This window comes from Mangifera indica, chromosome 4 (assembly GCF_011075055.1).
Source record: "Mangifera indica cultivar Alphonso chromosome 4, CATAS_Mindica_2.1, whole genome shotgun sequence".
Taxonomy (NCBI): Eukaryota; Viridiplantae; Streptophyta; class Magnoliopsida; order Sapindales; family Anacardiaceae; genus Mangifera; species Mangifera indica.
The window spans coordinates 12328631-12470991 of record NC_058140.1 but is presented as its reverse complement, the minus strand read 5'-3'; the positions used below and the strand labels follow the sequence as shown (position 1 = coordinate 12470991).

General features: G+C 32.8%; 23 protein-coding genes and 1 long non-coding RNA gene across 28 annotated transcripts in view; 10 read left to right on the top strand and 14 right to left on the bottom strand.

Moving 5' to 3' along the window:
- Positions 1–3130: 3130 nt before the first annotated feature.
- On the bottom strand, positions 3131–15391 carry LOC123213980 (presequence protease 1, chloroplastic/mitochondrial-like). 4 transcript variants are annotated; one of them, XR_006501785.1, is made up of 21 exons: positions 15262–15391; positions 13088–13271; positions 12537–12711; positions 12310–12442; positions 12093–12163; positions 11644–11727; positions 10721–10811; positions 9630–10150; positions 9380–9544; positions 9081–9299; positions 8860–8987; positions 8190–8379; positions 7391–7474; positions 7209–7306; positions 6576–6840; positions 6327–6489; positions 6070–6250; positions 5326–5397; positions 4852–5051; positions 4458–4543; positions 3131–3326 (listed from the first exon to the last, which is right to left on the bottom strand). XR_006501785.1 is itself a non-coding variant. In XM_044633643.1 (19 exons), exons 1-19 carry the CDS (start codon positions 15272–15274, stop codon positions 4910–4912), a joined length of 2979 nt encoding a protein of 992 aa, XP_044489578.1. In that variant the 5' UTR covers positions 15275–15391; the 3' UTR covers positions 4586–4909. The 4 variants fall into 4 exon arrangements, 2 of the variants coding, with proteins under 2 accessions (XP_044489578.1, XP_044489579.1); XR_006501784.1 differs by lacking the exon at positions 3131–3326 and having other exon boundaries at positions 4224–4543; XM_044633643.1 differs by lacking the exons at positions 3131–3326; positions 4458–4543 and having other exon boundaries at positions 4586–5051.
- On the top strand, positions 14056–15124 carry LOC123213981. Its single transcript, XR_006501786.1, has 2 exons — positions 14056–14196; positions 14287–15124. It is a non-coding gene; the product is annotated as an uncharacterized LOC123213981 (long non-coding RNA).
- An 893-nt stretch (positions 15392–16284) lies between the features above and the next one.
- LOC123213553 (probable carboxylesterase 2) lies at positions 16285–17568 on the top strand. Its single transcript, XM_044633013.1, has one exon. It carries the CDS (start codon positions 16460–16462, stop codon positions 17390–17392), a length of 933 nt encoding a protein of 310 aa, XP_044488948.1. The 5' UTR covers positions 16285–16459; the 3' UTR covers positions 17393–17568.
- A 254-nt stretch (positions 17569–17822) lies between these two features.
- LOC123214737 (probable carboxylesterase 12) lies at positions 17823–18978 on the top strand. The gene has a single exon (XM_044634702.1). It carries the CDS (start codon positions 17933–17935, stop codon positions 18881–18883), a length of 951 nt encoding a protein of 316 aa, XP_044490637.1. The 5' UTR covers positions 17823–17932; the 3' UTR covers positions 18884–18978.
- Positions 18979–31939: 12961 nt separating this feature from the next.
- Positions 31940–43209, bottom strand: LOC123213885 (presequence protease 1, chloroplastic/mitochondrial-like). Of its 2 annotated transcripts, none has more exons than XM_044633512.1 (19): positions 43182–43209; positions 40411–40594; positions 39853–40027; positions 39637–39769; positions 39444–39514; positions 38995–39078; positions 38065–38155; positions 36944–37464; positions 36694–36858; positions 36394–36612; positions 36173–36300; positions 35502–35691; positions 34714–34797; positions 34533–34630; positions 33904–34168; positions 33655–33817; positions 33398–33578; positions 32622–32693; positions 31940–32348 (listed from the first exon to the last, which is right to left on the bottom strand). In XM_044633512.1, the coding sequence occupies exons 1-19, from the start codon at positions 43192–43194 to the stop codon at positions 32207–32209; spliced, it is 2979 nt and encodes a 992-aa protein (XP_044489447.1). In that variant the 5' UTR covers positions 43195–43209; the 3' UTR covers positions 31940–32206. The 2 variants fall into 2 exon arrangements, with proteins under 2 accessions (XP_044489447.1, XP_044489446.1); XM_044633511.1 differs by lacking the exon at positions 43182–43209 and adding an exon at positions 40860–41282.
- Positions 43210–46227: 3018 nt separating this feature from the next.
- On the top strand, positions 46228–47394 carry LOC123213478 (probable carboxylesterase 7). Its single transcript, XM_044632912.1, has one exon. It carries the CDS (start codon positions 46381–46383, stop codon positions 47314–47316), a length of 936 nt encoding a protein of 311 aa, XP_044488847.1. The 5' UTR covers positions 46228–46380; the 3' UTR covers positions 47317–47394.
- A 412-nt stretch (positions 47395–47806) lies between these two features.
- Positions 47807–48893, top strand: LOC123214785 (probable carboxylesterase 12). The gene has a single exon (XM_044634771.1). It carries the CDS (start codon positions 47864–47866, stop codon positions 48812–48814), a length of 951 nt encoding a protein of 316 aa, XP_044490706.1. The 5' UTR covers positions 47807–47863; the 3' UTR covers positions 48815–48893.
- An 11780-nt stretch (positions 48894–60673) lies between these two features.
- LOC123214812 (probable carboxylesterase 12) lies at positions 60674–61848 on the top strand. Its single transcript, XM_044634807.1, has one exon. The coding sequence runs from the start codon at positions 60775–60777 to the stop codon at positions 61723–61725; it is 951 nt and encodes a 316-aa protein (XP_044490742.1). The 5' UTR covers positions 60674–60774; the 3' UTR covers positions 61726–61848.
- Positions 61849–62960: 1112 nt separating this feature from the next.
- LOC123214516 (probable carboxylesterase 7) lies at positions 62961–64249 on the top strand. The gene has a single exon (XM_044634326.1). The coding sequence runs from the start codon at positions 63134–63136 to the stop codon at positions 64082–64084; it is 951 nt and encodes a 316-aa protein (XP_044490261.1). The 5' UTR covers positions 62961–63133; the 3' UTR covers positions 64085–64249.
- Positions 64250–67389: 3140 nt separating this feature from the next.
- Positions 67390–68588, top strand: LOC123214513 (probable carboxylesterase 7). The gene has a single exon (XM_044634323.1). It carries the CDS (start codon positions 67473–67475, stop codon positions 68421–68423), a length of 951 nt encoding a protein of 316 aa, XP_044490258.1. The 5' UTR covers positions 67390–67472; the 3' UTR covers positions 68424–68588.
- Positions 68589–68629: 41 nt separating this feature from the next.
- Positions 68630–69389, bottom strand: LOC123214514 (probable carboxylesterase 2). Its single transcript, XM_044634324.1, has one exon. The coding sequence runs from the start codon at positions 69183–69185 to the stop codon at positions 68733–68735; it is 453 nt and encodes a 150-aa protein (XP_044490259.1). The 5' UTR covers positions 69186–69389; the 3' UTR covers positions 68630–68732.
- Positions 69390–86856: 17467 nt separating this feature from the next.
- On the bottom strand, positions 86857–88543 carry LOC123213382 (2-hydroxyisoflavanone dehydratase-like). The gene has a single exon (XM_044632810.1). It carries the CDS (start codon positions 88097–88099, stop codon positions 86993–86995), a length of 1107 nt encoding a protein of 368 aa, XP_044488745.1. The 5' UTR covers positions 88100–88543; the 3' UTR covers positions 86857–86992.
- Positions 88544–90394: 1851 nt separating this feature from the next.
- Positions 90395–91469, bottom strand: LOC123214028 (probable carboxylesterase 1). Its single transcript, XM_044633712.1, has one exon. It carries the CDS (start codon positions 91371–91373, stop codon positions 90468–90470), a length of 906 nt encoding a protein of 301 aa, XP_044489647.1. The 5' UTR covers positions 91374–91469; the 3' UTR covers positions 90395–90467.
- Positions 91470–91992: 523 nt separating this feature from the next.
- LOC123214027 (probable carboxylesterase 12) lies at positions 91993–93168 on the bottom strand. Its single transcript, XM_044633711.1, has one exon. It carries the CDS (start codon positions 93053–93055, stop codon positions 92144–92146), a length of 912 nt encoding a protein of 303 aa, XP_044489646.1. The 5' UTR covers positions 93056–93168; the 3' UTR covers positions 91993–92143.
- A 926-nt stretch (positions 93169–94094) lies between these two features.
- On the bottom strand, positions 94095–95314 carry LOC123213251 (2-hydroxyisoflavanone dehydratase-like). Its single transcript, XM_044632644.1, has one exon. It carries the CDS (start codon positions 95145–95147, stop codon positions 94236–94238), a length of 912 nt encoding a protein of 303 aa, XP_044488579.1. The 5' UTR covers positions 95148–95314; the 3' UTR covers positions 94095–94235.
- A 6100-nt stretch (positions 95315–101414) lies between these two features.
- LOC123213791 (2-hydroxyisoflavanone dehydratase-like) lies at positions 101415–102470 on the bottom strand. Its single transcript, XM_044633368.1, has one exon. The coding sequence runs from the start codon at positions 102366–102368 to the stop codon at positions 101463–101465; it is 906 nt and encodes a 301-aa protein (XP_044489303.1). The 5' UTR covers positions 102369–102470; the 3' UTR covers positions 101415–101462.
- An 841-nt stretch (positions 102471–103311) lies between these two features.
- LOC123213790 (paramyosin-like) lies at positions 103312–107007 on the bottom strand. The gene is made up of 6 exons (XM_044633367.1): positions 106864–107007; positions 105319–106699; positions 105130–105206; positions 104902–105013; positions 104610–104726; positions 103312–103881 (listed from the first exon to the last, which is right to left on the bottom strand). Exons 2-6 carry the CDS (start codon positions 106669–106671, stop codon positions 103531–103533), a joined length of 2010 nt encoding a protein of 669 aa, XP_044489302.1. The 5' UTR covers positions 106672–106699; positions 106864–107007; the 3' UTR covers positions 103312–103530.
- A 3300-nt stretch (positions 107008–110307) lies between these two features.
- On the bottom strand, positions 110308–111392 carry LOC123214136 (2-hydroxyisoflavanone dehydratase-like). The gene has a single exon (XM_044633874.1). It carries the CDS (start codon positions 111263–111265, stop codon positions 110360–110362), a length of 906 nt encoding a protein of 301 aa, XP_044489809.1. The 5' UTR covers positions 111266–111392; the 3' UTR covers positions 110308–110359.
- A 391-nt stretch (positions 111393–111783) lies between these two features.
- LOC123214137 (probable carboxylesterase 2) lies at positions 111784–112875 on the bottom strand. Its single transcript, XM_044633875.1, has one exon. It carries the CDS (start codon positions 112779–112781, stop codon positions 111882–111884), a length of 900 nt encoding a protein of 299 aa, XP_044489810.1. The 5' UTR covers positions 112782–112875; the 3' UTR covers positions 111784–111881.
- A 3708-nt stretch (positions 112876–116583) lies between these two features.
- LOC123212976 (probable carboxylesterase 4, mitochondrial) lies at positions 116584–117710 on the bottom strand. Its single transcript, XM_044632256.1, has one exon. It carries the CDS (start codon positions 117636–117638, stop codon positions 116727–116729), a length of 912 nt encoding a protein of 303 aa, XP_044488191.1. The 5' UTR covers positions 117639–117710; the 3' UTR covers positions 116584–116726.
- A 697-nt stretch (positions 117711–118407) lies between these two features.
- On the bottom strand, positions 118408–119652 carry LOC123213089 (probable carboxylesterase 4, mitochondrial). Its single transcript, XM_044632448.1, has one exon. The coding sequence runs from the start codon at positions 119425–119427 to the stop codon at positions 118501–118503; it is 927 nt and encodes a 308-aa protein (XP_044488383.1). The 5' UTR covers positions 119428–119652; the 3' UTR covers positions 118408–118500.
- An 8101-nt stretch (positions 119653–127753) lies between these two features.
- Positions 127754–128892, bottom strand: LOC123212975 (probable carboxylesterase 4, mitochondrial). Its single transcript, XM_044632254.1, has one exon. The coding sequence runs from the start codon at positions 128771–128773 to the stop codon at positions 127847–127849; it is 927 nt and encodes a 308-aa protein (XP_044488189.1). The 5' UTR covers positions 128774–128892; the 3' UTR covers positions 127754–127846.
- A 2180-nt stretch (positions 128893–131072) lies between these two features.
- LOC123213531 lies at positions 131073–134759 on the top strand. Its single transcript, XM_044632987.1, has 6 exons — positions 131073–131407; positions 131713–131948; positions 132026–132284; positions 133826–134005; positions 134079–134234; positions 134341–134759. Exons 1-6 carry the CDS (start codon positions 131378–131380, stop codon positions 134512–134514), a joined length of 1035 nt encoding a protein of 344 aa, XP_044488922.1. The 5' UTR covers positions 131073–131377; the 3' UTR covers positions 134515–134759.
- A 4818-nt stretch (positions 134760–139577) lies between these two features.
- Positions 139578–142361, top strand: part of LOC123213530 (polyadenylate-binding protein RBP47-like) — a 4799-nt gene continuing 2015 nt past the window's right edge. Inside the window, exons 1-2 of the mRNA XM_044632986.1 lie at positions 139578–140311; positions 141525–142002. Of these exons, the coding sequence (XP_044488921.1) occupies positions 139805–140311; positions 141525–142002 (985 nt within the window). The 5' untranslated portion in view covers positions 139578–139804. The remainder of the gene's footprint in view (positions 140312–141524; positions 142003–142361) is intronic.

The window sequence follows — 142361 nt, the reverse complement described above, 5'->3', positions numbered from 1 at the left end:
ATCACTTTTCTACCGCGTCACCACTCACTGAATGTATTGATTTTATTCAACTTAAAATAATTCAACCATTAATTCACTTAGAACCCCTCATTTATACAAGCTAATTTAAACCCCCATTAATCTTAAAAATTCCTATTATTTTAAAAAAGGGGACTTTTGACCCCCCTAAAAATCAATATACTGGTTAGAAATAAATTGAGAAGGTGGGTTAGGTTTGGAAAGTTGAACTAGAAAATAAAGGAGTAGAGTAAGTGTAAGGGAGAAGGTAGCTACTTAGTTACATTAGGAAATGTGTAGAGAAATAGGGTTCATGCATATTAATGCCAAACTGCCATTTACATTATTCACCTGCAATATATTCTGAAATTTGAACAAAACGTGCACTCTTCTTTCTTCTTCCTTGTTTGATTCACTTATAGCCTAAAACATAGATGATGAATGCCACAAGATATTATCATATAAAGTAGAGAATTAGGGTTTCATGCATATTAATCCCCTCTTTTGGTTTTTACATTTGTAATAGTAAAAAATCTAACAAGAGAAAGAAATCTTATGAACCCCAATACCATTAAGTGTATATACTATTGAGTAAATAGATAAATATATATAATCTTTTATCATGTGATTAAATTATGATTAAATAATTTTAAAAGAATGATATAATAATATTTAATCACATGATGACATATAATGTATGTATTAATTTATGTTCATAAAAGTATGCATATATAATATTTTTCTTATAAACCCAGATAAACCTATATAGCGATATTATAAAAAAGTTTCATGTTATGCAATTATGAGAATGAACCCAGATGCTCACTTATTACTCTGAAATTTAATTGATCACTTATAGGGTTTAATTATCAATTTATGAGTTTGTTGCACATTGAAGTTGAATTCAAGTAAATTGTACTGGTTGTATTATTACTCTTTTGAAAACCTTTAAGAAGTCATTTATGAAGAAATGTAGTTTTTGTGTAAACATAAATGAACAAGAGGTTGAGAGTTAGATGGTTATACTATAAAAATGAATAAGTTTCTCTCTCTGATATTAAATAAAAATTGATTTGGGATACCTAATTTCATCCTTCATCTTAATTGCAGCAATGATGAAACAATTATAGAGGGAAATTACAGTTGCAGAATTTAGGTAAATTCATATGTTGAAAAATGATATGTCATTAATTTAGGTTTATTGCCTGTTTGGCTTGTTACTATAAAGGGGAATACAAGCACTTATCTTGGAAAAGCTGCATGTAAATTGATTATTAGTAAGTCTCACTTATTTCAAATCTGCCTATCTCTTTAGGTAAAATACTAAAATACTATAAATAAAATTATATATATTTATACACATATAACAATATGTCATAATATAATTGATTATTGTTTTATTTTTAAGTTTTAATTACCTAATTATACACGTTGTTATTTATGTAAAAAGATATAAACATAACATTATTCAAATAATAAAATACAGTAAGGCTGGACTTGGTCCCAATGAAACACTTTTCTTTGTGATATGCATGCATAAACCCTAATTTTGTTTTTGGTTTTTTTTTTTGTTAATTATTATTATTATTGTGAAATTGGATATAGAAAAAGATGACAAATCATTCAAAATGAAAATGAGGGTTTTTTTTTTTTTCTCTTATTTTTTGAAATATTGAAGTAAACTTGTAAATGAAAATATAAATGGAATAGAGATGGTTGACCTAATTGAATTGGGCAATAAATAAAAGTGGCCCTAATGAAGGGACAATTCAAGAACAAAAGAGGCTAGCAAACATATAACAAGAAGAGCACTAGTAGAATGTGTGTCTTATTAAGAGAAAAATGGAGGCATCAAAACATGCATGGGATGTGGGGGGTCACATAATTGGAAAGTGCATTCCATAATTCACATCAACGATGGTCCATTTTTTGAATACCATGTGCTTCCAATTTGAAATTGCTTGTGTACAGGCCTTTTTTTAGTAAGTGAAAGGACTTCCTGTAAAAGTAGCCATCCTATCGTCTATCAAATTGAACAATTCTGCATTATCAAACTTCATGCCTATGCTTGTATACATTTGGTAATCGGTATCTGAAACTAAATTAGGTTGAATCCATCCTTGCAGCACCGGTTGACACTCCAAAGCTTTTTTATTTTTATTTTTTATGTGAGAAGGAAATTGTGGGAAGTAGGGATATGCATAAAATGTTTCGAACTTTATAATTAGACTAAATCGTTTGAAATTTGCAGTTTATTTGGTTTATATTAAAAAAACAGTTTGGTTTAGATTAATTTGTTTTTAAAATGACTTGATTTGGTTTCAGTAGTATTCAAACTGACTAAACTGTAAAATGTTTATATATACATATATATATATGTTCATTTTTTATACGAAACATATTTTGCACCACGTATGATATAACCTATATTGTATTAAAGATACAACCACCCTAAAACAATTTTTTTTTTAAATTTATTTATATTGAAGAAGGCTTTTATGGAAAAGTAATAACTATATTGAAAACATAATAATACAAAATATTTTTAAGAAATATATAAAAGATTGTATGATGTAATACAATATTCATAATCATAATCCAACAATCATATCTTATGTCAAATGAATAGTAAATATATTTAAAGAAAAAGAAAAGAATAAAAGATTTTGAAAAACATTATACCATCTCTATATTTCAATCTTTGAAATTACTTTTAATAAAAGAAAATCACATATTCAAATATAAAAGAATTGATCAAAAGTTAAAAAAATTACTACTAATAGACTCACCAAGATTTTCCATTCCTTGCTGCCTCTAATTTTAATTAATACATAAATAGTTGTTGTCAAAGAAAAAGAAGAAGACATGTTATTTATTCATTAACAAGAACATATTAATCAAAACTGTATCAAAAGATGCTAATTAAGATTTAAGATAATTAAAATTAAAAATACTTGATAGATATACAAAGGAATAAAATGTTGAATATGTTATTGATAATATTGTATTTTATTTTTATATATCCAAATAGTAAACCGAATTCAACAAAACTGTAATTTTTTAATTTAGTTTGGTTATGAGATTTTTTTTAAAATCATTTTTTTCAATTTGGTTTGAAAATTTTTCTAAATTAGACAAAACGAAGCCATGTAATCCTTTAATGGGGAGATGGTTCTATCTCCAGAAACAACAGGGACACTGCAGAATTTAGTGAAATATCCAGGGTTTTGAATTGCCCAAAATAATTGAAATAAAAAACATAACGAATGAGTACAACCGTACCAGCATATTCTGCGTGTGGCCTGCAGCCTCCACCTCTGCATGTTTATCTGACATACATACGTTTAAGATGAAATTTAGCTACAATTATTTCATTTCATTTTATTTTAATCTCCCTAAAAAAATTTATCATTTTATTTAATTTCATTTTAGATATACACATTTATGATATACACAGGAAATTAATGATTTCACATTTAACAATTTCTTAGGCTTCAAATCAATTTTCTGTTTTTTAAAAAATTAATGGATTCAAATCATCTTAAGCACAGGACAGATTTGAAGCCAAACCAGTTCTCTTATTATTATTATTTTTTAATTTGTAATTGATATATTCAATTTAATCATGTAAGAATATTCACCATTATGTTACAATTATAAAATTGTTGGAAGAACAATTAATTACAATAATATAAATTTAATAAACAGATATAAATCTTATAAAAATATAATATAATATTTATATTTATGTAATTAAATAATTAAATTAATTGGAGAAGATTAGGTAGACTTTAATTTTTCATATGTACTTAATTAAATTTAATAATTTAACATAGAATTTGTCTTTCCATCTCCATTTCATTTATTATCACATTAGAAAGTTGGAAGGAGATACTTTGTAGAAGGGTTGACATAATTTATTACTAGTATAAGAACTTACAGATTAATATACTCATTTCTTGAATTAGATTAATAAAACACCATCATAAGAGAAAAAGGGAAGTATTAATTGTTGAGTGAACAGAACATGTGTCCCAATTTTTTTTTTTTTTTTTAAAAAAGCAAAAGCAAAAACAAAAACAAAGCCATTCTAATCTGCTACCCAGAAATTGGAAAATTCAGAAACTTAATTCCACCAAAGCATGGTTTATGCTACTAATATGAAATAAGAAAAACAAAAAACAAAAAACAGAATCATTCTAACTTGCTATATAGGAATGGGAGAATTCAGAAACTGAATAACACCCAAGCTTGGTTTATACTTTATAATACTGATATGATGGATCCTTCTTAAACATAATGTTGTCTACCTTTTCTACAATATATTCTATGGAATCATCATAGGTTGAAAAAGCAGGATTTGTAGCATTTCAAATCAATAAAATTTGGTATGCTCTTCTGTGTGTAACTGAAAAAATATAAAGAACACAAATTTTGATAATCAGCTCGCAATTACTTACCGAGCTGAGTGAGGGAGGCGTCGAACAGAATAACAGGATGTTTACACAATTCACAGCACCTGGAGAATCTGTCATTGAACAAAAGGCTGCACAGAAGTACGATTTTCTACTGACTGTACATTCTGGGATTCAAATAAACAGAGCAACTATAGAATAGCTTGTCAAATCTGACATCAATATTTCCGATGGTGAATGGACAAGTGTATAAGACAAGTTTCGAAGGTTAATAAATCAAAGGATACTAGTGATGTTAAAAATGCACAGTATTTTTACAGCAGGACCTGATACAGTTGCTATCACATCATTCGCTGTGAATACTTCTACTTTGCTATCTTATTTCTCCAATTACTATGAAAAAAATTGAAAAACAGTGAATGATTTGCGCGTCTCATACCATACGGAAAAAGATAAGGTTGAGAACTGCTTGCTGTCAAAGCAATCTTTTAAGGTTCTTAGAGGGCCTTCTTCACTTCAAAGAAGTTAGAGCGCTCCTTGTTTGCAGCATCAACATCGTCAGCAGATGCCACTGCAACCACAACTCCTTTGTCTTTAATGGCCTCAACTGCATCAGCAAATTCCTTGAAGTCCTTTACACTGTGGGTTGAAAAAGGCAAAAAAAGGTCACATACACCCGGGAGAAGCAAACAATCGGATCTACTGGATGGAAGCAAGACTTTCCAGCCATGAGTCTCAGACAAACAAATGGTCAATGGAGCCTTATGTAATGTCAAGTTCAGCTTACAGATCCTGATCAGTGATTTTCATAATGCTTTTTTATCAAATAAAGCCTTGTAAACTGCACAGGGAGTGTTTCTACCTTTGACAACTTCAATATTTGGTCTACACTTATAATATGTAAAATCTTTACCTTGTAGACAATATCTCTTCGCGTCTTTTTTGCCTTTCTTCTTCTGTAATTCCTAATAAATGGTGTAACAAACTGAAAAGGGAAAAAAAAAGAAAAAAATGATATTTAATATTAACATGGGGCACCAATAGAACAAACATAAATAATAATGAGCACATTCAACAAAATCACAAGGCTGGATTCGAACTCGAGCGAGTCCGAAATGAGCTAGCCCTAAATGAGCTCAAGTTGTTTGTCAAATTCGCAAATTAAAAATTTTAATATCAAATAATGTCGTTTTGACCAATATGTATTAAAATGACATCATTTTAATAACGAGTTAATTAAAACTCGAACTGAACTAGAGCTCAAAACAAGCCAAGCTTGAGCTCGAGAGCTCGAGCTCAAGCTTTATTTCAACAAACTAAGCCGAGCTCGAGCTCGGCTCGGCTCGAATCCAGCACTAAAACCCATAATCACTGACAATGCAAATCTCACACAGATTTTCTGCCATGCAATAAACCCCTCCGATGTCTCTCTCCCCAAAAAAAGGAAATTTTAAGCAAGCGAAAAAAGTAATCATAATACTTGGAACACCAAGGACAAAAAATGAAAATCTGAAAGAACCTTTTCCGCGACCAATTCTCCCCCAAAGTTTATAATGCCACACATACCCATATTATGAAGCTTATAGAACCAATGAATAAAACATTTTAAGGCGCACAAAGGTCAGGGGCATCAACTAATTGTCCACATATGACATACCTACTATAACCTTTGGCATCTGGAAGCTGATATGAATCTACATCCCCAATGGTCCCAATAATTGCTTTAGTAAGCGTATCATCATCCATTTCCAACTCACGCAAGAAATTTGCTGTTCCATCATAGACATCTAGAGACTTCATCAAGTTTGGGTCCCGATAAGATAAGAAGGAGAATACTCCTACACAGATTCAGAGGTCAGATTGTCAAACAGCAACTAGACAGTACTAGTGAACACATATAGAATGATAATGCACCTGAATGAGTGTCAAAATCACAGAAACCACCATAAGCCCCACCACTAACACGGATGCGATCCCACAACCATGTATTGCTTATGTATTTCGATATAACGTAGGCACTCCCTTTAAGTTGGTAACCAGTGTCATAGATGTTACCTGCTTTCCCAACATAATTTACCTGAGAAAGAAATGATATGGATCTTCAGAAAAGTGGGCGTGCTTGTTTTTTTTATTTTTTAACAATAAAGGAAACAAAACCTGTACCTGTGTAGGTATCACAATAGCTTCATGTGTTGGAGGAAGTCGAGCTTTCCATCTAACTGTTTCAACAGGAGAGTTGCTTGGAAGCATGTCAAGAAATTTTCCAACAAACTTTTCTACGTTCTTGAGATTTTTCCCATCAGCAGTCAGATTAATCAAGCACCGATCCCTAGAAAGTAAGGATCTTCGAATCTCCTCAAGAGACAAAGAAATGCTAGACCAGTCTTGGTCAACTTTCTCTTCAAGGGCTTGCAGAAATTCAAAGTAGCTAAAAGTACAAGAAGAAATACAATTTAAATCAGTTGAGTCAATTAGGTATAAAATGTTATGTCAAAAATCAAAACGGCTTGGTTGTAAATTTTAAGGCAGACTTTAATAATACTACTAACAAATGAATTAGCAGATTGTATTATAACATCATGTTTGCCCAATTTGCCCTTAAAGCTTAAACTGAGAGGTAAGGGAACAAAAGTAATATTTTAACCCAAACAAAGGTAATACATTTATCAAATCCTAGACAATATTTCCCTTCTTGATTACAATGCTTGCAGAGTGAGAATTTGATAAATAACATTATTAGCAGAACAGATCAGCTCAAAGGAGAGAAATCACATCAAATCATCAAAATATCCTAACCTGACACCACCCATTTGTTCAGAAATCCACCCTGCAATATTCAACTTTGCATCCATTCTAGCAGCTGCAATTCTGTGACCACTTCCTCTTAATCGGTTCTGAAAATAAGGACGAAATCTGAGATTATGAAACTTGCAACTTTATACGTTTTATTCATGCTACTAGAATATCACAACATATACCTCCATTCTAGCTTTGCTTTGGGAAACAAACTGCTTGAAACGCTGCTGGTCTGTAAACTGGACTTCTTGAAGAACACAGTTCATCTACAATTATAAAGCAAACATGAACCCTCAGTCAATTGTTAATTCACAGGCAAAAACAGTCAGGATGTCAGATTCACAGGCCTGAAAGTACAACTTTAAACAACAGGCTAAAAACAGTATCAGAATATTGTTAGACAGACAGCAAGAGGAGTTTACAAATTTAAATTGACAGTGAGGGAGTAAATTGAAGCAACATAAATAAGATTTACACCATAATAATTAAATCAACAAAGCAAAAGATAAATTTCATGGTTATTTTAAAAATTCCCCATGTTTAGTTATTTATTCCTGCATGTCTAACAAGCTCAATCCAATTCACTTTGGCAGAAACATCTACATGCTAACACATATAATGAAAAACGATAAAGCTATATACACATAGTTTTAAGTACCCACATGATGTGTCATCCTATGATCGGGTAATTTTGAATTAAAGATAAAGTAACATATAATCCCATGATTAAACTTCACGTGGATACCCAATTGGGTATTCAAAATTGGATGCATATATCATTGCTTTAATGAAAAAAGTAAATATCTAAGTTTAGTTGAAAAAATACAACTTAAATGCATCGCAAAGAAGTAACCTACAAACTTTCTACATGACAAAAGTAATTAAGAAAGCCAATTCTTGAGTGTTGTTGATCTCTCTGATGCACCAAGGATACCAAAAACTCAAAAATGAATTCATTTGTAAAGTTGCTATAAACATTACCAGGTTAAATAAATCATCAGCTCGTCCTGCCATTGCTTTGCCTCGAACAATCAAATGTGAACAAGGATCTTCTTTGCCTCTTATGGATGATGTGAATGGATAAACTGATATTCCTCCAGTTTTCCTTCCAATTAACTGATTAAGTTGCACAAAACTCAAGTCTTTTGTACCCATCTCCAGCAACGACTGACTGTCAAGCCCATTGTAAAGTTATAAAGAGTAATTTCCATCAACTTGGCAGAAGCATGCAAATGCAGATAGTTATTATAACATCATAAACATTACAACTACTTTGATACAGAGAGTAGCATGTAAGGATCTATTTGATTTAAGATTACTTCTCATTAATGAGACTGATAAAACAAAAGTGTCACACAATAAGAAAGAGTATCATCATAACAGCTTGAATCCATGCCAAAGGAATAGGCCAAGAAATCATTTTCTGATTCAAGCAAACTAATAAAAAGGTCTGTCAAAAAACAAGCAAACCTCCAGATGAATAAAGATCATAGCTTTCTTTAAGTATTCTAATTAGCAAACCTAGTCTTTTCTGTAAGATGAATTCTATTTGGAGTACGTCTTTCTACATCTAGATCAGGAAAAGTAAATAGAAAAAGAAAGAGTTTGCATAGAAAAAAATGGTCATCAGCTACTTCAGGGATCATCTTACCAAAAAAGTGGTAACAGAGGAAGAAGCTCTTGTTTTACTGGACTCAAGTCTAGGACAACTTCTGCGTAGAGGATGTCATTTGTGAAAAGGTCATGTTGCAAAACCTTTACACCATTGATATCTCCAACCTACAGTAATATGTGCAAAAGCTCAGATTTTAGCACTTCAACTCAAAGGATATATGTTGACACTAATCCGGAACCAGTATGAATTGTGATAACCTCTGTGGGAACACGTGTAGGTTCTTTGGGAATGTCATTTATAGATAGACTTGGAACGCTTCTTAAAGCTTCTGGAGGGTCAGGAGTTTCTTGCTTCAATCGTAGCTCCTGTGTAGCACGTGCTAGTTCAGCCAGATCTTCTTCTGTCATGCTTGCTTTGACTTTTGCCAAAGCTTCTTTCTCAGCAGCTTTGTCACGAGAAGCTTTCTCTGGATCAGGCTACACCAGATTTGAAACGATTACCATCTGATATGATAATAACTAGAAGCATAAAAAAATATAGAAAGTGAATCAAGTACCTGCATTTCTACAGTAACACAGTGAGGATTGTTCAATAGATATTTCTCAATTAAAGGAGAGAAAACAGCTTTAGAGCCTTCCTCAGCTATCCTTGCTTTCAGATCCATCAAGGGTTTCTCATACTTTAAAGGTTCAAAAGGATCCATGTCATATATCCATTTACCCTATAATATAAAAACCATATCAAGCACTGGATTACAGAAATTAAGATAGAAACACCACGTATCTAAAACACAAAATGAATCTTACAATGGATCGAAGCATAAGTGATAAGCCACGAGGAAATGACCCAGTGTTATTTTCTCTGAGAGAAAACTCAATTGTATTCATGGATGCCTCCACAGCATCTGCCTCAAAACCTTCTTCTGCTAACTTTGTCATGGTATTCATGATTAATTCTTCTACCTTTTGAATGTTCTCTTCAGAAACATTCTTCAATCCAATACTAAACTGAGGCTGAAGGAGTTCATCTTCAATTCCACCACCGACAATGGCATCTCCAAGACCACTTTCCAGTAGAATTTTCTTCAGGGGAGAAGCAGGAGTTCCCAACATAAGATGATCCAAAAATCCAAGAGCGAGTTCAGTTTCCAAGTCCAAGGGCTTATCTGCGAGCAACCAATTAAGGCATACCATGTTTTTCCTCTTAAGATCGCCACATTCACTGGCAGGATATTTCTCAACTACCCTGACTGGCTTTGAAAAAAGTTTTTGAGGTGTAATTACAGATTCACTGGGAGCTGAACTTGCCTCAAAATTATCCAGATACTCTGTGAAAAAGAAAGAGTCTTAAATGTACTAAATATAACTGCTTGAACTCTAAACTTGTATATTCAGTTAAACTATTAGAATGACAATATTTGTTGTTTCAAGAATCATTTAATCTGCCTTTAACATTATGCTCCACAAATTAAAGTTTCCAAGAAAGATGATAAGAGAACCAGGAAACGTAACTCTTTTGGTTGAGGTGGGGTTAATATATATGATTCTATCACCTGATCAATGAAGGAAAGGTTATGCACCTGGTACCAATCCAAGGTTAAAATATACTATCACAATATCTTCTTTTTTAATCCAAATGACCTCAGAAGAGCAACATGAAACAACACACAATTAGGGAAGGATATTTTATTTTCCATTATTTAATTGACCAGCCTTGTAAGATTTCAAAGTCTGCTCATATATCTTGTTACACATCTTAATTTTTGCAACTCATCACTTTACTCTGGGCCAAAGCATTCATGTATCTCAGGGAAAGAACAAAGTGGTAACAAATTGAAAAAAAAAAAAAAAGAAGACAAAACTAACAAATTCATAACATCTGAGGTTTCATTTATTACCACTCAAGATCCGCAGACGTTCTTTTGGATCATCATCTCCATAGAACCATATCCTTGCATTGCTAGGGTGGTAATATTTTTGGTGAAATTCCTGTATTTTTCGTTCAGGAAAAAAAAAAAGAATAATAAGACAATTATTTACACATCTACGCAGAACAGTACTGTGCTTCAGTTCACATTGAGATTATTTGGCGGCCAAAACTTTTTCACAACTGGTATGTCTGAAGCATTATAAAACCATGATCAGCATCTAAAACCCAAAAAGTCCAGTAAATCAGCCAACCGAAGATTAAATCAAGTAATAACAAAACTAAAAACATGTCAGTAGTTTCTTATTTATCAGCAATACCTCCAGATTCTTAGAATTAGATGGATATCAGCATTTGTGCATAACTTATCAAAGAAACCATAATCGCACAGATCAACAGTTCCATTATCCACTAAATTTGTTGCACAAAAATCTCCATTATCATGTCTGTTTCACACCTCATAAGGCCTTGGAGGAGTCCTCTGTGTTCTAAAAATAATGGAGGTGTACTAATATCCATTTTTTTTAATTTCCCTCAAGAAAACATACAGTATAAGATACAACATGCTAAACATAGAATAACGTTCTAACAACCTTTAAACATATCAATACTGATACCAACTGCCTAGAGTTGAAATTTATACAAAAATAAATAAATAAATAAATAATACAGGATAATCTGGCACATTGTTTCAATCCCAACTTAATAAATATAAATAATAATAATCATCCACACCAGAAAAAGGAAGAGAACAGTAAATCATTTAGATCCAGCAATAACAAAGCAAAACCTTCACAAGATATAACAACTATTAGGTCATAATCATTTAAAAACTTAATAACATCATGCTAGCCTTAACTCAAAAATTATGTTAAAAGACAATTCAAGACAGACCTTAAACTCCTCAAATGTTAGCTTGGGGATGACTTTGGGGTCACCTCCACTGTCAACGCCATATGTGTTGTCAGGAAATAAAGCCTGTGGAAAATTTGTTAAACACGGTAATAAATTACAAAGAAGATGATTGTATCAGAATTTGGATAGGGCAACCAATGCGTTGTGTTTGAAACCACCAGAGACACATAGGGCTTCTGAACACATATCACACAATAGCTAGACAATCTTAATGTACAATTAGGCAGTAAGGCCACAACATATTAACAATTAGATTGAAATAAATTAAATTCAATATCAACCGATGGTTTACCACTATCTGCAATAATAAAATTCAGGATTCCCTTTCAGAGATACCACTCAGCAATAAATTGTGAAAACGTTCTGCAAAGTTGCTAACATCAAAGGAATGTGAAAGAAAAGCAAGCAGAACATCTTGTAGAACTTGCCTGTTGAATGGTCTGCCCTAATACATTGTCGGGCTGGGAATAAACACCTTTCATCTCATTGAAAACAACACCTGAAGTTCAGAATAAAGCAAGGAGGCTAAAAAAAATTGTATCCAGAAGTTTGACGAATCATTCACCAGGAAAAGTCAACCCTCATCTTTTGGAATATGGCATTGAAATATCAAAACAAAAAAGAAGTGATATATCATAAGGAAACCTTTATAAGTTATTTCCTCTGAAGGATTGTTGAGCTCAAAATGCCAGCCCTCCTGCTGAAATGTCTGGAAGTTCTCCACACACTTTGGAAAGAATACAGCATCCAGGTAGACATCAACCAAATTATAAAAGTCCTGTTTGTAGAACAAATATTGTGGGTTAAACAACATGAAAGCAAGATTTTCCAATTTTATGTTTCTACCCCTCATAATTCAATCTCATCTTTACCTTAGTGTTTGTGGAAGCAACTGGATAACAGGTCCTATCAGGATAGGTGAATGCATTCAGAAAAGTGTTTAAGCTCCCTTTCAACAATTCAACAAATGGTTCCTTCAAAGGATACTTTCTTGATCCACATAGTACACTGTGCTCTAATATGTGTGGAATCCCAGTTGAATCCTTCCTGCATTGTCAATTACATACAAAGAGACGATACAAGTTAAAAAGGCCATAATTAAAGAATCAACCCAAACATAGTTTTCACATAAAATTTGATAAGAACTGATACATGTAGCAAAACATAACCAATGCCCAATACAATCAAAACATCTAAGTACCAAGTAATATAAACAACACAAGATTACCAAAATTTATATCTCATATTTAAAGATACATATGAATTGCCCATACAAGCAAGCGCCAATGCCCTCCACAAAATTCAAGATTTCATCTCATTCAGTCCAAACGGTTAAAATCCCTCAACTAATATTTTGCTTTACATGAACACTTATATACAACATAATAAATTGGCAAAACAGTGTATATGATATTATACTTACGGAGGAGTACGGATGACAATACCAAACACCTTGTTCTCATCATCATTTGATACAGACATAACCTCAGCACCGGTTTTCTTGTGCTTGAAAAGCACAGCCTTTGACTTACACTCTTTAATGAACTCTTCTGAAACCTTCTCGAATCCATACTTTTCCGCAACCTCATCACTGACTTCAACAACATCTGCACCCAAAACGATATGCAAATAAAATGTTTACAACCTATTAAAACAGAGTTAATCAGTGAATGTATTAACACATTAACAAGAATATCCTAACATTCATATATTTTACACCTATTAAAATGATTTCAAATGGAACTTTCTTAATTGTATTGTCTCGAAAGATCTCATTTTTAATATATAATAGAGCGTAACATATTTAGCTCAATTGAAGATATTTAAGAAATTATGCTTATCGTAGTTTCAAATAGCAAGCATTTGGTACCAGGAGAGGGCTGTGCAGGAGGAGAGGCGACGGCGCGTACAGAGAGAGTTGAGAAACGTTTATTGAAGTGAAGAGAAGAGGATAACGGAGGGCGTAATCTAATGTGACAACGGTGCAGCGAGCGTCCAGTGAGGTTGGGAATCAGACGGAGCTGATTTCTCCTACCGGCAGATAATGATGAAGAAGGACGAGAAAAGAGAGATTGCGAAAGCTTGTGAGAAGATCAGAAGTAATATCTGTTGCAAGCGAGAGAAGAACACGAGAGAGAGCGAAGCAAAGCCGTTCTCTCCACTGTCACTGACAGTCAGGATAACCCGAAGCTACGGTAGTGCGCTTGTATTTGAGTTGGCGTTTTTAAAATGATTTTTCTTTTCGGTTTTGGAGAGGTTTGATGAAAGGATTTGTTGCCAGGGAAAATATCTATTAATGCAATTGTGGCTTGTAATCGACCAAGTTTTCATTCAAACCCTTGTCCTTAAATTTCCCGAACTTTCTAAATTTCTGCTGGACAAGAAAATTAATTAGTATTTTATTTATTTATTTTTTTCAGAAATCATGTTAATATTCGAGGGCTTTTTTAACTTCTTTCATGGAAATCTAAGGCTCAAGTCAAGGTCCGGTTGCTTGGCGGAAAAGTTTTTCTTTGGTTATCGCCCCCCTTGGTAATTTTCTTTCATCGTGCTTCTTTTATAATTAGATCGTGAAGTTTCTCTTAAATTGTTGTCAATCGTAAACCATTTTCATCATCGTAGACAAATTGCAAATGACACTTCATCTTCGTCATAGCATGAGAAAGAGCTATCAAGAGAAAAACGCTCAAGAGAGACAGACATCCCAGGACGGAGAGTGAAGTAGACTTTGGATGGGAAACAGTTTTTGGGTGTAAGAAAAATATATTTTTTTAAAACGAATCTCTCAATCGATTCTTAAAAAACAAAAATTTAGCACAGTTCTGGATTTGTGTGTGTTCTCTGTTTTTCAAGTTTTAAATCTACAGGCAATCTAATTTCCAAATGGCTCTAAACTGAAAGTAGAAAAGAAGCCTGCAGCCAAGAAGGCTCTTGCAGAGAAAAAGAAAAAGCTTCCTAAAGCTGCATCCTTCGCCGACATGAAGAAGAGAGCAAAGAAGAGTGTAGAGGGAGAAATAAAAGGTTTAAAATCGACAAGAAGGTTGCTTGGTGAGAAGAGGTGGTTAGAGGTTGAGTTGTTTGGCCATCCTCTTTCTTCCTCTATCGAAAGACCTCCTAGGTAACACGGATGGCCAAACCACCAAACTCTTGTTCACATTGTTTTCTTCACCTTCGCTTTCTTTTGTTTTGGTTTCCAATTTTGACATGTCTTCGGGAATCGAGGTTGTCGAACAGGTTGACAAATATCTTTTATTTCCAAGAAAAAAAATTCTTGAACTCGGCCAAAAGTAACAGAACTGTACAGGAAGGTCATCAAGGTCTCGGTTTACATTTGGGTGATATAGTTTCCTGGAGACATGCCGGGAAGTCAGATTGGCCCGTGACACGGTTTATGAAAGATTAACAAGAAACAAGACTTCCATCGAAATCCAGAGTAAGAAACTATAAGATTTTTGAATAATTCCTCCAGATTTTTCATTAATTCTTGATTAGGTTTTACAGGCTTTCTATACAACTGAAAAACAGCTGCCAGTTGGCTACACCTATTACAACAAATCTCGATCATAGATTTAATAAGCAAAATAACAAAAAACTTACCGGTTATCACCATCTGATGAAATGAAGGACTCAGATCTAGCCCCTGACTACAGAGAAAGAGGGAATAAAAAAGAAAAAAAAGCGAAAGAACAAAAGGAGAGAGAGAGGAAGATACTTTTATCAACCAGCACTTGGAGTTTATTCGAGAAACTAAAATACTAATACAATAAAATTATGTGTATCCACTTTAGATACACAAATATATATATATTTATATGTGTTATTATGTAATTAGATGATTTTAAATTAAAAATAAAATAATAATAAATCATATATTGAAACATATAAGTGTGTATATATTTATATACCCAAAATAGGTACAGATAGTATTGCTCATAATAATATACTTCCTTCAATGAAACGCTGCGTTTACTTACGAAACGCAACGTTTTAATTAAGTTGACTTCACAGTTTAAGGTCCTTTTCATTTGGCAAGTTGTAGAGGGTATAATATGCAAAATTGTGAGCCTTGTCTGGGGCCTTAGAATAATGTCTGCAAGTCAATCCAATACGATTCGATAAAAAATATTTTAAAATTAAAAAATAATGATTTAATAGACTAATAAAAAAAACATGTGGATTGTCCTCTTAATCCTTTCATAATAGTGGACTGACTTAACCAGTTATGGCTTAATCAAGAATAACTCATTATCATCTCTAAGGGAAGGTGTATACATCTATATCATGTATATATTATTATTTATATATAAAATTATATAAAAAAATTATATAAATAGTTTCACCGGCGACACTAATGAGAAATGCGGATGCTACGCTCAAATCGTTCATCAGTCATCACAACAACCTTATTAGTGGGATTTATTTGGCCCATGTGATGGCAGGGTGAGTACTGTACATATCGGAATTTTGTATCCAGTGAGGCGACAGGTGATGGGTCTCACTTCCCAATTCATCCAATTATCCTTTTCTCTTTTAAAAAGAAAAGGTAAAGTTAGAGGGCAGTTGGGTCTTTGGTCAAAAGTTCCACTTCCAAACAATGTGCAATATCTGATGGGAAGAAGAAGGTCTCGTGAAACTCACCAGGGACCCCAGTGCCCATTACCAAACATTAGAAAGACTCAACAAAGTCTTCGGTTAAACATGTGGAATGGGTGACGATTACTTTCAGATTTAAATTATCGGATCCTCTTCAGTTCAGTCATAACTAATCCATTTGTAATTTCAGTTGACTGTAACAATGGATTCGAGTGAAAACCAAGTAGCGCATGAGTATATTCCATATTTTCGTGCATATAAAGATGGACGCGTGGAGAGATTCTTTGGCTCCGATAGAGTTCCACCAGCGATTGATGATTCTGATCAGAATGGTGTCTTCTCTAAAGATGTTATCATTGTTTCAGAAACCGGACTCTCAGCTCGTATTTTTATTCCAGCAGCCGCCATTAAACCGGGCCAACGGCTGCCTCTTGTTGTTTACTATCACGGCGGAGGCTTCTTCATGGGCTCACCATTTTGCTCCGTTTATAACAACTTTGTATCCTCTCTAGCGGCCAAGGCTAATGCTATCGCCGTTTCCGTAGACTACAGGCTAGCCCCAGAACACTACATCCCCGTAGCCTATGAAGATTCATGGGCCGCACTAAAATGGGTGGCGTCTCATTGCAATGGTCAAGGCCCTGAAGCTTGGCTGAACAACTACGTTGATTTTCACCGAGTTTTTCTTGCTGGGGATAGCGCCGGAGGCAACCTGGTGCACAACGTGGCCGTCCAGGCAACTGTTGAAGACTTAAATGGGGTGAAATTGTCAGGAATCTGCTTGATTCATCCATTTTTCGGCAGGCAAGACGGCGGTGTTGATAAGTGCTGGACTTTCGTGTGTCCAACCACAAGCGGGTCCGATGATTATAGAATCAACCCAAGTGTTGATTCGAGGTTGTCGAGCCTGCGGTGCGCCAGGGTGCTAGTTTGTATTGCTGAGAAGGATAAATTGAAAGCCCGGGGGTTGTTTTATTATGAGACATTGAGAGACAGTGAATGGGCTGGAAAAGTGGAGATTGCGGAGACAGGAGGAGAAGACCATGTGTTTCACTTGTTCAATCCGAATTCTGAAAGTGCCGTGGCCTTGATTGAAAAAATAGCTTCATTCATAAATCAACATAATGCTAGCTGATTTACGTCAAGCACTTTGTACTGCTCAGCTCTTCTTTCATAATTTCAAAGCGAAAAATCAAAATTAAGTTCTTTTTTATGTTCTGTAGAATTATTTATCAAAACTGAATTTATGGATACAAATTGAGAAAATTGGATGCCCAAAAGACTGAGTGGTGGTTCAACTCCTTTCCCTCATATTATTTGTCCTTTGCATAAGTCACGAAAATCTGTGTCATATTCTTGCCTATTTCTTTCAACAAAGGGCCAACTGAATGGCCAGCTCTGAAAATGGAATATAAATCTGTAGTGCTCTCAATTATTCCATCTTGGAACTATAAAACAAACAACAAAAAAACTATATATATTTATTTTGATTATATAAATATATACATATTTATATATAATATTAAATAATTTTAAATTAAAGATAAAATAATGTTCAGTAATGATATATATAAATATGTATATAATTGTATACCAAATATAGATACATATAGTATTGCCCAACCAACTAAAGGCCGTCTGTTTTATCTCAGCTCTATTTTTCTTAATTGCCCAAATGGATTCCAGCAAACCAGTGGTAGCCTATGACTTCTCTCCGATGATAATCATATACAAAGATGGCCGCGTACGGAGGCTTCAAGGCACTGAAGTTGTTCCCCCATCTCTTGATCCCAAGACCAATGTTGAATGCAAAGACGTTTTATATTCACCTGAAAATGGGCTCTCGGTCAGGCTTCACATGCTGAAAAACACCAATCGAAACAAAAAACTTCCCCTTCTGGTTTATTTCCACGGAGGAGGCTTCTACGCCCAATCCCCTTTCTCTCCTCAAACCCACAATTTCCTCAACTCTTTAGTTGCAGAAGCTAACATCATTGCAGTCTCGGTTGAATACAGAAAAGCCCCTGAGCACCCCGTCCCTTGCGCTTTGGACGATTCGTGGACTGCCCTTCAATGGGTCGGGTCTCATGCGCACGGAGCAGGCCTCGAAGATTGGCTCAATGACTACGCTGATTTCCAGAGAGTGTTTTTCTGCGGGGACAGCGCTGGAGCCACTATAGCTCACCATATGGGCTTAAGACACGGCCGAGAAAAGCTTAAGGGTGTTAATGTGAAGGGCGTCGCTTTATGTCATCCGTATTTTTGGGGCAAAGAACCTGTTGGTGATGAGTCGACCGACGCAGAATTCAGACAACGGCGGGAGAAATATTGGAAGATGGCTTGTCCGAGCTCAAGCGGGTGCGACGACCGGCTGATAAATCCGGCGGCTGATCCGAACCTAGCGAGGCTGGGGATCGGCAGGGTGCTGGTTTTTGTGGCTGAGAAGGATTTTCTTAGAGCAAGAGGATGGTATTATTACGAGAAGTTGAAGGGAAGTGGGTGGGTGGGTGATGTGGAAATTGCAGAGACGGAAGGCGAGTACCATGTTTTCCATCTGAAAAATCCCGCTTGCAAAAAGGCTGTGGCTATGCTCAAGAGACTTGCTTCCTTCTTCAATCAACAATAAGAAATCGAAGTTACAGAGATCTGCATCCATTTTCAGGGATTGAAACAATTGCAGGTCACCGATAAAAAAATTAAAAATAATTCCAGTTTTATTGTTTGATTCATCTCATCTGATTGAATTATTATTATTATTACAATATTTTTGATAAATCCAATTTTATTTAACATGATATTGGCCAAATTAGGGAAATTATAAGAAATACACAAAAGTAAGGGGGTTTAAAAAAATTATCCAAAAAATTTAGATTAAAGCAAAAATGCCTAACTTTTGTGAAATGTCGAAACTACCCATATATATAAACAAGGCAAATTTTTATATTTCCCATTGTGAAACTTGCACTGTCACTGTGCAAATCCAAAGAAAAATAGCCTTTTTTCCCACTGTCCACTGTTGTCCCACTGTCAAGCCGATTTGCGATGATTTTCTTGTTTTCCGACTACCAAAAATGGTCAAGAAGGTTAGTATATCTTCCATAATCTTATTTGAATCAAGTTATTGTTCATATTATTGAGATTTGAGTGAGATTTTGCGATTTAAAACTTTAGGGTTTCGATTTTGAACAATACTTAATATGTTTTGATTCTTGACTGTTTTCATTGAATTTGTTGAGGGGTTTTGTGTTATAGCTTATGTAGATTCGATTTGTGTTGAAATTGGAGGCCGAAATGACCGATTTTTGGTTGAAAAATGTGTCCGAAGGACTCGACAGTCTGACAGTGGGAACAATGACGAACATCCCACTGTGACAGTGGGTTAAGGGGGTTAAACGGCTTTTTTAAAACATTAGGGATCTAATCGACATAGATTAGTCCACTGTGGGTGTTTCTGAAATTTGTCATGTGACAATGGGCTATTGGGAATAGCGTGGGTTGGGGTGAAAATTTACTTTTTTGAAACTGTAGGGGCGGTAAAGATTTGAAAAATTACTGAGGGCAAGGGATAAATATTGAACCTGTTTGCAATAAAATTTTCTCAGGGGGTAAATTGATATTTTTTATATCTAGAGTTTCTCGACGTGTAGTTCAAATTTTATATCCGTTTTTTCTGTTTTAAGATTTTTCAATATATAGTTTTCGAATTTGAGATTAAGTTTTTCAATTTTTGTGCCTTTTGGACATATTTTACGATGTAATGACCTAATTTCATTCAATATTTCAGTTTTTTCATTTATAAGATATATCGACTCGTCCTTTTAAATTTCAGTTTCGTTTTTCCGAATTTTGCCGTTTTATGATATATTGATTCATATTTTTCAGATTTCTGAATGATTTTTTCAATTAGTAATATTCTTATGTATTTTAACTGATAGAGTTCGAATTTCAAATACGTTTTTTCAATTATTCACATTCTAGGGTATATCAACGTATAGAATTCGAATTTTATTTTCGTTTTTTCAAATTTCATTGTTTTAGAATATATCGACTCGTATTTTCCAGATTTTGGAACGATTTTTCAATTGTTGCTATTCTATGGTATTTCAATGTTTAGAATTCGAATTTCAGTTTCGTTTTTTCCAATTTCACCGTTTTAGAATAGGCCAAACGACTATTTCCCACCCAAGGTTTAGCGTTTTCTCAAAAGTCCCCCCTTTAACTATGGAAACACCAAACACCCACCCATGACCGGTTAGATTTAACCAAACCCTAACGGTGATAGGGGTAAAATCGTCATTTTCACTATAATATTAAAAATAAACTAAAATAGAATCTAATTTTGCCCCCCTAAACTTTAAAAACTAAAATTTTTCCCCACCCTAAGTTTTAAAAAATCACAGTTTCACCCTAGGGTTTGGTTTTGAAATCTCCGGCAACCTCTCCGGCTCCGTTGCCGACGACCGCTCCCTCCCGAGGTAACCTCTCCTTCCGGTGATCTCTTTCCTCCCATTTGGAGGTTCGATCGACGTCCGGAGACGCCGTGGGAGACGAAGAACTTCGTCGGGAAGACGAAGTTCTTCGTCTTCCCAGAGGTCTTCTTCTGGGAAGACTATCGTCTTTTCAGACGAAGAACTTCGTCTTCCCGACGAAGTTCTTCGTCTCCCATGGCGTCTCCGGGTGTCGATCGGACCTCCAAATGGGAGGAAAGAGATCGCCGGAAGGAGAGGTTGCCTCGGGAGGGAGCGGCCGTCGACAACGGAGCCGGAGAGGTCGCCGGAGATTTCAAAACCAAACCCTAGGGTGAAACTGCAATTTTTTAAAACTTAGGCGGGGGGAAAATTTCAGTTTTTAAAGTTTAGGGGGGCAAAATGAGATAAAATTTTCAGGCGTTAGGGTTTGGTTAAATCTAACCAGCCATGGGTGGGTATTTGGTGTTTCCATAGTTAAAGGGGGGACTTTTGAGAATACATTAAACCTTGGGTGGGAAATAGTCGTTTGGCCTTTAGAATATATTGACCCATATTTTCTAGATTTTGGAACAATTTTTCGATTGTTGTCATTTTAGGGTATATCAACGTATAGAATTTGAATTTCATTTTTGTTTTCAAATTTCATCGTTTTAGAATATATCGACTCGTATTTTCTAGATTTTGGAACGATTTTTCGATTATTATCATTCTAGGGTATTTCAATATTTAGAATTCGAATTTCGGTTTCGTTTTTTCTAATTTCACCGTTTTAGGACATATCAACTCGTATTTTCCAGATTTTGGAACGATTTTTCGATTATTGCCATTCTAGGATATTTTAACGTTTAGAATTCGAATTTTAGTTTCGTTTTTTCAAATTTCATCGTTTTAGAATATATCGACTCGTATTTTTCAAATTTTGAAATGATTTTTTGATTGTTTTCATTCTAGGATATTTCAAATTTCAGATTCGTTTTTTCTAATTTCACTGTTTTAGGATATATCGACTCGTATTTTCCAGATTTTGGAATGATTTTTCGATTGTTACCCTTCTAGGGTATTTCAACGTTTAGAATTTGAATTTCAGTTTCATTTTTTCGAATTTGATCGTTTTAGGATATATCGACTCGTATTTTTTAGAATTTTGACTAATTTTTCGATTGTTAACATTTTATGGTATTTTAACATATAAAATTCGAATTTTATTTTTATTTTTTGAAATTTCACCGTTTTAGGATATATTGACTCGTATTATTCAGATTTTTGAATGATTTTTTGTTTGTTAAAATTCTAGGGTATTTCAACATTTAGAATTTGAATTTCAGTTTCGCTTTTTTCAATTTCACTGTTTTAGGATATATCGACTCGTATTATTTAGATTTTCGAATTATTTTTTGTTTGTTGAAATTCTAGGGTATTTCAACGTATAAAATTTGAATTTGAATTTCGTTTTTTCCTTTTACCCGTTCTACGATCCTGAAATCTTATTTTTAAAAATTTGTGATCACTTTTTTTATTGTTTTGTATTTTTTATCTTTTTATGATTTTTTCATGAAGACATTTGTTGACATATTTGCTATTTATGAATGACTAACTAATTTTGTAAATTTTCGTAGGATATTTCTCGCAAAAGAAAACGTGTTGAAAGCGAGCTGTGAATCCCCAATGAGTCCAGACACTTTCGGACAGATTTGATACGTCGTGCACAACGTATAACATTATCTAGGATGACGTCTAAACTGACCCCGGATCAGTTACGACTATTTGAGCAGACATGTTTTGGGTATCTTCTTCATTTACCTGAGACCAAATTCTCTGGGATATTGATTCATTCATTTCTACTACGACAGCTACATCGATTCTTTGTTAGGTTTAGGATTAGCGGGGTTGATGTTCGTTTTAGCCCGTTTGAGTTTGCTTTGGTGACAGGTCTTTCATTTAGCTGACGCATTGATATCTCTTCATATATTTCTCACTTTTCCAGACATAGGATCAAAGATACGTACTTTCGAAGTTGTCTGAAGGTGCAGTATCGTGACCTAGAGCGTGTTTTCTTGTCGAGGTCATGGAGAGATAACGATATTGACGTTGTCAAGATGGCTTTATTGTATGTTCTTCACATGGTTTTGTTGGGGAATGATCAACGAAAGAAGGTGTCTTTAGAATATTTACAGTTGGTTGATCATCTGGACGAGTTTAATTCCTACCTCTGGGGTGGCCTCGTGTGGCAGATGACATACGAGTCTATGTTACAAGCGAGTGACAGAGTGTGCTCCAGACGGATGCCTGAGATGCGTAGATACGACTTCTACGGATTTCCTTTCGTATTTCAAGTTAGTTTTAATTTATTGATTATATATGTATTAATTGGAAAACTTATGAATTGATTTATTTAAATCGTAAATGATTATATTGCAGTATTGAATATATGAGACTCTGGACACGTTATACGATTGGATTGACCTTGTTGATCTCTATGCGTCCCCACAGATGTTTAGGTGGCATAGGCGAGACGTCCCTAGTTGGACTCATATAGGTCGTATTTTCACTGGTGATCCGGTATGTACTCGTTAATTAATAAGTCGATTAATTCATATGATGTTGCAATTATTTTAAGGATATCACATTCCCCCTTCGTCCATCATCAATCGAGGAGGGTGCACGATGGTATTTTGAGATTCGCGAGTACACTGGTTTACCCGATGCTGATTCCTCCTCATCTTCTTCAGTTCCTCCACCGATCAGAGATGGGGCATCTCTAGCCTCAAGACCTTTAGATGTACCTATTAAGACTTCTGAGACACATGAGGAGCCTATTCAGTCTCATATCACGAAGCAGCCTCTATGTTCCCCTAGAGTTCAGAGCCTACGGACGGCAGACTATCCTAGAGTGGAGGATCGTACTACCCATCATGCTACCGAGCAGTGTCCCCCATCTGTATCACCCAGTATTTCTACATTAGATGCTACATTAGCGCACTGGGGTGCTACGATTTTACGTGAGATATCGAGTTTTCGTGACGATATCTCTTCCCAGATGACTCGATTACACGACGATATGACTCGATTATAGGATTGTATGGCTCATTTGGAGGACATCGTCACGCGTACATATCCAGCCCTCGTCGCTCAAGTTGTAAAACTATTTCTAATTTATTACTTATAAAAAATGTCTATAATGTTATTATTCTGACAACTATTATTACATACGTACAGGAGATGGACGACGATATCCAGCCAACATCCCCCATTGACACTGCAATACCATCCCATCAGCCACACGAGATCCGTATGACATTTCAAATTTATATTTAATGTTAAATGTCGTTATTATATTATAATATTGTTATATATGAAATGTTACTGATTATGTTATTATTACTATTACCTTAGGGTAGTCGCCATGAGGAGGCACCGGTTAGCCCTTCTGTTGCATCACCTGTCCGAGCTGAGGTATGTCACTTATCAATGGATCTTTATTTTTATGATTGTTCAGTTATCGATTAATATAGGGTATATATATTCGTATAGGGTCTTCCTCATGAAGGCCATCCGATCGGATCTCCAGTTGCTTTAGATCCTTCACTTGAGGTATGCTAATTATTATAGATATTATATTTTATATGAAATATCATTTACCATTTTGCCTTTTTCATGCATATAGGGAACCGACATTGATATATTATCGATCGAGGGTTCTCCCCGAACACATTCCCCGAAAGTTAAGGTTAACTTTTTTTAAAAAATGTCATTGATCGATTTGTCTTTTCAATTATATTGTTTATTTAATGATGTTTTGACTTTTTTTCAGGACGAGCAATTATGGTTACTTGCTGATATCCCGAACTCAACCAAAAAGATAGTGGATATTGGTTCACAGGAGGAGGACTTCCAGGAGGACGTTTCTGAGGCCATCCATACTGAGGTATATCAATTATACTTATTATATAAATATTCGTATATATTGGTCATTGAGATGTTCAAAATTACAATTTCCCAATCTGTCGAGGAAGCACGCGTGGTGGACTTGACTGTGATTCAGGATTCTCCAGCTAAACCTCTTCCCGTATACATGCAGAAAGTAAAATAAATTGATTAATGTTAATTGTTACATAAGATGGAATGATGAATTAATTGTTTTTTTGGATCATGTAGCTGATTCGTACAACACGTGGGAGGATCATCCGGAAGGGTCCGCTGGTTCGCACCCCGTATACAAATCCACTCAAAGGAAGGGCGAAACAGCAACTTAGGGCCATTTCATCCTCTGCCTCAGAGCGTGAGGAATCTTTCCTCACGTGGTACACTAGAGCTGTGGCTTCCGACGCATATGATGTCTACTTCATCGGGTCGAAGTCAAAGAACAGTTTTTGGCCGCTTGTGGTAGAGTTGTGCGAGTGGCTGACCGACGATGTAAGTTGTCTATACTATATAATTCCAGAAAAAGTTTGATATATTTATCAATAACTAACACATGTGAACTTGTTTATACCATTTTAACATGTGGATTCTTTTTTGGCTTTATTACATCGGCACTAGGACAACCACCATGCAACAGTTTCACAGCGTTGGACGATTGTCCACACATTTTTCAGAGGTCATATTAAGATGGCTTGGAAGAGTTAGCAGACCACACCGTTTGAGGAGTTTGAGTTTTCGGGGCTCTTCATAAGAATGGTTGAGGCAGCGTACACCCCAGGATTATTGTACAAACCATGGGGGATGGTCGATCAGGTATAGTATATATGTATTCTCATTACATTGAATTAGTTGAATTAGTCTATAATTAACTAAAATTTGTCACTGTTTATAGGTTTACATCTCTATAAACTTTGATTACGCATATTAGACGGTCAGAGTTATAGATTTTCGTGAGTAATCGATTACAGTATATGATTCAGATGTATCATATTCGAGGAATATGGGGTCTCTTGAGCAGTGCATGCGAACGTATATGACATTCATACCTGCATTATTAGAGGTGACAAGTTTTTGGACCGCTTCTGGATAGACTCCACGACGTGATTCCCTCGCTTTATATCGAGCAGATGTCCCTCAGCAGGGACTGGGCTTCGGTGACTGTGGCGTGTTTATGTTACGTTTTTTTTTAGTGTTTGGCATTGTCAAGAAGCGTCGATTTTCCCGAGAGTCATCTATCTCTATGCATCATCGTTTAGCGTCACAGTTGTATTTTTACTATATCGAGTAGCTCACGGATGTATATTTAGTTAGCTCATTGTTTATTTATCGTTCTTTATATGTTCGTATGTATATATTTATTGTATGTGCGTATGTATACGATGTACTTTATTTGTCATTATATATAAATATGTATTTTATTTTATTTTATATGTGATTTGAATGATGTTACTATCCAACAATAATCGAAACAATAGAAACATAGGATTACTCAAACAATTACACATTTGAAAAAATTAGATGAAATAAAGATATACTCCAACAACTCATTATTTATACTTAAGTTATTACATCACATGACAATGCAATTACACATTTGAAACAATAATAAAAACACATCGGTTACATCAAATTAAAGTACAACAATGAAGAATCATATAAGCATGTCAAGATCTCGTTCCTTTGCCTTTCTTAGATGAACGTTACGGGGTGGAGCTCGAGACCGGTGTTGGGGATTTACATTGGGTTCGTGCGTGCCCCAGTTCATGGCAACGACTGCAAATTATCGGTGTAACAGTTTCTCCCTGCGACGGACGTCGATTTCTATTGGATAGATGACCTGGACGACGACTATCGAGGACAGGGGGCAATATAACTATTTTTTCTGGTGAGTGCAACCAATTAGATTGATTTCCAAGAGAATTGACAGGTTTTTGATATATTGCATGGTATATGTCGGTGTGAAAGAATGGATGAACCCATGCATTAACATTCGTGAGCCTCATATGTTGTGCAACAACAATGGCATGCTTGCACAGAATACATGAAAGCTGAAACTTTCTACACGTGCAAGACATTTCACAAAGTCCACAATACCCATGAATCCACCAAATCCGACCACCTGATATCGAGTAAGTGTAATCGGTCGAACCTTCAGACTTGCAGACTTTGATAGATGACTGTTGATCTTCTCCTCCGCCCAAGGGGTGATAAAGTTAAGATATTCATTTGTAATTTGACAAAATATTAACTACACATTTGGTAATAACCAAAACAAAGGAGAAAAAAGTACATGAGAAAAAACTTTTAATTAATAACGATTTAATACTTACTTGCATGGGTTCTCCTTTTGTAAAACCATCGCTGCGTGGTACCACGAATAAACTCCAAGAGCATTGTTATAGGTAAGCCTCATGCATGTCTGACAAGGACACTAAATAACTCAACAATATTAGTAGTCATGATATTGTATCGATGTCCCGAAAAGTACGCTCTACTCCAATGCTGAAATCCGACATCCAGTAGATAAGCTCCAGTTTGAGGGTTCATCGAATCAAGAGATTGCATCATCGCCCCAAATTCTAATTCTGTGTATGATTTTGCGGTTTTCCAATATGCACTCGCAACCTGTAAGGTGGTAAAAAATATGAAAACTGATTGATAATCAAAATGTATAAAAAGGATAAACTGTTACAATTTTAATTACTTGTTTAAAACACTATACCTTTGAGTCTCGTTTATACTTTGCCCGCATGTTACACAGAAGATGATGGCAACAACATCCATGGTGGACATCTTGAAAGACTTTAGCCATTGTCGAGTATATAACATGATGTCGATCTGAGATTATTACCAACTCAGATAGGTCATGGATACATTCTTTAATCCTCTAGAGAAACCGACACCACGTGTCATGATCTTCTTTTTTATCCACACAGAAACCGATGGGATATATCTGGTTATTACCATCAAAAGCCACCGCAATGAATAAATAGCCCAGATATCGACCTTTAAGGAATGCAGCGTCAATGCAAATAACTAGGCAGAGATATTCTCTGAATGCACGAATGGAACATCTTAATGCCATGAAAAAAATTTTTAAATCGATGGTCATCATCTGTTTTAATAGCAGTAACGGTGTCTAGATTAGTACATTGCAAATTGTAGTAATAATCTGATAAAAGCATAAATGATTCCTCCGGTGAACCTCTCAATGAATTTATAGCCCAATTTCTTGCCCGTCAAGCCTGTGAGTATGAAATATCAATTTTATATCGGTCGACAATGTCAACAATTATTTCCTTAGGCTGATAAATTTGATCAATCATTACAAACTTTGATCTCATTAATTGACCTAAAGCTCGGGCCCCAGCTTGTCTGTGATGTGGCATGATTTGATCAACTGAACATGTGTGGGTAGGATTCATAGAGTTGAACCCCCAGACTTCACCGACTGTAGACTTGGTTGCATGTATATACTACTTATAATTTTTAGTCTTGCACTTAATTTTCCACCGTTTCTTGTCAGACTTTTTTACACCAAATTGAAATCCTTTAAGTAAGGCGAATTGCTTCACAACGTCTTTCAATTGGACTTTATTATGAAAAATATCACCAACCTTTATACTATTCTCCTCGCGGATCGATTTGGAACCACCTGATGATGCTGATGGCTGTGGAGGAAAATCAGGAAGCCACCTAAATGGATCAGTGGGGACATTGTCAAAAAATGACCCAGAATAATCTTCACCACCTGAAATAAGATTTTCAAGCTGTAAACTATTCATACCCTCGGTAACTGATGTCATATACTCAGACTCTACATCTTCTGAAGGAATATTGGACATATCATTTCTATCAAAGTCACCCCAATCGGGAACTCTATTTTTTTCTCCATGAGACCATGAGTTTGCAATGTACAACAGGTCATTACTGAAATCAATCAACTTTTCCAAGTCGTATTCTTTTTTGACCCCACTACTTTCTTCTTCTTTATCTTCATCTTCATCTTCATCTTCTTCGTTCTGCCCTTTAATTGGGGTACATGTAACAAAAACATGAATGCATTCCTGTAAGTACTAGAACATATCAATAAGACCTTGGACATCTTCATCATTTTGGATCTATACAGGACAGTCGAGCTCAATTTTTCTTGGTTTCATTGATAATTGAAGGTAGTTTTTCATTGGGTCAATACTGCAAGACTCCTTCAAAAGCTCAATAAATTCCTCGAATGTTTTTCCATAAGGGATTTTAATCAATTGTTCGGCTCCTCCAACATATTTCATTATATTGTTGCCACTTTGAATCCATTCTCCCTGGTAATGAATCGATGCATAACCATCCATTTTAATTATCAATCCTGCAATGACAAGTTTTTGAAAATAATTATTCATTTATAATAAAAAAAATCTGTAATAACTATGTAAAATAGTCATACAATTATTAATAATAAAAAAATCCTCATATTTTTCTAATATTTTATTTAACCCCATATAATTATTTAACAATTTATATAACACCTTCGTATGTTATCTTATATCAAAATGCATCTATCTGTTCTTAACGTTCCATTTAAAACGTTTTTACAATATCTATACTTTGAAATAGATATTCAAATTCTATACTTTGAAATACTTTAAATGTCAATAATTGAAAATTTCTTCAGAAATCTAAAAAATACGAGTCGATATATCCTAAAATGGTGAAATTTGAAAAAATAAAACTAAAATTCGAATTCTAAAAGTTCAAATACCCTAGAATGGCAAGAATCGAAAAATTCTTCGAAAATCTAGAAAATACGAGTCGATATATCCTAAAATGGTGAAATTCAAAAAAATAGAACTGAAATTTGAATTCTAAAAGTTGAAATATCTTAGAATGGCAAAAATCAAAAAATACGAGTCGATATATCCTAAAATGGTGAAATTAAAAAAAAACGAAATCGAAATTTGAATTCTAAAAGTTGAAATACCCTAGAATGGCAAGAATCAAAAAATTCTTTAGAATCTGAAAAATACGAATCGATATATCCTAAAACAGTGAAATTCAAAAAAACGAAACCGAAATTTAAATTCTAAAAGCTGAAATACCCTAGAATGGTAAGAATCAAAAAATTCTTCAGAGATCTAAAAAATACGAGTCGATATATCCTAAAATGGTGAAATTTGAAAAAACGAAACTGAAATTCGAATTCTAAAAGTTCAAATACCCTAGAATGGCAAGAATCAAAAAATTCTTTGAAAATCTGAAAAATACAAGTCGATATATCCTAAAGCGGTGAAATTCAAATTCTAAAAGTTGAAATACCCTAGAATGGCAAGAATTAAAAAATTCTTCGGAATCTGAAAAATACGAGTCGATATATCCTAAAATGGTGAAATTCAAAAAAACAAAACTGAAATTCGAATTCTAAAAGTTGAAATACCTTAGAATGACAAGAATAAAAAAATTCTTCGAAAATCTAAAAAATACGAGTCGATATATCCTAAAAAGGTGAAATTCGAACAAACGGAACTGAAATTCGAATTCTAAAAGTTGAAATACCCTAGAATGTCAACAATCAAAAAATTCTTCGAAAATCTGGAAAATACGAGTCAATATATCCTAAAACGGTGAAATTCAAAAAAACGGAATTGAAAGTCGAATTCTAAAAGTTAAAATACCTTAGAATGTCAACAATCAAAAAATTCTTCAGAAATCTGAAAAATACGAGTCGATATATCCTAAAACGGTGAAATTCGAAAAAACCTAAAATTTCATTTCTAATGCTCCTATAATGTTTAATATCAAAATGCCCCCAAATTTTAATAACATTTCATTTGAACCCTCAATTATCTCTTTTTTTATTTAACACTCTTGTATGTTGTCTTATATCAAAGCAATATCTATTTATTCTTAACATGTTATATAAATCCTTTATATATTATATAATATTAAAAAAACCCCATATTTATCTAAAATTGCATTTAACCCCCCACATTTGTCTAACATTGCATTTCACCTTTATATTATGACATATAAACTAGACTTAACAAATAAAATTAAGTTTTAGGTTAAGATTGGTATGAATACCTTTTTTTGATAAATAGTCTTTTTTCGAATCGAATTCAGAAATACGAACTTCTTCCATTCGAACGAATCCCTACTAATTGATCTTGAATAAAAATGAGAGTGAGAGTGAGTGTTTGAGTGATATGAGAAGTGTGTGTAATAAAAATGAGTGAAAAAAGTTTATATAGATGAGGGGAAGGGTAATTTTGGTATTTTACAAAAAGTTATGAAATAAAGAAATATTAAAATGCCGTTACAATGTTTAATATCAAAATACCCCCCTAATTTTAATAAAATTTCATTTAACTTCTTATAGTGAGTGAGGAGGGTTTATATAAATGAGGGGAAGAGTAATTTTGATATTTTAGAAAAAATCATGAGATTTTTGTTTAAGAATAGTGAATTTGAATATTTTTGCTTGAAAATAGTGACTTTGAGTATTTTTACTTAGTGAGAGGGTATTTTGGCCATTTTTTATAATTTTCAACAAAATTAATATAATTAAGTTCTCACTAGAAAATTAATATTAAAAACGTTAGGATATTACGACACATATTTTATCTTTACCACGTTAAAACACAATAAATTTATATAATTGGAGTAAAGTAATATTTTATTAATAAATTTGAGATATTAATTAAAATAGTTTATTTTTTAATGTATATATATTATTTTTTTATTATATATATATAATCTAAAATATAAAAAATTTAAAATATTCATAGACTTTATACTCAGTTACAATATAGAACTGACTCAAACATCCAATCGAGACTGAAATATGAGATCAAAATATAAAATTTTTTAATGATTTTAATTGTGAAAAGATTGATTGGATGGTTGGCCGATCGGCCAAACACCTAATCAACTAATTTATTTTTAAAAATTGATTGCTTAGGTATTTGATCTACAATATATCCTATGGAATCATCAGAGGTTGAAAAAGCAGGATTTGTAGCATTTCAAATCAATAAAATTTGGTATGCTCTTCAGTGTGTAACTGAAAAAATATAAAGAACACAAATTTTGATAATCAGCTCGCAATTACTTACCGAGCTGAGTGAGGGAGGCGTCGAACAGAATAACAGGGTGTTTACACAATTCACAGCACCTGGAGAATCTGTCATTGAACATAAGGCTGCACAGAAGCAGGATTTTCTACTGACTGTACATTCCGGGATTCAAATAAACAGAGCAAATATAGAATAGCTTGTCAAATCTGACATCGATATTTCCGATGGTGAAGGAAAAATGGACAAGTGTATAAGACAAGTTTCGCAGGTTAATAAATCAAAGGATGCTAATGTTAAAAATGCACAGTATTTTTACAGCAGGACCTGATACAGTTGCTATCACATCAAATGCTGTGAATACTTCTACTTTGCTATCTTATTTCTCCGATTACTATGAAAAATATTGAAAAACAGTGAATGATTTGCGCGTCTCATACCATATGGAAAAAGATAAGGTTGAGAACTGCTTGCTGTCAAAGCAATCTTTTAAGTTTCTTAGAGAGCTTTCTTCACTTCAAAGAAGTTAGAGCGCTCCTTGTTTGCAGCATCAACATCGTCAGGAGATGCCACTGCAACCACAACTCCTTTGTCTTTAATGGCCTCAACTGCATCAGCAAATTCCTTGAAGTCCTTTACACTGTGGGTTGAAAAGGGTAAAAAAAGTCACATACACCCAGAAGAAGCAAACAATCAGATCTACTGGATGGAAGCAAGACTTTCCAGCCATGAGTCACAGACAAACAAATGGTCAATGGAGCCTTATGTAATGTCAAGTTCAGCTTACAGATCCTGACCAGTGATTGTCATAATGCTTTTTTATCAAATAAAGCCTTGTAAACTGCACAGGGAGTGTTTCTACCTTTGACAACTTCAATATTTGATCTACAATTATAATATGCAAAATCTTTACCTTGTAGACAATATCTCTTCGCGTCTTTTTTGCCTTTCTTCTTCTGTAATTCCTAATAAATGGCGTAACAAACTGAAAAGGGCAAAAAAAAAATATATATTATATTTAATATTAACATGGGGCACCAATAGAACAAACAAAAATAATAATGAGCACATTCAACAAAACCGCAAGGCTGGATTCAAATTAAGCTTGTTCGAGTTCAAACAATTCCAAAACGAGTCAACCCTAAATGAGCTCAAGTTGTTCGTCAAATTCGCAAATTAAAAATTTTAATACAAAACAACAACGTTTCAACCAATATGTCTTAAAACGACGTCATTTTAATAATGAATTAATTAAAGCTCAAGCCAAGCTAGAGCTCGAAACGAGCCAAGCTCGAGCTCATTTACAGTAAGCACGACAAGCCCGAGCTCAAGCTCTATTTTTGCAAACCAGGCCAAGCTCGAACTCGACTCAGCTTGAATCCAGCACTAAAACCCATAATCACTGACAATGCCAATCTCACACAGATTTTCTGCCATGCAATAAACCCCTCCGATGTCCCTCTCCCCCGAAAAAGGAAATTTTAAGCAAGCAAAAAAAGTAAACATAATACTTGGAACACCAAGGACAAAAATATGAAAATCTGAAAGAACCTTTTCCGCTGCCAATTCTCCCCCAAAGTTTATAATGCCACACATACCCATATTATGAAGCTTATAGAACCAATGAATAAAACATTTTAAGGCACAAAAAGGTCAGGGGCATCAACTAATTGTCCACATATGACATACCTACTATAACCTTTGGCATCTGGAAGCTGATATGAATCTACATCCCCAATGGTCCCAATAATTGCTTTAGTAAGCGTATCATCATCCATTTCCAACTCACGCAAGAAATTTGCTGTTCCATCATAGACATCTAGAGACTTCATCAAGTTTGGGTCCCGATAAGATAAGAAGGAGAATACTCCTACACAGATTCAGAGGTCAGATTGTCAAACAGCAACTAGACAGTACTAGTGAACACATATAGAATGATAATGCACCTGAATGAGTGTCAAAATCACAGAAACCACCATAAGCCCCACCACTAACACGGATGCGATCCCACAACCATGTGTTGCTTATGTATTTCGATATAACGTACGCACTTCCTTTAAGTTGGTAACCAGTGTCATAGATGTTACCTGCTTTCCCAACATAATTTACCTGAGAAAGAAATGATATGGATCTTCAGAAAAGTGGGCGTGCTTGTTTTTATAATTTTTTAACAATAAAGGAAACAAAATCTGTACCTGTGTAGGTATCACAATAGCTTCATGTGTTGGAGGAAGTTGAGCTTTCCATCTAACTGTTTCAACAGGAGAGTTGCTAGGAAGCATGTCAAGAAATTTTCCAACAAACTTTTCTACATTCTTGAGATTTTTCCCATCAGCAGTCAGATTAATCAAGCACCGATCCCTAGAAAGTAAGGATCTTCGAATCTCCTCAAGAGACAAAGAAATGCTAGACCAGTCTTGGTCAACTTTCTCTTCAAGGGCTTGCAGAAATTCTAAGTAGCTAAAAGTACAAGAAGAAATACAATTTAAATCAGTTAAGTCAACTAGGTATGAAATGTTATGCCAAAACTCAAAGCGGCTTGGCGTAAATTTTAAGGCAGACTTTAATAATACTACTAACAAATGAATTAGCAGATTGTATTATAACATCATGCTTGCCCAATTTGCCTTAAAGCTTAAACTGAGAGGTAAGGGAACAAAAGTAATATTTTAACCCAAACAAAGGTAATACATTTATCAAATCCTAGAAAATATTTCTCCTTGATTACAATGCTTGCTGAGTGAGAATTTGATAAATAACATTATTAGCAGAACAGATCAGCTCAAAGGAGAGAAATCACATCAAATCATCAAAATATCCTAACCTGACACCACCCATTTGTTCAGAAATCCACCCCGCAATATTCAACTTTGCATCCATTCTAGCAGCTGCAATTCCGTGACCACTTCCTCTTAATCGGTTCTGAAAATAAGGACGAAATCTGAGATTATGAAACTTGCAACTTTATAATTTTATTCATGCTACTAGAATATCACAACATATACCTCCATTCTAGCTTTGCTTTGGGAAACAAACTGCTTGAAACGCTGCTGGTCTGTAAACTGGACTTCTTGAAGAACACAGTTCATCTACAATTATAAAGCAAACATGAACCCTCAGTCAATTGTTAATTCACAGGCAAAAACAGTCAGGATGTCAGATGACAGTACAACTTTAAACAACAGCCTAAAAACAGTATCAGAATATTATTAGACAGACAGCAAGAGGAGTTTACAAATTTAAATTGACAATGAGGGAGTAAATTGAAGCAACAGAAATAAGATTTACACCATAATAATTAAATCAACAAAGCAAAAGATAAATTTGACGGTTATTTTAAAAATTCCCCGTGTTCAGTTATTTATTCCTGCATATCTAGCAAGCTCAATCCAATTCACTTTGGCAGAAACATCTACATGCTAACAAATATAATGAAAAATGATAAAACCATATACACATAGTTTTAAGTACCTACATGATGTGTCATCCTATGATTGGGTAATTTTAAATTAAAAATAAAGTAATATATAATCTCATGATTAAACTTCACCTGGATACCCAATTGGGTATTCAAAACTAGATGCATATAGTATTGCTTTAATGAAAAAAGTAAATATCTAAGTTTAGTTGAAAAAATACAACTTAAATGCATGCTAAGAAGTAACCTACAAACTTTCTACATGACAAAAGTAATTAAGAAAGCCAATTCTTCAGTGTTGTTGATCTCTCTGATGCACCAAGGATACCAAAAACTCAAAAATGAATTCACTTGTAAAGTTGCTATAAACATTACCAGGTTAAATAAATCATCAGCTCGTCCTGCCATTGCTTTGCCTCGAACAATCAAATGTGAACAAGGATCTTCTTTGCCTCGTATGGATGATGTGAATGGATAAACTGATATTCCTCCAGTTTTCCTTCCAATTAACTGATTAAGTTGCACAAAACTCAAGACTTTTGTACCCATCTCCAGCAATGACTGACTGTCAAGTCCATTGTAAATTTATAAAGGGTAATTTCCATCAACTTGGCAGAAACATGCAAATGCAGATAGTTATTACAACATCATAAACATCACAACTACTTTGATACAAAGAGTAGCATGTAACGATCTATTTGATTTAAGATTGCTTCTCATTAATGAGACTGATAAAACAAAAGTGTCACACAATAAGAAAGAGTATCATCATAACAGGTTGAATCCATGCCAAAGGAATAGGCCAAGAAATCATTTTCTGATTCAAGCAAACTAATAATAAGGTCTGTCAAAAAACAAGCAAACCGCCAGAAGAATAAAGATCATAGCTTTCTTTAAGTATTCTAATTAGTAAACCTAGTCTTTTCTGTAAGATGAATTCTATTTGGAGCACGTCCTTCTACATCTAGATCAGGAAAAGTAAATAGAAAAAGTAAGAGTTTGCATAGAAAAAAAATGGTCATCAGCTACTTAAGGGATCATCTTACCAAAAAAGTGGTAACAGAGGAAGAAGCTCTTGTTTTACTGGACTCAAGTCTAGGACAACTTCTGCGTAGAGGACGTCATTTGTGAAAAGGTCATGTTGCAAAACCTTTACACCATTGATATCTCCAACCTACAGTAATATGTGCAAAAGCTCAGATTTTAGCACTTCAACTCAAAGGATATATGTTGACACTAATCAGGAACCAGTATGAATTGTGAAAACCTCTGTGGGAACACGTGTAGGTTCTTTGGGAATGTCATTTATAGATAGACTTGGAACGCTTCTTAAAGCTTCTGGATGGTCAGGAGTTTCTTGCTTCAATCGTAGCTCCTGTGTAGCACGTGCTAGCTCAGCCAGATCTTCTTCTGTCATGCTTGCTTTGACTTTTGCCAAAGCTTCTTTCTCAGCAGCTTCGTCACGAGAAGCTTTCTCTGGATCAGGCTATACCAGATTTAAAACGATTACCATCTGATATGAGAATAACTACAAGCATAAAAAAAATATGGAAAGTGAATCAAGTACCTGCATTTCTACAGTAACACGGTGAGGATTGTTCAATAGATATTTCTCAATTAAAGGAGAGAAAACAGCTTTAGAGCCTTCCTCAGCTATCCTTGCTTTCAGATCCATCAAGGGTTTCTCATACTTTAAAGGTTCAAAAGGATCCATGTCATATATCCATTTACCCTATAATATAAAAACCATATCAAGCACTGGATTACAGAAATTAAGATAGAAACACCACGTATCTAAAACACAAAATGAATCTTACAATGGATCGAAGCATAAGTGATAAGCCACGAGGAAATGACCCAGTGTTATTTTCTCTGAGAGAAAACTCAATTGTATTCATGGATGCCTCCACAGCATCTGCCTCAAAACCTTCTTCTGCTAACTTTGTCATGGTATTCATGATTAAATCTTCTACCTTTTGAATGTTCTCTTCAGAAACATTCTTCAATCCAATACTAAACTGAGGCTGAAGGAGTTCATCTTCAATTCCACCACCGACAATGGCATCTCCAAGACCACTTTCCAGTAGAATTTTCTTCAGGGGAGAAGCAGGAGTTCCCAACATAAGATGATCCAAAAATCCAAGAGCGAGTTCAGTTTCCAAGTCCAAGGGCTTATCTGCGAGCAACCAATTAAGGCATACCATGTTTTTCCTCTTAAGATCGCCACATTCACTGGCAGGATATTTCTCAACTACCCTGACTGGCTTTGAAAAAAGTTTTTGAGGTGTAATTACAGATTCACTGGGAGCTGAACTCGCCTCAAAATTATCCAGATACTCTGTGAAACAGAAAGAGTCTTAAATGTACTAAATATAACTACTGGAACTCTGAACTTGTATATTCAGTTAAACTATTAGAATGACAACATTCAACATGAATGAAGACCATAGATGACAATATTTGTTGTTTCAAGAATCATTTAATCTGCCTTTAACATCATGCTCCACAAATTAAAGTTTCCAAGAAGGATGATAAGAGAACCAGGAAACGTAACTTTTTTGGTTGAGGTGGGGCTAATATATATGATTCTATCACCTGATCAATGAAGGACAGGTTATGCACCTGGCACCAATCCAAGGTTAAAATATACTATCACAATATCTTCTTTTTTAATCCAAATGACCTCAGAAGAGCAACATGAAACAACACACAATTATGGAAGGATATTTCATTTTCCATTATTTAATTGGCTAGCCTTGAAAGATTTCAAAGTCTGCTCATATATCTTGTTACACATCTTAATTATTGCAACTCATCACTTTACTTTGGGCGAAAGCATTCATGTATCTCAGGGAAAGAACAAAGTGGTAACAAATTGAAAAAAAAAAAAAAAAGACAAAACTAACAAATTCATAAAATCTGAGGTTTCATTTATTACCACTCAAGATCCGCAGACGTTCTTTTGGATCATCATCTCCATAGAACCATATCCTTGCATTGCTAGGGTGGTAATATTTTCGGTGAAATTCCTGTATTTTTTGTTCAGGAAAAAAAAAAGAATAATAAGACAATTATTTACACATCTAAGCAGATAGTACTGTGTTTCAGTTCACATTGAGATTATTTGGCGGCCAAAACTTTTTCACAACTGGTATGTCTGAAGCATTACAAAACCATGACCAGGATTTAAAACCCAAAAAGTCCAGTAAATCAGCCAACTGAATATTAAATCAAGTAATAACAAAACTAAAAACATGTCAATAGTTCCTTATTTATCAGCAATACCTCCAGATTCTTAGAATTAGATGGATATCAGCATTTGTGCATAACTTATCAAAGAAACCATAATTGCACAGATCAACAGTTCCATTATCCACTAAATTTGTTGCACAAAAATCTCCATTATCATGTCTGTTCCACACCTCATATGGCCTCGGAGGAGTCTGTGTTCTAAAAATCATGGAGGTGTACCAACATCCTTTTTTTTTTAATTTCCCTCAAGAAAACATACAGTATAAGATACAACATGCTAAACATAGAATAAAGTTCTAACAACCTTTAAACATATCAATACTGATACCAAACTGCCTAGAGTTGAAAGATATCAATTTATACAAAAATAAATAAATAAATAAATAATACAGGATAATACTGGCACATTGTTTCAATCCCAACTTAATAAATATAAATAATAATAATCATCCACACCAGAAAAAGGAAGAGAACAGTAAATCATTTAGGTCCAGCAATAACAAAGCAAAACCTTCACAAGATATAACAACTATTAGGTCATAATCATTTAAAAGCTTAATAACATCATGCTAACCTTAACTCAAAAAATTATGTTAAAAGACAATTCAAGACAGACCTTAAACTCCTCAAATGTTAGCTTGGGGATGACTTTGGGGTCACCTCCACTGTCAACGCCATATGTGTTGTCAGGAAATAAAGCCTGTGGAAAATTTGTTAAACACAGTAATAAATAACAAAGAAGATGATTGTATCAGAATTTGGATAGGGCAACCAATGCATTGTGTTTGAAACCACCAGAGACACATAGGGCCTCTGAACACATATCACACAATAGCTAGACAATCTTAATGTACAATTAGGCAGTAAGGCCACAACATATTAACAATTAGATTGAAATAAATTAAATTCAATATCAAACGATGGTTTACCACTATCTGCAATAATAAAATTCAGGATTCCCTTTCAGGGACACTACTCAGCAATAAGTTGTGAAAACGTTCTGCAAAGTTGCTAACATCAAAGGAATGTGAAAGAAAAGCAACCAGAAAATCTTGTAGAACTTGCCTGTTGAATGGTCCGCCCTAATACACTGTCAGGCTGGGAATAAACACCTTTCATCTCATTGAAAACAACACCTGAAGTTCAGAATAAAGCAAGAAGGCTAAAAAAAATTATATCCAGAAGTTTGATGAATCATTCACCAGGAAAAATCAACCCTCATCTTTTGGAATATGGCATTGAAATATCAAAAGGAAACCTTTATAAGTTATTTCCTCTGAAGGATTGTTGAGCTCAAAATGCCAACCCTCCTGCTGAAATGTCTGGAAGTCCTCCACACACTTTGGAAAGAATACAGCATCCAGGTAGACATCAACCAAATTATAAAAGTCCTGTTTATAGAACAAATATTGTGGGTTAAACAAGATTTTCCAATTTTATGTCTCTACCCCTCATAATTCAATCTCATTTTTACCTTAGTGTTTGTGGAAGCAACTGGATAACAGGTCCTATCAGGATAGGTGAATGCATTCAGAAAAGTGTTTAAGCTCCCTTTCAACAATTCAACAAATGGTTCCTTCAAAGGATACTTTCTTGATCCACATAGTACACTGTGCTCTAATATGTGTGGAATCCCAGTTGAATCCTTCCTGCATTGTCAATTACATACAAAGAGACGATACAAGTTCATACGGCCATAATTAAAGAATCAACCCAAACATAGTTTTCACATAAAATTTGATAAGAACTGATACATATAGCAAAACATAACCAATGCCCAATAAAATCAAAACATCTAAGTACCAGGTAATATAAACAACACAAGATTACCAAAATTTATATCTCATATTTAAAGATATACATGAATTGCGCATACAAGCAAGCACCAATGACCAATGCCCTCCACAAAATTCAAGATTTCATCTCATTCAGTCCAAACGGTTAAAATCCCTCAACTAATATTTTGCTGTACATGAACACTTATATACAACATAACAAATTGGCAAAACAGTGTATATGATATTATACTTACGGAGGAGTACGAATGACAATACCAAACACCTTGTTCTCATCATCATTAGATACAGACATAACCTGAGCACCGGTTTTCTTGTGCTTGAAAAGCACAGCCTTTGATTTACACTCTTTAATGAACTCTTCTGAAACCTTCTCGAATCCATACTTTTCCGCAACCTCATCATTGATTTCAACAACATCTGCATCCAAAACGATATGCAAATAAAATGTTTACAACCTATTAAAACAGAGTTAATCAGTGAATGTATTAACTCATTAACAAGAATATCCTAAAATTTATATATTTTACACCTATTCAAAATGATTTCAAATGGAACTTTCTTAATTGTATTGTCTCGAAAGATATCAATTTTAATATATAATAGAGCGTAACATATTTTAGCTCAATTGAAGATATTTAAGAAATTATGCTTATCGTAGTATCAAATAGCAAGCATTTGGTACCAGGAGAGGCGACGGCGCGTATAGAGAGAGTTGAGAAACGTTTATTGAAGTGAAGAGAAGAGGATAACGGAGGGCGTAATCTGATGTGACAACGGTGCAGCGAGCGTCCAGTGAGGTTGGGAATCAGACGGAGCTGATTTCTCCTAGCGGCAGATAATGATGAAGAAGGACGAGAAAAGAGAGATTGCGAAAGCTTGTGAGAAGATCGGAAGTAATATCTGTTGCAAGCGAGAGAAGAACACGAGAGAGAGCGAAGCAAAGCCGTTCTCTCCATTGTCACTGACAGACAGTCAGGATAACCCTAAGCTACAGTATTTGAGTTGGCGTTTTTAAAATGATTTTTTCTTTTCATTGTTGCCGTTGTCGCGTGTTGCGATATTTGGGCGGCTCTGATTGGTTGGGTTTTGGAGAGGTTTGATGAAAGGATTTGTTGCCTGGGAAAATATCTATTAATGCAATTGTGGCTTGTAATCGACCAAGTTTTCATTCAAACCCTTGTCCTTAAATTTCCCGATCTTTCTAAATTTCTGCTTGACAAGAAAATTAATTAGTATTTTATTTTATTTTATTTTTTTCAGAAATCATGTTAATAATATTCGAGGGATTTTTTAACTTCTTTCATAGAAATCTGAGGCTCGAGTCAAGGTCCGGTTGCTTGGCGGAAAAGTTTTTCTTTGGTTATCGCCCTTCGTGGTAATTTTTTTTCATCGTGCTTCTTTTATAATTAGATCGTGAAGATCCTCTCCAGGAAATTTAAAAAAGTGGTAGTGATAGCCTAACAAATTTTTCATAAACATGCGGTAGCTGCTTAGGCCAATTAAAACCAATGGAACCGGATGGTCGTGCAAGTCATCAGAAGGAAACAGATTGTAATCTTTAAGAGATTAACTAAAACCGACAAATTATCATCTATAAAATGAAAAAAATTATAAATTAATATCTTTAGTTTAATTCTTTTTAATAAATTTAACTATGAAATGGCATTAAGGTATTTTTTTCTATTTAGTTTTAATTATTAATTATATTTAAAAGAAAAAAGCAAAGGACTTAATCTTTTCCAAGATTTTCTCTATTTCTAAAAATATATTTATGAGATTTTAAAATTATAAACACCCATTTTTACTTAAATTTATATTAAAATTATAAGTTAAATATAAAAATAAAAATATCATTTTTTAAAAAAATTTTAAAAACTAAGTTCATCTTTATTTAAAATTTTTTATTTTTAAAAAATCATTTTTTTTTCAAACTTAAATTATTTCTTTTATCTCTTAGGTTGTCATCTACATTTCTAACGACCGTCTTTTTCTACTCTAAATTGTTGTCAATCGTAAACCATCGTAGACAAATTGCAAATGACACTTCATCTTCTTCATAGCATGAGAAAGAGCTATCAGGAGAAAAACGCCCAAGAGAGACAGACATCCCAGGAGGAAGAGTGAACTAGACTTTGGATGGGAATAAGTTTTTGGGTGTAAAAAAAATATTTTTTTTAAAAACGAATCTCTCAATCGATTCTTAAAAAACAAAAATTTAGTACAGTTCTGGATTTGTGTGTGTTCTCTGTTTTTCAAGTTTTAAATCTACAGGCAATCTAATTTCCAAAAGGCTCTAAACTGAAAGTAGAAAAGAAGCCTGCAGCCAAGAAGGCTCTTGCAGAGAAAAAGCCAAAGCCATGAAAAAGCTTCCTAAAGCTGCATCCTTCGCCGACTTGAAGAAGAGAGCAAAGAAGAGTGTAGAGGGAGAAATAAAAGGTTAAAATCGACAAGAAGGTTACTTGGTGAGAAGAGGTGATTAGAGGTTGAGTTGTTTGGCCATCCTCTTTCTTCCTCTATCGAAAGACCTCCTAGGTAACAACACGGATGGCCAAACCACCAAACTCTTGTTCACATTCTTTTCTTCACCTTCGCTTTCTTTTGTTTTGGTTTCCAATTTTGACATGTCTTCGGGAATCGAGGTTGTCGAACAGGTTGACAAATATCTTTTATTTCCAAGAAAAAAAATTCTTGAACTCGGCCAAAGGTAACAGAAACTGTACAAGAAGGCAATCAAGCTCTCGGTTTACATTTGGGTGACATAGTTTCCTGGAGACATGCCGGGAAGTCAGATTGGCCCGTGACACGGTTTATGAAAGATTAACAAGAAACAAGACTTCAATCGAAATCCAGAGTAAGAAACTATAAGATTTTTGAATAATTCCTCCAGATTTTTCATTAATTCTTTATTAGGTTTTACAGGCTTTCTATACAACTGCCAGTTGGCTCCACCTGTTACAACAAATCTCGATCATAGATTTAATAAGCAAAAAAACAAAAAACTTACCGGTTATCACCATCTGATGAAATGAAGGACTCAGATCTAGCCCCTGACTACAGAGAAACAGGGAAAAAAAAACACAAAGAACAAAAGGAAAGAGAGAGAGAGATACTTTTATTGAACAGCACTTGGAGTTTATTCGAGAAACTAAAATAATAATATACTTCCTTCAATAAACGCAACGTTTTAATTAAGTTGACTTTACATTTGAAGGTCCTTTTATCTGGCAAGTTGCAGGGGGTATAATTAATATGCAACATTGTGAGCCTTGTCTGGGGCCTTAGAATAATGTCTGCAAGTCAGTCCAATACGATTTGATAAAAAATATTTTAAAATTCAAAAATTATTAAAAAATAATGATTTAATAGACTAATAAAAAAAAAAAAAATTGAAATTTTTACCCTTATTTTAATCTGTGTATACATAAATCTTACTCATTCTAAAGCTTAAACAAATATACCACAACAGTAATCAACTTTTCCAAAATACTCCTCTTTAATCTTTCATGCAGAGATTCTCTCTCTTTCCTCTTTTTTTCTACAACTTTTTCTCTTTTCTTCCTCATCTTTCAAGTTATGGAATCATACAGAGAGATTCTCTATCTTCTTCCTCATCTTCAAAAAACAAAATAAGCAAGGGAAAAACTGAATTCTTCAGATTAAAATTTCTTTAAAGTAAGGATAAAAAAAAAAACCCATAAAAACTCAATCACATCCATTTTATAATCTGAAAGAAATAACGATTGAAAAAGACAATTTAGTAGGATTTAACTAAAAAAAATAAAAAATTGATATTTAAGGATTTAACTGAAAAAAAAAAAATTGGTATTTAACTGAAAAAAATAAAAAAAGGTTTACGTAAGTTAACTGCGAAATAAGGGTTGACGTCAACGTCTACCCTTATTTCATATTATTATATATTATATATTATATATTATATTAAAATATAATACTACAGTCTCAGGACATTATTTCATCTGGAAGCACATTTTGAAAAAATTCTATATAATAGAGCAATCCACAAAAACTCAATCACATCCACTTTATAACCTAAAAGAAATGACAATTGAAAAAGACCATTTAGTAAGATTTAACTGAAAAAAAAAATTGACATTTAAAGATTTAACTGAAAAAAAAAATTAGCATTTAACTAAAAAAAAAAAGGATTGACATAAGTTAACTGAAAAATAAGAGTTGACATCAACGTTAACCCTTATTCCATAATATTATATATTATAATATATAATATTAGATATTATAATATTAATATTATATAATATATATTATATTAAAATATAATACTACAACACTTTTTTAAAAAATTTTATATAATATTATAATCTTTAAAAATTAAAATAAAAGGATTGACGTCAACTTTTTTTAATTTTATAAAGGGTTGGTGTCTGGCCAACCTTTTTGACAAAGAAGGGTTGGCCAACGCCACCCCTTTATTTTATAAAGGGGTGGCGGCTAAGCCAATCCTTTCATTTTTATTTTATAAAGGATGGGATCATGCCTATAAAAAAAGTTGCAGTTAATAATATGAAACAAGGGTTGGCTGGCGTTGATGCGCCAACCCTTATTTCTCAATTAACGCCAACCCTTATTTCTCAATTAACTTACGCTAATTTTTTTTTTATGTTTTCAATTAAATGTCAATATTTTTTTTAGTTAAATTCTTAAATATTAATTTTTTTTTAGTTAAATCTTATTAAATGGTCTACTTCAATCGTTATTTTTTTCAGATTATAAAATAGATGTGATTGAGTTTTTACGAGTTGCTCTTTTTTTTATCTTTACTTTGAAGAATTATTAATCAAAAAAATTCAATTTTTTCCCTCCTTTTTTTGTTTTTGAAGATGAGGAAGAAGAAAGATGATCTCTTTATATGATTTCATCACTTGAAAGATGAAGAAAAAGAGAGAAAAAGTTGCAGAGAAAAAGAGAAGAAAAATAGAAAATCTCTGCATGAAAGATTAAAGAGGGGTATTTTAAAAAGTTAATTATTATTGTGATATATTTGTTTAAGCTTTAGAATGAGTGGTATTTATGTATACACAGATTAAAATAAGGATAAAAATTTCAATTTTCCATAAAAAAACACGTGGATTGTCCTCTTAATCCCTCCATAAATAGTGGACTGACTTAACCAGTTATGGCTTAGTCTGGTGTAACTTATTGTCATCTCTAACTGAAGGTTTATACCTCTATATCATGCACCAACCCCATAGCTTTCTTATTATGAAAGAAGTTTCCAAATTGAAGTCGAATCTCGGTGCTGTTGAACCAACTTTGCTTTGCTAATTAACACTACAATTACAACTAGAAGGTTAGAAATTACTTATCAACATCAATACATCTATATTTTAATAAAAAATTAAAAAAACCACTCAGTTGAGATCTTAATATAATCAAAAATTCTAAGTATAATAATCCTGCTTCCTTGGCGATTAATGCCATGACTAAATCAATTTAAGTATAATAGACAAAGACTTAATGTTTGTGAGGTGGCGTGACTTAAGAAGAAAGAAAGTGTAAAATCAAATTGATAATTATCTTTTTTTTTTTTTTTTGAAAAGTGGGTGAACGAGATTAAGAATAATATTATATGTATAATTTTTTTATAAATAATGATATAATATTATATAATTAAATAATTAAAATAAAATAATATTTAATTATATAATAATATATTATTATTATTTATATATATAATTATATTAAAAAAATTATATAAATAGTTTTACCGATGACACTAATGAGAAACGTGGATGCTACGCTCAAATCGTTCATCAGTCATCACAACAACCTTATTAGTGGGATTTATTTGGCCCATGTGATGGCAGGGCGAGTACTGTACATATCGGAATTTTGTATCCAGTGAGGTGACAGGTGATGGGTCTCACTTCCCAATTCGTCCAATTATCCTATTCTCTTTAAAAAAGAAAAGGTGAAGTTAGAGGACAGTTGGGTCTTTGGTCAAAAGTTCCACTTCCAAATGTTAAATGTGCAATATCTGATGGGAAGGAGAAGGTCTCGTGAAACTCACCAGGGACCCCAGTGCCCATTACCAAACATTAGAAAGACTCAACAAAGTCTTCGGTTAAACATGTGGAATGGGCGACGATTACTTTCAGATTTAAATTATCGGATCCTCTTCAGTTCAGTCATAACTAATTCATTTGTAATTGCAGTTGACTGTAACAATGGATTCGAGTGAAAACCAAGTAGCGCATGAGTATATTCCATATTTTCGTGCATATAAAGATGGACGCGTGGAGAGATTCTTTGGCTCTGATAGAGTTCCACCAGCGATTGATGATTCTGATCAGAATGGTGTCTTCTCTAAAGATGTTATCATTGTTTCAGAAACCGGACTCTCAGCTCGTATTTTTATTCCAGCAGCCGCCATTAAACCGGGCCAACACCGGCTGCCTCTTGTTGTTTACTATCACGGCGGAGGCTTCTTCATGGGCTCACCATTTTGCTCCGTTTATAACAACTTTGTATCCTCTCTAGCGGCCAAGGCTAACGCTATCGCCGTTTCCGTAGACTACAGGCTAGCCCCAGAACACTACATCCCCGTAGCCTATGAAGATTCATGGGCCGCACTAAAATGGGTGGCGTGTCATTGCAATGGTCAAGGCCCTGAAGCTTGGCTGAACAACTACGTTGATTTTCACCGAGTTTTTCTTGCTGGGGATAGCGCCGGAGGCAACCTGTTGCACAACGTGGCCGTCCAGGCAACTGTTGAAGACTTAAATGGGGTGAAATTGTCAGGAATCTGCTTGATTCATCCATATTTCGGCAGGCAAGACGGCGGTGTTGATAAGTGCTGGACTTTCGTGTGTCCAACCACAAGCGGGTCCGCTGATCATAGAATCAACCCAAGTGTTGATTCGAGGTTGTCGAGCCTGCGGTGCGCTAGGGTGCTAGTTTGTATTGCTGAGAAGGATAATTTGAAAGCCCGGGGGTTGTTTTATTATGGGACATTGAGAGACAGTGAATGGGCTGGAGAAGTGGAGATTGCGGAGACAGAAGGAGAAGGCCATGTGTTTCACTTGTTTAATCCGAATTCTGAAAGGGCCGTGACCTTGAAGGAAAAAATGGCTTCATTCATAAATCAACACAATGCTAGTTGATTTACATCAAGCACTTTGTACTGCTCAGCTCTTCTTTCATAATTTCAAAGCGAATAAACAAAATTAAGTTCTTTTTTATGTTCTGTAGAATAATTTATCAAAACTGAATTTATGGATACAAATTGAGAAAATTGGATGCCCAAAAGACTGAGTAGTGGTTCAACTCCTTTCCCTCATATTATTTGTCCTTTGCGTAAATCACGAAAATCTGTGTCATATTCTTGCCTATTTCTTTCAACAAAGGGCCAAATGAATGGCCAGCTCTGAAAATGGAATATAAATCTGTACTGCTCTCAATCATTCCATCTTGGAAATATAAAATAAATCATAATAAAATTACGTATATCTATTTCGAATACATAAATATATACATATTTATATATGATATTAGATAATTTTAAATTAAAAATAAAATAATACTCAATTATGTGATAATATATATAAATATATATACAATTATATACCCAATATAGATATATATATAGCATTGTTCAACAAACTAAAAGCCGTCTATTTTATCTCAGCTCTATTTTTCTTAATTGCCCAAATGGATTCCAGCAAACCAGTGGTAGCCTATGACTTCTCTCCGATGATAATCATATACAAAGATGGCCGCGTGCGGAGGCTTCAAGGCACTGAAGTTGTTCCCCCATCTCTTGATCCCAAGACCAATGTTGAATGCAAAGACGTTTTATATTCACTTGAAAATGGGCTCTCGGTCAGGCTTCACATGCTGAAAAACACCAATCGAAACAGAAAACTTCCCCTTCTGGTTTATTTCCATGGAGGAGGCTTCTACACCCAATCCCCTTTCTCCCCTCAAACCCACAATTTCCTCAACTCTTTAGTTGCAGAAGCTAACATCATTGCAGTCTCGGTTGAATACAGAAAAGCCCCTGAGCACCCCCTCCCTTGCGCTTTGGACGATTCGTGGACTGCCCTTCAATGGGTCGCGTCTCATGCGCACGGAGCAGGCCCTGAAGATTGGCTCAATGACTACGCTGATTTCCAGAGAGTGTTTTTCTGCGGGGACAGCGCTGGAGCCACTATAGCTCACCATATGGGCTTAAGACACGGCCGAGAAAAGCTTAAGGGTGTTAATGTGAAGGGCGTCGCTTTATGTCATCCGTATTTTTGGGGCAAAGAACCTGTTGGTGATGAGTCGACTGACGCAGAATTCAGACAACGGCGGGAGAAATATTGGAAGATGGCTTGTCCGAGCTCAAGCGGGTGCGACGACCGGCTGATAAATCCGGCGGCTGATCCGAACCTAGCGAGGCTGGGGATCGTCAGGGTGCTGGTTTTTGTGGCTGAGAAGGATTTTCTTAGAGCAAGAGGATGGTATTATTACGAGAAGTTGAAGGGAAGTGGGTGGGTAGGTGATGTGGAAATTGCAGAGACGGAAGGCGAGTACCATGTTTTCCATCTGAAAAATCCCGCTTGCAAAAAGGCTGTGGCTATGCTCAAGAGACTTGCTTCCTTCTTCAATCAACAATAAGAAATCGAAGTTACAGAGATCTGCATCCATTTTCAGGGATTGAAACAATTGCAGTCACCGATAAAAAAATTAAAAATAATTCCAGTTTTATTGTTTGATTCATCTCATCTGATTGAATTATTATTATTATTATTATTATTACAACATTTTTGATAAATCCAATTTTATTTTACATGATATTGACAAAATTAATACAATTAAGTTCTCACTAGAAAATTAATATTAAAAATGTCAGGATATTATGATACATATTTTATCATTACCACGTTAAAACACAATAAATTTATATAATTGGAGTAAAGTAATATTTTATTAATAAATTTGAGGTATTAATTAAAATAGTTTATTTTTTAATGTATATATAGTATTTTATTATTATATATATAGAGTCTAAAATATAAAAAATTTAAAATATTCTTAGACTTTATTTTATACTCACTCAGCTAAGATATAGAACTGGCTCAAACATACAATCGAGACTGAAATATGAGGTGAAAATATAAAATTTTTCAATGATTTTAATTGTGCAAAGATTAATTGAATGGTTTGCTGATCGGCCAAACACCTAACAACCTAATTTATTTTTAAAAATTGATTGGTTAGGTATTTGATTTATCAACAATCAACTTTAAATTTTAAAATCTTCTCTTTTTAACGACACAATTAAATTAAAAAATAATTATATTTATAAAATAAAAAAATATAATTATATATATGTATATGATAAAAAATAACTATTTTAATTAATATCCTAATAATTTTTATGTTATTTACAGGTAGTTCAAACAAAATTAATATCCTACTATTTTGAATAAAGAATTATTACATTATAATGATAAATTATGTAGCAAAAAAAATTTGTTAAATTATTTTGACTTGCATCTTTTGTAACACAATAAGAATTGTTACAAAACGTTGACCCACCCAAAAGATTCAATCAAGGTGATAAAAACAAAACGTTGTGAATAAACCCATAAAAAGGAGGTCAAAAAAAGTAAAAATGGAAAGAAAGTGCTATAAATTTGTAGGTAAGGTATGAGAGGGCTAAAATAAAGGGAAACTGACATTTTTATTTTTATTTTAATCCGTATATATATATGGTATTCATCTCAAAACTTAAATAAATATACCACAACAATAATTTATTTTTTTAAAATACCCTTTTTGACGTGACCCATACAGAAATTTTCTTTTTTTCTTTACAACTTTTTTTTTCTTCTTCCTTAACTTTTAAGTGAGGAAGAAATCTCTACAATATAAAAAAATAAATTTTTCATCGAAGAAGACACGTAATTGAATAATAAAATCCATGAGAAAATTATTATAAAATATTCAACTTGGACACAAAGGAGAGAGAGACTAAAATCACTAAATTTATTAAGAGAATTAATATCTATTACAAAGATTTCATAGCAAAATCATCCACATTCAGGTCAGTCTTGACTTAAGCCGTATGTTATGTGTTTTCTTTATGAACAATTGAAAATGAAATAAGTATGATAGATTCATGTTCATAACTTCATGTAAAATTTCATTTTATTGTGATTTTATATTGTTAGATTGTTTAATGCTATTATTTCATGTTATTTCTATTGTTTAAAGTTATTATAATATTATTTAATATTATATTGATAGTTACAAAATACCAAAACTCATGCCAGAAAAAATTCTAGATGAAGAACAGGTTGATGTTAACACCATGTCAACCCTTCGGGTCCCACTGAATTTATTTATTTTTTTTCTGTTTTCTTTTATTGCACTCAATTATTTTATTTTTTATTTTTATTTATTCTAATTTGGTGCTTGTGTATGTATTATTTTCTTTGTCTTGGTAGAAAGTTCCATAAAAATTTACAAAATTGCCATTATTATTTTCTTTTATTTTTTATTCCCTTAGTTTGATCAATATTTGTACATCAATTAATGATATAATAGTTTAATGTATTGTAAATACGTATGTATGAAGTTTGGTTGTATTTGTATTACATTTGGGGCTTAATTTGAAAAAATTGTAAAGTAGTGTAATTTGAAGTTTTTATGTTTTTTGGTTTATTTTTAATCAGGAAGGAAAAAACTGCATTTAAGATTCGCTATGGAGGCCAATGGATTGAAGGTGATGATAATGTGACAAGCTATGTTGGTGGGAATGAGAAAGGGATGTGTATTGACATAAGTGTTGATTTTGAAGGATTCATTACAAGAATTAGCTATCGTTTAAAACTCAATCGAAGTCAGTCAAATATGTGCGTATTTAACCTAGGTGATGTGAGTCCGATGGAAATTGTAGACGATAATGATATGGAGTTTTTGATGGTTGTAGCTAGACGTTCATAAGGATATATAAAACTTTATGTTACTAAAAGTCAAATTGATAGAAGAGATAATCAACAAGGCGAAGATGTTCATGAGGAAGAAAGCGAAAATTATCTGACAAATGAGTAGGCACATCCACAAAGTTTTCAAGAGTTTGGTAGGAATTTTGGTATTAATGATGATAATGACCACGACATGGATGAGGATTATGAAGTAGAAGATAATGAGGAGGATAATATGGATGATGATGATGAAGAATTCTCGGGGTTTGATGAAGACATGTATGGTGTTCCGAGCTAAGACGTTGACAGAAGCCAAAATCATGCTTGTAATGAAGGGGCTGAATATAGCACAAGATGTCATGGCTTTATGAAAATTAGATCATATCCAAGTCACATCCATAATCTAAATCTATTTTAATGGGTTCATGAGCCTGTTGTTGATGTTAAGAATGCAAGTATTAGTAATCGGGTAACACAAAGGGACAACCATTTACAAGTGATGAGTTTTTATAACTCGAAAGCAGAATTAAAAGCATTATTTCAAACATATGTCTTAAAGACAGGAATTCAATAGAAGGTTGGTCACTCTGATAATATACAATATGAGCTTAAGTGCATACACTCATAATGTAAATGGTGGGCACGAGCAACGAGAAAGCAAGATGGAGACTATTGGGTCTTACGATGTATGGACAAGACACACACTTATCTGCAAGATCAAATATTGCTACACCACAAACAAGCTAGTGTAGAATCGCTAGGGAACATACTTAAATCAATGTTTGTGGTTGATCGTATTTATCAACCAAAGGAAATTATTTCATACATGGTAGATAGGTACATAATCGACATATCCTACACTCAAGCATGACGTGCCAAAACATATGCAATAAATACATTACAAGGATCTCCGAAAGAGTCTTTAGGTCTATTATGCTAGTATTGTCATAATTTGGAGCTTCAGAACCTAGGAACTTTGATACTACTGATATCGATCAAAAAAATAGGTTTAAGTTTTTTTCATGTGTATGAGGTGTTCACTAAGAGGGTTCTAATAATTCTGCTGCTCGATGATATGCATTAATGTTTCACACTTAAAAGGAAAGTATCTTAGATCTCTTTTCATTACTGTTGCGAAGGATGATAATAATCAAATTTACCCACTCACATTTGATATTAGACATAAGAAAGGAATAGATACATAGACGCCCTTTTTGACATACTTTCTCATATGCATTGGTGATTTGTCGGATTTGACTATTATTTTTTATCGCTATCATTCGATAATTACGTTGGTCGCGAACGTAATGCCTTATACCCGTTATAGGTTTTGTAATTACCACATAAAGGATACATGTGTTCGCAGTTTAAAAATACTAAACATATTAAAGGATTATTTTGGAAAACTGTTAAGACAGATCACCTCAGGGACTTTCAAGCCGCTATGAGTAGAATTGCTAGAGTAAATTCTGTTGCAACAACCTATTTGAACGATATTGGGTATGAAAGATGGGTGTGTGCCCACTTTGAAGGATGACGGTACAATATTATAATGACCAATATTGCTTGATCTCCCCATGGGATAACAACCTGTGAATGTTCAAAAGTATTCTTTTCTCAATCAAGGCATCCCCATGCAATCAACGTAGTTGGACACATCTATGTCCATCCCAAAAATCAGACCAGTGACTAGTGCAAACTCCACAGGGTTGAATTGAAACTTAACACTATTTATTCTGAACCACATTTCTTTGTCTAGGTTCCCGTGATTGATCATACGAAATAACATCGCTTTAATAAATACGACACTGAACCGTAGCTCTACCAAATCTAATAAGTGTTCAAAACAGGTTTTTCAAAAAATGGCTCTCTGAGTAAATGTTAGTTTATTCCTAATTATAGTTACAATATTCGTCTTCGTTCGAAGTGACATGTGCACTTGGAATCTGTATGCATCATGGAATTTGTACGCCTCCTTTGGTAGTTGATTGCAAATGCCTGAAAATATATATTAATTTATTAAATTACATTAATGAAAGACAATCATTTTAATCAAAGATTAATCAAATAAACTGAATTATCATTATTAAATTAACATAATTGGCATCAGCTAATGTAACATTATAATAATAAAAAAAAAAGATTATCAGTTAATTAATATGCATGATGTCATTTTTAATAAAAACAGTTAAATTTGAGTGTTCATAATATTTAATATAAGATTATCATTTTTTAGTTTTAAATGTTATTTAAGCGACATTTTAGATTTAAATCACCAGCAAACAATAATAAAATCTACTAAAATACAAACAATACCAACACATGGTTGACAAATGACATGGAATCTCTACTAACCGTTCCATTATAGGAATAAAATGGGGTGTGATGCATGCGGTACTTTCACTTTAATTTTTTAATTTTTCTTTTTCTCTTGTCATATATTATTCTTTTGGAAGAGTTGGCGGAAACGCCAATAAGTGAAATATTTTGCCTGGGAAAGCTTGGTGGAAACTTGGTGTTTCCGCCAACTATGGTACACCACTCACCTTTTGCAATTTCAAATTAATTTGAATTTCAACTTCCAAATTAATTTGATCAATTTCATATTAATTTTAATTTTAACTTCAAATTAATTCAATCAAATTAAATTAATTTAAATTTGGATCAAATTAAAATTCAATTTACATCGAATTTGGATTAAATTAAATTTGATATAATATATTTCTACTTCCATTTGATATAATGAAACATAATATGTCTTCCTGCCATTACGTCAATAATACCGATGATCGATGAAGTTGTTCGTTGAATCTTCTTCGTGGACAAGAAAACAATCCGATGATCTATGCGGAAGTAAATACTTTTAGAGAAAATATGGAAGTAAGCCAACAAACACTTTTGCAAAAAATATTTGCCAAAACTTGCACATATATGGAAGCAAGCAAGACTTCCACGTGAAAGGTAAAAAGGAGCAAACAAGAGCATAAAGAATATATTTTACTCTGGTTGTCAGTGAATTATTCAAGTCAGTGCATTATTCATATATATTCATTATAATATTCCCTCTTGATGCATTATTCAAATATATTCATTGTACTTACTGAAAACATGACATTTTTAAAAGTTAAATCCAGAGGAAATGGGTTGACTCAATTATTAATGGAAAAAACAAGGGTTGGCGTTGACATCCTGTGTCAATGAAAAATAATTGAAACATTGAAAAACTTTGAATATTAATTGAAACACTTAAGATTGATGCAACCCATGACATTTTTTAAAAATTAAATTTAGAGAAAGAGGGTTGGCGTTGGCTTTTAAAAATTACGCCAACCCATTGCTTTTCACAACAAGAAGGTTGACATTGACTCCAACCCTTCATTTCTTCCAGTTAAACCCCACCAAACGCCAACCTTTCATTCTTCCAGTTAAACCCCATCAAATGATCTTCTCAATTACATTTGTCAATTATTTCTTTGATAATCCTAGTAGTTGGAGTTTAATATAAGATATTAAGTGGATGTGGTCGAGCTTTGGTGAGTTGCTCTTTTGTTTTATATCTTTATTTATAAGAATTTTTAATTTGAAATTCGTTTCACTTTTTAGTTTTTTCCTTATTTCTTTTGTTTTCGAAGCACTAGCTCCATTTTGGAGCATTTGTTTTATTTTTCACAGTACAGTTCCAAAGTTACAAAGAAAAAAAGAAAAAAAAATAGGATCTCTCTACGTGGGTCTTATTAAGAATGGTATTTTAGAAAAATAGATTATTGTTGTGATATATTTGTTTAGAATTTGAGATCAATGGTGTGTATATATATATATACACGGATTAAAATAAAACTAAAAATTTGAATATCCTTTATAACTCCGAAGGACTTATTTTCCTCTAAGCTTTTGTCTAACAATACATTTTTAGTCCATAAATTTTGAAAAATTTAAATACTTATTTATTAATTATTATTTTTAATATAAACCCTAAAAAGCAAAGTTAAAAAGAAAATATCTATCATAAATTTTATATAACAAATATAAATCAATATAATCAAAATATATGTAAGACATATAAGATTTTATATTAAACTGATTGAATAATACATAAATTTTTATCTATCATTAATCTTCTATAAGAAAATACAAATAAATATAATTAATATACAATAATATAAAAAATATATATTTAAAATATTTGTTACCCTAAGAAATTATATATTTATAATATATTCTAATATAAAAAATAATTTATTAGAAATATATTTAAATATATTCTAACGCTCTCTCAAACTCAAGTAAACAAATAATAAATCTATCTTTTCATTTTTAATATAAGTGAAAACGTGAGTGGATTTGAATTAAAAAAGAGCACAGATTAAAGATAAATAATTTATATTTTTATCAATTAGACATAAATGAGATATAATAACTAAAATATAAATTTCACTACATCAAATGAAGTTAAAAAGAATGATCTTCTACAAACAATTTTTCACGGGTTATTAATTAAAATAGGTATCAGTTTTTTTGCCTAAACTTTTTTAAGCAAACTTAGTGATTTTACTTTTTTAAGCAAATTTAATTTTGTTTTCAATAATACCCTTATCGGTTAATTACATTACCCTCTTGGTTAATTATATTAAAATATTTTTTTCGATACCCTATGAGCATTCTATGTTGTTAGGTTATGATTCGAAGATTCAAAAACTTATTTGAAATGATCAATTTGTATTATAATACAGATCGGAACAAAAAGATTAGCGAAAAATGGTGTGTGAGGGTATGCGTATGGGTGCGTATGATGTGTATGAGTATGTAAGGGTGTATAGAGTGTATATAGGTGCGAACAGGGTGTGCAGGGGCGCACTCTTATTTTATATGTTTATTTATTTATGGGTGCGAACAGGGTGCGCGCTTCTTCGCACCTCTATTTGTTTTTTTTTAATCTGCGCACCCATACACACTCTTACACACCCATACACATTCATACGCACCCTATGCATCCATATGTACCCATACACACCTTTGCACACCCTACACAACCATACACACTCGCGCACACCCTTATACACCCTTCTTCGCACTTATATTAATTTTTTAATTTTGATATGTATTATAATAGAAATTGATCATTTTAAATAGGTTTAAAAATTTTTGAATTATAACCTAACAATATAAAATACTTATGAGTTGTCAAAAAAAAAATGATATAATTAACTAAAAGAGTGATGTAATTAGTTAAAAGAGATATTATTAAAAATTAAATTAAATTTATTTAAAAAATAAAATTATTATAAGTTTACTTAAAAAAATTTAAACTAAAAAATTTGTAACTACTTTAATCAACATCTCATTTTTCACTAATTAAAGTTTCGTCAAATGGGAGGAATCCAAAGAATTATTTACTATAAAGGCCAAGCACCTAACAAATTTGGTTTTTGCCTGTCGACACTGAACTGACTGGTAGCAAGTCGGGCAGCAGATGCCATTTCCAACCAGATTGGTAGCTCATCCAGTTTCTGTCACATTCATTATGAGAAATCAGTGTACCTAATTTTTTTGTGTCTTTGTCAATGTCATTCATTGCTCTGCATGGTACGGTGGCCCAAAACGAAAGCAACTTTATTGTCATTATTTATTGGCCAAATGAGTATTTCCCACCCAAGGTTTGATGTTTTCTCAAGTTTTCACCCTTTAACTATGAAAACACTAAACACCTACCTATGACCGGTTAGATTTAACAAAACTCTAACGGTGATAAGGGTAAATCGTCATTTTCTCTATAATATTAAAAATAAACTAAAATAGAATATAATTTTACCCCCCTAAACTTTAAAAACTAAAATTTTTCCCTAACCTAAGTTTTAAAAAATCACAGTTTCACCCTAGGGTTTTGTTTTGAAATCTCCGGTGACATCTCTAGCTCCATTGCCGACTACCTCTACCTCCTGAAGCATTCTCTCATTCCGACGATCTCTTTTCTCCCATTTGGACGTCCGATCGGAGTCGGAGAAGCCGTGGAAGACGAAGAACTTCGTCGAAGAAGACGAAGTCTTCGTCTTCCCAATCGTCATCGTCTGGGAAGACGATTGTCTTCCCAGACGAAGACGAGAAGACTCGTCGTCGTATGGGAAAACGATCGTCTTCACCTATGTTCCTCAGCCTCATATTGGAATCCACTTGCACAATCTTTGATTTCCTCTCCTTCTCCTTGTATGATGTTTCAACCTGCAGAGTTTCCTCCTTTGGAACCAGTTTCTGATCCAGTCCAACGAATGACTCAGACATGGAAAATCAAAGACCCTCAGACTATTAAACTTGATGTCGTCTGGGAAGACGATTTCTCTTCCCAGACGACTTCTCTCTACGTTGGATACGTTGGGGTGGAGTTGAGGGGGGCTGTCGGTGGAAGAGAAACCATCGGGAGGGGAAGACAGCTGGTGATGACGCCGGAGAAAGTGAAAGGGTTTGGAAATAAACCCTAGGGGGGAAATGCGATCTTTTCAAACTTAGTTTAGGGAAAAAATATTAGTTTTTAAACTTTTAGGGGAGAAAATGAGATTAAATTTTTAGGGATTAAGATTTTGTTAAATCTAACCGACTATGGGTAAGTGTTTGATGTTTCTATAGTTAAAGGGTGAAAACTTGAGAAAACATCAAACCTTGGATGGGACATAGTCATTTGGCCTTATTTATTTGATTATTTTGGGAGGCCGACTATGACTCCATTATAAAAAAATAATTTTTATAAACCTTTTTATCCACCCGTCATGCATTATCCATTCTCCGTGCTCCTGGCTTCATTAGATTGACTCTAGTTATAATATCTCATACATATAAAATGTTATATAATATAGTTAAAAAAATAATATATATTATAAAATATATTATAATTAATATGATATAATAAATATTATCGATATAAATTGATATATTTTAAGAAAAAAGATGATATTATAGACAATAATTTAAAAACTGGATCAGATCGATTGGTTTAATTTGTTGAACTAGAAATTGACTCTAAGTCTAATTCAGTTAATATAAAAAACCGATTTTATTATTAATTTAGTCAAATCTGATTAAAAACTGGGTTTGACTTTTGAATTTTTTTAAATTTTAATTATTTTTATGTAATTTAATTATTTTTTATTAGATTGGATAAATTTTTAAATGTTTGTAAAGAAAAATAAATACAAAAATAAAATAAAAAGGAAAAAAGTATCTCATATCTATTAAAATATCTTTTATAGATAATAATTTACAGAATTATGTTTTTTTTGTATAATGAGATTGAGACTTTTTTACTCTTAATTGTTTCATTGAAATCAAATGAATACCTTCAAAAAAACATGTTCTAATCTCTATAAGTATAGGTTAATCTGATTGATTTTATTTTTTTACAAATTTTTAAGCAAAATCTATTCATTATAATTTGATAATAAGTTGAATCAGTCAGCTCTTTGGTTGAATCATAAACCAATGAAACAATCGGTTTGGTTTTAAAAACATTGGTTATAGGAGAGTATGTGAAAATTTTCAAATTTTTAAAAATATTCGTGATATTTTTTTAAAATAATAACATATCAATTATATTATTTTATTTTTAAAAAATTATATCATACGATATAATATTCGATACATAATATGTAAAATTAATTTTTTGATACATAATTCAACTCCCATACTCCCAAGGCCAATTCAACTTCCTACACATTGTCTCAACCCCAATTGGACCTTTTGCCACATATTCTAATGTTATTCGACTTCATAAATCAAAAATCAAATAACAATCAACACAACAAATACAAAACAATCCAAACTTTTCTTTCAAACACATACAAACTCTGATGAAGCCAAACACAAATAACCCATGAGATAAAAATGGACAGAGAGGATTGTCAATGATGTGTGTCGAGGAGGTGGAGTTGTAGTCATTGTGCAAAATGGGATGGCATGCAATGTCAAAGATGAGTGGCGTAGTGAGCACAAGACAAGTGACATGCGACACGGGGGCACGATGAAATTAAAAGTGAGAGACACAATAAGCCAAAAGCAGAAGAAAAATAAAAGCAAATAGGAATAAAAACATAAAATAATTAAAGTGAAAATGTAATTTGTTTGCACTATTACAAAGTTTAAGTAATATTTATCTTATTATATTTTATATAAAAATGATAAAAATATTTTTTGACTACTTAAATTAGTGTCTAATTTTGGTGATTATTTCATTATTTGTCAACTTAGATTACCACCTGTGCATTTAAGCTTGTAAATCCATTTCCCGGTATATGGACATATGTATGTATGTGTGTGTATATATATATATATTTTGGTAAGTCACATAAAATTATTACTTAAGTAATATTTTAACTCAAGCATTATTTCTAAAGTATGAGAGACATTATTATTATTATTATTATTAGGCTAAAGGACTTATTCCTATCTGAAGTTTATTCCTTTTTCTAAATTCTGATTCATTAATTTTTACAAATTTAAATATTTATTAATTTGTTAAATTTTACTATTATTGTTAGAATTAAAATTGTCATTTTAAAAAAATAATTTATCCCCATTTTCCATCTTAATTTTGAAAACTAATAATTTTCTTTCAACTTAATGTTAAAAAAAGTTACTTTTTCACTCTTACCATCTAAAGTTTTCATATTTTAAAGTTAATAGACGCTCTCTTAAAGTTTAAAACATTTGCACTTATATTCCAAAAATGCATACCTTCTTTTTTACAACCATTTTTTCTAACCATTGACTCTAGCGACACCTTCTCTTCCTCTTTAGTGATTTCCAAAAATCACAAAAAATTTGATAAAATTAGTCAAATTTACTATATAACAATTTGTGTAAATCACACAAATCGATTGACAATCTATGCATCAACTAACCATTTCTTTGTCAAGGGAATGGTCTTAAGTCTTGGTTGTTCTATTTGTTTGTCAATCGACAAACTTACAATATTAACTAATTAATTTATGGACCTCAATTATGAGAGTCTCTATGTCTTGATAAATCTTAGTCAATCAATAAACACATGATTCTGATAATTATCTCTCTATCTAAAGATACAAATCAATAGTATATTCTACCTACGGGTTTGTCTAGGTCACAAGTTACTCATTTATTAGTATTTTTATTATTTATGTTTTATATGTATTATTTAATTTTCTATCTCATTGGGATACTCAATCTCTATTGATATCCAATTTCTTAAAACTCTCTTGAACTTCAATCTACTCTATTTAATCTCTGACTGATTTTCTTTCTATCATATTTAATCATCCCTAATATGGTTTAAAAAATCCATAAAATATAAAATATCATTTATCCCAAATTTGGTTAATATCACAAAACCCTTAATAGGCACGACACGAACCAAATGGCCCCTTCGTTTAAACAGTGTAGATATGTGTGATCTATCTAATTTGCACAATAACTATGTGGCCACTAATGATCAAACCCTCGCCACTAATTAATTAGCAACTAATTTAATTAATTACCAAAAAAATAAAATTGCTGCCTAACATCGACTCGCTATATACGAAGAGAAACAGCCCTCTAGCACCTTTTAACTCATCCCCCATCCTCTCTGTAGTCCAAACGAAGTTCTCTGTATGTCTCTCACTCCTCTTCTTCTTCTTCATTGATATGGCTTCCACCCAGCCAGAAATAGCCTATGATTGCTCGCCTATGCTAATAGTTTACAAAGATGGCAAAGTAAACCGGCTCGGTGGCAATGACGTCGTCCCCCCATCTTTTGATTCCAAAACAGCCGTTGAGTCCAAAGACGTTGTATATTCACCAGAAAATGGCCTCTCTGTCAGGCTTTACCTCCCAAAAAACGTCAACCAAAGCCAAAAACTTCCCCTTCTTGTTTACTTTCACGGCGGAGGCTTCTGCATCGAGTCCCCCTTCTCCCCTATGTACCACAATTACATCAACTCCTTAGTTGCCGAAGAAAACATCGTTGTCGTCTCGGTTCAATACAGAAGAGCCCCGGAGCATCCTCTCCCTTGCGCTTACGACGATTCATGGAGTGCCCTCAAATGGGTTGCCTCCCATGTTAACGGATCAGGCCCTGAAGATTGGCTTAACTCTCACGCTGATTTCGAGAAAGTGTTTTTCTCTGGTGACAGTGCCGGCGCTAATATAGCGCACAGGATGGGCATAAAACATGGCATGGAAAAACTGGAAGGCGTTAACGTTGAAGGAATTGTTTTATGTCACCCCTATTTCTGGGGAAACGAAGCAGTGGATAACGAGACAAATGATGCAAAAAGCAGAAAGTTTATTGAAACGTTGTGGCGATGTGCCTATCCGGAGACAACCGGATTCGATCACCCGTGGATAAATCCTGCGGAAGATCCGGACCTGGGAAAGCTGGAGTGCAGGCGGGTGCTGGTTTTTGTAGCGGAGAAGGATTTGCTATGCGCCAGAGGATGGTATTGTCATCAGAAGTTGAAGGAAAGCGGGTGGAGAGGTGACGTTGAGGTTTTCGAGACCAAAGGAGAAGACCACGTTTTCCATTTGTTCAATCCCGATTGTGGAAATGCCAAGGTTATGCTCTTGAAAACTGCCGGTTTCTACAATACTAATTAATCATGTGGTTTTGTTTGTTTCAGTAATAATAGGACAAGGGAAAGAAGAGACGAAGGAATTCAACAGAAAATAGATTGAAATTTTACAAAAGAATCAAATAAAAAGAGGCAATTAATACGAAAAGTGAATTACTAAAAAATATGTGCATGATTTTATTTCCTTTAGGGTCATTTGATTCAAGTTTTTTAAGATTATCTTGATAATATATTTTTTATTTTTTTATTTAGTTTGTCAGTAATATAAGATTACAGTAATTTTTTATTATCGATATTGATGTGACAGATAATATAATTGATAATTACCATATTCGCCTTAGATATTTAAAGATTATCAATACAATCTTGATTTTATTATAATTATATTATTATTTATTAATTTTTGAGACAAAAATAAATTTATTTTTAATTAATATGATAAATAATATAAAAATATTTAAAAATAATTATATTCAAAGACATTTAAGTAAAATAATTTACTAGTAATCTTTTATTACCTTTAACCAAATACAATAATTATTTATATCTACCAAATTTTATCAAACATAGTAACCGTTTATATCCAGTAACCTTTTAAGTAATCTATTTTCAAGATAATCTTTTTATTTTGATAATAAAACATTAACTAAACTAACCCCTTTTAATGTTTTATTAAGAGTAAGAGTCATTTTCCCACCCAAGGTTTGGTGGCAAAACCTTTCTACCCCTTGACAACATGAACAACATTTTTCCACCCAAATTATAAATATGTTTACAGAAATTTTTGATTAAAAAGGCAAATCTATAATTTTGTTTGATTGGATGCATGCAGTCTGATTGATTGCGTAAGAGCCTAAATAAATCTTTTCGTATTCGAGTCAAACATTTGCTCATTGTGTCTTCATTTCATCTCTTTCTTAATTATTTTCTGACTTCCTGTTTTTGTCTCTCCTGTTTTTCTTGGTCGCGTAGTTGGTCCATTTTTTGGCTTGACAATAACAAAAAGAAAGAAAGAAGAAGACAGAAAAGTTGATAACCATCACCAGAGCAAAGAAAACCAGAAAAAATGTGGGAAAAAAATTATTTTTAAAAATTAAGTGTTAAGATAAAATGCCAATTTCTAAAATAATTTTTTTTTAAATATTATTAATAAAATAATTATTATAAATAAATGTTTTTATTTTTAATTAATTATAAAAAAAAATTGCCCTCCACCATCCACTCGCGATAAAACGAGGAGGAGCAGCCATTTAATCTCCTACCACTCATCCCCATTCCCTCTGTGGTCCAAACAAAGTTCTCTGTATTTCACCATCCACTCGCGATAAAACGAAGAGGAGCAGCCATCTAATCTCCTACCACTCATCCCCATTCCCTCTGTGGTTCAAACAAAGTTCTCTGTATTTCTTTCAGTCTTCTTCTTCTTCATTGCTATGGCTTCCACCCAGCCAGAAATAGCCTTTGATTTCTCGCCTATGCTAATAGTTTACAAGGATGGCAAAGTAAATCGGCTCACTGGGAATGACATCGTTGCCCCATCTCTTGATCCTAAAACCAACGTTGACTCCAAAGACGTTGTATATTCACCAGAAAATAGCCTCTCCGTCAGGCTTTACATCCCAAGAAACGTCACCCAAAGCCAAAAACTTCCCCTTCTTGTTTACTTCCATGGCGGAGGCTTCTGCATCGAATCCCCCTTCTCCCCTCACTACCACAATTACATCAACTCCTTAGCTGCCAAGGCAAACATCGTTGTCGTCTCGGTTCAGTACAGAAGAGCCCCGGAGTCTCATCTCCCTTGCGCTTACGAGGATTCATGGAAAGCCCTCGAATGGGTCGCCTCCCATGTTAACGGATCCGGCCCTGAAGATTGGCTTAACTCTCACGCTGATTTCGAGAAAGTGTTTTTCTCTGGTGACAGTGCTGGCGCTAATATAGCGCACAGGATGGGCATAAAACACGGCATGGAAAAGCTGGAAGGCGTTCAAGTTGAAGGAATTGTTTTATGTCACCCGTATTTCTGGGGAAACGAAGCAGTGGGTAACGAGGCAAGTGATGCAAAAAGCAGAAAGTTTATTGAAACGTTGTGGAGATTTACGTATCCGGAGACAACCGGATGCGATGACCCGTGGATAAATCCTGTGGTAGATCCGGACCTGTCAAAGCTGAGTTGCAGGCGCGTCCTGGTTTTTGTAGCGGAGAAGGATTTGCTCTGCTCCAGAGGATGGTATTATCATCAGAAGTTGAAGGAAATCGGGTGGGGTGGTGACGTGGAGGTTTTCGAGACCAAAGGAGAAGGCCACGTTTTCCATTTGTTCAATCCCGCTTGTGACAATGCTGAGGCTATGCTCAAGAAAACTGCTGCATTCTACAATACTAATTAATCTCCAGTATAAAATAAAGGGTGGTTGTTTGTTTTCAGTAATAATAAGAGGCGAAGGAATTGAGCAGAAAATTGATGACACCAAGGTTTTTGGATGTATCAAAATGGCGCCTTCTTGTTGCAGCCATTGATATTTAAGTCAATAATAGCATTTATGTTATGTGAATGCATTGTTGTGGAGTAGGTTAATTCTAGATATGTTAGGTAAATCAATTTTCAGAACACGCCAATATGGTCAAATAAATATCTTCTGCAGTTTTAAAACCGGGGATACGGATGGGTGGTCATATTAAAAGCAATAAAATTATATATATATTTTTATATAAGATAATATATTATTATATAATTAAATAATTTTAAATTAAAATTAAAATAATATTTAATTATATAATAAAATATTATTTATATATGCAAAAATATATACATATAATATTGTCTTTTACAAAATAAGCAAATCAGATACAATTAACTTGAAAAGTGAATTACTACAAAATGGCGTATCATTTTATTTCCTTTTATGTTTTATTAATAGAAATATACATTTCACCATACCCATATTCGTGCAAAAATAATTTATGGTATCAATATCATTTTTCCACCCAAAGTATAGTTCTTTAACAGAATTTTTGATAAAAAGGGTGAATCTGAAAATTCGTTTTATCCAACAAAGGCGATTGGCTCGATGCATGCAGTAAACCAATGTTTTAGCTTAACCATAAACCAATTTGGTGAGGAAAAAAAGAAACAAATTAAACTTTAAACCAATGTTTATCCTTACTTTCAAAGTGGTCACTAAACAAGAGAACAAAAGGGTTTTAGCTTTGATTTGTGGCTAGTGTCACAAGTTTTTTAAGACAATTGTGACATTCGATGACATCAGGCAAGATATTGATAAACTCTACGATGGTAACAAAAAGATATGAATACATGGGTAGCTTCTAGATGAGTTTCCTTCTCTTATATGTGATAACATTTGAAGATTAGTTTGATGGGTATCAACTTGTTGGGGGACTTAGGGTTTGAAGGTCAATATTGTTTATGATTTAAAGTTTTTGAAGACGAATTAGGATTTAAGGTTGAAAGTGTTTTATGGGTCGAATGTGAGTGTATGGTTAAAAGTTTGGGTCTATAAAGGGTCTCTATATATGGGTTAGTGTTTTTAAAATAAATAATTTCAGAGGTTTATATTTTGTGGTTGGTTTTGAAAATGGGTATAATGAGGGAAATGGTTTGTAGTTTAGTGTTTGTATAAAACAAACAAAAACGTGTTGGATCTAAGCTTGCTAACCATTATTTATACCATAGTCATCTCGATCACCTGTACTTACAAAATATAAAAAAATATGAGAGTGATTGAATATCACTCTGTAAGTAGGAAATTATACTTAAATTTAACTAAATTTCTAAATTGCACTTGAAAAATCACCCAATAAATATGAGATTTTACTTAACTTATACTACTCTTATTAGTATACTTGAAGAGCTCTAAAGTCTTGTATCACTTTCTTAAGAAGTACTGTAGTCTCATTCAATCATCAAAGAATCACTTTAGATCCTAAAACTAGGATGATCCCTTGTATTCTTATTTGTTCAAGTGAAAACATTTTCTAAACTGAATTGAATATTTATGTCAATCAAGCGAAGTTAAGATAGGGATTCAACGCATTAGTTGTGTGAATATCGCTATGTAATCCACCTATTAACACCACTATGAATTGGCGAACTAAACTCTACTACAAGCATATATACCCTACTATAGATATTATATCCTACTATAGACTATTGCGTCCTACTACAAACAGTGTAGAGAGTATAAACCCACAATTGCCCTTTGTAACAACCTGTATGAACTCAAGCCCCCTTGTAATGTCGATTCACTTTTGAAGTTCGGTCGCTGAAGAAACTAGTAAAAAAATACAAACCCTAATGAGAAAATATAATTTTTCAAAACTTAGGTTAACGATAAATTGTGAATTTTTAAAACTAATATGAGAAAATAAAATAAAATTATATATATTTTTAATATTATTGATTAAATGACAATTTTATTTTTATATTTAATTAATTTTTTTAACTTTAGCATATAACAAGTCTTTTCACCTTGGGATAGGAACATGTTTTTAAAACATTTAATGACACGGTAGTTAGGCTTTTAAAACTTCACAGTAATATGTTAAGTTGCTGACCATTGTTCGTATCATAATTGTCTTGATCACATGCATTTGCAAAACATGAAAAAATATGAGAGTGAGTGAATATCACCCACTACGTAGGAAACTCTACATAATTTAACTAAATTTCTAAATTGTTATTGGAAAATCACTCAATAAGTATAAGACTTAACTTATAGTATTCTTATTAGTATACTCGATGAGCTCTAAAGTCTTGTATCTTTCTCGGGAAGTACTGTAATCTCGTTCAATTATTAATGAATTACTCTAGATCGTAAAACTGGGATGACCTCTTATATTCTTATTATTTCGAGTGTAAACATTTTCTAAACTGAATTGAATATCTATGTCAATCAAGTTAAGGTGAGATAGGGATTCGACATATTGGTTGTGTGAGCATCATTATGTAATCCACTCATTTATATCATTACAAACTATCGAACTAAACTCTATGGCAAGCAAATATACCCTACTATAGATATTATATTCTACTATAAAGTTTTGTGCCCTACTGCAAATAGTGTAGGGAGTGTAAACTCACAATTGTCCCCAGTAACGACCTACATGACCTCAAGCCCTCTTGTAATGTCAATTCCCTTCCAAAGTTCGGTCTTTGAAGAAGCTAGTAAAAAAATGCAAACCCTAAGGAGAAAATATAACTTTTCAAAACTTAGGTTAGAAAGAAATTGTGAATTTTTAAAATTAATATAAGAAAATGAGATAAAATTATATATTTTTTAATATTACTGCTTAAATGATAATTTTACTTTTAGATTTAATGAATTATATTAACTTTAACATTTAATGGGAGGATAGTTAAGTCTTTAAAACTAAACAGTAAATATTTGACATAATACTAAACCTTGGGTTAGAATATGGCCTTTGGCCTTAATTAAAAGAAAAGTGGTACCTAGTTATTATGTGCAATGCCATGCATATCTATTTCAGGAATAAAAATATATACACACTTATATATATTATCACATAATTAAATATTATTATATTTTTAAATTAAAATTATTCACTCATATAATAACATTTATATATATATATAATACATATAATTTTATTAATTTATTATTATGGTAGCTAATTAATACGTCATAATTCACTATTTATGAAGAGAAACCGCCCTCAGACATCCTCTCACTCATCCCCGTCCTCTCTGTAGTGCAAAGAAAGTTCTCCATATTTCTTTCAGTCTTCTTCTTCATATCTATGGCTTCCACCCAGCCAGAAATAGCCTATGATTTCTCGCCTATGCTAATAGTTTACAAAGATGGCAAAGTAAACCGGCTTATGGGCAATGACATTGTCCCTCCATCTCTTGATCCCAAAACGAACGTTGACTCCAAAGACGTTGTATATTCACCAGAAAATAGCCTCTCCGTCAGGCTTTACATCCCAAAAAATGTCACCCAAGGCCAAAAACTTCCCCTTCTTGTTTACTTTCATGGTGGAGGCTTCTGCATCGAGTCCCCTTTCTCCCCTCTCTACCACAATTACATCAACTCCTTAGTTGCCGAGGCAAACATCGTTGTCGTCTCGGTTCAGTACAGAAGAGCCCCGGAGTCTCATCTCCCTTGCGCTTACGACGATTCATGGAAAGCCCTCAAATGGGTCGCCTCCCATGTTAACGGATCTGGCCCTGAAGATTGGCTTAACTCTCACGCTGATTTCGAGAAAGTGTTTTTCTCTGGTGACAGTGCCGGCGCTAATATAGCGCACAGGATGGGCATAAAATCCGGCATCGAAAAGTTGGAAGGCGTTAACGTTGAAGGAATTGTTTTATGTCACCCCTATTTCTGGGGAAACGAAGCAGTGGGTAACGAGACAAGTGATGCAAAAAGCAGAAAGTTTATTGAAACGTTGTGGCGATTTGCGTATCCGGAGACAACCGGATGCGATGACCCGTGGATAAATCCTGTGGTAGATCGGGACCTGTCAAAGTTGAGTTGCAGGCGGGTCCTGGTATTTGTAGCGGAGAAGGATTTGCTTTGCGCCAGGGGATGGTATTATCATCAGAAGTTGAAGGAAATCGGGTGGGGAGGTGAAGTGGAGGTTTTCGAGACCAAAGGAGAAGACCACGTTTTCCATCTGTTCAATCCTGCTGGTGAAAATGCTGAGGCTATGCTCAAGAAAACTGCTGCTTTCTACCTTAGAAATTAGTTAATGGTTGTTGTTTGTTTTCAGTAATAATAAGACAATGGTTTGATGACCTCTTGGTTGTATCAGAATGGCGTTTACTTTGTTGTCTGTTTGTTTTCAGATCATTTCTACTGTAATCTTGTGCACTTCCAGTGGTAATTAGTAAATGGTTGTTGTTTGTTTTCAGTAATATCTTCTGCACTTCCAAAACTGGGGATTCTGATATCTAGCCAAATTAAAAGCTTTTGCAAAAGCACCAAATAACAAGATACAATTGATATAAAAGTTAATTACTGAAAATTGGTAAAAATTTTATTTCCTTCTATGTTTTCAGGCCATCTCTTGAGTCTTCTGATTGATGAAACAAGCAATATGTTTGAGCAAAGCCACAGCATTTTCACAACTGGGATTGAACAAATGGAACGCATGATCTTCTCCTTTAGACTCAATAATCTCCACAACGCCTCTCCATTCACTGTTCTTCAACTTCTCGTAATAGTGCCATCCCCTTTCTCTGTACAAATCCTTCTCTGTAACACAAACCAGAACTCTGCAGCTCCCCAGCCTCGCCAGGTTGGGATCAGCTACAGGATTAAACAGCGGATCATCGCACCCACTTGTTGAAGGACATACAAAACGCCAGAATTTCTCTACATATTCTCTTCTCTCTAGGTGATTAACCTCAGCACCGATCGGTTCACTGGCCCAGAAATACGGATGAATCAAAATAATACCCGCAACCTTGAGACCCTCTGGTTTTTCTTGGCCATATCTCAAGCCCATGAAGTGTGCATTATTAGCACCCGAACTGTCACCTGCAAAATAGACCTTTTCAAGATCAGCATAAGTGTTTAGCCAATCTTCAGGACCAGTTCTTCCATGGCTTGATGAGATTGAATCATGATTGATGCAGACAATGTAGAGGCCTTGTGCATTTAATATAGTATACCTGAAAGGAGTACAAAATATTAAAGAATTCCTGGAAATTAATAGATTAAATTTTGGTATGTTTGTCTAATTTATTAGAATTCATTATTATCTTAAGCTTCTAAAAATTATTTATATTTTGTAAATGCGTGTTGCTTTCTGATGCCCTTGGAATATCTTAGCATCTCCGATTTTTATTACTTGGATTGCTTTCTGTCCTACGAATTTCACTCTGTTTTGGAGCGTTGAACTTGAAAGTCGGCAATAAGATAAGATAAATTATTGTATAGTCTTGTTTGTATAACTTCTTTTCACTTTCCTATGAAATATATTGATGCGGAAAAGACATTTTTACCCATCTTTGGACAAGATTTTTCAACTCAATCAAAGAGACACAAAATAATAGAAGTGATAATTATCAGTATCTACGATATAATATGATATAGGAAAAAAATGATACGTATCATAGATTTATCAAATTAATATGATATAATAAATATATCTTACGATATGATATGTATTCTATGATATGATATATATTATCGATATGAACCGATATATTTTTAAAGGAAATAATGATGTATTAAAAGTATTTAATGAAAATTTTAAATTTTTTAAAATGTTTATGATATTTATTAAAATGATGATATAATAGTTATATATTTTTTTATTATTTCATTTTTTGAAAATTATATCGTATGATAAGATACTCGATACACAATATAGATAATTAAGTTTTTTATACATAATACGATAAACCATACGACTACCATGATAGAAACCACACACCAAATTTACATGAAAAAAATCTCCTCATAGCGAGGAGCTGTAATTAACTTTATCAAATAAAGTTTACAATTGCAATTTCTTTCTAACAAATCAACACTATTTTGAAAATTGGACTGTACCAATCAATTCAACCAATTGAATCAAGAATTGGCTCCAAGTTTGGTCTAGTTAATATCAAAAAGTGGGTTACTTGTTGGCTCGATCAAAACTGGTAAAACCAGATTTGATCAAAATCTAGAGTATTTTAAGAAAAATTAATTATTTTTGAGTAATTTTATTATTTTAGATTAGATTATATGAATTTCTAGAAGTCTGTAAATAAAACATAAGTTCAAAAAAAAAAAGAAAAAAAAGTGTTTAATATCCATCAAAATGTCTTCTATAGATATAGACAATAACTTGTAAAATTATGTTTTTTTTTTTGTATCATGAGATGAAAATATTTTTTCATATAATTATTTCATTAAGATCAGATGAATAATTGTCACTTCTTAGAAAAAATATGTTATAATCATCATAGGTATGAATATCTTGATTGATTTTATTTTTTACAAATTTTTAAACAAAATTTGTTGGTTAATCAGATATTATTTAAAAAATTTATTATAATTTAATAAAAAGTGAAACTGACCAATTTTTGATTAAACCGGTCAAACTATAAACTAGTGAAAGAATTGATTCGATCACCAGTCAGGTTTTAAAAACATTGCAAATTAGAGTACAATAAGAAACACAAAGAAAGAAAACTCATATTTTCTTCCCACACACAATATGGCTTTTGTATGTTATCCCTGCTCAAAGCTTACTGTAAAACCCCTTTCCAATCGGGTACCCTCTTAACATTTACTGTGAAAAAACTTAAAAGATTCACGCTTGGAGTGTTCATATTGAAAATTCTATAACTTAAAAGTAACCTCAAAACCAAGGTGCAGAAAATTTTAAAATCGGTAAAATTTTCATTTCATCAACCTTCAATCAAAGTCATTTAAGAACGTCCAATCTGATTTCCTAACAATTGTGGAAATGTATAAAAATGTTTTCCAATGTAATTTAATAAAATACCCTCATCTGAATATAAAATCCTTAAACGGAAAAATAAAATATCAATCAATCATAAACATTTTTTCTAATATTACTTTTAGCCCTTTGGCTCTTGCCAACTACATCTCATAACCTTCGCATATCAATTATTTACAAAAACATTAAGGAAGATAGAGTGAGTGTTAATCGCTCAATAAATAGTTGATCCTTCTCAACCTTATACATCATATATAGTATCTTAATATCATTCTAAACTTTAAAACCTTATAAATTAGATAAAATGCAGTTAAAAAGCTCTATGCAATTCTAATTAAAATATTTTTCTTTTCAAATTCTTTTATGTCTGTCGATTAGAGTAAATTGAAGCACAAATGCAGAACCAAGTGGTCATACTGAGTTACCATTTTCTAACAACATTAGTAGTTAGTTGACATCACACCTTTATCATCACTACTCCTTGTAAACTTAGGGTGTACAATTAGCTCATTGGGTTCGCAACTGCAACAACCCTATACTTAATAAAACATTAACTTTCATGTAAAAACATGTTTTCATGAACATTTTCTAACTTTCATTAACATATGGGGTCAAGTCCCCCCGTCATTTGAAAACGCTCTCATTCTCTTTTGAAATCATGCATCGTAACATAGATTTGATTCTGGAGCATTTAGTGGCAGCCGAGAGAAGTCTATTATACTACGCGGGAAACAAGAAGAGTTTTCAGATTCACTAAACTCTTTTGAAGCAATGACTGCAAGCCATTGCATTTTCTTTAATGAATTCGATAAACCATGTTTGGGGAATAAAATTCTTGTTGAAGAATGCGGTACCCTCAGAAGCAACTTTGTTTAGCCCTAAAAGATGCAACTCGCTGGTTAGGTTTTCAGAAGAAATTGCGGATGATGAATTGCATTTTCCCTTAAGTCATTTTGTAAATCGCTTTAAGTGGCAATGGCTTTCATAGTTTATATGACATAAGGATGTATGGTAGGAGGTGGTTTTTCCGCTATTGCGCCAATTCTTTGTGATTGGTTCCTTGCCATTCCGTGGCTCAAAATTAATGACATGTTGGAGTGTTTGATTAAATGGGTTCGATGCTTGGCCTGTGAGAATACTTGAGAGGGTGTTGAAATCATTGAAAGGAAAATATGCTTTCCATCTAGAACACTTTAACTTTGAAAATTTGAATCGGGAAAATTCTACTACCCAATTAGAGGGGACCAGGTGGTTGTTTTGGATTGGCAGTGACAAGAATAAAATGACTTTGAAATTATGGAGGAAGGACAAGTTTACAATTTTTTTTCATTTGGTATTTGTCTTGGTGGTGTCGTTATGTTTCGGTATTTACCATGCTTGAGAAATTCATCACCAAAAATGAAATTTGGGAAAATCACACCTCAAAATTTAGTTTAATCTCAGACTTTCAAAGTAAGCCCAATTGATACCTCTGATTTATAACTCTCAGCGGATTTAAGTAATTTTTTCACCTCCGATTTTGTATAGTTTGATGTAACACATCAGTCGGTAGATCCAAATAACACCCATCAAAACATACCTCTTGATCAGGCATTATCAACTCAGCCTGGTGGTGTTATTTGGATCTATCAGCTAACTTGTTACACCAAACTATATCAAATTCAGAGTGGAAGAATTACTTGAATCCGTTGAGAGTTATAAATAAGAGGTTTCAACTGGGGTATTTCTAAAAGTTCTGAAATTGAATTAGTTTTTGAGGTATAGTTCTTTTCAGATTTATATTATTTAATATCTAACTCATTATCGTGTCTTATAGTTATAATCGTACAGAGTGGGTGATGACATTGACATTGTATTGTTCGCTAAAAGCTAACAAAGAGCTAACACACACTCAATCTGTATAGACATCAGTGTTGCTGAGCATAATGGTATATTGAAATCTAAAATATAAGGTATAAGAATTGAATCATACATTGAAAAATATGGATTCTAATGTAAAATTTATCTAGTTTTGGGCTTTCCAGTCTCATAAAAGTGTGATTTTCCCGAAGTTGATATCATCAATGTAATTCTCAATTAGAGTTTGTGTTTCCTTTATTGATGAATGAAATAATCTCGTAGTGCATTTTCCAACCATTTTGCTCTCTTGATTTTTGAATTCTAGATTTTTGGGTTGTATGAAATCATTGAACGCCACAATTTCTTTATAAATTTTATTTTCTCTAAATCCTAAGCCTCAACACCAATAGGCTCATTGCCACCAAAATATGGATAAAACACATTGTTTTGAAAACCGAATGAATCAATCAAAACTGATAGAACAAGATTTAACCAAAATTTTGGGTATTTTTAAAAAATGTGATTATTTTATATTAGACTGAATTAATTTTTAAAGCTCTATAAAGAAAATATAAGTTCAAAAATAAAATTAAAAGAAAAAATATCTCATATCTATTAAAATGTTTTCTATAGACAATGATTTACAAAATTATATTTTTCTTTTTATCTAATTACTTGATTGAAATCAAGTGAATAATTGTCACTCTTTAGAAATGATATATTTTAATCCCCATAGGTCTGAATATCTTAATTAATTTTGTTTTTTTGCAAAATTTTAAACAAATTTTGTTGGTTAATCAATACTATTTTAAAAATTTATTATAATTTGATAATAAATTAAACTAAGTGATTTATGATCAAATCATAAACCAATAAAACAATCCATTCAGTTTTAAAAACATTGATAGTGATTCCTGCGAGTTTGAGACCTTCAAGTTTCTGTCTTCTATATCTCAAGCCCATGTAGCGTGATATTTTTGGGTCAACTCTTTTCACTAGTCAAATACACCATGTGGAGATCAGCTAGAAAATTTGGAATCTTAGAGGCAATCTCCATTAACATGAGAAGCGATCCATTTGAGAGCAGCCCATTAAGCTAGAGAATTTAGCCAATCATCAGGATGGTTCCCATTAACGTGAGAAGCAATCCATTTGAGGAAGTTTCTAAACCCTGTATTAACCCCACATTAACCGTAATCCACCAAAAGTTTTGGGGTGCAAAGCCGCGGAATTCCAATTTTTATCTAAACCCCACATTGACCGCAATCTATCAAAAGTAATATGGTTGAGCTTATGCCATTATTTCTTTATGAATAAATGTCAAGTCAATTGACAGCATTATCAAACATACAGAATTGAATAATATTCTGATTTTGAATAAAAAATTAATGGCCAAATTCATTTTTACTTACAAATTATTCTTTTTCTAAATTTTCATTTATTTACTTTAAAAACTTAAACATTTACTTATCTATTAAATTTTATTATTATTATCGAAGATAAAATTATTATTTTAATATTTTATTTTAAAAAAATAATTTATATCTATTTTTCATTATTTTAACTATCAATTTTTTAATTTTAATTTTAAAAAGTTATTTTTCACCACTATCATTTTGGGTTCTTTAAGGTTTTCATATTTTAGAGTTAACAATCATTTCTTTTAAAGTTTTAAATATTACACTTTCACCCTCAAAAATTTATTTCGTTTTTTGAGTAATCATTTTTCTTGGAGGTGGTTTTCCGCTATTGTGCTAATTCTTTGTGATTGGTTCCTTCTCATTCCGTGGCTCAAAATTAATGATACATTGGAGTGTTTGATTAAAATGGCTTCGAAATTGTGGACAGAGGACAAGTTACATTTTTTTTTCATTTGGTATTTGTCTTGGTGGTGTCTTTTTGTTTCCGTATTTACCATGCTTGAGAAATTCATCACCTCAAATGAAACTTGGGAAAATCATGCCTCCAAATTTAGTTAAATCTCAGACTTTTCAGGGTAAGCCCAGTTGATACCTATGATTTATAACTCTTAGCAGATTTAAGTAATTTTTCACCTTTGATTTTGTATAGTTTGATGTAACACATCAGTCGATAGATCCAAATAACACCCATCAAAATATACCTCTTGATTAGGCTTTGTTAAGTTAACCTGGTGGGTGTTATTTGGATCTATCGGCTGATGCATTACAACAAACTATATCAAATTCGGAGTGGAAGAATTACTTAAAATTCGTTGAGAGTCAAAAATAAGAGATTTCAACTGGGTTACTTCCAAAAGTTCTGAGATTGAATTAGTTTTTGAGGTATAGTTCTTTCAAGATTTATATCCTTTGATATCAAACTCATTATCATGTCTTCCAGTAGTAATCGTGTAGAGCGGGTGGTGACATCGGCATTGTATTGTAAAGATTAGCAAAGAGCTAACGCATAATCAATCTGTATAGGCATCGATGCAGCAAAGTATGACAATATTTTAGGATTCAAAATACAGGGTATAAAAATTTGATCATACATTAAAAAATATAGATTCTAGTGCAGGGTTTATATAGTATTGAGCTCTTCAATCTCAATAAAAGTGTGTTTTTCTCAAAGTTGATATCATCATCGTAATTCTCAATTAGAGTTTGTATTTCCTCTACTGATGAATGAAATAATCTCGTAGTACATTTTCGAACCATTTTGCTCTCTTGATTTTTGAATTCTAAACTTTTGGGTTTGTACGAAATTGCTAAACACCACACCGTCTCTGTAAATTTTATTTTCTCTAAATTCTAAGCCTCGACGCTAATAGGCTCATTACCACCAAAATATGGATAAAACACACTATTTTGAAAACCAGATTGATCAGTTTAATTAATTAAACAGTAAATTAGATATAAGTTTGGTTTGATTAACATTAAAAAATGGTTTTTTTTTATGAATAAATGACAAGTCAATTGATAGTGTTATGCCATTATTTATGAAAAATATGCTTTCCATCTAGAACACTTGACTTTGAAAAGTTCAATCAGGAAAATTCTACTACCCAATTAGAGGGGACAAGGTGGTTGTTTTGGATTGGCGGAGACAAGTATAAAATGGCTTCGAAATTGTGGACGGAGGACAAGTTACAATTTTTTTTTCATATGGTGTTTGTCTTGGTGGTGTCTCTTTGTTTCTGTATTTAGTATGCTTGAGAAATTCATCATCTCAAATGAAACTTGGGAAAATCATGCCTCAAAATTTAGTTCAATCTCAGACTTTTCAGAGTAAGCCCAGTTGATACCTCTGATTTATAACTCTCAGCGGATTTAAGTAATTTTTTCACCTCCGATTTTGTATAGTTTGGTGTAACATATCAGTCGGTAGATCCAAATAACACCCATCAAAACATACCTCTTGAGTAGGCTTTGTTAAGTTAACCTGGTGGGTGTTGTTTGGATCTATCGACTGATGTATTACACCAAACTATATCAAATTCGGAGTGGAAGAATTTCTTAAAATCCGTTGAGAGTTATAAATAAGAGATTTCAACTGGGTTACTTCCAAAAGTTCTAAGATTGAATTAGTTTTTGAGGTATAGTTCTTTCAAGATTTATATCATTTGATATCAAACTCATTATCATGTCTTCCAGTCGTAATCGTGTAGAGCAAAGTATGACAGTATTTTAGGATTCAAAATACCGGGTATAAAAATTTGATCATACATTAAAAAATATAGATTCTATTGCAGGGTTTATATAGTATTGAACTCTTCAATCTCAATAAAAGTGTGATTTTCTCAAAGTTGATATCATCGTCGTAATTCTCAATTATAGTTTGTATTTCTGTGACATTCCATTTCGAAACGGACCCCTTAGTGGTAATTAGTAAAAAAATTTTTTTTTGTTTGCTAATGATAACCATCAAATACAATTTGATGTTTATGAAAAATCATCACATAATACTTATTGGAATACAAAAAATAGTTGTGTCAAAATATCTCAAATTAAAATTCAGTGAATATAAATAAATTGATAGTTCCAGAATGCATGAATTTCATAAAATAAATTATTGTGAAAATGATCAGAATAGAAATAAAATAAACATAGCCAAAGCGCAGTTTAACGTGTTGATTTACTCACCCCCCCGCCTGCCTCGTTATTTTTTCCTACCTGCAACACCCCAAAATAAATATATAAATTGTAACAGTCAGTAGACTTTTTAATAAATTTGATATTTCATATGAATATTTTTTACGGAGTCTCACCGTCACATCCATCCCGGATGTACCCAACTGGATTCCCATCTCAGGTGCCTCTTACGTCATCATTTTGGAGGGCATCTGTTTCAATTATATATCTATTTTTACCAAATCTGAACACCCGTCTCAGGTGTCACTCACGTTGATATCACATATCAAACTAATTCTGTTTTCTCTTTATGCGGAATCAAAATGTCTCATTAATTGGCTATACTTTTGTTTATAGCTATCTTAATCTATTAAATTTTTATCCACTAAAGTTCAAAGATTAACCCACGGAAGCATCATCCAAAGCATTGAACTTTCAATTCATTCATTCAGCCATTAAAAGAAAAGAATTAATTATAGATATATATATAAAATCAGGTTATTTACTTAATAAATGCAACAAGCCAAACTTTGCACGATAAGACGCACGTAACATATTATTATTTTATAAATTCAACAATCCAATTCTTAGCACATGCCAATTTCAGGCATGCAATCCAGCTCATGATGATGATTCATCCAAAGAGATAAAGCATACATTTAATACAAAAAAAATATCCAGCACAATTAGCCACTCAAAATTTTCCACAACTTCATGACAACCAGTCATTCAGAGTATTACTGGCATTTATACATGCACACCATAACGCGTATGGATACATACATGCCACTGCAGCTGAAAATAAAGTCTAATGCATGCTGCAATATTTTCATCTGTAACTGGCGACGGAAATTCTACCTTTAAGCCAAACGACGGAAGTTTCCGCCTTTACCAGGTGTGTATATTGTACGTTTAATATGCAAGATATATTTCTGAGCAGTGCGTCATTTATGCCGATAAACTCTAAAAAAAATTCTGATTTGGAAAGACAGCCACATTTACAGAATCCTTCCTTCTCTTCTCTTTTGTTTTTTCTAAGCGTCTATCCTAAAATCCTCACTTTCAATCCTCATGGAAATTAAAAAAAAATCTCAACAGTATAATCATACACAAAATCATATTCACAGAAAATTATTGCAATAAGAGGTGTAGACAACCTATGTTTCTCTCTTTTTTTTTTTTTTCTGGAAACCATTCCCAGACTTTTCTTTCTTTGTATGTCTAACCACCGAATCACATTCTATCAATTTATGCAACGATTATTTCAACAATTATATTGCAACCCATCATCACCGCTTAAATAATTCTGAATTCCCGTATGCATTTATACACTTATTCTCCTTATATATACATAAAGAATACACATATATAACCATAATAACTAAACATCTGGAAACACTTTTATATATATATATAAACACACATAAAAATATCAACTGCTTCATAGAATATAGATGCAATAGGGAAGGGTGGTTCAAAAGCCTACCTCTCCTCTGTCTTCGCGTGGCAGTAGTCTCCTCGATGACCGCTTTCTCTGATCGGCGAATGGAAGATTCTTCTTTCTCTTTGGCTGCGTAAGAAAATGTTGATGACAATGTAACAATTATGTAGTGAAGATGAGAATACTTTTCTTTGTGCAAAAGAAACAAATATGAAAACCCAGCCGAGAGCCCTCTGGAAAACTATTTCTTTTCTTTTATGTCGTTATTCCTCCAAAACGGCTTCCAGGAGAGTTATATCTAGCAAGTGTTACTCAAACAAATACAAATGGCAGGAAAAATGTATTGCGCTTGCACACAAGTGGTGGGAAATAGACTCTGCGTTTCTCACAATCTTTTACCTAAACAAGTGGCTTATAAATATACATACATATTTTTATTCAAATAATTAGCAAAATAGCCAAATTACCCTTTTATTAATTTATGAATATTACAATTTCCTTTACTGATGAATGAAATAATCTCGTAGTACATTTTTGAACCATTTTGCTGTCTTGATTTTTGAATTCTAAACTTTTGGGTTTGTACGAAATTGCTAAACATCACACCGTCTCTGTAAATTTTATTTTCTCTAAATTCTAAGCCTCGACGCCAATAGGCTCATTACCACCAAACTATAGATAAAACACACTATTTTGAAAACCAGATTGATCAGTTTAACTAATTAAACAGTAAATTAGATATAAGTTTGGCTTGATTAACATTAAAAAATGGTTTTTTTATGAATAAATGTCAAGTCAATTGATAGTGTTATGCCATTATTTATGAAAAATATGCTTTCCATCTAGAACACTTAACTTTGAAAAGTTCAATCAGGAAAATTCTACTACCCAATTAGAGGGGACAAGGTGGTTGTTTTGGATTGGCGGAGACAAGTATAAAATGGCTTCGAAATTGTGGACGGAGGACAAGTTACAATTTTTTTTCATATGGTATTTGTCTTGGTGGTGTCTCTTTGTTTCCGTATTTAGTATGCTTGAGAAATTCATCACCTCAAATGAAACTTGGGAAAATCATGCCTCAAAATTTAGTTCAATCTCAGACTTTTCAGAGTAAGTCCACTTGATACCTCTGATTTATAACTCTCAGCGGATTTAAGTAATTTTTTCACCTCCGATTTTGTATAGTTTGGTGTAACACATCAGTCGGTAGATCCAAATAACACCCATCAAAACATACCTCTTGAGTAGGCTTTGTTAAGTTAACCTGGTGGGTGTTATTTGGATCTATCGGCTGATGTATTACACCAAACTATATCAAATTCGGAGTGGAAGAATTACTTAAAATCCGTTGAGAGTTATAAATAAGAGATTTCAACTGGGTTACTTCCAAAAGTTCTGAGATTGAATTAGTTTTTGAGGTATAGTTCTTTCAAGATTTATATCATTTGATATCAAACTCATTATCCTGTCTTCCAGTCGTAATCGTGTAGAGCGGGTGGTGACATCGACATTGTATTGTTCACTAAAGGTTAGCAAAAAGCTAACGCATAGTCAATTTGTATAGGCATCGGTGCAGCAAAGTATGACAGTATTTTAGGATTCAAAACACAGGGTATAAAAATTTGATCATACATTAAAAAATATAGATTCTAGTGCAGGGTTTATATAGTGTTGAGCTCTTCAATCTCAATAAAAGGGTGATTTTCTCAAAGTTGATATCATCATCGTAATTCTCAATTAGAGTTTGTATTTCCTTTACTGATGAATGAAATAATCTTGTAGTACATTTTTGAACCATTTTGCTGTCTTGATTTTTGAATTCTAAACTTTTGGGTTTGTACGAAATTGCTAAACACCACACCGTCTCTGTAAATTTTATTTTCTCTAAATTCTAAGCCTCGACGCCAATAGGCTCATTACCACCAAACTATAGATAAAACACACTATTTTGAAAACCAGATTGATCAGTTTAACTAATTAAACAGTAAATTAGATATAAGTTTGGCTTGATTAACATTAAAAAATGGTTTTTTTATGAATAAATGTCAAGTCAATTGATAGTGTTATGCCATTATTTATGAAAAATATGCTTTCCATCTAGAACACTTAACTTTGAAAAGTTCAATCAGGAAAATTCTACTACCCAATTAGAGGGGACAAGGTGGTTGTTTTGGATTGGCGGAGACAGGTAAAAATGGCTTCGAAATTGTGGACGGAGGACAAGTTACAATTGTTTTTTCATATGGTAATTGTCTTGGTGGTGTCTCTTTGTTCTGTATTCAGTATGCTTGAGAAATTCATCACCTCAAATGAAACTTGGGAAAATCATGCCTCAAAATTTAGTTCAATCTCAGACTTTTCAGAGTAAGCCCAGTTAATACCTCTGATTTATAACTCTTAGCGGATTTAAGTAATTTTTCCACCTCCGATTTTGTATAGTTTGGTGTAACACATCAGTTGATTGATTCAAATAACACTCACAAATATCTCTTGATTAGGCTTTGTTAAGTTAACCTGGTGGGTGTTATTTGGATCTATCGACCGATGTATTACACCAAACTGTATTAAATTCGGGGTGGAAGAATTACTTAAAATTTGTTGAGAGTTATAAATAAAAGGTTTCAATTGAGTTATTTCCAAAAGTTATGAGATTGAATTAACTTTTGAGGTATAGTTCTTTCAAGAGTTATATCATTTGATATCAAACTCATTATCATGTCTTCCAGTCATAATCGTGCAGAGCGGGTGGTGACATTAGCATTGTGTTGTTCACTAAAGGTTAGCAAGGAACTAAACACAGTCAATCTGTATAGGCATCAATGCTACAGGTATGACAGTATTTTAGGATCCAAAATACAAGGTATAAAAATTTGATCATACATTAAAAAAATATAGATTCTAGTGCAAGGTTTATATAGTATTGAGCTCTCCAATTTCAATAAAAATGTGATTTTCCCAATGTTGATATCATCATCATAATTCTCAATTAGAGTTTGTATTTCCTTTACTGGTGAATAAAATAATCTCGTAGTGCATTTTTGAACCATTTTGCTCTCTTGATTTTTGAATTCTAAATTTTTGGGTTTGTACAAAATTGCTTAACACCACACTGTCTCTATAAATTTTATTTTCTCTAAATCTTAAGCCTCGATGCCAATAGGCTCATTACCACCAAAATATGGATAAAAAACACTATTTTGAAAACCAGATCGATCGGTTTAAAGAATTAAACTGTAAATAAGATATAAGTTTGGTTTGATTAACATTAAAAAATGTTTTATTGATTAATTTAGTCAAACCTGATCAAAATTGATAAACCAAATGAACTAGTCAAAATTGACAGAACTGGATTTAACCAAAATTTTGATAATTTTTAGAAAATTTAATTGTTTTTTAGTAATTTAATTATTTTAAATTAGATTAGATGAATTTTTATAACTCTCTAAAGAAAATATAAGTTTAAAAATAAAATTAAAAGAAAAAAAGTATCTCATATTTATTGAAAATTTTTTTTATAAACAATGACTTACAAAATTATAATTTTCTTTTTATTTAATTGCTTAATTGAAATCATGTGAATAATTACCACTCTTTAAAAATAATATATTTAATTATCATAAATCTGGTATCTTAATTAATTTTGTTTTTTTGTAAAATTTTAAACAAAATTTATTGGTTAATTTTAAACTATTTTAAAAATTCAACATAATTTAATAATAAGTTAAACCAACTAATTCACAATTGGATCATAAACTAATAAACTGCGAGCTTGAGGCCTTCAAGTTTCTGTCTTCCATATCTCAAGCCCATGTGGTGTGACATTTTTGGGTCAAGTCTTTCACCAGTCAAATACACCTTGCGAAGGTCAGCTAGAAAATTTGGAATCTTCAGGGCAATCTCCATTAACATGAGAAGCGATCCATTTGAGAGCTGTCCATTAAGCTAGAAAATTTAGCCAATCTTCAGGGTAGTTTCCATTAACGTGAGAAGCAATCCAGCTGAGGAAGTTTCTGGTTTCGGTTATGGAGTTTTGGGATGTAAAGCCTTGGAATTCCAGTTTTCATCAAAACCCCACATTGACCGTAATCTACCAAAAGTTGTATGGTTGGGCTTATGCCATTATTTCTTTGTGAATAAATGTCAAGTCAATTGATAGTGTTATTAAACGTACAGAACTGAGTAATATTCTGACTTTGAATAAAAAATTAATAGCCAAATTTATTTTCACCTACAGATTATTCTTTTCTAAATTTTTATCGATTAACTTTAAAAACTCAAATATTTATTTATCTTTTAAATTTTATTATTATTATTGGAGATAAAATTATTATTTTGATATTTTATTTAAAAAATAATAATTTATATTCATTTTTTTGTCTTATTTTCGAAAACTAACAATATTTCTCCTATTTTAATTTTGAAAAATTACTTTTTTACCCCAATCATTTTAGGTTTTTATATTTTAGGGTTAACAGCCGTCTTCCTTAAAGTTCAAAACATTATATTTTCACCCTAAAAAATTTATTTCCTCTTTTTACGATTGTTTTTCTTAAGGATTTACTTTATTGCGTCATCAACCTCACAAATGACACCTCCTCTCCCTCCTTAATGGTTTTTTGATGTGAAAACCATCAAGAGAGAGAGGAGGAGCTGCCAAAGTGAATGACCAAGAAGAATGGTCATAAAAAAGAGGGAATGAATTTTTTAGAGTATAAGTGCAATATATTGAACTTTAAAGGGGGTGGTGGTTAACCCTATAATATGGAAACCCTAGGAATCTAGATGGTGAGGATGAAAAAGTAACTTTTTAAACTTAGTTTAAAAGAAAATTATTAGTTTTCAAAACTAAACAAAGAAATAGTTATTTAAATTTTTGAAAGTTTACAGATGAAAATTTAGGAAAAGAATGATCTTTGGGTGGGAATAAGTCCTTTAGCCAAAATTAATTTGATGACATCAATGATGAGATTTGTTATGCGGGAGAGAATTTACTCTCTTATAATTCTAGCTCCAACAACAATGGTTGTCATGTGACAAATTCTCTGTGCACCTTTAGCAGAGTAATAATTTATGTATAGATAATTCGTGTTATAAGAGAATAGATATCTCTCATTGTCTATATAAGTAAACACTTGTCTTTGAATAAAGTTTCAATCTAAATGACTTTACAAATGAAACTGAGAAATGCTCCACACTATTCACATATAAGAATGAATAATAATTTAGAGAATGAAATGCAAATTGTTCAAGACAAAATAAACTAAAATTACAAACACTTCTAGTTTTTCACCACATTCAAACATTTGCCTTAGAATTCCAATTTTCATATAAACCCCACATTATTTGTAATCTACCAAAAGTAGTACAGCTGAGCTTATGTCATTATTTCTCTGTGCATAAATGTCAAGTCAATTGATAGTGTTATCAAATTTGCAAAATTGAACAATAGTCAAATTTTGAATAAAAAATTAATGGCCAAACTTGTTTTCACCCACAGATTATTCTTTTTCTATATTTTTATTTATTAACTTTAAAAATGCAAGTATCCATCCATCTATTAAATTTTATTATTACTATTAGAGGAAAAATTATCATTTTTAGATTTTATTTAAAAATTAATAATTTATATCTATTTTCCACCTTAATTTTTAAAATTAACAATTTCTCTCATAACTTAATTTTTAAAAGTTACTTTTTCATTCTTAACATCTAGGATTCCTAAGGGTTCCATATTTAAGGGTTAACAACCACTTTCCTCAAAGTTCAAAATATTGTACTTATACTCCCAAAAATGTATTCCCTCTTTTCATTGATTGTTACTCTCAACAATTCACTCAAGTGTGTTGTCAACCCCACAAATAGCACCTCCTCTCTCTCCCTAATGGTTTTTCAATGCAAAAACCATTAGAGAGGGAGAGAAGGTGCCTTTGAAGTGAATGACAAGGAGAAATAGTCATTAGAATGAGAGACTAAATTTTAGTGCAATGTTTTAAACTTTGAAAGGAGTGATGATTAATCCTATAATATAAAAACCCTAGGAACCTAGACAATGGGGGTGACCAAGTAACTTTTTAAACTTAAGTTAAGAAGAAATTATTAGTTTTTAAAACTAAAGTGAGAAATGGGTATAAATTATTATTTTTTAAATAAAATTATAAAATGATGATTTTACCTCTAACAATAATAGCAAAATTTAATATATTAGTAAATATTTGAGTTTTTGAAAGTTAACGGATAAAAATTTGGGAAAAGAATAATCTTTGGGTGGGAATAAGTCCTTTGGCCAAAATTAATTTGATGACACCAATGATGGGATTTGTTATGCAGGAGAGAATTTACTCCCTTATAATTGTAGCTCCAATAACAATGGAAGTCATGTGACAAATTCTCTATGCACTTTTAGCGAATTAACAATTTATGTATAGATAACTCATGTTATAAGAGAATATATATCATCACTTGTTGTCTAGACAAGTGAACACGGGTCTTGGAATAAAGTTTCAATGTATGACTTTGCAAATGAAATTGAGAAATTCTCGGTACCATTCACACATCAAAATGAAGAATGATTTAGACAATGAAATGCAAATTGTTCAAGACAAAATAAACTAAAATTATGGACACTTCTAGTTTTTCACCATATTCAATTATCAACCTCGGAATTCTAATTTTCATATAAACCCCACATTAATCGTAATTTACCAAAAGTAGTACAATTGATCTTGTGTTATTATTTCTTTGTGAATAAATGTCAAATCAATCGATAGTGTTATCAAACATGCAAACTTGAGTAATATTCAAAAATTGAATAAAAAATTAATGGCCAAACTTATTTCCATCTAATGATTATTCTTTTTTTAAATTATCGTTTATTAACTTTAAAAGCTTAAATATTTATTCATTTATTTTTTAATAAAATCTTAAAATAATGATTTTACTGTTGATAATAACAATAAAATCTAACAGAATAATAAGTATTTAGATTTTTAAAAATTAATAGATGAAAATATGGAAAAAGAGTAATCTTTAGGTGGAAATAAGTCATTTGGCCAAAATTAATTTGATGACATCAATGATCAGATTTGTTAGGTAGGGAGAATTTAATCTCTTATGATTGTAGCTTCGGTAACAAAAGTAGTTATGTGACAAATTCTTTATGCATTTTTAACGAATCAACAATTTATGGGTACATAATTCGTGTCATAAGAGCATGGATATCTCTTGTCATCTAGACAAGTGTATCCGCTTAACACATGCACATTCTCTTCAAGTAAAAAGATGCTTGGGCTGATCAATCACGGCCATGTGTCTACCCATATTCAAACTACCAGGGTTGGCAACTAATATAATCATCACTTATTAGTAGGCTTGCCAATTAAACCTATTGAAATCAAGCATGATATCTTTAGGCTCGAGCCTTATTTTTTCGGGCCTGAGCTTCGTCCTTTCTATTTTGTATTTATACCAAATTCATCAATATTTTTTGGCTTTTAGGCCTTCCCCTACAAATTTAAAAACTTTCAAACTCACCCCTACTATCCCTTACAAGATTGAAAATCTGACAACTACACCTAGCCATTATAGTTTCTTCATCTTCATTAATTGAATCAACATCCACAATTAGAATTTAGTTTTCAAACTCTAGTGTCATCGCTAGTGTCATTGTCAGTGGTCTCTCTCTCTCAACACTTCCTCTCCCTCCGGTGATCTCTCTCCTTTTATCTGGATGCCAAATCAGCTTCAAATGAAGGTAGGGAGATGAAAAGCTTCAATAGGAAGACAAAGATCTTGTCTTTGTCTCCTCAGCTTCATTAGACGTTGATCGGGCATTCAGGTGAGAGGAGAGAGATTGTTGAAGGGAAATATCGTCGACAATAGCGTCAGAGATGACACCGAAGTTTGAAAATTAAACCCTAGGGGAGAAATGTCATTTTTTAAAACTTGACCTAGGGAGGAAATTGTTAGTTTTTAGGGTTAAGGAGAGAAAATAAAATTTTAGTTTATTTTTAATATTGTATATGAAATGATAATTTTGCCTTTAAAACTAACAAAGTTAACTGCACATAGGTGAATAAATAATATTTTCAAAGTTAAGGAGTGGAAACCTAAAAAAAGAGTATACTTTGGGTGGGAATAAGTCCTTTGGCCTTTTATTTATATTTAGTATATGATATATTCTACTTCTCATATTAATTTTATTCCAGAACCAAAGAGACTATAATTCTGACTTCAATGGGATTCACATCTTTATATCAGTTGTATTCTTCTTTAAATTGACTTCCCAAAGGGATGAAATTTACAAGGAAACAATTTAGAAAATGAGCATAGATTAGTAGTAATAATAATATAAATGAATAAGGCATTAATTAAGAAACAGGTATTTGAAAATGAGAATCCACCCACATTGTTCTTTTCTTGAAAAACAACTCTAATCTCATAACCATACACAAACTGAAATAACCAAAACATCTCAACAATTACTTTCGTTATTCTTCTTTCATAAAAGAGACAAATCTCTGAATAAGAGCAACAGCCTTCTCATTACTTGAATTCTCCATATGAAAACAATGGTCTTCTCCTTCATTTTCTATAATCTCTACACTTCCTTCCCACCCACTTTCTTTCAATTCCTTGTAATAATTTCTGCCGACTACATTTAAATGATCTTTTTCAGCCACAAACATCAGCACCCTTTTACTCCCCAGCCTTGCTAGATCCCCTGCACTCGGTTTCAGCCTCGGATCCTGCAGCCCACCGTTTGATGGACACATGTAAAACCACATTTTATCATCATCTGTCCCCCCAAAATACGGATGCACCAAAACCATACCTGCCAAGTTCACTCCCGGTAACCCGAGTGACCCGATCCGAACAGCTAAATTATGTGAGATGTTCCCTCCAGCACTCTCTCCACCTATGAAAACCCGTCTGAAATCAGCATGATCATTGATCCATGGCTCGGGTCCATTTCCATGTACATGACCCGCCAGCCACTGGAGCCCAGCCCATGAATCCTCATAACACGCGGGTATGGGTCTATCCGGGAACAACCCGTATTCAACCGATACGGTAATAACATTTGCTTCAGCCGTCAACAGAGTGAGATACTTCGAATGGAGAGGAGAGAAAGCTGATTGGAAGCAAAACCCACCACCATGGACATGGTAAAGAATCGGGAGTTTCCGTGTCGAATCATGGATCTTGGGCAAGAAAATACGAGCTGAAACAGCGGGTTGAGATGATATTTCGACATCTTTGATTCGGACCCCGGTTATCGGGTCATCCGAGGGAGGAATCTTTTCTGTGGACCGGAACTTTTCGATCCGGCCGTCTTTGTAGACTCTGAAGAAGCGAAACTCGTGAGCTATTTGATTCGGATCAATTGGATTTGGGCGATGGTCAGATGTGAATGAATGAGCATGAGTATGAATTCTGCACTCGGGTCTTCTAGTGCCAGTAGTGAATGAATATTCAGAAGAAGCCATTTTTGATAGAGAAGTTTTGGGTGTTAATAAGTTAACTTGAATGGCGGTTTTGAAGCTGTAACTTCTGTATAATGCTGATGAGAAATAGTGAAGACAAAGAGAAGCCATGTGCACAGATTGAAGGAGCAGCTCAGAAATCTCAGAACTGACAAACACAAATAAAATTCTAAAACAATATTGTTCTCTGTGTTCCTTAAAAGTTTGTTTTATGGACTTTTCATTTTCTTATCAGATATCGAGTTTGCAACGAGTTCCAACAAGAGCTTGAATTGCTTTAGTAAAGGAACAGAATGTGATGGATGTTGGGTTTCGGGAAATTTGCGATTGACAAAAAAGAAGCAGTTTGGTGAGGGAGGAGAACGAGAAGTTGCGGCTAGGGTTTTAATTTTAGATGCAGTGAAGATCGAAGAAAGATGAATTTTAATTCTGTTTATTTTTTATATTTTACAACTCCACTACAAATCCGGCCACCCCAACCCGCTAATTTCAACGGCAGATTTTCTATGTATGTATAAATTCAAGTTTTAACTGAAGATATTTTAAATATTAATTTTTTGACTTAAATAATTGATTTGTTTTTTTTTTAAATTGGTCACCCCGTTACGCTTTTTATCTTCATAGTGTTTTTATTTTAAAATTTAAAAATATAATTTGAAAAAATTGAAAAATCTCATTTAAAAAAATTTAAGAATGAAAAACTGTCATTTGAAAAAAAAAATCATTCCATTAATTTTTAATTAGGCCAAAGGACTATTCACCTCTAAGTTTTAGTGCATTGTTAAAGTCACACTCATAGTTTGAAAAACCGAAAATCTCATCTATGGGCTAACTTCTGTTAAAAAAGTAAAGGTAAAATCGTCCTTTAATTAATTATATTAAAAAAATATAAAATTCATTATATTTTTTCCTCACAGTTTTAGAAACTAACAACTTCACCATTGCCTAAAGTTTTCTAACTTTCAAAGGTAACACTCTCCCTCCAAAAAAACCTAAAGATTATTTTCCAAACATTCTTCGACCACCATCTCTGGTAACCGATGATAATGCTTCAACCCATAATTTGTCGGCTACCAGATCTTCACTCTCCAGTGGAAGAAAAGACGACGAAGATGCTTCTTTGTCAATTCTTCTGGAATCGACAAAGATGAGTCTTTGGTACATCATTTAGAAGCTGTGGAGATGGCCGGTAAGATAGTGGGTTGAAGCTCTTTCTTCGGTAGCTAGAGAGCCTCTAGAAAATGAACCCAAGGTTTTGGGGACGAAAATAGGAGAATGTTACTTTTGAAGGTTAGAAAACCTTAAACATGAATAAATTTGTTAGTTTTTAAAACTGTAGAGAAAAAATATAACAAATTTTATATTATTTAAATATAATTAATGAAATGATAATTTTAACTTTAATTTTTTTAACAGAAGTTAACTCATGAGTAGAACTTTGAGCTTTTCAAACCCTATAAATATAACTCTAAGAATACATTAAAACTTGGGGGTGAAATAATCCTTTGGCGTTTTAATTATCATGCAATGGAATGATAATGTCAAACTCCGAGACGGCGTAGTAACAAAAAATTTTGATTTTTAATTGTAAGCCATAAGTAAGACGTGTTAGATAATTCAATTTTTTAATTAAAACTAGGCCAATAGAATTATTCCCACTTCAAGTATCCTCTTTTATCAAGATTTTATTTATAAATTTTCAAAAATTCATAAATCCACAAATTTATTAACTTTTGTTATTATTAGAGATAAAATTATTATTTTAAAATTTTATTTAAAGAAATAATAATTTTTTTTATTTTTCATCTCAATTTCAAAAATTAATAATTTTTTTATAACTTAATTTTAAAAAAGTTATTTTTTCACCTCCACCATTTAGATTCCTAGAGTTTGTATATTTTAAGGTTAACAGTCATCCCTTTCAAAATTTAAAACATTACACTTATACCCCTAAAGATTTATTTCCTATTTCTGGTGATCGTTCTTCTCGATGATTCTCTCATGCACATAATCAACCCCACCACTAATACGTTCTCTCCCCCTCTTTTCAATGGTTTTTCGACACAAAAACCACAAAAAATCTTGTTGAAGTGCTCCAATTGTAGCATAGATCTCTAAAAATAAATTAAGTTAGAAATTAAAATGAATTTTTAAAATTAAGGGGAGAAATAAGGGTAAATTAATTTTTTTCAAATAAAATTTTAAAATTATCATTTTATCTCTAAAAATAATAATAAAAATTAATAAATAAGTAAATGTTTAAGTTTTTAAAAATTAATATGAAAAACTTGGGGAAAGAGAAATTTTGGATTGGAATAAGTCCTTTGGCCTTAATACAAACAGAAATAAAAGAGAAAGCAAGCGAAACCAATCTTTAAGAAAATCTAGTAACCAACATAAGTTTTTATTCAAAATACATTTTATTTCATCAATTTTATTGTTATATTACAGGCACACTTCAGCTCTTAAAATTATCAGACTAATTTTGTCTAAGAAATGAAACAAACTTATTGGTCACCTCCACAGCCTTGTCAGATTTGGGATTACGCAGATTGAAAGTATGCTCTTCGCCGTAACTCTCAAACACCTCAACTCTTCCACCCCATCCACTTTTCTTCAAATCTTCGCCGTAATTTTTTCCCACAATATTCAAATGATCTTTCTCTGCTACAAATATCAACACTCTCTCACAGCCAAGCTTGGCCAGATCCTCTGCCGGAGGTTTCAACCTAGGATCCTGCAACCCACCGTTATTCGGACACATGAACAGCCACATTGCATCATCTCCCGTCCCACCAAAATATGGATGAACCAAAATCACCCCAACAACCTTTACACCGGGTAACCCGATCGTCCCGACCCGGAAGGCCAAAGTATGCGATATATTACCTCCGGCGCTGACTCCACTGATGAAAACTTTGCTGAAATCAGCATGGTCGTTCAGCCAAGGTTCAGGACCATTTCCACCAACGTGGGAGGCCACCCACTGGAGTGCAGCCCATGAGTCTTCGTAACAAGCGGGTATGGGTCGGTCCGGGAAGAGTCCGTACTCCACGGAAACTATGATGGCTCCAGCTTGGGCTGAAACGGTGTTACAAAAGAGATGGTACCGTGGAGCAAAAGCGGACATCATGCAGAAGCCTCCGCCGTGTACTAAGAATAAAAGAGGGACCTTTTGCTTGGGTTGGGAAAGCGTAGGTATGAAAATACGGGCAGAAACAGGAGGTTCTGATGAGATGGTAACGTCTTTGGATCGGACACCGGTGATGGGATCATCGGACGGTGGAACCTTGGGACAAGGTGGCTCGAATAACTGGATTCTGCCATCCTTGAAAACTCGGAAGAACGGAAACTCTTTGTCGATTTGGGAGTCGGTTGATGCCATTGAAGATAGAGAGGGTAATAAGATGGGAAGTCTTATCTTCTAAAGAAGATGAAGGAAACATTTTGTAGGTGTGGTGGGAGCACGCGGATGAACTAATTATCATCACCCAACATTCAACGCTAACATTCATAAGTCTTATTAGTGTCTATAATTTTATATAGACAACAAAACAAATCATCGTCATCAGTGGAGCCAAACTTTTTTCACAGCAGCGAGGAGAGTGGAGATGGCAGTAGAGAGGGACGGGAGGATGTATCAATCCCATCTTTAGTCTGGTCATCTCCACTATCAAAATGTCAAAAATTTTCTGTCTTTTCTCTATGAAAAATCCCTTTCTTTCTTTTTTTTTATAAATATATTCTTTAAATAAAATATAAATATGTTAAATAATAAAATTAATTAAAATCAATTTATAATTTTAAATATCATAAATATTTTATATTAATTACATAAATATATACAATAAAAATAAACAATTATATTAATATAAAAAGTAAACATAGGGATAGAGATGAGACCAGGCAAAATGGGAATGAAACACATATATTTCCATGTTGTTTGCCCTCGCCTCTTTCCCTATTTTATTGAAAAATTTCTTCTTCACCAGAGTTAGAACAGATTGAAGATCTTAAATTAGGGCCGAAGCTGTTATTTATAGGGGAGACGAACCATTTATTCTAAAACAGGTAGACAAGTCATAATACATACTTGAGTTATTATTACACAACAAACTGGAAGATAACCCGACAAATTATCAAACTAATTTGAGACTAATCTTCTTTGATAAATGAAACAATCTTACCCATCAATTCCGCCGCTTTTTCACATTTGGGATTACGCATATGGAAGACGTGCTCTTCACCATGATTCTCAATGAGCTCAACTTTTCCACCCCATTCACTTTTCTTCAAATCTTCATAATAATCTTTCCCCGGAGTATACAAATGGTCTTTCTCCGCCACAAATATCAACAATCTCTCACACCCGAGCTTTCCCAAATCCTCTACGGGTGGCTTCATCCTCGGATCCTGCAACCCGCTGTTACTTGGATTCATAAACAGCCACATCTCATCGTCTTCAGTCCCGCCGAAATAAGGATGGATAAAAATCACCCCAACAACTTTAACTCCTGGTAACCCGATGGACCCGACCCGGAACGCCAAAGTATGCGAGATATTTCCTCCAGCACTGTCTCCACCGATGAAAACTTTACCAAAATCAACGTGATCGTTCAGCCAAGGTTCAGGTCCATTTCCACCAACGTGGGAGGCCACCCACTGGAGTGCAACCCATGAGTCTTCGTAACAAGCGGGTATGGGTCGATCCGGGAAGAGACCGTACTCCACAGAAACAACAATGGCCCCAGCTTGGGCTGAAATGGTGCGACAGAAGTCATGGTAACCTGGAGCAAAGGCGGACATCATACAGAAGCCACCGCCGTGAACGTAGAATAAAAGAGGGAACTTTTGTTTAGGGTCCGTGAGTTTGGGGACAAATATACGGGCGGATACAAGAGGTTCTGATGAGATCGTTACGTCTTTTGATCGGACGCCGGTGACGGGATCATCGGACGGTGGAACAGTGGCCTTGAGGAAGGGTGGAAATGTTAACTGCACTCGACTGTCCTCGTAAACTCGGAAGAACCGAAACTCCTTGACGATTTCAGAGTCAGTTGACGCCATTGAAGATGGAGAAAGTAGGTTTACTGTAATGATTCAGTGGAAGCCAGATCAGGGAGTGCTCTTCTAGAAAACGTTTTATATTTACGCTCATCAAACTTTCAACATTTGCCATCTATAAGTCTTTGTTTAAATTTTTTAGTTTAAAATTCTTTTTCAATATTTTATTCATAAGACAAAGTGCCGAATGGCTATTTTTCCACGGCCATAACAGGGAGGACGGCGTTTTTCAAGTCAAATTGATCCAAAGGATTCAAATTTATTTTTTTAAGTGTAAAATTTTTATTTTTCATAAATATTTATAATTTTTTATATTATAATTAATTAATTAATTATATTATATTATAATTGTTTTTAAATATTATAAATAGTGCAACCTATAGATCTAACACTTATGTTTACAACCCAATTTAGAACGCGTATGGATCCAACATGCTACATTGTCGGGTTGAACCCATTTCTCTTACCTTGGATTGGGCCTCCATTTGGCCCAACCCAATTGCCTCAACAATAACTGAGAAGCATCCAGAAATGTTGATATTCTGGACAACACATCATCATCTAGATCGATGCTTCTGGATGACACATCATTATCCAGATCAATGCCTTTAGACAACAAAGTGTCATCCAAAAGCGTCAATGCTTCTAGACGACGATGCATCATCCAGATCGATGTTTTATCCTTCAAAAACGTCAATCTAGATGATGATGTGCTTATAGATGCTTCTTTGCCGTCATTGAGTCATCAGAATTCAATGAATCAATGGCTCACCTAAAAAATTGAAACTCTAGGAAGAAATTATAATTTTTTAAAATTTTATTTTGGAGAAAATTATTAATTTTATAAACTAAGGGGAGAATGATATAAATTTTTAAGGGTTATAAGTTTAATAGTAAAATAAGTATTTTACCCTTGTCTTTAATAAAAAATTCGTTTATAAATAAATTTTTAAAATTTTAAATAATTACAAATATCTTATAAAAATTAGACTAAAATTTAGATGAAAAATAACTCCCTACCCTTATTATAATTATATTAGAATTAAAATAAAATAATTCTGTATTTCTGAATGGTTGACAGATGATTGGGTAGATGCCGATATTAATACGACAAAGTTTTTTAGAAAGATTCTTCACGAGGCTGAGACTACCAAATTAACATTGAGCTGGCTGGTACATTAATCTACCAATCTGCTTTTAGAAATGAAACAACTTTATTGGTCAACTCCACCGCCTCTTCGTATGCAGAGTGGCGCAAATGGAAGCAATGATGTTGGCCATGATTTTCAACAAGCTCAACTCTGCCTCTCCATCCACTTTTCTTCAATTCTTCATAGTAATTTTTACCTGCAACTTTCAGATAGTCTTTCTCAGCCACGAATATCAACACTCTCTCACACCCAAGCTTAGCCAGATTTTCTGCCGGCGGATTCAGTTTCGGATCTTGCAACCCACCGTGAATCGGATTCATGAATAGCCACATCTCATCGTCTTCCGTCCCACCAAAAAATGGATGAATTAGAATCACCCCATCAACTCTCACACCCGGTAACCCGATTGCCCCGACCCGATACACCAAAGTATGTGAGATATTCCCGCCTGCGCTATCTCCACCGAAGAAAACTTTATTGAAAGTAACATGATTGTTTAGCCAAGGCTCGGGTCCGTTTCCATTTACGTGAGATGCCACCCACTGAAGCGCAGCCCATGAGTCTTCATAACAAGCGGGCAAGCGTCTCTCCGGGAAGAGTCCGTACTCGACCGACACGACGATGACGTTAGCTTGAGCTGAAACTCTGCTGCAGAAGTGATGGTATTCTTTAGAAAAGGCAGACATCATGGAGAAGCCGCCGCCATGAATGTAGAATAAAAGAGGGAACTTGTGGTTTGGGTTTCTGAGATTAGGCATGAAAATACGGGCGGATACAGGAGGGTCTGATGAGATGGTTACGTCTTTTGATCGGACGCCGGTAATGGGGTCATCGTACGGTGGAATCTTGTCCCAGTGAGACCGAAATAACTGGATGCGGCCATTTTGATAGACTTGAAAAAACCGAAACTTTAAAGCTATTTGGGAGTCTCTTAATTCTGCCATTGAAGAAGCAGAAGGATTCTTGTCATATAGAGAAGTTGTAAACCCTGCCGGCTATATAAATACAACCACAAAAATTTTATAGATTAGCATTTTGCTCATATTTTCAAAATTTAAAGGACATGAACAGAATACAAAAATTTGTTTAATGTGAACGAAAATCTTGACTTTGATATTCACCTAATTTCTTCACACCTAACAAATATATATAGAAGGTTATTGATTTATAAGGAACCATATCTATTCAAATTTGGTATAGATAATAAGGCATTTTAGATTGTATTTACAATAAATTATTCTAATTTTGATTGAGATATATTATTATTTAAATAAATAATATTATATGTATCTATTTCAACTATATAATTAGGTATATAATTATCAATAAAACTATGTGTACCCACTTTGGATACACAAATGTGTACACATTTATATATGTCATCATGTGATTGGATGATTTTGAATTAAGAATAAAACAATAATCAATCATATGATGACACATATGAGTGTGTATACATTTGTGTACCTAAAGTGGATACACATAATATTGCTCTATAATTATAAGTATCATCATATGATTGAATATTATTTTGTTCTTAATTTAAATTCACCTAATCACATAATAATACATATTAAGTGTATACCTATTTATATACTTAAAATATATATACATAATTTTATTATATTTAGATTATCTCCTCCTAAATTATATTTGAAACTCTGGTAAAAAAGTAATTTTCTCTAATATATTAATAGTAAAAATTACAAAATTGTAAAATGATATAATCCTTGCGGATACATATTGAAATTCAACGTAAAAAACATGGTAACTTTATTCATGGATGAATCATGTGAATAATACAGCAAATATCATGTGAACTCTAGATGAGATATGCAATTTTTTAAATAAGAGTAGTGTTATATACATAACTTTTATATATAAATAATGATATATCATTATGTAATTTGATAATTGAAAATTAAAAATAAAATAACATTCAATCACATGATAACACATCGTTATGTGTGCATACAATTGTGTACATAATTTCATTATTTAAATAAATATATAATTTTTTTACCCTAATATCAAAGGAATTTGTTTTATTTATTGTAAAAATATTTGAATTGAGGTACCATCTTACAAGTTGCAAAAAGAATATAACCAGACTCAAGATTTCCCAACAAAATATAATCCTCTTTGGGGTTAAATATCAAACAAGATAAATGTTATGTGTACACCTTTTTTCTCAGTTAGGTTCATCACAATTATGACATAATTCATGTAGAATTGTTTCTCAATTTGGTGAAGTTGATATATTATCGATCAAAGGAAAAAGATCAATGTTATATGTTTTCATCCCACCCTCTAAATCTAATATATATATAAAGAATTTAAAGTTATTACAAAATTACCTTAAATCAAATACATATTTACTAACAACTATAACCTTAGTAATTTTTATTACAAAATTGTCACTCATATTTTAACCCTAAATCTAGATTTCATTTTTCTTCCATATTTCACTTCACTGTCAACACCTAGTCAAAGTTTTTTTATCCTATGGAAAGTATTTCACAATGATTTATTGCTACATTTACCATTGATATGTTATGGTAAAGCTGTTTTTATCTTTCCATTATTATTTTTTTGTTTTTAGGATTTTATTATCCATTGCTGAAAATATTTGGGGAAACTAAATGTATAATTGGTGAGATTCGCACAATGCATTACATAGTTTCCTGTGATGATTATATTTTTATCTAGTTGTATTTGCACCCTATTTAAGTGTTTATAGTTAACTTGATTTTCTATTTTAAGTATAAGATAGTTATCTTGCTAGGTTTTTCTCATATTGTGAGATTCCTTGCCATTTGCTAGTGACAGTTGCATGTCACAACACTGAGAGGTGTTGGAGTTCAAGTGCTGACAAAAGAACCTTTGTGTCTTACCCAGATTTTCCAAACTTAGTTTTAGTGTAAGTAAAGTTTTCACATTTTGATTTTTTTTTTAAGATTAAAACTAATTTATGTGGTTGATTTATGTTGTTTCAAATTTGATCAACATGTTTGTAAAATAACTATTATTATAATAGGTTTCCTCCATTTCCAGAAGCTATAGCTTTTGGCGAAAATCGAAAAAAACAAGACATTACTTATCATCATCCAAAATTGTTTGTTTTATAGAGAGAGGATAATATTTATATTATCGTTACTTTTGCTAATTTAGTGGCAAAACATGTGTGAACTTCCTTTAATATCATGTTTTTAATGTTTACTTTTGTAAGTCTACCTACCTTGCACCTCACATGTTTATAGTTAAGTTTTTATGTTCAAGCTATTGAAGCTTTTGTATTGTTTATTAATTGTATAAAAAGGCTGATGTTAGATTATTTGTAACAATATATGATGTTATTGTAAACTGATATTAGATTGTGCAGAAAAGCTAATGTTAGTTGATGTTAGATTGTGTAGAAAACTTGATGTTAGATTAATTGATGTTAGATTGAGTAGACAAGCTCTAATTATTTGCACATTAATTGGTAGGCTTTGAAGGAAACTTGAAATTTTAATTTCTTGATTAACTATTGATGCATATATGTCATCCTTGAATTTAATAGAATGGTTTTTATTTTTAGATCTCATACATGTTTCTAATAATAAAATTATGAATTCTCTTCCTTCTAAAAATTATTATTTTATTTTTTCTAATACAGGTTCTTGTTCAAGATTTCAATTGTGCATTCCAAGAGAGTATTCTTTTTCAGATAATTTTAATATTTTACTTGTTTAAACATGATGAAATGAAGAATATACTTAATCATAGAGATTTGAGAAAATATTAGGGTGAAGATACTCTAGTTGTAGTGATATATCTATATTTTCTTCTTTCATTAGAATTTAACAGAAGAATATGCCACTTTTGAGTTTAACTTGTATTATGAGTTTTAATATTTGTGTTCTATATTAACTTGTATTCTAAATTTTGGACTATTTGATAAGAATGTCTACTGAAAACTTTTTGGTTAATAAAAAAAAAAACATTAAAGATGTTAACATGCAAAATTCTCAATCCTTTAAAAAATTCACATATTTTGAAAGTGGTTATCATACTGCAACTCCAGTAGGAAGTAATTAAATGCAATTGTCTGTTGATAAAAGTAATAAATTAAGTCAGGAGATGGATAGTCCTTGTTCAAGCCCTCTTCAAAATGCACTTGACAACTCTCAAACAATTGGTAAGTGAGGGAAAAAATGGCACCAGACATTTACATGATCATCATAAAATTTGTCTGAAGAGAAAATATCAAGATGTAGCACAAAGTTGCTTGTGAGATCTCATAGAGAGAATAATAAATTAACATTATCCATTTGTCAATTTAATCAAAAGACAAGTAGAAAAGACCTTGCAAATATTATTATACTACATGAATATCCTTTAAGCATGATAAATTATTGTGGGTTCTAGAGATTTTACAACATCATTCAACCTTTGTTCAAGATGGTCTCTAGAAACACCGTTAAAAAGGATATAATGAATATTTATGATGTTGAAAAGGGTAAGATAATGAAATTGTTAAACAAAAATTTAAGGAAAATTACAATCACTTGTGATTTGTGGACTGCAAACAACCAAAATAAAGGATACATGACTATTACAGTCCACTTCATCAATAACAAATGGAAGTTATAAAAAAGGCTTATAAGGTAATTTTTTTTTATGTTTTATGTCTTTTAATATATATATATATATATATATATATATATATATATATATATATATATATATATATATGTATATATATATATTAAACAATTTTCTATTTGAATTGTAGGTATACGAAAAAATGTGATTTCTAAGATGTTGGTCAGTTGTTTTTATGAGTAAAATATATAGAAAGTTGTCCACATTGATTGTGGACAATTGTTCCACTAATGATGCAATTATTAATGATATCTTAAATAAATTACCACGTTCATCATTTATGTTTTATGGTTCATTGTTTCATATGTGTTGTTGTGCTTACATTCTCAATTTAATTGTTTAATATGGTTTATCTATAATTAGTGATGAAATTACAAAGATTCGAGAAAGTGTTGCCTTTTGGAGAGCATCACCCAAAAGGGGGGAAAATTTTGATAGAACAGTCAATCAGTTGGGCATTCAAAGTACAAAAAAGTTATCTCTTGATTGTAAGACTCGTTGGAACTCAACTTCTCTTATGCGTAACACTGCTTTGATTTATAAATAAGTTTTTTGTTGGTTAAAGCTTTGTGAGAGCCATAATATAAATGTTTACCAATGGAGAAAAAGTGGGACTTAGCACAAGATATTTGTGGAAAATTGAAAATATTTTAGAATGTTACTCTACTATTCTCTAACACTAAATTTCCGACCGCAAATAAATATTTTCTTAAAATTTGTCAAATCAAAATTCATTTGACAAAATGACTTATGTGTGAGAATGTCATGATAAAAAAGATGACTGCACAAATGATTGAAAAATTTAACAAATATTGGAGTGTGATTCATGGTGTTATGGGGGTGGTCATTGTTTTAGACCCTAGATTCAAAATAAAATTGTTAGATTATTTCTTTCTTTTGATATATGGAGATGATGACAAAAACGAAATAATTAGAATTCAATAGTATTATCATGATTTGCTTTATAAATATCAATTTGAGCGTATAAATAGTACAAGTCAAACTTTGTTTGAGTTATATTCTTCTCAATCTAGTTTTTGTGGTGATGAGGAGTACCTAGCAGATTTTGATATGTTTATTAAATAAAAATCAAGTAATATCTTAAGAAAGTTTGAATTGGAATGTTAATTAGAGGAGCAACTTTTACCTAGGAGTTCAGACATTGATATATTGACTTGGTGGAAGTTAAATAGGTCTAAATATCCAACCTTGCAGAAGATTGCTCGATATATTCTTGCTATTCTAGTCTTTACTGTTGGGTCTAAGTCTGCATTTAACCTGTTGGAAAGGTAGTAAGTCCACATTGCAATAGACTTTATTAAGGTACATTGAAGGCATTGATGTATTCTCAAAATTGGTTATAGGTTGACCTAAAAGGTAATAAAATAATTTTTTATCTACTTTAATATAAAGTTAATAATTATTAAGTTTTGTTAGTCCTTAATTTTTTTTTTTATTTTCTTAAAAGGTGAAAAGTCATGTTCAATAATCTACAATAATAATGATTCAAAAGATAGTAAGTATTTTTCATTAATCTCTCAAATCAAATCAAATAATTAATTTTATTTTCAAGTGGAATATGAAGCATTGGTTTTTAAAACATTGTAAGAATTTATTATCTATTTTTTTGCATGTGTTGTAGTTGATAATTGATGACATGGACTTGAGTTTCATTGTCCAACCTTGATGTTTGGCATGTAAGTGGATTTCGATTTTTCAATATATTTTAATTAGTTTTATATTTTTAATTACAAATTCACTGATATTTCCTATATAAACTACTTTTAAATTAATTTTGTTTTTGAAATTAATTATTGCAGGTTAGTTTTTAAAATGTTGTTTTGTATCAATATGAAGAATTAAAGAAGATATCAATATGAAAAGCTACTAATGAAGAGATTGATTATTGCATATTGTTAAATTTTGTGAAAACTTTGTATTCGAACTAAAGTAACAAGTGAATATTTTATACCTTTTGTATCAAATGATATTTTGTGAAAATATGATTTATTTTATCTATTAAAAAACATGAAAGAATTAAAATTTATATTTATGGGTACAGGGAGAAGATTTTTAGTCGCTCGGACAAGCAAGAGATTTTTCTCTACGAGCACGGGGAGAGGAGGGGAGGGGAGGGGAGGGGAGGGGATGGGAAGGGGATTTTCCCTTGCGGAGAGGGGATGAAAATTCTTTGTTATTCTCATAACGGAGACAGATCAGAGACAAAAATTGATATCTCCTATGAAGACGAGAACATGGATTTATATTTTCTATGGGGACAACGACAAAGATTGATATCCTCTCTTTATCACAAATTAAAATCTCCTATCCGTCCCTCCCTGTTGCCATCCCAGTGTCAAGCAACTTCTCATGTAATGTAATTGATTTGACTTGGTTGATCGGAAGTATTTTGAATAAATGTTTTAATGGTTAAACTTATTTTATTATTCCTTTTAATTAGTTTTATCTCTTATAATTGTCTACTTAAATAGTTTTTTAATTTTTTTCATCAAAAAAATTTTACACGACTAACTTTAGAGCTGAATCATCCAGTTCCATTGAAAAAAAAAAAAAAAGTCGCATTTTTTTTAAATTTATTGCAATAACGAGATCTAAGCTTGTTTGATAAATGAAACAAACTTGTTGGTTAACTCCACAGCTTTTTCGTATTTGGGACCGTGCAAATGGAAGCAATGTTCTTCCCCATGATTTTCAACCAACTCAACTTTCCCTCCCCATCCACTTTTCTTCAATTCTTCATAGTATTCTTTTCCCGGAGTATACAAATGATCTTTCTCAGCCACGAATATCAGTACTCTTTCACACCCAAGCTTATTCAGATCATCCGCCGGCGGTTTCAGCCGAGGATCCTGCAACCCACCGTTGGTTGGATTCATAAACAACCACGTTTCATCATCTTCCGTCCCACCAAAATACGGATGAACTAAAATCACACCATCTACTTTCACACCCGTTAACCCAATTGACCCCACCCGGAACGCCAAAGTATGCGAGATATTCCCTCCTGCACTGTCTCCTCCGATATGAAGTTTGCTGAAATCGGCATGATGGTTCAACCAAGGCTCAGGTCCATTTCCACTGACGTGAGACGCCACCCACTGGAGTGCGGCCCATGAGTCATCGTAACAAGCGGGAATAGGTCGGGTCGGGAAGAGTCCGTACTCGACGGAGACGACTATGACGCCTGCTTGTGCTGAAACGGTGCTACAGAAGTTGTGGTATTGTGGAGAAAAGGGAGAGAGCATGCAGAAGCCACCGCCGTGGATGTAGAGTAAGAGAGGAAACTTGTGCGTGGGGCTTGTGAGTTTAGGGATAAAAATACGGGCGGATACGGGAGGGTCGGAGGAGATGGTAACGTCTTTGGAACGGACTCCGGTGATGGGGTCATCGCAGGGTGGGATCTTGTCCCAGTGTGGACGGAACAACTCGATGCGTCCGTCCTTGTAAACTCGGAAGAAGCGAAGCTCTTTGGCAACTTGGGAGTCGATTGATGACATTGAAGAAGAGAATTGGTAGATCGGAATGAAGGTAAGATTAAGATAGTGAAAATTTTCAGGTGTTTGATCTTAGTTATGGTGATGATGCGAATACATATAGAGCCCTACAATTTGTTGTTTCCATGATCACCTAACATTCCACACTTCAACTGTTAAGTCCTTAATTTTAAAAAGAGCAAAGAAAAAAGAACCTTTAATGGGCCATCCATGCCTTCCTGCTATCGCATTTTTTGTAAGCAGTAATCCCATCGGAACTAGGTTGTCCGCATAATTATTAAATTGTATTAATTAAGAAAATAATTATGATTTGTTATAAGAAAATAAGAATATATATAATTAGATTTAAATTATAAAATTAAAATAAATCATTTAAAAATTATAATTTAATTTTTTTTATAAAATGGTATAGTTTGAGTTAATAAATTTTTTAAATACAGTTTTTTGTTTGAGTTGTGGTTTGTGTTATTTTTAAATTAAATCAAATTGTATTTCTTTTTTAAAGTACATATACGTAATTATATTTGATAAAATTTTTTAATAAACAATTAGTTATTCAACTTTATCAAAACCTTTACAATTATTATAGAATAAAGATAATTAAAATTTAATAAACCTTCGAAATAAATAGAAAAACAAAATTTGAGAATATGATTAGTAGGTTAACACATCCTTCTTTTATAATCTAGTATTTTATTTTTATATGTCCAACGAAACCAAATTATAATTTTTTATTTTGAATTGGTTTAATTTGAAATAAAATAGTTTGAATTAATTTGATATTTTTTCAAACTTTTTTTTAGTTTAATTCGAAAATTTTTGCAAATAGGATCTAACCGAGCTTCGCACACCCCTATACAGCAATTTGAGTACATGAAACTAGACAATGAACCTTGAAAAATACAGAAACTGGGAATAGAAGTGGTAAGGTGAAAAACAGAGGAACTCAGGCAGAAACTTTGCTGATCTTTTATTGCAAACCAAATCGTGATAAGAGATATTAAGAAATTAGTCATGATAACAAGAAAAATTACTTCCAACTTAGGGAGCCTTGAAGAATGAAGTTGTGCTAGAAGCTACCATATTTTTTTTTTTTTCATTTTTGTAACAATTTGAGTTTAAGATAAATACAGTAACAAGGAAAGAGAAAAGGAAACACTTATATTCAGACAAGGGGTTCAGAGAGCTCCATTTCATTCGAGGTCTGTTGTTGTGAATCAGGTTTGCGGATGCCCACAAAGTCCATACCAAGCCATTGCCATGGCCAGCACACATATCTAGGTCTATTTCGGCCTCTCGAGTCTTCCATTGTTTCATATTCTTCAAGCTGACGGCTCAGCTCCTCAACTCTTTCCCTCAGCCTGGATGCTCTCATATCTGCCAACCTCAGTGATTTCTCAGCCGCATCTCTTGCTGCCATAGCAGCAGCAGCTGTTTCTTCTTTGAATTTCAGCTTCTTCTCTGATTCCAACAAAGCCTGTTTCATCTCTTCTAGTTCTTGTTTAAGTCCTGACAACTGCATGATACAGCAGAAACCATAATGTACAGTGAATATATCAGAATTTCTATGCAAACCTACTGAACAAAAGGAGGGAAGAGAATAAAAATGATAATATCAAAGAGGTCATTTAATGCATGATATAGCTGTGTAACATTAAGCTTTCATGTATAGCATCTCAAACTTAGTAACATAGCCAAAATGCCTCAGCATCATCAGAACAACAGCCCTTCAAAGTAGCATTTTGCTGATGCATCTAGAGAAACTGGAGAAAAGTTAGAATCAGACAAATCAGGCTTGCACTGGTGTTCAGGCATCAGTTGGTGTGGAGTTGGCTTAGATAGTTAACTGGATATATAGAAATTCATTACAAGCTTTATAAAAAGTTTCCTATCTACACATTTTCCTTTATGCACCCAATTCTACAGAGTATGCAGTAGAATTCTAGTATAAAATAATATCCTCATTTTTCTTCAACAAAGGTTAACTTTACAATTCCGGTTATGAAACTTATTTCTTCTTAAATACCAAGTATTAACCAATTATATTAGGCAATGGTAATAATAATGTAGAAAAATTTAAACAATTACTGATAGATGTTAGCATCAATGAACACTCATCCATGACTTTTCAGATTCTGCACATTAATTAGTATCTTGTTCCACACCTGTGACACAGGACTATCAGGCAAGAAAGTATCTCTCACAGGTCTAACAGGATCAATCTAGCCAAATTAGCAAGCATACCTGTGACACAAACTCTTGTTCCACACCTTTGCCTGCATCAGCCTCTTGCTCAGCTGCTGCTTTCCATCTGGTAATCTCTTCTTCAGCAGCAGCAATGTCCAGCATAAGCCCCTCAACCTTCACAGAGATAGGCCAAATCATAACTCAAGGTAATAGAAAACGCACAGTTCTCTAGTAATTTGACCATTCAACAAATGGTTCCACAAGAATGCTTACCTAGTAATCAATCAACACAACTTAGAAAAAGTAATATTTAATTGTTGTACAACATTCAACAAAAGACAGTACTTACATTTTCATTTGCCACTTTTTCCTTATCTTTGAGTTCCTCTATTTGTTGCATTCTATGGCTGAGCTCCTTGGCTTGAAACTCCACATGTTCTTTAAGTAAGTTTGACTCTGCCCTTAAAATATTGAAGTAGTAACCAGAACAGAATAATATCTGGTCAGTGAATGTTGAATGAGCATATGTGATTAGAGATAGTAGCAGCTTTATGAGTTTGTAAACAGCAGAAAGTACCTTAATTCTTCCACTGAATGCTGTAGCCCAATGATCTCCAGTTGAGATTCCTTCACAATATTCTCCAAAGCACCAGCCTGGGTAAATGCATTAGGACCTTGTTAAGGACAAAATGCTGCTAAGAAAGTGAATTCAACCAACAACTAAGAAAAAAGCACACTTCATAAAGTAAGTCAAAGGAAAACTCACCAAAGTGTATATTTCATCCTCCTCAGTCTCCATAACAGCTTCACTAGGAGAAGCTGGAACCTTCCTGTCTAGAAGCTTACCGAACTTAAAATCTATCCCAGATTCTCTTAAACCATTCTCTGCTACCTGAAACAACTCATTTGTTTTTGAAGATGTATCTACTGTGATCCTCTTTGACAAAGCACTCCTGAGCAATGAACCAATATGTTCTTTTTCCTTAACCAATTGGCCTACTGTTTCATTCAAATTCTTCAACTCACGATTCTTCTCCTCTACCAAATCCCTTGTCTTCTGACCCACTATTCTCATTAACTGATATATAGACTCCATTCCTGCCAACGTAGCACGTATGTTCTCTTCCATATCAGTTTCCTGTGGTAGAAATAATGACTCAGACAGCTCAAATTGATCCATATTACCATCATCAACAAACTTAATCACATTATAAGCTTGGTCATGAATTTTGGATACATAATTCAACTGATCAACCAACAAAGGCCTCTGAGATTCCATTTTAGTTTCAATATTCCTCAGCTTATCATCATACTCACCCACTAACTGCCTCAGCTCCAAACCTTGATTTTCTAGCTCAGCAATCTTCTCATCTTTTTCTTTCACAGTCTTCTCCAAACCCTCAATAATATTGCTTTTCTTTGCAACCTCCTCTCTCAATCCACTAATGGTGGCTTCAAGCTCCGAAACCTCAATGGCAATCTCAAAATTTCTCTGCTCCATCTGCTCTCTCACGTCATTCCTGGACTTTGCAGTTGAATCAATTTGTTTAACAAGCTCTTCTACAATCTCGTTCGTTTTCTTTATGATCCCATAAGCAACTGCTGGCAAGCCAGTATATTTCTGTGACCTGGGCAATCCATTGGCCGAGAAATTCTTAAAATTACTAACTTTACCTGATATTTTATCAATTCCTGTCACTAACATGTGAGCAGAATTCTCAATTTCCGATTTTAATCCATCTCTTGCTTTCGTCATTTCATCTAACTGCTTCAAAATCTCATCTTTGGCATTATTAGCTTCGGAAACTTCCGTTGACAACTTCTCATTCAATCTGGTAACCTCTTCCTTCTCACGCAATGCTTCGTCTCTCTGTCTCGCATACTCATCTCGCCTCTTGATTGACTCGTGTGCTAGGGCCTTCAACCTATTGAATTTCTCACTCAATTCAGACGTCGAATTTTCCGCCGCTTGTCGCGCTTGCCTCTCGCGATTTAACTCTGCAAGCACTTCCCTATATCTCTCGACGGAAACCTCCTCTTCAGATGAATCTCTCACATCGATCTCACCTTCCACGTCACTCAGCACCGCATCGCCGTCATCATCACCGGCTGTCGCCATAAACCAAAATTCCCGTACTTATCAATAACTGTCCAATCAAACAACAACCGATCACACAAACCAACAGATTTCACAACAAGAATCTATTTGGCTCGTAACGTATGAAACACAAACCACTAATCCACTTCCCCAATGTTGAACGTAATTAAGTTTTCTTGAAGAACTGTAAATTTCAGAACATCGTATTCGTACCTTAAAGAAGAAAGGGGCGACCAAGCGAAACGAAACAAACCACAACGATAGCTACCAACCAGTCTCTCTCGCTCTGTGTCGATTATTTTTAAAAAATAAAAGCCAGAAACACAATTTCCCACCCTTTTTTGGCCCCATTATTTTTTCCACCCTTAACTTTAAAAACAACACTTTTCTTCCTTATGTAAAAGGCAAAATACTATGGCCCACCCAACGTTTGATGAATCACAATTTTCACCATTAAATTTGAAAAAATCAATTTTCCACTAATTGGTCAAAATCAACTGTTTGTTTTAATTGTCAAAAAACAATTTATAGCATTTTTTCAAATATTATAATAAAGATATAATTAAGATTACTATAACACATCTATCAAACTAGATTGTAAGCAATATTATAAAATGTAAATTTTTTTCTTTTAATATTACTATGGGTAAATGGACATTTATTCACCCCATATATATTGAAAATATAGCTCTAGCCCTTAATAATTTGTAATCTGAATAAATTACAACCCCAAGTTATTACATTTTGTTTGGATCTTTAGAGTATAATTATCATTTTTGAAACTATTAAAAAGCATATTGAAAATTTTCAATTGCAAAAACACCCCAAATTTTTTTTTAATTTCATAAAACCTACTTTAGAATTTTATTAACACTCCTAACACTTTCAAAATTACAATTTTTCTCAAATATACAATTATATATTAGAGACACTCTTTACTATATTTGTAGTAGTAATTTTTTATTATTTTTAATTGAAATTGCTATAATTATGATATAAAAATTAGATAATAAAATTTTGGAGGTAAAGTGTTGTTTAGTTTTATTTTTATTTTTTTTACTTTTCAACAATTTTATAAAAAAATTAATAAATTTTGATAAAAATTTAAAATAGTGAAAAATTAACTTTTTTAAACTAAGTATGAGTCATCGTTTCACCAAAACTTTGGTAGGAAATAGAGATTTGGTCTACGTCAAATTTCAATCATAAGTTTAATAAGTATTTTTGTTAGTTTTTAAAATATAAAATATTAGAATATCAGTATCACCTTCATCGAATACAAACAAATTTATTTTCTTTTATTAACTTAAAATTTTATCATTTATAATCCTCGTTAAAATTTTTTTTTTTTAAAACCCAAACTCTTAACCATAACTTTTGTTAATCTCAACTCCGCAATCACACTGATTAAATCATTCAAATTCAAAATTATGATTGAAATTACATCAATTATAATTTGATTCTAACTGAATTACATAAGACTCCAACTTAATTATATTTACATCATCCCATGTGTTCATGTTGAATTGAAATCACATCAAATTGTAATTGCTTCATCTTAATGTGTTTGTCACTAACTTTGTAAATAACCTAACAAATTTTATTAGTAATTTTACCATGCAAGGAAGAGACTTTCAAACTTAAATTATAGAAAATTATGTTTAATCCAATCTACAGTGAAAAGTAGTTATTCTGCATACCTTAAAAAATATTAGATTTTTCCTTTTAGTAGACCGATATTCACATTCGTATTGATTAACCATTAAATCAGGAGAATAATTATTAGATTCACAATTACTGTATCAAATAAATAAAAGTTTTTGTAAATATTGTATATAGTACTATCACATCTTAATCATATTGATGAAAATATCATATTATAGATATTGCATTATTGCTAAGATGATTCATTAAAAACGAGTACAAATGTGGATTGATAGAAGTCATAAACTAAAGCCCAAAAAAGCACTACTTCTGATTGATGAAGTGAATCATTTTCTGAAGCACTAATTAGAATTCAATAGTATTATCATGATTTGTTTTATAAATATCAATCTAAGCATATAAGTAGTAGAAGTCAAACTTTGTTTAAGTTATCTTCTTCTCAATCTAATTTTTGCGGCGATGAGGAGTACTTAGTAGATTTTGATGTGTTTATTAAATAAAAATCAAGTAATATCTTAAGAAAGTCTGAATTAGAATGTTATTTAGAGAAGCAACTTTTACCTAGGAGTTCAGACTTTGATATATTGATTTGGTGAAAGTTAAATAGGCCTAAATATCCAACCTTGTAGAGAATTGCTCGAGATATTCTTGCTATTCTAGTCTCTACTATTACTTCTAAGTCTGTTTTTAGTATTGTTGGAAATGTAGTAAGTTCACATTGCAATAGACTTCATTAAGGTATATTGAACGCATTGATGTGTTCTCAAAATTGGTTATGGGTTGACCTAAAAGGTAACAAAATTAATTTTTATCTACTTTAATATAAAGTTAATAATTATTAAATTTTGTTAGCCGTTAATTTTTTTTTATTTTCTTGAAAGGTGAAAAATCTTGTTCAACAATCTACGATGATAATGATTCAGAAAATAGTAAGTATTTTTCATTAATCTCTCAAATCAAATCAAATAATTAATTTTATTTTCAAGTGTAATATGAAACATTAGTTTTTAAACTATTGTAAGAATTTATTATCTATTTTTTTGCATGTGTGGTAGTTGATAATTGATGACATGGACTTGAGTTTCATCGTCCAACCTTGATATTTGGTATGTAAGTGGATTTCAATTTTTCAATATATTTTAATTATTTTTATATTTTTAATTACAAATTCACTGATATTTTTATATAACCTACTTTAAAATTAATTTTGCTTTTGAAATTGATTATTGCAAGTTAGTTTTTAAAATGTTGCTTTGTATCAATATGAAGAATTAAAGAAGATATCAATATAAAGAGCTACTAATGAAGAGATTGATTATTGCATATTGTCAAATTTTATGAAAATTTTGTATTTGAACTAAAGTAACAAACTTTTGTAGCAAATGATATTTTGGGAAAATATGATTTATTTTATCTATTAAAAAACAGAAAAGAATTAAAATTTATATTTGCAAGTACAAAGAGGGGGTTTTTACTCATTGGGATTGAGAGATGATTTTTCTCTATGGGGAAGGGGAGGAGATTTTTCCCGCAGGGACATGGAGGGGATATGGACAGAATTTTTCCCTATAGGGACAGGGAGGGGAGAGAATGGGAAAGAGATTTTTTTTTGGCAGAAAGGGGATAAAAATTTTTTGTTATCCCCATAACAGAGACAGATTAAGAACAAAAATTGATATCTCCTATGAAGATGAGAACAGGGATTAATATCCCCTAAAGGGATAATAACAAAGATTGATATCCCCTTTCTATCCCAGATTGATATCCCCTACCCATCCTTCCCTGTTACCATCCCCAGTGTCATGCAACTTCTCATGTAATGTAATTGATTTGACTTAATTGATAGGAAGTATTTTGAATAAATGTTTTAATTGTTAAACTTATTTCATTATTCCTTCTAATTAGTTTTATCTCTTATAATTGTCTGCTTAAATATTTTTTTCATCAAAAAAATTTACACGCCTAACTTCAGAGCTGAATCATTAAGTTCCATTGAAACAAAAAAAAAGTCGCATTTTATTTAAATTTATTACAATAACGAGATCTAAGCTTGATTGATAAATGAAACAAACTTGTTGGTTAACTCCATAGCTTTTTCGTATTTGGGATCGTGCAAATGGAAGCAATGTTCTTCCCCATGATTTTCAACCAACTCAACTTTCCCTCCCCATCCGCTTTTCTTCAATTCTTCATAGTATTCTTTTCCCGGAGTATACAAATGATCTTTCTCAGCCACAAATATCAGTACTCTTTCACACCCAAGCTTACCCAGATCCTCCGCCGGCGGTTTCAGCCGAGGATCCTGCAACCCACCGTTGGTTGGATTCATAAACAACCACGTTTCATCATCTTCCGTCCCACCAAAATACGGATGAACTAAAATCACACCATCTACTTTCACACCCGGTAACCCAATTGACCCGACCCGGAACGCCAAAGTATGCGAGATATTCCCTCCTGCACTGTCTCCTCCGATATGAAGTTTGCTGAAATCGGCATGATGGTTCAACCAAGGCTCAGGTCCATTTCCACTGACGTGCGACGCCACCCACTGGAGTGCGGCCCATGAGTCATCGTAACAAGCGGGAATAGGTCGGGTCGGGAAGAGTCCGTACTCGACGGAGACGACTATGACGCCTGCTTGTGCTGAAACGGTGCTACAGAAGTTGTGGTATAGTGGAGAAAAGGGAGAGAGTATGCAGAAGCCACCGCCGTGGATGTAGAGTAAGAGAGGAAACTTGTGCGTGGGGCTTGTGAGTTTAGGAATGAAAATACGGGCGGATACGGGAGGGTCGGAGGAGATGGTAACGTCTTTGGAACGGACTCCGGTAATGGGGTCATCGCAGGGTGGGATCTTGTCCCAGTGTGGACGGAACAACTCGATGCGTCCGTCGTTGTAAACTCGGAAGAAGCGAAGCTCTTTGGCAACTTGGGAGTCGATTGATGACATTGAAGAAGAGAATTGGTAGATCGGAATGAAGATGAGATTAAGATAGTGAAAATTTTCAGGTGATTGATATTAGTTATGGTGATGATGCGAATCCATATAGAGCCCTACAATTTGTTGTTTCCATGATCACCTAACATTCCACACTTCAACTGTAAGTCCTTAATTTTAAAAGGAGCAAACAAAAAAGAACCTTTTTTATGGGCCATCCATGCCTTCCTGCTTTCGCCTCTGTTGTAAGCAGAAAGAGATAATACTATTGAATTCTAAAATTATGGTAAAATTTTATTAGTAATTTTACCATGCAAGGGAGAGACTTTCAAACTTAAATTATGTTTCATCTAACCTACAGTGAAAAGTAGTTATTCTGCATACCTAAAAATATTAGATTTTTCCTTTAGTAAACTCAGACTCCCATCCTTGTTGATTGTACATTAAACTAAGAGAATAATTATTAGATTCATAATTAGTATATCAAATAAATGAATGATATTATCACATCTTAACCGTATCAATGAAAATATCATAATATAGATATTGCATTATCATTAAGAGGATTCATTGAAAACGAGTACAATCGTGGATTAATAGAAGTCATAAACTAAAACCCAAAAAAGCACTACTGATTGATGAAGTGAATCATTTTCTGAAGCAAAGGTTCAGCCTTCTCGCTGTCGGGGTTGAACAAATGAAAGCAATGGCCTTCCCCGTCAGTCTCAAATAGCTCAACTTTGCCAGCCCGCTGCAAAGTCTCAAAATACGCCACGCCTCTATTTCTCAGCCAATCTTTCTCCGCCACGCAAACCAGCATTCTTTCACCCACGATGCTCTTCAAGTTCGGATCCACTGCTGGGTTCAATTTCGGCTCATCGTCACATCCGCTGCTCGTCGGGCACATAAACTTGTACATTAAATCGGGCTCTTTACCCCCAAAGAACGGGTGTACGATCAGCAAACCTTCGACTTTTAAGCCCGCCAACCGGGTAACGCCCGCTTGGACTGCCACATAATGGGCAATATTGGCTCCGGCGCTCTCGCCTGTGAGAAAGACCCGCTGGAGATCCGCATGATCGTTAATCCATGGTTCGGGTCCACGGCCATCAGAGTGGGTTGCAACCCATTGCAGCGCGGTCCATGAATCTATATAAGCAGTTGGCAGAGGGTGTTCAGGGGCTAAACTGTAATCGATTGAAATGGCAATGATTTTGGCTCTGGAGACAATCGAAGTGAGAAATTTCTTTGTTCTAGTCCCAAAGGCCGATCCAAGGCAGAAGCCTCCTCCGTGATAGTGAATAAGAAGCGGCAGCTTTTGATGCGGGCCGTCGATCTTGGGGATGAAAATGCGGGCCTTAAGACCCGATTCTTGCACAACGACGACGTCTTTTGTCTGGACTCCTGTAATTGGGTCATCGCCAGCCTTAGCAGTTTCCCAGATTTCGTATCTCTCTACGCGGCCTTCTTTGTAAACTTTGAAGAAGGGAGGAAAATTATGGGTGATTTCCTTTGAGCTTGATTCCATCTCTGAGTTTTTTGAAAACTTGAATTGGATTGTTTACAAGCAAGAGCCTGATATATTGAACCAAAAAGTTGCTCAAAATTAATTTTTTGCCGGTGGAGTTGTTGATTATAGTTATTAGGGAATTTAATTATATCGGTCAAACTAACATATATTAATTAGCCGATATTTTAGCAATTACAGGAATTTAGTAAAAAGGATTAATACTCATTGTTCCCCATCTATTCTTAGGGCAATTATTATTATGAAAATTAATTAAATTATATATCATATTATATATTAAAAATATATTTTTTATATTATATATTAAATATTATATTGTATAATATAATTTTTAAAAAATAAAATAATAAAAAAATTAATTAATATATCATCATTTTAAAAAATATTATAAATACTTAAAAATTAAAATTTTTTATATATACTTATATTATATAATCATTTTTTTTAAAGTATATCAATTTATATCAATAATATATATTATATCATATAATACATCTACTGTATTGTATTAATTCGATACACTTCATAATATATATCATTTTTTACTTGTATCGTATCATATCATAAAATACATATCATATGTTATAGGATACTAATAACTAATGATCCTAGCCTATTCATCTCATTTCTATCAAGATTTTCAGTGACTTTTCATTTGAAAAACATGAAATTCGATAACAATTTTATAATTCTAAGTAATTTACTTTGTTTTTCCATTATTTCTACTGTTTTTTTTTTTAAATAATTGTTGTGAGATTGAATTAAAATTTGTGCGAAATGTGAAATAATTATGGATAGGCACAAGTATGTTTTTGCCTCTAATTTAATTAAGTCTAATTTTGAAGCAATATTTTTATTTTAATGTGAGATTAAGTAAAGATTTGTCTAAACTAAAAAATTTAGGCGTTGCATAGTCATACTAGAGGGTGATTGTTTGTTTAGCAAGTGTCAAGTGGACGATTCAGATAACACACACATTATAAGAGGAATAAGTGGCAAACCATTGTTCCATCAAGATGAACATCTATTTTAACAATTATCTAATTGAAATTCTATTTAAGGAATCACAACCCCACAATTTGGCCTTACTCACGTATGCAAAATATTCACTAAAAATTGTTTCTTATCGCATTTTGATCAATTTCTAGTTGTTAGAGAAGGGAGATTGTTACAAGAAAAATGAAATCAGCATCAAATTCAATGGCAAAGCGACCAAATAAGTAGGAGAATTCTTGTTGTTTGGTGTTTGGTTTACTGATACAATGAAATTATACGTTATTGTGATTATTAGAATGAATATTGTGCATAAATTATGAATTTGTGAGATAATCGTAGTTAAATGAATGATTGGTATAATGAGTCCAAGTTATCTAGAATTTTGTATGCATACATTTCGGTATTTGGTGATGAATGTTTTAAATTATGAATAAGTATGAAATATGAATTTATGTGATAAAAATGGTTGTATCTTGAGATGTATTTTGGATCGTAATGCATTTTGGGAGTTAAGAAATGTAATGGATATGCTAGAATTAAGGATTGCAATGGATATAGCCATATTTCATCTGTATATATGCAATAGAATGATTGTTCTAAAGAAGAAATGATTGTTCTTTAGCAAATTAGAGTTTTCGCATCATGATAGATATAATGAAATTATTGTTCCTACAACATATACAATGGAATGATAGTTCCAAGGATACCCATCACAAGAATAAGTATGAGTATTTCTACAATATAAACTAGATCGCAATGAACACTTATTATGAAATATAGTATGATCATTCATATAGAAAAAGATAAAAATACATTAAATAAATAGATTATGAGAGAGAATAAGGGAACGTTCAAAGTAAATGAGATTGAACGTTAATTTCCAAAGTCGTAAACCATTGTCCTTAAGTTAACTACATGAATAATTGTTTTGCAATAGAAAATTATATTGATTTGATATGATTTTAATTATAATTGTACTAATAGATGCGATTCTCAACCTTCTTAGTAATGAATGTTGATAATTATTAATTTTTAAATTTATTAAGGGTAATGAGAGAAAAAATGAAAAAAATGAAATATTCAAGGTTAGAGTATAATATGTTTATACTATTATAAATATAAGTGATATTGATCATATTATAATATTTAGAAGAAAAAATACAATACTCTCACTCTCTTATGATTAAAAACTAATTGTTGACTTTGATCAACAAGCGTGAAAATGATATTTCTGAACTTTTTAGGGTGGGATATCGTCTTATCAAACCTTTAGTGGGATATTTCCAATTGGCCTTAAAAAGAAGAAAACACTCTCAATTGAGTGTAAAGGGCCCTTCTAAGCTTTACACATAAATTTCACAAGTTAGAAGAAGTAACAATTACTCATGTCTTAATTGAATCAACTAGTCTTTTCATCAAGGGCCCAACGTTCACATCTTCGGGATTGTAGAGATATAAGCAATGACTTTCCCCAAGAGTCTCATATAAGCAATGATCTTTCCCAAAGAGCCTCATAAAATTCTCAAGACCTCGTAATAATAACACACACCTCTATTTTTCAGGCTATCTTTCTCTGCCCCCCACACCAAAACCTTGCAACAATTCATGTTATTCAAATTTAGATCCACTTCCGGATTTAGTATCAGGTCTTTGTCAAACCCGGTGCTCTTTGGACACATAGAGGTGTGTGTAGCTTTACACATAAATTTCACAAGCTAGAAGAAGTAACAATTACTCATGTCTTAATTGAATCAACTAGCCTTTTCATCAGGGGCCCAACGTTCACATCTTTGGGATTGTAGAGATATAAGCAATGACTTTCCCCAAGAGTCTCATATAAGCAATGATCTTTCCCAAAGAGCCTCATAAAATTCTCAAGACCTTGTAATAATAACACACACCTCTATTTTTTAGGCCATCTTTCTCTGCCCCCCACACCAAAACCTTGCAACAATTCGTGTTATTCAAATTTGGATCCACTTCCGGATTTAGTATCGGGTCTTTGTCAAACCCGGTGCTCTTTGGACAAATACAATTCATCGGGCTCTTTGCCCCCAAAGCATAGGTACACAATGTTCAAACCCGCTAACCCGTTTGAGCTAGCTTGGGCTGCTACACAATGGGCTATATTAGCTCCGACACTCTCACCCGATAAAAAAAACCCACCTGAAATCTACATGTTGGTGGAGCCACGTTTCGGGCCCTTGCATGTTTGCTTGAGAAGCAATCCATTGTAGCCCCACGCATGAGCCTTGGTTTTGGTAAAGGGTACTTAAAGAGCCAATTGGCTTCAACCACCGATGATATGAGAAAAACTCGCATTTAATTTGGGTAATATTTTATTACCAAAATAGAAAGATTATCTTGAAGATGATTATTTAGAATATTACTGAGTATAAATAATTACTTCGTTTGATAAAATTTGATAAAAATAGATGGTATAAATAATTATTTTGTTTGATTAAAGTTAATAAAAGAATAATGGTAAATTATTTTACTTAAATGCCCTTGAATATAATTATTTTTAAATATTTATATATTATTTGTTATATTAATTAAAAATAAATTTATTTTTATCTTAAAAAATTAATAAATAATAATATAATTATAATAAAATCAATATTACCTTTTAATACCTTAAGTAAATGTGGCAACCAAATTATTATCTATATTATTTGTCACATTATTATAGATCATAGAAAATTATCATAATTTTTTATTACTGATAAACTAAATAAGATAATATAAATAATAAAATATAGATTACTAAGATAATATTTAAAATCTCATAACCAAACGCCTTGAATGGCAAATGCAAAGCTGAATAATATTTATTTTACAAAAATTAAATTGGGTACAAGACATTATTATTTATTGTTACAACACTCGAATAATATTTAGGGGACGGGACAACATATATATTTCCTCAACAAGAACATTATGGAGTGTTCAATATTGAGTGATGAAATCAACCATTTTCTTCATCAGGGCCCTGGCCTTCTCACTGTTGAGATTAAACAAATGAAAGCAATGATCTTCCCCTAAAGTCTCGTATAATTCGACTTTCCCAGGCCACTCACTGTTGACTAAACTCTCGTAGTAGCCCACACCTAAATTTCTAAGCCTATCTTTCTCTGCAACAAACACCAGCACTTTATCACACCCCATACTCTTCAAATTCGGATCCACGCTCGGGTTCAATTTCGGGTCATCGTCACATCCGCTACTTGTTGGACAGATATACTTGTACATTTCATCAACTTCTTTGCCTACAAAGAATGGATGCACTATTAGGGCCCCGATAACTTTAGAACCAACCAATCCAGTAGTGCCAGCTCGGATTGCCACGTGATGGGCTATATTAGCTCCGGCGCTCTCACCTGCCAAGAAAACTTGTCCAAGATCCGCATATTCGTTAAGCCATGGCTCGGGACCTAGCCCAAGGGAGTGGCTAGCAACCCACTGTAGTCCCTCCCATGAGTCATTATAGGCAATTGGAAGAAGGTTTTCTGGGCCCAGCCGGTAGTCAATGGATATGGCTATAATCTCAACTTGAGAGACCAAAAACTTGAGAAAGTTGTTTGCTGGTGTGTCAAAGGCTGATCCAATGGAAAAGCCACCACCGTGGAAGTGGACCACAACTGGAAGCTTTTTATTTGGGCCGTCCAATTTTGTGATGAAAAGCCGGACTTTTACGCCGGTTTCTGGCGAAATCACGACGTCTTTGGTTTGGATTCCGGTTGTTGGATCGAGACCCGTTGGAACATAGTCTGCAATTATGTATCTCTCTATGGTGCCATCTTTGTAAACTTTGAAGAAAGGTGGGAAATCATGGATTATTTCTTTAGAGCTTGAAATCATTGCAAAATTTCAGAGAGAAACTAGGAAGAGTTTTTGAGTTTATAAATTTGTTTTGGTCAATAAGGCTTAAAACAAAGATAAGAATTATTATCTAGAAGTCATAAAGGGTCAATCTACTTTGCTTGTAGGAATGGTAGATGAATTATTGACATAACTTTACGTATATTCTGGCACGAGTTATGGCAAGCTAATACAATAAGAAATTGAAAAGTGGATAAGAAACATGATATTGGCACCTTCTAGTTAGAGATGGCAATGCCGTCACAAATTTGGGTTTTTAGCCGCCTCTCCCTGAAAGGGGGAGGGGATTCTGATAAAAACAGTCGGAACATGGATTAATGTAACCCGGTTTGTCCCTCTCTGATTTTTCCATTCTCTTACAAATTCGTTAAACCTTTACATTTTGAATACTCTTACCAATTTTGAATTATTATAAATATATCATAAAACTAAAATAAATATTCTATTTTTTTTTAAATGGGAACAGGATGAAAAAGTATAGAAAATTTTATCTGTGAGAATGGGTAGGGGAAGAGGAGAGATTTTTCCTACTAAAAGGAGATGGGGAATTTTGTCATTTTCATATTGGGGATGGGGCAAAAACTGGAAAAAGTTTTCTTTACTGAAACGAGATAGGGATTAAGGTATTCGTCCCCTATTCGTCTCATTGCCATGTTGAATTATAAATCCATTAATATAGATAATTTTTTGAAGTCTCCATAAATTATATAGGGAATTTTACTTCTAAAAATCAAGACTCTTGGATCAATTTTCTTTAAATTACAATATATTTTTGCATTATTTTTCACCAGATCACACGACACAAGCATACAACATCTGAAAAAAAAACACCCAACTTAACCTATTCTTGAGTTATGAAGTCAACCATTTTCTTCAACAATGGTGCAGCCTTCTCAGTGTGGGTATTGAACATATGAAAGCAGTGTTCTCCATCTAAAGTTTCATAAAATTCAACTTTCCCACCCCACTCACTTTTTGCCAAAGTCTCATAGTAAGCCTCACCTCTGTTTCTAAGCCAATCTTTCTCAGCCACACACACCAACACCCTATCACAACCCATGTTCTTCAGATTCGGATCCACTCCCGGGTTCAATTTCGGGTCATCGTCACGCCCACTGCTAGTCGGACACAAGTACTTGTACATCTTATCAACTTCTTTACCTCCGAAGAATGGGTGCACAATAAGCACCCCATTTATTTTCAACCCATCCAACCCAATAGTGCCAGCTTGAACCGCCACGTAATGCGCTATATTGGCTCCGGCGCTCTCACCCACCAAGAAAACGCGCCCAAGATCCGCATATTCGTTCAACCATGGTTCGGGTCCAGATCCTTCAGAGTGCGATGCAATCCACTGCAGCGTGGCCAATGAGTCATCATATGCAATTGGTAAAGGGTGCTCAGGGGCGAGCCTATAGTCGATAGAAATAGCTATGACATTGGCATGGGTTACTAGATAAGTGAGAAAATTTTGAGAGACTGAATCAAACGGCGACCCCAGGCAGAAGCCACCACCGTGGTAATGGACCAAAACTGGAAATCTTTCACCAGGGCCATCGATTTTGGGAAGAAATATTCTGGCCTTGACGCCAGTTTCCGACGAGACGACAACATCTTTGGACTGGATTCCTGGCACTGGCTCTAGACCCGCAGGAACATGCTTGGGGGCACCGTCCAGGATCGTGTAACGCTCTACTCGGCCATCTTTGTAAACTTTGAAAAATGGAGGAAAATCATGGGAAATCTCAGAGTTGCTGCTTGAATCCATTATTGGTGGATGAAAATGAGAGAGACAAGGAGATATCCAGATTTTATGGCATTGATATAGAAAAATAAAAGTGGGTGAATTATTGGTCGCTTTATGTCGTTTAAGCTGTTTTTCCTACCAGAGGAAGGTGAAAGCCAAAAGTCATACAAAGACAACAGAATAGTAGGTGAGCTTAGCTACTTTCGTCATTTGCTTAGAAGTCTGTTACACTGCATGAAAATTGATTATTATTGTTATAAAATAATGTAATTTATTGAATTAATAGAAGGAAAGCTTCTGAAATTATAGTAAGAAGCAAAATGAAGAAGGAAGAAGAAAGAAGAAAGAAGAAAGCTTTTTATGTGAAGAAAGGTGTGTCGATTACATGAAGAGGGGGGTTTTTATAGGAGAATTGCCGCCCCTCCAGTCAGCAAAAACGGTTTCCTTCTAAGTCAAGTTTCCAATACCATTAATGTTTTCATACTCCTTTAGCCAAAATTTCTTCTCCTGCGTCAGCCTCTCCAATAAATGTTTTCCCACCCATTTTCTTGACTTTATTGGTGGAAAGCCATTGCATCTGTAACATTCCCCCTTGGATTTTCATCACTTACAGATAATTATATTAACCTTATTAAGGAAAAACCCAGTGGGATAAAAACCAAAGCAAAGGAACATAATTATTAAATGCCCTGTAAGTTGGCGTTGGACGTGCTTAAACTACCTCATTAAAAACCTTACTAAGAAAACCCAGTGGGACAAAACCTAGTGAAGGGAAAAAGAGTACAGTGCACCTTTTGTCCAGTATTGGATAAACTTCAAAATTTTGCCTGATGAATGCTCCCCCTGATGAACGCTCCCTCTCTTTGTAGTAGGATTAACTTGGTTGCTTGTTGAGCCGCCGCATACCGATGTTATACACTAACTTCTCAAATGTTGATGTCGGTAGTGTCTTAGTGAACAAATCTGCAAGATTCTCACTGGATCTTATTTGCTTGACATCAATCTTTTTACTCTGCTGGAGCTCATGAGTGCAAAAGAACTTCGGTGAGATATGTTTGATTCTGTCTCTTTTGATATATCCACCTCTAATTTGAGCAATACATGTTGCATTGTCTTCATATAATATGGAAAGAGTGTTTGTTATAGAAGGAAGACTGCATGCATTCTGAATATGATGGATGACAGACCGTAATCATATACATTCACGACTGGCTTCATGGAGAGCTAAAATTTCTGAATGATTTGAAGAAGTTGCAACTAAGGTCTGCTTGGTGGAGCGTCATGATATAACTATGTCATTATAAGTGAAAACATATCATGTTTGTGAACAGGCCTTATGGGGGTCAGAAAGATAACCAGCATCTGTATATCCAACAAAACTAGGATTTTTAGGGGATTTGACAGAATAGAATAATCTCAAATCTCTAGCTCCACATAGATAACGGAGTATATGTTTGATTCCGTTCCAGTGACGATGGGTTGGTGCAGAGCTAAATCGGGCTAATAAATTAACTGCAAAGGATATATCTAGTCTCGTGCATTGGGCTAAATATAATAAGGCTCCAATGACATTAAGATATGGTACTTCAGGACCAAGTATCTTTTCATCTTTTTCTTTAGGACGAAATGGGTACTTTTTTGGATCAAGAGACCGAACAACCATTGGGGTGCTCAAAGAATAAACTTTATCCATATTAAAACGTTTTAATAATTTTTCAATATACGTTGATTGATAGATAAGTATTCCATTTGAATTGTGCTCGATCTGCAGGCTGAGACAGTATTTTGTTTTCCCCAAATCTTTTATTTCAAATTCTTTTTTCAGATATTCAACAGTTTTTGAGAGCTCTTCAGGAGTCCCAATTAAATTTATGTCATCAACATAAACTGTTATAATAGCAAATCCCGATTCTGACCTTTTGATAAAGACACATAGACATATAGGGTCATTTATATAGCCCTCTTTTTTCAAATATTCACTGAGGCGATTGTACCACATACGTTCGGATTATTTTAATCCATACAATGATCGTTGTAATTTAATTGAGTACATGCCTCTTGAATTGACCCTTTTTGCTTCAGGCAATTTGTATCCTTCAGGGAGTTTCATGTAAATTTTAGTGTCCAAATTTTCATATAAATAAGCAGTAACTATGTCTATTAGACGCATATCCAGTCCTTCAGAGACTGTTAAACTGATTAAATATCTGAATGTGATTATATCCATTACAGGTGCATATGTTTCATCAAAGTCTATACCAGGCCTTCGGGAAAAGCCTTGGGCTACAAGTCTGACTTTATATCTAGTAATTTCATTTTTCTCATTTCTTTTTCTCACAAATACCCATTTATATCCAATGGGTTGTACGTCTTGAGGTGTTGGAACTACAGGCCCAAACATTTGACGTTTTGCTAGAGAAGCTAATTCTGTTTGAATTGCTTCTTCCCATTTAGGCCAATCATGTCTTTGTTTGCACTCAACCATAGTACGTGGCTCAAAATCATCATCATTCAGAATTTCAGTAGTTATTGCAAATGAGAATATATCATCAACTATAATTGTTTCACGATTCTACATTTCTTGTGTATGAACATAATTTAAAGATATTTCAATATTCTCATTTTCCTGTTCTTCAGGATTTTGTACCACTTTAGAGGTTTGTGTCACTTCAGGGGCTTGAGTCTCTTCAGCGACCATAACCTCTTCTGAAGGAATATTTGTTTGATTATTTGTCTTTCTTTTTCGAGGAACAATGTCCTTTGATCCAATAGGTCTATCACGCTTCTAGCGTGAGATAGATAGATCAGTCACGACTCGAATGGACTGTTCAGCAGTCACATTGATTCTTGTCGGTGCATTAGCAGCTGAAACATGTGATCTTATCACTTTTGTCGTATCTACAAATACATCAGATATTTGGTTGGCAATAATTTGTAATCGCACTATCCTTTGCACTTCAGTTTCACTTTGGGATGTGCGAGGATCTAAATGAGACATGGTAGGTACATACCAAGTAAGTTCATGCCTAACTTCAAGAGACATTTTCTTTTCCCCTCAAGATGGAAAAGTTATCTCATCAAAGTGACAATCTATAAATTGTGCAGTAAAAAGATCACATGTTAATGGTTCCAGGTACTTGATAATAGATGGTGAATTATATCCAACATATATTTTCAAACAACATTGGGGTCCTATTTTTGTGCGTTGAGGGGACGCAATAGGGATATATACAACACTATCAAATATTCTCAAATGTGATACATCAGGTTGGTAACCAAGGACCAATTGTAGGGAAAAATATTGATGATAAGAAGAAGGTCGCAAGCGAATTAATGCTGCAGCATGTAATATAGCATGTCCCCATATAGAAGTAGGTAATTGGCTTTTCAGTAATAAAGTTCGTGCAATTACCTGGAGTCGTTTGATAAGAGACTTAGCTAATCCATTCTGTGTGTGGACATGTGGGACTGGATGTTCAACCTCAATCCCTATTGACATGCAATAATCATCAAATGTTTTGGATGTAAATTCACCAGCATTATCTAGCTGTATTGACTTGACTGAATAATCTGCTAAATGTGCCTTTAATTTGATAATTTGTGCTAATAGTTTAGCAAATGCAACATTTTAACTAGGCAATAAACAAACATGAGACCATCATGCAGATGCATCAATTAAGACCATAAAATAACGAAATGGCCCACTTGGTGGATGAATGGGTCCATATATATCTCCTTGAATCCTTTGTAGGAATGATGGGAATTCACCTCTAATTTTAGAGGGAGATTGTCTTATTACTAATTTGCCTTGAGAACAGGCGGTGCAAAATTGTTCATTGGATACTAAAATTTTATGATTCTGTAATGTATGTCCATGTGAATTTTCAATAATTCTACGCATCATTGTAGATCCTGGGTGGCCTAAACGATCATGTCAAAGCATAAATGCTTTTGGATCAACGAACTTCTGGTTCGATACTACGTAGATTTCAATTGTCTTTATGATTGTATAATACAAACCAGATGATAAAACAGGTAATTTTTCTAGTATAAGCCTTCTTCCAGAGGCATTACTAGTTATACAGATGAATTTTGCACCATTTTCACTCATGGTTTCAAGATGATAATCATTTTTTCTTATATATTTAAAACTCAGTAGATTTCTTCTGGATCTACTTGAATATAGTGCATCATTGATGCTTAATTTGGTCCCATTGTTTAACATAATTGTGGCTCTTTCGGAGCCTTCTATCAGATCAATTGATCCTGATATAGTAGTTATTTTAGCTTCAATTAATGCTAAAGATAAGAAAATTTTCTTTTCCTTGAGAATTGTGTGCGTTGTTGCACTGTCCACCAAACACATGTCTCCCACATCAGCTTTTGAAGTCAACGCTTCAATTTTGGAGTACATTTCCTTTCATTTAAATTACGTTAGTTATAACGTACACAAACTATTGAAAGGAAGAGAACATGACAATAAAATATAAAATAATATGTATGATTCCAAAATAAATATATATGATGGATTTAATTATAAAAATTTTAGGCATTTCATACTCATAACTTCTGGTAGTTACGTTCACTTCAAGGAACGATGTATAATGAGAAAATAGTAATTCAGAATTTTTTTTCTGATATTGCTACTATAGGAGTAAAAATAAAATGTGAGAAATATTTTATTTTCCACATTCAAGAAAAGATTCTGAATATTACAAAGTTATACTAAATATAGAGTCATTGGGAGTATTGAATCTGATGTTCAAATCTATTTTTTAAATTTCTCCACAAATTTAATGGATTTATTATTATATCCATATTTCGGCTTGCAATCCTTTAGGGATATGATGCCGAAAAATAATAGTCTTGTATTTGTCCTTCTGGGACATTATATTTAGTTAGTTTTTCAAGGCTCACAAATTCTAGGTGGTGACTCATGTAAAAAGCCCATTTAATATTATCCATCCAATTTTAGGAACTTCAGATTCAATTATTGTCATATTTACAAAACATCTGGTTTTGTATACAATATATATGAGTTAATCTTTGAAACTTCAGGTTCAAATATTATCTCATATGTACAAAACAGCTGATTTTGTAGGAGAAATATTGGGATTAATTTTGGAAGCTTCAGGTCCATATATTATCCTATATCTACAAAACATCTGGTTTTGTAATTAGTATTCAGAATATTATAATACGTATTCTGATTATGTTTTGGACTTCAAGTCCATATTTTTCACACTTTATGCAAACTTCAGATTGTAAAGGTGATATCATTATTAAAATAAAGACTTTAATAAAACTTGGGACTTCTGGCCCATATATATGTATTCTCTTGATTTTACAAACTTTAAGTTGTAAATCGTAAAACTTGGGACCTCGGGTCCATATAAATATATTCTCACGATTTTACAAGCTTCAGGTTGTAAATCGGATATAAATAAAAATAAAAATTCAAATAAATAAATTTACAAATAATTAAAGATGCAAATAAATAAATATTCAAATAAATGGAATACAATAAATATTTAAATAATATCAGGACTTCTGATCCAGATTCTTGGTTTTTGTAAGCTTCAGGTTATAAATAATATTTATGATTTCAGGTCACAAATTTATAATTTCGTAAACTTCGGGTTACGAATGATATTCAGGATTTCAGATCCAGATTCATGATATTCAGGACTGCAGGTCCAAATTCATAATTTTGTAAATTTCAAGTTACAAATAGGATTCAGAACTTCAGGTTCAGATTTATGATATTCTAGACTTCAGGTCTAGATTCAAGAGTTTCAGAACTTCAGGTCTAGGTTTACAATTTTGCAAACTTCGGGTTGCAAATATTATATAATTATAAAGAAAAATTAAGCAGAAATATAACAGAAATTAAAAATCAACTGGGACATCACAATTAGGATATCCGTATTTATAATATTTAAGTAGCATAACGGCATAATATAAAGATATAATATACCTGAGTTGATGGTGCTGATAACGTATTATAAAATAATGTAATTTATTGAATTAATAGAAGGAAAGCTTCTGAAATTATAATAAGAAGCAAAATGAAGAAGAAAGAAGAAAGCTTTTTATGTGAGGAAAGGTGTGTCGATTACATGAAGAGAGGGGGGTATTTATAGGAGAATTGCCGCCCCTCCAGTCAGCAAAAACGGCTTCCTTCTAAGCCAAGTTTTCAATGCCATTAATGTTTTCATACTCCTTTAGCCAAAATTTCTTCTCCTGCGTCAGCCTCTCCAATAAATGTTTTCCCACCCATTTTCTTGACTTTATCGGTGGAAAGCCACTGCATCTGTAACAATTATTATATTATCCAATATTAGTATATTTTTAGTTTTTAATTATTTTCTCGTCTAATAATATATTATTATTTGTATATAAAATTATATATATAATTTTATTATTTATTTAATATCCGTTAATTTATAGCATTATGTTGTTTGAATTTTTGGTTATTTTTCATTACCTTTTTTAGTTTTACAAATAATATAGAGTAGAATAATGTTATATATATTTACTTTTAAGTGCATAATAAATATATATATATAATATATTATCATATAATTTAATATTATTTTATTTTTAATTTAAAATTAATTAATTATTTTATAAAATATATTAAATATGTAATTATTTATATGTATAGTTTTATCGTACAATATAATATGAATATCACATTTACATTCATTATTAAAATAGGCAAATTTAATTTTATAATAATTTTATTCTTATTAAAATTTTATAATAAAAGTATCATCTTTTAAGAAAAATATATATTAACAATAAGAATACAACAACTGGAAAAAATAATTTAGTTAATTATATTTATAATTTAACAAAAAATTTGTAATATATTAACGAAAAAGATCGCGTGATTTGCATGTTGGGCCGTTATATTATATATTTTTTTATTACTTTTTTAAATTTTTAAAGGAAACTCAATAAATTACTCAAACTTTAGGGGTCAAAAAGAATTTATCTAATCTTTTTAAATATAAACAAAATTGTCTTATTTTACCATAAAGATGAAAATGTCTTTCATTAAATAAAGAAGAAAACAAAAAAATTTCCTTTCCAGTCACACGAAATCACATATTTGGATGCATGAAATTGTAGGCGTTCAGACTGATTTTCTCAGACAAATGTGGTGATGTTTCCAGTAACTAAAATAGATGAAAAGGTTAGTAAAATAAGTTTTATCATATTTTTATATATTTTAGTATAATATTTAATCAATTGGATGCAGTATTTTGGTGTTTAAACTTAGGGTTTCAAATTGAAATATTTGATTAAATTGTTTGATTTGTTAGCATTTTGACTTAATTTTTTTAGGGTTTTTGTGTTAGATTAGGTATAGAGTTTATTATTGATAAAATAAGATTTGAAAAACAAAGTTTGGGAGATAAAATCTCACCACACAAAGTTTTTGTTCACCACACGAATTCGTGTGGTGAGATTTTGTGGAGACAGAAAGGTTTTATGTATTTTTTAAACTTTTTGGACCATAAAATTCATGAGGTTGGGGGCTAAAGTACAATCTCTTAAACAGTAAATTGTGTGGCAAAAGTATAAATTTGTAAAATAGGTTGATACACAAATTCGTGTGGTGGGGGTAAATTATGATTTTTTAAAGTTTTCCCGCTATATGATTCACATGGTGGGGGTTGGGGGTGGAATGAAAGTTTTAAATTATGGGTGTTTGTTGATGTATTCTATATAAGGGGGACAAATTGAATTTTTTTTATTTAAATATTTTTTAATGTATAAAATTCTAATTTAAAGTCTGTTCTTCTAAATAAATGTATCTATATTAAAAATTAACTCATTTCTTATATAAAATTGATATAATTGTAATTTTGTTATGAGGTTTAATAGACAAATAAGAGTTTATAAGGTGATGAGTCTAGCAAACGTGTTATAATTACAAAGTTTGAAGATAAAATTCTTAACTTATTAAGTGTATAAAAGCAAACCACGAGCAAGAATTTCGAGTAATTAAAAGAACTTGATCAAATATATATAATTTATTGTGTTTCATAACTTATTAAATATGTTTTCGTTGAAATGTCTTAAAACAAATGTGTCATATGAATTAACAACAACATACTAAGTGCTTTCAAACAACATGGATTGTTGATTTGAAGCTATTTCCAATATGATAGGGGGTTATAAATTTCTCTATTGAGACGTGATAAAGATTAAAGTATTCATCTCCTATTTGTTTCGTTGTTATGTCTATTTATAGGTTCATTAATATAATAATTTTTTGAAGTCTCCATAAATTATACAGGGAATTTTACCTCTGAAAATCAAGACTCTTGGATCATTTTTCTTTAAATCAAAATATATTATTGCATTATTTTTCACCAGATCACAGGACACAAGCATACAACATCTGAAAAAATACACCAACCTTAAGCTATTCTTGAGTTATGAAGTCAACCATTTTCCTCAACAATGGTGCAGCCTTCTCACTGTGGGGATTGAACTTATGAAAGCAGTGTTCTGCATCTAAAGTTTCATAAAATTCAACTTTCCCACCCCACTCACTTTTTGCCAACGTCTCATAGTAAGCCTCACCTCTGTTTCTAAGCCAATCTTTCTCAGCCACACACACCAACACCCTATCACAACCCATGTTCTTCAGATTCGGATCCACTCCCGGGTTCAATTTCGGGTCATCGTCACGCCCACTGCTAGTCGGACACAAGTACTTGTACATCTTATCAACTTCTTTACCTCCGAAGAATGGGTGCACAATAAGCACCCCATTTATTTTCAACCCATCCAACCCAATAGTGCCAGCTTGAACCGCCACGTAATGCGCTATATTGGCTCCGGCGCTCTCACCCACCAAGAAAACCCGCCCAAGATCCGCATATTCGTTCAACCATGGTTCGGGTCCAGATCCTTCAGAGTGCGATGCAATCCACTGCAGCGCGGCCAATGAGTCATCATATGCAATTGGTAAAGGGTGCTCAGGGGCAAGCCTATAGTCGATAGAAATAGCTATTACGTTGGCATGGGTTACGAGATAAGTGAGAAAATTTTGAGAGATTGAATCAAACGGCGACCCCGCGCAGAAGCCACCACCGTGGTAATGGACCACAACCGAAAATCTTTCACCAGGGCCATCGATTTTGGGAAGAAATATTCGGGCCTTGACGCCAGTTTCCGACGAGACGACAACATCTTTGAACTGGATTCCTGGCACTGGCTCTAGGCCGGCAGGAACATGCTTGAGGGCACCGTCCGGGATCGTGTAACGCTCTACTCGGCCATCTTTGTAAACTTTGAAGAATGGAGGAAAATCATGGGAAATCTCGGAGTTGCTGCTTGAATCCATTATTGGTGGATGAAAATGAGAGAGAGAAGGAGATATCCAGATTTTGTGGCATTGATACAGAAAAATAAAAGTGGGTGAATTATTGGTCGCTTTATGTCGCGTTAAGGTGTTTTTCTTACCAGAGGAAAGTGAAAGCTAACAGTCATACAAAGACAACAAGAGTTTCAGAATAGCAGGTGAGCTTAGCTACTTTCGTCATTTGTTTAAAAGTTTGCTATACTGTGCATGAAAATGGATATATTATTATATTATTAAATATTATATTATTTTTAATTTTTAATTATTTAAATATATAATAATATATTATTATTTTTATATATAATTATATATAATTTTATTATTTGTTTAATACTCATTAATCTATAATATTATATTATTTGGATTTTTGATTATTTTTATATTATCTTCTTTAGTTTTGTAAATAATATAGAAGAGAATAATATTATATATATCTATTTTTAAATATACAAATGAATATATATAAAATATATTATCATATGATTTGATATTATTTTATTTTTAATTAAAAATTAATTGTTTATTTGATAACACATATTAAATATGTATTTATTTATATATTAAAAATAAATATACATAATTTTATTGTATGATATAATATAAATATCACATTTATATTAATTATTAAAATAGGCAAATTTAATTTTATAATAAAACTATCATCTTTTAAAATATATATATATATATATTAACAATAAGAATATAGCAACCGGAAAAAATAATTTGATTAATTACATTTATAATTTAACAAAAAATTTGTAATATATTAACGAAATGAACCACGTGATTGGCAGATTGGGCCGGTATATTACATAATTTTTTATTTTTTAAAGATTTTTAAATTATTTTTTCAATTTTTAAAGAGAAATTAATTAAATTATCCAAACTTAAGAAGTCAAAAAGAATTTGACTAAACTTTTTAAATATAAACAAAATTGTCTGATTTTATTGTGAAGACAAAAATGCCCTTCATGAAAAAAAAGAAGAAAACGATTTAAATTTGGTAACGTTTTTTATGACCAAAATAGATAAAAAGATTAGTAAAACAATCATTGTTATGTTTTTATACATTTTAGTATAAGATTTAGTCGATTTGATACGATAATTGGGTGTTTTGACTTAGGATTTCAAACTGAAATATTTAATGAAATTATTTGATTTGTTGGTGTTTTGACTTAATTTTCTTAAGCTTTTATGTTATATTAGATGTAGGGTTGATTATTAATGAAATGAGATTTTTAAAAGGAAGTTTGAGAGGTGAAATCTTACCACAAGAAATTGGCAATCACCGCTCAAAGTTTTGATTCACCACACGAATTCATGTGGTGAGATTTATTGTAGACAAAAAGGTTTTGTGTTTTTTTCAAACTTTATGAATCACACGAATTCGTGTGGTTAGGGGCCAAAATGTGAGTTTTTAAATAGTAAATCTTGTGGTGGGGCAAAAGTGTAAATTTGTAAAATTGGTTAAGACATGAATTCGTGTGATGGGGGTAAATTGTGATTTTTTAAAAATTTTCCACCATAGAATTTGCATGGTGAGGGTTGAGGCAGAATGAAAATTCTAATTATGAGTGTTTTCTTATATTTTTCATATAAGAAGGTAAATTAAAATTTTTTAATTTGAAAGTTTTTTGATATATAGAATTCAAATTTGAGATTTGTTTTTCTAAATGATGCATTTATATTAAAAATTGACTTATTTTTAATATAAAATTGATATAATTGTAATTTAATTATAAAATTTAATAGACAGATAAGAGTTTACAAGATAATGAACCAAATAGACGTATTATAATTGTAAGGTTTGAAAATAAAATTCTTAACTTATCAAGTGTATAAAAGCAAACCACGAGCAAGAATTTCATGTAATTAAATGAACTTGATCAGATATATATAATTTATTGTGTTTCGTAACATATAAGCCATGTTTTCGTTGAAATGTTTTAAGATAAATATGTGTCATGTGGATTAACAACAACATACTAACTACTTTCTAACAATATGGATTGCCGATTTGCAGCTATTTCCAAAACAATGGGAGGTTTATGAATTTCCGCTATAGTTGGGGGGGTCAGAATCCTTGCCAACATATTTTCTTATATATTTATTGTAAACACTGTCGGCAATTAAGCGGTGAGACACACGTCTACATAGAAAGTTAGATTTTAAAAGTAAATAAAAAATTAATAAAATTAAATAAAAGTAAAATGCCGTTATTCACCTGGTTAAAAAGATCTACTTCTAGATGGGGCAATAATTTACACGACGTTTCATCATTACATAGTTGAATCTATTGTTCTTTTGACTTCTTAAAACGACAGCGTTCTGCCTCAGAGTTATGAATTCGGATGCCAACAATGGCAGATTACAAGATCTATGAATCGAAAACCAAAGGGAGCACGAACACAAGTGAACTTGTAACGGTCTTTAATCTGTTCTAAATAAGGATTTCTTTTTTCATATTTTTCTTTTCAGTTGTCTTTAAAATCTATTTATGGATTAAACGAAAAAGCTTGAGTAAAAAGGGGAAGGTGGCTGCTGAAAATCTGAGCCAACATATGCCTTTTTGAGCTTTTCAAAGCCATGGCGGACGATCTCCGTTGCTTCACCAAGGTCTGTTTATAATTATTTGCTTAATGCTTAATTATTGTTTTATTTTTATCATATTATAATTTGGGTTCACATGTGAGTGTTGTGATCTGGCAATATTGAAACAAATTGTTTTTGTTTTCGGGTTTCTTTTTTCGAAAACAAACAAACCCAGATTTCCTTTTATTCAGGATTTGTGCTTAGATTGAGATTTCGTTGTAAGTTATTAGTTGATTATTTTTAAATGTGATCAATGAAAACTTAAGACTTTAATGATATGGTTAAGAACTTGTTACTGTTGTTAACGTGGGTAATTCTTGAATTTACAGGATGCTTTTATTTTAAAGTCTCCTAAGAAGTCTCCACTGGTGTTGAGGGTGATTGTCTTGATGTTTGTAATGGTGTGTGGTGTGTATATATGCTCAATTTGTGTTAAGCAAATCAGCACCGGCAGCAATACTGAATTGTTGAGTATCCAAGTGATTGATAGACCTTGTCCAGTGCCTAATATCGAGCCATGGGAAATTCCTTATGTGCATTACCCGAAACCGAAAACTTTTAGCAGGTAGATATTGGTTTTATCGCTACTTACTTTTGTTTAGATGAAAATGTGTTTCACATGGTTTCTCTGTGTGTTGTTAGGGCTGAATGTAAGTGCCATCCTGTTCGGTATTTTGCCATTCTGTCAATGCAGCGGTCAGGCAGTGGATGGTTTGAGACTTTGTTAAATAACCATACAAATATAAGCTCAAATGGGGAGATTTTCTCGGTTAAAGTAAGGAGGAGTAATATCTCGACAATTGTTGAGACTTTGGATCAAATATATAATCTAGATTGGTTGACTAGTGCTTCTAAGAATGAGTGCACAGCTGCAGTTGGTTTGAAATGGATGCTTAATCAGGTGAGAATGCCATCCTGGAAATGCTCATTAAGTTTTTGTTTTCAGTGTTGTCCTTCCAAATGTTTGTTGATAGCACATAATATTTATTGGTTGCTTATCTTTAGATATCTATGTCTTAATTAAATCTAATATATTCTTTTACTGACAAGAACAAATACATGATATATGTAGTAAAGTGGTTTCAGTCTCCAAAAATATAGTGGCTGGAATGTTTTTGAACTTTGAGTGGTAGGACTCTTGGAATTTATCTCTGGTTTTGCGGTGCTTGTGTATGGGCAAAACTATAGGCCTCTGGAAGTTTTGATGAGTGGTTAGTCTAGGCTTCTTTCTGGCATTCTGTTAATAAGACACTAATGAGCGAATGTAGTTATTTGTGTGTCCATGCTTGGTATGTAGAAAGGTGTGTTAGATTTTATGAGAATATTGAATATATTCGTGTTCAGGGATGAATACTACTCTTGTTGGTTTTTATTTGGGTTTCACACAATTTAATGGGAAAACAGTGCATAAAGAAGTGCTCATTAACATCATACATGTCTATAATTACGGCTGTGATTTATGAATGATATTTTGGTGAAGTGTTATGCAATCCAGCATCATTGACAGATGTTGCTTACCAGTTTCCAAAAACTGCATTGTATTAACAAAATTACAATCTTGTTGTGATGTGAACATGATGGCATGATATCTTATTGGACCTATGATATATATAGGGTTTACTCATAATATTGACAAGCATCTACTCCACTAGATATTGGCTAGTAATGTCTCAATTTTCTATTTAGATGGGGATGTGTGAATGAGTGTTTTTGAGGAATGAATAAATAAACAGAGAATCAGGGCTTCTGGTGAACAGTTGAATAGAACAAGAAAAATCTGAAGGAGGTTCTAAAAACCATTTGCAAATAAGAGAGACTGAGGCAGCTGAGATCAGTCATTTCTAGATGGAGATAGACAACTCTATTATTGGAAGATTAGCTTCCCATTGGCTGTTAGGGACACTTGATAAATCTTATATTACTCCACTGAGGTAGAAGATTTCTCTAGATGCGATAAAGCTATATATATTCTGTCATGTTCTTCATGCCTTTAACTAAAAAGCATCTTTTTTTAAGACTTGACTGTCTAATGCACAAGGTGGAACTGTTGTGCTGTGGTGGTTTATTAAATCTCTTGAATGTAAGCTCATCAACAGGAGGAATGAGATCTTGGTTTTCAATTAATTGTAGCTGACTGGGATGTTTGTTGTTAAACTACTTAAAACTGCACACCCATCTATAATGCTAATTTAAGATACAAAATCTACTGCTTGTTCAAAAGTATAGGTTGGTAAAAGGAATGTTTTCTGCATGAAAATAACTGTGACGAGGAAGTTTCAGTTGGTCTACTATCACTCTTTATGGTAGTCCTAAATGCAATAAAGGCTATATGAACTTGCAATTTAGTGCACAAATAGCATTTCTATCTGTTTCATGCATGTTTTGGATAAAAAGTGCTGTTATTGATTATCCTTTGTGAGATGTAATTTCTTATCTATGCAGGGTCTAATGCAGCATCATGCAGAAATACTAGAGTATTTTAGGACTAGGGGTGTTTCAGCTATATTTCTCTTCCGAAGAAATCTTTTGAGCAGGATGATTTCAGTACTTGCAAACTCTTATGATCGAGATGCTAAGCTATTAAACGGGACCCACAAATCACATGTTCATTCAACCTATGAGGTCTCTGTGTGTGTCATTCTCTTTCTAGCATTCTACATATGCACTGGGTTTTAAACTTATATAATGGTTTCAGGCTGAAATACTTGCAAGATACAAGCCTTTAATCAATGCAACGTTATTGATACGCGATCTGAAGCAAGTAGAAGATACACAAGCCAAAGCTTTGGAGTATTTCAAGAGCGCTCGGCATATAATCCTTTACTATGAAGATGTACTAAAAAATCACACTGTAAGCCAAACTGGTTGCTACAAAAAGCTGAGGTTTCTCTAATTGTTTAATGTTCTTTTAATTGTCAGTTTCTGAGATATAATACCCTCGTATGTTTTCTTTACAGAAATTGGTTGATGTTCAAGAATTCTTAAGAGTTCCACAAAGAGATTTAAAGAGTCGTCAGGTGAAGATACACAAAGGGGCATTATCCAACTATGTTGAAAACTGGGAAGATGTCCGAAATGCACTAGAAGGAACTCGGTACCAGGGCTTCCTACATGGGGATTACCGAAAGTAGAACACTTGAAGTCATGTACATAGTTGAGGTTTTCTCTTTTCCTCCACTTCTCTATTCTTTAATAGCAGGAGCCAACAGGAAACCAACCTGCTGAAGTTTTGGCAGCAGCATCTGCATTTTCTTTCAACTTTGTTGTCCCTTTGTTTGTTCCTTGCAATTAATATTCTATTGATTCTTTTTTCATTCTCCATGTTTTTGAGTTAGCCATTAGTTATGAAAAAAAAAAATCATTGTTTCCCCTTGTATATTGTTTCCACCTATTCTTACATATCAACCATTGATAAAAATTATAGTATGATAGGGTGTTAAATGTCTCCATTGCTTGCATTGCACCATCTTTGGAGGCCATTCAAGACATCTTGTCCATTAATAATTCTCCATTTATTTTTGGCATTACACAAAACTTCTTTAGAGCAAATTGCACTAAAATTGAGTAGGTAGCTCAGCTGTGCAATCAATTGAATAAAGTTGTTATTCAAAGTCACTGATAGTTGAAAATCTATTCGGTAGAATGATGTCAACATCCCTTCGAATTTCTATGGATTTCAAGCCCTTTATGTGCAAAAACAAAAAAAACTGGGGGGAAAGGTTTAGTTTAACATGCCATTACATGTATTATAGTAATTTTAATGTTACTTTTAGTTATTTGTAGTCTTAGAGTTTGAGCAAATGAAATTTAGGATTCTTTAAAGTCGGCTAAATTTGGCTTGGGTTTCGAAGTTTTACGTAGTTATATGTTGAACTTTGAAACCCAAAACTTTAGCATAAGCGCTAAGAATTAACAACTCTAGCGTAAGAAAAAGTTTCAAAAAATTTCACTAAGAACTCTAGCAATAAGAAGAAGTTTCAAAGAATTTTAGTAGAAACAACTTTTATATTTCTAGAAGTATTCACTTATCATCGAATTCAATTGTTTCTTGTATGAGTAGTACCCTTAAAAGTTAAAGTTTCAAAGTTAAGGTCTACAAATCAAGATTTAAGATTAATGATTATGATTTATGATTAAAGGTTTAATGTTTCTAGTAAGCTTAACATTCAAAAATAACGTTTATGGTTAAATTTTTTTATAAAACAATATACAAAAATGATAACATATTACTATATAATTGAGTAATTTTATATTAGAGATAAAATAGTATTCGATCATATAATAATATGTTATCGTTTATACATATTATTTGTATATATAATACTACTCGATTTACATAAAAATAAATAAATAATAAAATCATATGTACAAACAAATTATATAAACTCATATGTATAAACTAAGGTGACAATTTGTAATTAACTGATGTGATTATTTAATTTTTATCTTATTTCAAAATTACTCAATCACATATTATCACATCAAGTTATATGGATAAATTTATATATGTAAGGTTACTCATAAATATATATAATTAAAAATGAGCAACATTATGTGTATCCACTTTGAGTATACATTTGAATACACACTTATATGTGTTATCATATGATTAGGGTTACTTTATATTTAATTCAAAATCATTCAATTATGTGATGACACATATAAATATATATCACTTTATGTATTCAAAGTGGGTATATATAATTTTATTGTTAAAAAATTACAAATTCGTGTCAAAATTTTGAGGCAGATCAAATTCATATACCACCTAATATTCAAAATCTTACATTAACACTCCTCAAACCTATTAAACCCTCCGTAACTTTAAAATCTTACAGCTAGCCCCCTTAAAAGTGAGGCCTAAAAATACTTTGCAAAATGCCCAAGATCATACATAAACCACGGGTAAACAACTCTAGTTACTTTGTCAAAAACCAGAATCGAAATTAAAACCCATTCGAATAAGTTCTTATATGATCAATTCTAGTTCTAATTTTAGATACTTGATACTGTTTACTCATAATTTTTTTCCTTTTTCTTGAAACATTCTAAGATGGTCATCAGTAACATACCACCACTTGTCCTTTCCTCATCTTTATCTTTCCCATTATTCTCTAGAAATAAAATATCACAAATTATACAAACAATTCTCCAAAAAAAAAAAAGAAATCAATTTCATTATCATAAAAAGTGGAAAAAATTACCAACTGAAGCCAACAAAAACGCTTGATATTTCAGTCTCCAATAGTGATTTCAATAATGGACCTCTTTTAACTTTATCGGGAATTTTGTTATTCCCAATTGCTAGGGAAAAGCCCAAAGTTCCCTTTTTCTCATGCGCAACTTCAAAATGCCTACAAATAATTCTAGAAATCGTGGCCATTATTGGATCTTCAATTGCCACCTCACTGATGTGTGCAAGACCAACTTGGACCCCCCATGTACAGGGGCAGCCACGCCCACAAGGCATCGTATCTTTCCAAAACCATGCCACGTGTCATCATCTACCCCTTTCTCTCTCTCTCTATCTCAACATTTCTCTTATCATCTTATTCATCCTTTCTGCCTCATTCCAATTCTCTCGAAACTCTCACTCTAGCTCAGACAAAACCCTTTTCTCCAATACCTGGAAGCAAAAAATGGTGGCTTGTTCATCCATCACTCTGCTTCACTTTCTTGGCAACTTGTATTACGGCTCAAGAGAGAAATTAAACATTGAGTACAAGTCTTTGGAGCTAAACCAGTATTTTGGGTTTAAAATCTAGAGAATACACTACTTATATGATGTATCATAATATAATTAAATGATATTTTTATTTTAAATTTAAAATTATTAAAATATATTATTTCAATATCTAATTCATATTAAAATTTGGGTGTAAATATTTTTATTATATAACAATATTAAAGTAAATATTGAATTTTTTTAACTGAATTTAATAATTTTTTTGCTTTAATTGGTATTTTTTGCCTGAGATTTTAGATGCTAGTTTATGAATTTAAAAAAATGGTAGTTAAAGTTGATAGATTTTAATATTTTTGTTGTGATATTACATCTGAGCATAAAATTATATTTAATAAAGCTGTTTGTGATAAAAATTTAGTTTCTAAAAATATTATTACTAAAATATAAATAATTATTATATTTAGTTAATAATAATAACAATACAATTAAATATAATTTTACAAAATTATTATACATAAATTAGTATTATATCTAGTTAAATTAATATATTTTATATTTAAATACTTGTTTTTTTATATTTTAAAATATTTTTTATGTTAATTTTAATTGAAAGTGAAAATATCTTTTTAAAAATAATAAATAAAAATTTAATTATAATATAATTAAAATTATTTTGATAATTATATAATATTTAAAGTAGCTTGAAAATCAAATTAAATCTTATATTAAATACTGTATTAATATGTGAAAAAAATTTAATAAATATTTTAATTTATTTTATTCAAATTTAATTCTCTAAAGCAGACGACGCCACGCCCACGCGTCAGTGACTTGTTCAAAGCTCAAAACCGGCAGCGTTGAATAGGAGTAGGAACACCAAACACCAAAACATGTAGGCCCCACACGGCCAGGAGCTAATTCTTTGACTCGACCCCTTCTTCCTTTCGTCAAAGGTTTCCAGTCTAGGAGAGCACCGTCTGTTACATGGTTACAGCCACACGATTGTCGTACACTTAAACTAACGGTCAAGATTGCGTTTGGACATAGACCCGCGGCACACTTTCCCATCTCAATTAAATAGCAAGGATTTGTTTTTACCGTTGAAAGTGGTGGAATAAATGCAAACAATATCATAATTATATCCCATATTTTTTATTCATTTATTATCAAACTTAATAATAATAATAAAAAAGAATTATTATTATCTCGTAATTATCTTCATTAATTCACTGTAATTTTAAACTCTTTTATTTTATTATCATGCTTAATATGATAATTAATAAATTTTAATTGTGATTTTATTCTTGATTTTGCTTCCATGAAATGGTATAACATAATTTCAATTTCCAAGAAAATAAATTAGTTTTTTATTTCAAATTTATTTTTGAAACAAAATTAAATAAAATATTAGAAATATTAAACCTTCAAGACAATTTAATGATTAAAATTTTATATAAAAATTTAAATAATCAAATAGTAATAATGTTGATGCAGAAATTCATACATCAATGAGAAGCACATAACATTAGTACAAATTTATGATTTTCAATAAAAGAATTAAATACTAAAATATTTTTTTACGTCAAAAATCTATATTTATAATTATATTATTTACATTTATATAAATAATTCAAGTAAATTATTAGTGAGTAATTCAATAATGTTATTTTTTAACCCTTACCTTGGCATGATTGTTTATATATTTATTATAAAAAAGTAAGAATAAGCCGAAGTAGAGTTAGCGATAAGTCATGTTATACTAAAATCCAGTGAAAGGTGACTTTGATTGGTTGTACTAACATGTCTTAATACTATGGTTGGAGGTTGTCCTATTACAATCTAGGTTACGTCTTAGTAAGTTTTTTGACAGTTGATCCACCAAAAAATTTTGATTTCTTCATTTATTACGTGTCATACTAAAGTACTAAACTAGCTAACACGTTTTCCTTGTGGGCCTCAATTTGATATATCTTAAATACAAATATTAATTTCTTGAATGATATATATTTTTAGATTGTATTAACCCAATTTAAAGATTTTTATTTTTATTCAAATCTTATAAAAATAAAATAATTACATCAATGGTATGATCTCTATCTAGATTAAAAAATTATTATTATTATTTAATTATATATGAGGTGAGACTAAATCTATAAATTGAGTCCTCTTCGCTTTCTTTAGGTGAAGAGAAACAATGTCTCTAATCTCTATCGGAGTGCTAACTGGCTGATGGTTAACCTTTAAATGTCGTTTTAAGTGAGTTTTAGTAAAATAATAATAATAATAATAATAATAGTTCTTTTGGACTAAATTCAAATGGTGCATTGTATCTATGTACAATATTTTAAGAAACGAAGAATGTCAAACTCAATAATTAAGTTAAGCAAGATACATTACAAAAATAAGTAATGTGGTAGAATCAGGGCCGTACACGTAAGCAAAAGGCAGTAGTGATGGACGTGGGAGGATCGTTGTGACCGAGGCCTTAAACCCCAAAGCCAAAACTCGATTCTTAAACTCGACCCAGATCCCACAGCTCTCAGCCCCAGCCTCCCTCTAAAACGTTAACACAAACTCTTTTGTCCGCCCTCTCTTTGCCTCTGTCTCTCTCTTCGTGTCTCTCGCTTAGAGTAACAGAGCCCAGAGCCGAACAAAACCATAAATTTTAACGAGAGAAGAGGGAGAGAGTGGAGTTTTTTGTGCATTAATTCAAATAGCAACAACCCAGATCAGCGATGTCAAAGGCCAACGGCGGCGGCGGTGATGTGATCTCTGCATCGGGAACAACGGCAACTACAGCAGCTGCAGCAACAGCTGGTGGTGGAGCTGCTGCGGGAGCTCCAACTGTGGGACCGGCGCAACAGCAACAGCAGCCTCAGTCTTACCAGTGGATCCCACAGCATCATCATCAACATCCTCAGCAATGGATGGGGATGAGTATGATGCAGTACCCGGCTGCGGCGATGGCCATGATGCAACAACATATGATGATGTATCCGCAACACTACATGGCGGCTTATGGCGGTGGGCATCAGTATTATCAGCAACAACAGCATCACCATCAAAATGGGAAGCATAATAATAATAACAGTAATAATAATAATAATAATAATAATCATAAACAAAATGGATCTATTAACGGTAATAGTACGAATGATGAGACTAAGACTATCTGGGTCGGCGACTTGTTCCATTGGATGGACGAAACTTATCTTCATACCTGTTTCTCTCACACTGGCCAGGTCAAGTTAGCTTCTTTGTGAATTGATTTATTTGCTACTGAATCAGGGTTCACTAATTTTTGTAAATGTTTTTTTTTTTCTTTGGATTTATTGTTATTCGTGATATGTTAGGATGATTAGAGAGTTTGGGACTAGTTGGATCTGGGTTCATTTCTGGCTTTTAATTTAATCAATGTTGCGGGTTTTCTCTCTTAATCTTATTTTTAATGTGTTTATGATGTTTTTGTTAATATATGCAGTGGAAGGTTGGCTTAAATTGCTTTCTATACTATGGAATGAAGGAAATTTACATGAATTTCAGTATTGCAGAGCGAGCATAGTAGTTTTAGATACACCAACGGTTACAATGTAGAGTAATTTTGTTGAAAGAAATAATTTTTTAATGCTATGGCTAAATAGAATAAGCTTATAGAAAACCATAATTCGCTGGTCTGATTATTGTAATTACTTTGATTGAGTAGATCGATTTGGGTGATAACTTTTATCTAATACATCATGCTACTGATAGGTTGACTATTCTAGTGCATGTTATAACATCATGCAACCATTCCTAGGGTTATCAAACCTTATCTCCTTAGTTTTGTATTTTTATAGAAAAGGAATTCATTTGTTGGTCTCACTAAGCTTAATAGAGAAAGCCATATGTCATTGCACATTTGAGCACAGATGGAATGCTTTTTATTTCAGGGAGGGATGTTTTATGGTATGAGAGAGACTATAGACTATTTTTTTGGTAAGTTAGGCTATAGGCTGTTGCCTAGAGTAACCCATTCATTTGATGGGCCTCCAACAAACCGCTAGAAATGATTATGGATCTAGCTGAAAATGGGGGGGAGGGAAAGGTTTAGTTAGATAAAAAATTCGAATTCCCTCAAGATCATTAACCTAAGATATTAGATTGCACTTTTTCTACAGTATGATCTAAAATTACAAGTTTAATATAATGTTCTCAGTCTGAATATTTTGATTTCTCTTGGCTATGTAGGCATAAATCGTGTCTTTTCTTTCCTTTAGCTGACAGTAAGTTCATGATTTGCGCACTTATCATCATATCATGCATCAGTCTAACATCAATCCTATTGCCAGCCTGTGGGTGATCATTTTACAGAAGAAAGATGTTTGATTGCTCCTTCTATCCATTTAGGTTTACCTGAAGAGAGATTAATATTACTCTTCCCATTTCCCTGATGGGCTTTTGCCTTTTGATGTGCAGGTTTCAAATGTTAAAGTTATACGCAACAAGCATACTGGCCTGTCGGAGGGATATGGATTTGTTGAATTCTTTACGCGTGCAGCAGCTGAAAATGTTTTGCAGAGCTATAATGGTTCTGTGATGCCAAACACCGAGCAGCTCTTCCGTCTTAATTGGGCAACCTTTGCGGGTGACAGACGAGTAGATTCTGGTTCTGATCTATCCATATTTGTAGGAGATTTGGCTCCAGATGTTACTGATGCCATGTTGCAGGAGACATTTTCTAGCAAATATTCGTCTGTGAAAGGAGCAAAAGTTATCTTTGACTCAAACACTGGCCGTTCAAAAGGTTATGGTTTTGTGAGGTTTGGTGATGAAAATGAGAGATCAAGGGCCATGACTGAAATGAATGGGGTGTATTGTTCAAGTAGGCCCATGCGCATAGATTTTGCAACCCCCAAAAAGGCTTCTGCATATCAACAACAGTATTCCTCACAAGGTATGCTACAATCATCCTAGCTCTATAAATGCTTGTTTAGGAGACTATAATGTGGTAACTTTGAGTTCCTATTAGGTTTTGGTCTGGAGTTGAATTACTTTCAAGTAGCTTATGTTTCTAGTTTTATTGTTACTTAATTTGGTTGCATTTACATTATGTAATTCTGTATTAATCTAGGTGTTTATGACATATTAAATCACTTTTTAACAATAGTTTTAAGTTGCAATTGTTCCTTGCAAATTTGTGGTTTGTCTCTTAAAAGTATAACAAAAACAGAACTCATAATTCTGTATGTTATTATTAATTTTATGGTTTGTCACAGTTCTGTTCACAATTGTCCACTCTTCTGTTAGTTTTAC

Coding starts and splice junctions, on each gene's coding strand:
- LOC123213089 (XM_044632448.1), bottom strand. CDS start 119,427: ATGGATTCAAGCAGCAACTCTGAGATTTCCCATGATTTTCCTCCATTT.
- LOC123213251 (XM_044632644.1), bottom strand. CDS start 95,147: ATGGCAGAATTAAGAGACTCCCAAATAGCTTTAAAGTTTCGGTTTTTT.
- LOC123213885 (XM_044633511.1), bottom strand. CDS start 41,133: ATGGAGAGAACGGCTTTGCTTCGCTCTCTCTCGTGTTCTTCTCTCGCT. Junction 39,079..39,443: donor TAGGGCGGACCATTCAACAG/GCAAGTTCTACA, acceptor AATTTTCCACAG/GCTTTATTTCCTGACAACAC. Junction 33,579..33,654: donor TGATTTTGACACTCATTCAG/GTGCATTATCAT, acceptor GAATCTGTGTAG/GAGTATTCTCCTTCTTATCT.
- LOC123214137 (XM_044633875.1), bottom strand. CDS start 112,781: ATGGAATCAAGCTCAAAGGAAATCACCCATAATTTTCCTCCCTTCTTC.
- LOC123213553 (XM_044633013.1), top strand. CDS start 16,460: ATGGATTCGAGTGAAAACCAAGTAGCGCATGAGTATATTCCATATTTT.
- LOC123214516 (XM_044634326.1), top strand. CDS start 63,134: ATGGCTTCCACCCAGCCAGAAATAGCCTTTGATTTCTCGCCTATGCTA.
- LOC123214027 (XM_044633711.1), bottom strand. CDS start 93,055: ATGGCGTCAACTGACTCTGAAATCGTCAAGGAGTTTCGGTTCTTCCGA.
- LOC123212976 (XM_044632256.1), bottom strand. CDS start 117,638: ATGATTTCAAGCTCTAAAGAAATAATCCATGATTTCCCACCTTTCTTC.
- LOC123212975 (XM_044632254.1), bottom strand. CDS start 128,773: ATGGATTCAAGCAGCAACTCCGAGATTTCCCATGATTTTCCTCCATTC.
- LOC123214028 (XM_044633712.1), bottom strand. CDS start 91,373: ATGGCATCAACCGACTCCCAAATCGACAAAGAGTTTCCGTTCTTCCGA.
- LOC123214514 (XM_044634324.1), bottom strand. CDS start 69,185: ATGGGCTTGAGATATGGCCAAGAAAAACCAGAGGGTCTCAAGGTTGCG.
- LOC123214812 (XM_044634807.1), top strand. CDS start 60,775: ATGGCTTCCACCCAGCCAGAAATAGCCTATGATTGCTCGCCTATGCTA.
- LOC123213791 (XM_044633368.1), bottom strand. CDS start 102,368: ATGTCATCAATCGACTCCCAAGTTGCCAAAGAGCTTCGCTTCTTCCGA.
- LOC123213980 (XM_044633643.1), bottom strand. Junction 12,712..13,087: donor ATTGTCATCCGTACTCCTCC/GTAAGTATAATA, acceptor TTGACAATGCAG/GAAGGATTCAACTGGGATTC. Junction 10,812..11,643: donor TAACATTTGAGGAGTTTAAG/GTCTGTCTTGAA, acceptor CGAAAAATACAG/GAATTTCACCAAAAATATTA.
- LOC123214737 (XM_044634702.1), top strand. CDS start 17,933: ATGGATTCCAGCAAACCAGTGGTAGCCTATGACTTCTCTCCGATGATA.
- LOC123214136 (XM_044633874.1), bottom strand. CDS start 111,265: ATGTCATCAATCGACTCCCAAGTTGCCAAAGAGCTTCGCTTCTTCCGA.
- LOC123213790 (XM_044633367.1), bottom strand. CDS start 106,671: ATGGCGACAGCCGGTGATGATGACGGCGATGCGGTGCTGAGTGACGTG. Junction 105,207..105,318: donor AGGATGAAATATACACTTTG/GTGAGTTTTCCT, acceptor GCATTTACCCAG/GCTGGTGCTTTGGAGAATAT. Junction 104,727..104,901: donor AAAAAGTGGCAAATGAAAAT/GTAAGTACTGTC, acceptor ATCTCTGTGAAG/GTTGAGGGGCTTATGCTGGA.
- LOC123213382 (XM_044632810.1), bottom strand. CDS start 88,099: ATGGCTTCTCTTTGTCTTCACTATTTCTCATCAGCATTATACAGAAGT.
- LOC123213531 (XM_044632987.1), top strand. CDS start 131,378: ATGGCGGACGATCTCCGTTGCTTCACCAAG. Junction 131,949..132,025: donor AAACCGAAAACTTTTAGCAG/GTAGATATTGGT, acceptor GTGTGTTGTTAG/GGCTGAATGTAAGTGCCATC. Junction 132,285..133,825: donor TGAAATGGATGCTTAATCAG/GTGAGAATGCCA, acceptor TTATCTATGCAG/GGTCTAATGCAGCATCATGC.
- LOC123214513 (XM_044634323.1), top strand. CDS start 67,473: ATGGCTTCCACCCAGCCAGAAATAGCCTATGATTTCTCGCCTATGCTA.
- LOC123213478 (XM_044632912.1), top strand. CDS start 46,381: ATGGATTCGAGTGAAAACCAAGTAGCGCATGAGTATATTCCATATTTT.
- LOC123214785 (XM_044634771.1), top strand. CDS start 47,864: ATGGATTCCAGCAAACCAGTGGTAGCCTATGACTTCTCTCCGATGATA.